This window comes from Crinia signifera, chromosome 5 (assembly GCF_055691185.1).
Source record: "Crinia signifera chromosome 5, ASM5569118v1, whole genome shotgun sequence".
NCBI classification, from domain to species: domain Eukaryota; kingdom Metazoa; phylum Chordata; class Amphibia; order Anura; family Myobatrachidae; genus Crinia; species Crinia signifera.
In genome coordinates, this window is record NC_139221.1 from 229,984,276 (window position 1) to 230,128,454 (window position 144,179).

Genomic DNA, 144,179 nt, shown 5'->3' on the forward strand with positions numbered 1-144,179 from the left:
GGATATTTGCAATGTTTACTCTCTTTGGGCAATAACTTTCAGTTTCACAATCTCTCTTTGTCAAAACCACAACCATGCTTTTGATGACTTTGTATCTTTTGGGTAAACTGTTGAATCAAGAAATAGGCAGCTAATGCAATTACTGTATATATTACTTGTCACACTGCATCTCTATATTAATTATAGTTCTCACTGTCCCGTAAGGCAGAGGAGTTAATTATTGCAGCAGCTGTAATGTGTGACTGTGATGTAAGAATGTGCTGGGTGATTTTCTACAGACCTCTTCCTTGTACTGCTCAGCCGTCCTGTAGAATGACTGCTCCTGAGGATACCTCTGTTGTATCGTCCTTGGGGAGGCTGCTGGATCCCTGCTAGTTGTGGAGAGGAGAGCCTGCTTCTCTGTGAGCAGAGCCGGCCTTAGGCATAGGCAACCTAGGCAATTGCCTAGGGCATTTGGAATGCCTAGGGGCATCAACAGCTTCTGCTGATTAAAATGATATGCAGCATGCCTATATTCTGTGTGTGAGTGAGGCTGTATCTGCATAGGAAATAGTGTATTCATGGAAATCACTGTAACACAGCATGCCGTATGCAGGTACAGCCACAGTCGCACACAGAATATAGGCATGCTGCATATCATTTTAATCATCGGAAGCTCCTTGTGTGTGCTGGTCATAACAATGCAAATAAGAAGAATTTTCAGCAAAAAAGGCACCCAACGTTAACAGAACTGGCCAGGAGCTGCATGGCTTATTGAGTCAAGATGTATGAGGAAACATCTGTATCCAAGCAGAGGCAGAGGTCACAGTGTTAGTCTGTGGGTGGGTTGGTTGTGCAATAGTGTTCGGCATATGTGTAAGGGGCATTATGTGTGTCATGTATAAATGCATTAATAATGTGCGACATATGTTTAACAGGCATTATGTGTGTCATATGTATAAGGGCATTAATAATGTGCAACATATGTGTAAGGGGCATTATGTGTGTCATTATCTGTATGAAGGGCATTAATAAAGGTTAGCATAATGTGTAAGGGGCATTATGGTTATAAGGACATTAATAATGTGTCATGTGTAAGGGGCATTACTGTGTAGTATTATCAGGTGTGCCGAGAGAAAGGGGTAGGGGGTACAAATTACCCAGGCCAAAGTCTGATGGAAGGGCCCAGTGGGGGCCCCGGGCCTCCTCCCCTTAAGTGACAGCAGCAGCTGCAGCTCTTCTCCTCTGCCCAGCACACACTGCTTGGTGCTGGGTTGCAGTGTGGCCATGGAGGTGCTTAAAATTCAATATTTTCTCAGGATTTTTTTCTAAGGGTATAATGTGAATAATGTGAGGAGTAATGTACATAAGGTAAAGTGGTACTACTGTGTGCTGTAACGTGAATAAGGGACATTGCATGATATAATGTGAATAAAGTTGCACTACTGTGTGGCATAATTTGAACTGGGGTACTATTGTGTGGCCTTGCCTCTTCCCAACAAGAACACACCCCTGTTTGGGCTGCGCACTGAATGTGTGCACTGTTTCTATTTAAAATATTGCGGGTAGGGGCACCAAAATGATGACTGCTATGATGAGGGTTGATGGTGCTGGGAAAACCGGAGCAGGGTCAGAGGTGGAACTAGTGGCGGTGCTAGGGGGCACCAGCCAAAATCTTGCCTAGGGCGTCATTTAGGCTAGGGCCGGCTCTGTCTGTGAGCTGCTCAGAGCTCACCTCCATGGGAGGAACTTCATCACCACCACTCCCCTCTCCATCCTCTCACATACAATGGCTGCCCCAACTGCTGACATATCTGTCACACTAGCAAGGATGAGCCAGCCTCTCTCTCTCTCTGGAGCAGTGTGAAAGGAAATTGCTGTGTGACCAAGTGAGTAGTGGATGTGGCTGCCACTGGCCAGTGAATTAAATTCAACACAAATAGCAAACATGGGGTGAAATGTAATAGGATGAGAGATTCAGAAAGTGAGAGATTTGGCAAGAAATCTCCAGGTTTTTTTTAAATGTCAATCATTTACACTCCAAAACCAGTTTGATTTTGCCATGTAATTGGTTGCTGCTTTAAAAAACATGGGAAAACTCTCCCAAAATCTCTAACTTTCTGAAACTCTCACCCTACTACATTTGGCCCCTCAAGTCTTTCTAAAGCGGCAATGATTTACACTGCAAAATCAAACTGGTTTTGCAGTGTAAATGATTGCCATTTAAAAAAAAACCTGGAGATTTCTTGCCAAATCTCTCACTTTCTGATTCTCTCATCCTATTAAATTTCACCCATGATATGTAATAAATCTATGACTATTTATTAATAAAAAATCTGTAATGCACAGCTGGTAAATCAAAAAGGTGTCATAAAATACAAATTGTATAAAACATACAAATCTCACTTGTGTGACTGTGGTGTAACCCATATAAGTGCAATAATTGATAATGATAAGTAGCCAAAAAACCTTGGGCAATGATCTACAGTGTGATTGTTTTTCACAGGTTTTTTTTTTTTTTTGAGCCAACATGTGTTGAAAGGTGGTATTTCATGCCCTACCATCCACTAGGGCATGGAAGGAGAATATAAATAATGGAAAACAATGACCTCTTGACAGGTGACCTTCCCATTGCCTACCTAATGCATGTGTCGATCTTATGACCCTGTCAACCTAAAGCCATGTCTACCTAATGAAGCCCTGCTGATGGTAATCGGTAGCTCTACCACCAGCAGCAGCCTCCATCAGCCTTGCGGGTTTTGGTTTGGATCTGTATTAATTTATTTTTTTAATCACAAAAACGGCTAAAATCACAGAATTTTTTTTTTTGTTAATACAGTATTCTTAAGCTCAATAACTTTAACTAATTTCCAGTCTATTTTGAACACTTCACAGCTCACAATATTGTGTTTAGGCCAAAAGGTTGTACCGTATATAAGCGGAGATATGTACAAAATTTTGCAGCAAAAATGATCATATATAAAATATTACGGCCCTCATGATCTATCAGATATATTGACCTGCATCTGTGTGGCTCCAATTAGTGTTAAGAAATACTGTAAGCAAAGAGAGATGTGAAAAAAAAGAGATATACTGTACCTTCAAAGATTACTCCTCTGAAGATTGCTCATGTGCTTCTGCTGTCCGTAATGTTCAGGGAATTACAGCACCGGGTATTCCCTAATATTCTCCCAATCAGGTACTGAAGAGCACATAACAAAAAAATAAATAGGTGCAAGAAAGAATTGTCGTTGGGCCCTCCCACCCACCCTTATGTTGTATAGTAAATAGGACATGCACACTGCCTTTAACAAACCAATCATTTCAGTGACAGGGTCTGCCACACAACTGTGGCTGAAATTATTGGTTTGTTTGGGCCCCCACACAAAAAGAAACAATCTCTCAACTGGGTCTAAAGAGGCAATATGTTTTCTTCATCCTCATCCTCTGATTTCTCACCCCCTTCATTGTATATCCTCATCCTCACAGATTATCAATGAGTCCCCGCTGGAATCAACCATCCCAGATCCCTCTGTAGTCTCTGTAGGTAATTGCTGGTCTTCTTTGAAGAATTGATAATTCATATTGATGAACACCATCTCCTCCACATTTTCTTCATCAATAATATTGAAAATATAAATTTTCATTTTTTTGCAGGGGGGGGGTTACAGAAAATAAAAAGGTCAGGGGGGGGATACAGAACCAGACACATGGGATATAGACATATATGGAACACATAAATCAATTATACATACATATAATCCAATAGGCAGAAGAATATGTAATACATCAAATATATCCAAACAAACGTAGGTCTAGCAGTGGAACATAGCAGATATCAAATCTAATAAAACATTGGGGCAAACTAGGCATGGAATAGAAGGGGGAGGGTGGAAAACTAGTTTAAAACGTAACCCGCGCCATCTGTAATATACACATGCTGTAGCCTCCATTCTCCAATGGGGATGAGGTTGCGGGTGAATGCGGCATACACTCAGTTTCCATAGTAAAGTGGAATTGAATCTTATTGGTGACTAGGGTGATAGGAGAGGGAGCAGACTTTTTCCAATTCTGGGCTATCAGCTATACAGATATGTCCCAATAAATATCTATGGTGAGGCAACACATCAGCAGGAAATATATGTAGTAAGGCTAAGGCCACAGAAGGGGACAATGACAGATTTAGTACCTCATTAATCAACTTGCATATCTCGGACCAGAAGGCCAGTATATAGGAACATGAACAAAATATATGAAAGATATCTCCTTCTTCTCCACAATTACGCCAGCAGTATTTTGAACAGGATTGCCCAAATGTGTGTAGTCTATCAGGGTTAGGTATAATCTGTTTACCAGTTTAATATGCATCTCCGTGTGATTCAAACACCTACACATTCGGTAAGATGAGATGCTCCCATTGGACATCAGATGTAGGGAGTCCTAAGTTCTCCTCCCATTTCAACTGTGCATTAGATTTGGATAAAAGCTAAATGGTCCTACAGTATATCAAAAATATTTTTTTTTTATTATTTGCTTTGAGATAGGCGCACCGATATAGCCTGGGGGAATTGGGCTTGAGGTTCCCACAGGTCTGGGCAAACTTTTGTACCAGTACTGGACCTGAAAGTAATGAAGTAGGGTAAGGTTGAAACGGGACTGCAAGGACTGTAAGGAGGAGAATAGGAGGATATTGTCACCCTCTAATAGATCACCTAGTACTCTCATATTACTAGCATACCAGGCTGAAAGATTAAGATTGGGAATTAAGTTAGCTACAGTACCCAATGAAAGTGGTGCGTAGGGAAACACCTGAGCAGCGATACAACACACCAGCCCATCCCAGGTCTGTATCGATATTCTCGTGGATGGGAGAAGGGCTAGGGTAGAAGGCTGTAAGCGTGGTTGTAATTTAAGAAGGTAATCTAAAGGGAAGGCAGATTCTTTGTTCTTTCAATCGATACACAACTCGCCTCACAGGGCGTTTCAAACCATTGTTTGAGCTGAGCTAATAAGCAAGCCTCCTGGTATAGGACCAGGTCGGGCATAGCCAGTCCTCCATTCCTGCGGGGCAGTATCATCCTAGTTCGGGCTAATCTAGGCAGATACATCTTCCGAACATATTGAGTAAAAATAGAACGCAGGTATTCAAATATTATTGGGGGAATAAAAAGGGAATAGTACATAAGTTTGGGCAGGAGTTTTCATTTTATAGTATGAGGCCTCACTAAGGCCCTTATTTTGATCGGTGCGGACTTTCCCGAATTCTTTCGGATCGCGTTTTTTAGCCGTCTGCGCATGCGTGGGGAACGCAATGCGCATGTGCCACGTATGGTCTCCGTACTTGTTCTCACTAATACCGTACAGAAATGTGCACCGCAATCATTCGGCCAATATGGGTGTGTTATGGGCGTCATGCGGAATGACACAGGGGCGTAGTTTCAAAGTGGGCTAAACTGGGCGGAAACATGGGCGGACACGGGGGAGTACACATATTTGGGTAGGCGTGCATTCGGACAGCACGCCGAATGCACGCGAACAAAAAGGGTAGAAATGTGCGGTGTCCAAAAGGCTAGTATTGCTTTGCGGACACCACTCGGTCATGCGCTAGGCAATCGGAACGCCTAATCAGGACGGACGCAACACAACCAATGTCAGCTGAACACAATACAATCACCTACTTTACTCATTAATTGTTAATGACATGCTTCTCACTGCTACAATTGGAAGCATTGCAGCTTAAAGGGAACATTACATGCTGCACTTGTCACACACTTTTACACAGCAAATAATCAACACAACTTAATATTAATAATACTAATACACATGTCACTTCTGCGTGTATCAATTAATACAGACATTTGTGGGTCCAAAATAACATTTATTAAAGAAACTTTGCCAAAAATGACAAAAACATCACAAAACAAATGGTACCATAACAGGACTAAAAGTAAATAATATATAATAAATAGCCACAGCAGAATCATTAGGAACACATCAGGTGGCTTCATAACAAAAGTACAGCACCAACACTTCAAGTACAGCACACAGTAATGCTAGCCGAAACAGGGCAACAGGGGAACCAAACATGACATTTGAACCGCGGGCAAATGTGGTGACCCTCGGCACGGATTTTGACACAGGATGCTGACACACACAGCTCAATGGAAGATTTGGGAAGACATAACGGTGGAGATTAATGGGGACACAAGTTCATTTGCGGGCACGTTTGCCCCTGGCAGGCTCCTTGCCACGTGCAGCAGCTCTTCGGCCTCGCCCACGGCCACAGTCAGATGGTGGGTCACGTGGAGCACATGCTGGGGAGGGGGTGGATGTTCTTCCCCCTCTGGCAGCAGGGAGTGATGATGTTGGTAAAGCACCCGAAGCGGGTGACATTAGGACCCTATTGGTGGTAACTAGCTCCACCATAAGTTCATTATGGCGGAGGAGGAGTTCATTTTGCCGCAGGGCTTGATCAGCCAGCACCTGCAGGCTAGCAGCAATAGCTTGCTGGCTGGCACTCATAGCCTGCAGGCTCGCAGCAATACTCTGCTGGCTGGTGGTCAAACCCTGCAGCACCTCCTCGGCCCTACTCACCCGCTCTGATGCCGAGTCTCCCTGCTGCACAATACTGTCTAGCACACGGCCCCACGTGGACAATTCAGCCGCGGACATTTCCGGCTGCTGCTGCACGGGCCTGCTACTGGGGCCAGGTGGCACAGACTCCACAACCTCCTCAAGAGAATATGGACCAAGCGGTGGGGATGCTGTTGAATGAGAAATTACCAATTACCACACATTCCATGCCAAATTCAAAACATCTACTTATGGCCTGGCAAATAATTACCTTCAAGCGTAGAAGCCATCACTTCCGCTGGGGACTCGCTGTCTATGGTGCTCACCCCCCGGACCTCCTCCACTGCAATGCAGCACTGGGCCATCTCTTCCAGGGGGGTGAGCTTCAGCTTGCCAGGCATGGGGCCAGCCCCAGAGGTGTGGCTGTGTTGCCACCGCTCGGTCAATTTCTTCTTGAGGTTGCCTTTGAAGTCGTGCCACCTGCAATCAAAGTGTACATATTAATACATGTAACTCCTTATGTTTGCTGTAGCACCCATTGCAATCTGAAACATAATACAACATGTGCCTACTGACACCAAACTTACATTATATTCATTTTTAAAACCAACCCTTAGAAAATACAACACCAGTCACCCTCCAATAACTATCAATTCAATGTCATGCCCAACATGTCTGTGCCTCCAAGCAACGTGAACACCCATTGACCAACTCCATCTAATATTGAATGTAAACATTACTGGACTTGGACTGCTCAAATGTAAAACACATGTACTTGGCTCTACTTAACGTGCTCCGCCTCACGAACTTGTGGAGCCACTGCATTAATCTCCGCCGTTATCTCCTCCCAGATCTTCCATCTCCTTGTGTGTGTCAACTTTACCGCTGGGCACTCTATCAAATCAAATGCCCGGGTCACCAGGATGTCAAGCTCCTGCGGTTCATATGCCATGTTTCTTGTGGTTGGTTCCTCTGTTGCCCGACTGCGGCCACGGGCACGGCCACTGGCACGGGCACGGCCACCGGTTGGTGTACTTGAAGTGCTGGGCTGGCTACTCTGTTGGGAAGCCACCTGCTGTGTTCCCAATGATTCTGCTGATGCTGAGGATGGGCCAGCTGCTGATTGGCCTGATGTTGATGGCCCATCTGGCTGCTCTGGGTTGAGGGGGACATAGGTGGTGTTGGCTTCCATGCGGGCCAAGAGATTCTGCACCACCTGTTCTTCCTCTGACTCTGAGCCAGCCATGTTTGCAACAACTGTTTGCCTTTCTAGGACAACTTTAAATACTATTTCTGTAATTGGCGTTAATCAGCTGCAACCTGTGTTCCGTACGGCCGCGTTCCGTACGCCAGCGTCAACCGTGCGGCGCATACGGGACGCCCCTTGGTGTGGAAAATTATTTCTCAAAAACCAGGCAAACTGAGTAAGTCAGATTTAGTAGCTAAATGCAGATTCCAACACCAATGACCAAATAAAACTGAGGTCACACATGAACTGTATATTTGAATGTACATCTGTACTGTGCACTTGTTTGGTATGTAGTACAACTAACACTACCCATTCCATATGTCAATCCAGTCCACCACTTAGCCACAAGTAATCAGTGCTAGCATCCAAATCACATGTGAAAGCACTCCAAATTCAGGCTGGATGCTAGCTACTTTTCATTCCACCTCTGTAGTAGGGGCCAGTAGAAGGTAAGTGTACACATGGCAGCATGGCCTAATTTTTGTAAAAGGTCTGCCACTATTTGCTATGTTTCTGCTGCATAGCTTTCATTATAAAATAGCTGTTTAGAACCTTGTGGAGTTAGGTGTAAGTGTCTAGTGATGCAGACTATTTCACCTGGTGCTTCTACCCATGTTTGGTGGATGGTATAGATCAGTGGTCGAAGTGGAAATTTTGAAGTGGGGGTATGGAAATTTTGAAGTGGGGGTATGGAAAAGTAAAGAGTGAATATAGTGCGCACCTTCGGACACCCCCTGTCCATCAACGTCCCCTGCCAGACTGCCCCGTTGTACAGGGGTATTACAAAAGCACAATATGTGCTGCTGAGTGACCAGAGAGCATCCTGAGGGGGAAAAAAAACTTTTTTTTTTTATCTTCAGATTAAAGTGGGGGTATGCCATACCCCCGTATACCGCCCCACTTCGACCACTGGTATAGATTACATATAATGTGTTTCCATCTTATTTTACACTGTCTGTTTAGGATGGGTGTGCGATGCAATGGGTTAGCCGTCTGTTCTGGCGCATACACGCTGTTAGTGTAAAAATGAACAATAAAGTTAATACCAAATATCACTCTGATCAACCAATGACAGCACATGAGTGTAAAAATGAACAATAAAGTTAATACCAAATATCACTCTGATCAACCAATGACAGCACATGATTGTTTGATTTGTGCCATTGCTAAGATGGCGGCCTATGGGAGAGCAGCCCCATTCTCACCCGCGGAGCTGAGAACTCTGGTCTCCGTTATGGAGACCAGGCTGGGGCGGGCGGGCCCCTTTATAACCAACAGGCAGAAACGCAATGCCTATGCGGTGGCCCGCCGCCGTATATACGCACGCACCCAGGTGCGGCGGACCATCGCTCAGCTGGAGCGGCGGTGGTCCGACCTCAGGCGCAGGGAGCCAGAGAGGCTGCAAGAAATAAGGGCCAGCATTGCTAGATGTGAGTATTTCAACAGTAAATGGGGATTTGGACATGATTGCTTACCTGACATTATTTAATCCACTAAGGTCACCAGCCTGATCATGAGTTAAACATGGCATACAATGTATGAGTGCTACTTCCTGTTTGACACCCTGTAATGGTCATAAAATATGTTATTGGGGAGGATTAATGCTTGTGATGCTTACAATGGCCCAAATGTCACAGCATACCTGCCATGTTACAGGCTGTGTTTTGTAAAGGCCACTAAGGAGCTGTTTGCCTGTACAATTATCTGTACTTCTAACCTTTGCATTTATAGCTTGATAAGGCTTAATAGTAATTACCACTAATTGCCACTTTTTTTATTTTTTACATACACAGCACGTGCTCGCGCAAGACAGGCCCGGGAGGAGGCAGAGGTGGCCCTCGAGGACCTGCCGCAGGAAGGGAGCCCGGAGGAGGGGGCCCAGGAAATGGAGGAGGAGGAGGCAGCGGTGGCCCTGGAGGACCAGCCGCAGGAAGGGAGGCCGGAGGAGGGGGCCCAGGAAATTGAGGATGAGGAGGGGTGGGCTGTGGAGGCACTGCCCCCGAGGAGGACGTCATCGAGGCCGAGGATGGAGCATTGGAGGCCCCTGAGGAGGAGGTGGAGGCCGGTGAGGTCGTCCAGGCGGCCGGAATTGGTATGTATACATAAGGATTAATTTATCCGTTTGGCATGTACTATTTGCTATGTAGCACTGGTGATTCAATTGATTTTTACAATACTATAAAATGACAAAACAAACGGGATAGCAACAGACACACTTTGGGGTTAGATAGGGTGGCCAAACCATCCCTTTCAGCCAGGACACATATTAATGACACAGGTTGTGAGGATGTCTTTCATCTCGATTTTAAGTGCCACTGAACCTGTGTAGTTAATCTGTATCCTGGAAGAAAGGGATGACTTGCTAATGTAAGTGTTTCATGTCCATGCTGCTTGCATACAATCTGTAGCCTCATATAGGTGAGTAGAGTTTACTGGTGAATGATCTTTGTAAACTAGATTCAGTATGGCATAAATGGAGTATGGACAGGCGTGGCTTAGACTGGAGTAACAAGTGGTCAGTGCCCCTGGGCCCTCCTCTAGCTAACCACCCCCTGCGGCCTGCATGTATGTTTTGCACCATAATTGTGTGTGTATTTGGTCTTAGTAATGCTTTTGAGCATGTGAGTGGGTTAGTGCTGCAGCTTACCCTAACTGGCATTCTGACAATGATTTCTGGAGCAGACCATCAGCAGGCAAGCCATGCTTGATTGCACAAATGTACTGAGCATTCCTGAGAGTTGTGTAACTCCCCTGCCAGGCTCCATCATATAAGAGACACTGAACTTTGTTTGCCGAATTGTGATTGGTGCAGCGCGTGACATGCTTCTCAGAGCTTAGTCATGGGTGGGTTTGGATTGAGAAGGAGCAGTATGACTGTGAGGTGTTCGACAGAGTAAAGGGTAGAGGGCCAAAATCAGGCTTTCCATGTAGTATGTATGCATGTATGTATAGGTGTATGTCTCATATATATAGTTATATATGTGTGTATATATTATATATATATAAATATATATATATATATATATATACACACACACCTGTCACAATGCATGTTTAAAAAGTAGGTTTGACTATGTTAAATGTATGCATGAATATCATTAGTCATTTTTTAATTTGAATTTCCTCCACAGATGAGCCTGCCCAAGCAGAGGAGGGTCGCCGTGGGGCCCTCCTTAGACTGAGAGGCCTGATGAGGCAAATGATGGAGGAGATGGACCGCATCATTGATGGGGAATTTAAATTTTTTGGTTGGGGCCAGTTATTTTGAAATAAATCGTTATTTAAAGTTCAAAGTTGTCAGTGTTTTTTTCTAACATGCTAAAGTATATGTGTAACTTGTTTAAAATCTTTAAAATAAGCTAAATGTACATAGTGTATCTAGATGTATGTTAGGGTCACATGCTGTAAGGGTTAATGTGTGTCATGAATGTAGTAGGAATGTGGGTCAGTATAGATGAGCATTTAATTGATTGAAATTGCTAACAATCCCTTTTTCAGGAGGTTGGCTAATTGCCTAAGTGGGTCATGTGATCGCTGTGTGTACTCAGTAAAAAAGTGTGGGATTGAGCGTAAATACTCCGCATCGGGGCGTACGGACAGCTTCCCGTACGTTCTGACGCGGTAAGACCGTGCTTGTGCGGGAAGACCGTGCAAGAATCTGTACGTTTCCACCGCACACGCACGGTTTGTATGTCGTCCGTACACACGCCCTGTTCTTAAAGAGTGAGTCCGTCCGAATGCGGAGGACACGTGGGCGTTTCTACGGACGAAGCCCGCACGCCGCCGCACAGCATGGCGTGCGGACCGCACCGTAAGAATTCAGGAAAGTCCGCACAGATCAGAATAAGGGCCAATATCTTTGTAGAATATCATGTAAACATGGAAGGGAGGAAATTGGATCTGTGCCAAGTAGATCTGTGACAATTGGATCTGTGACAAGTAGAAGGACATCATCTGCAAATAAGCATAATTTATGCGAACCATTGCCAATAAGTACCCCTGGAAACTCCCCAGCCATCTGAATTTTTTCTGCAAGAGGTTCTATGCCTAACATGAAGATCAAGGGTGATAGAGGACATCCCTGCCTTGTCCTATTTGTGATTGGAAATGTGTCAGACAGGAAGCCATTGCTAAATACTAGTGCAGAAGGGGAACTGTATAGAGCCAACACTGAGGATAGAATATGACCTGCAAAGTCAAATTTATCTAAAACTGATCACATATATAGCCAATTTAGTCTATCAAATGCTTTTTCAGCATCTAGAGAGAGAAGAAGGCCAATATTGGTATTATTAGTATCAATTATATCAAATACCCTATAGGTATTATCAGAGGCCTGTCTTCCGGGTACAAATCCGACCTGATCTTGGTGGATCAGGGACGGTAGATAGCCATTTAAATGGGTAGCGATAAGCTTTGTGAACACTTTAACATCCCCATTTAGAAGAGCAGTGGGCCTGTAGTTTTGGCAGCATGCAGGGTTTTTAGCCAGTTTAGGAATAGTTATTATTTGGGCTTCCAGGGAAAGCGCCAAGGGACAACACAGCATTATCTAGTGATGTGGGAGATAGATGATCAGGAAACATAGAACTCATTAATAAAGCTATTTGGTCCAGGGGCTTTGCTGCATGGAATGGATTTTACCAGGGCCGGTGCTAGGGTGTTGGGCGCCCTCCTGCAAACCATAATTTTGCACCCTCTCTTCCATACCTTATAGTAGAGACCGTGCATGCTTGAGGCACGCACAGTAAAAAAGGGGGTATGTTCTCACAAGGAGTGTTTTTTTTTTAAATTACAGCACACAGTAGCATAATCTTATTCGTATAACACTGCATGTAGTGTTACTTATTTACATTACACCACACACTAGTGTCCCTTATTCATGTTACGACACACAGTACAGCACTTTATGTTACTTCAGACAGCAGTACCCCTTATACACATTATGCCACACAGTAGTGCCCCTTATATATAATGCCAACAGTAAATGTTGGGGCAGTACGGACGGTGTAATGGTTAGCATTACTGCCTCACAGTGCTGAGGTCATGGGTTCGATTCCCACCATGGCTCTAACTGTTCGGAGTTTGTATATTCTCCCCGTACTTGTGTGGGTTTCCTCCGGGTACTCTGGTTTCCTCCCACATTCCAAAAATATACTGGTAGGTCAATTGGCTTCCAACAAAAAGTAACCCTAGAATGTCTGTGTGTGCGTGTGTGCATGTGGGGGTGCCGGGGGTCTGTGGTGCTATAGTAAGCCCCCTCCCGTCCTCCCATCTGCCGCCCGCCCATCGCCCGCCAATCCGCCGCCTGCAGCCTTACCTGACTTCAGTGGTGGTCATTCTTCTGCTAGTGAGACGGACCACAATAAAATGTCCGCCCCATATAGCAAACAGTTCTCTGAAACTGTCTGCTGTATGGGGGCGGACATTTTGTGTTGGTCCATCTCCATAGCAGAAGAATGAAGCCAGCAAGGGAGCCGGGACGGGACCAGCAAGGCAGGTAAGGCTGCGGGCGGGGGATGGGGGTGCGGCGGGGGGCGCCCTCCATTAAGGGCGGGGGGGGCGCCCAATTCATAGTTACCACACGGATGGAGCAAAACTTCACGTTAAGGTGCTCATACATGTAGCGATGTGCTCCATGCATTTTTAACTAGATCGTGTTGCATCTAATTAAAAACATATGCGATGTGCTAAAGCAGCGTCGGTTTGAAATAGATGCGATGCGATCTAGTTCATAAAGAAGCACATACTTTTTGTGCTTTGCGATGTGGGGGACTGCCCGTCGTCATGCAAAACAGGATCGCTCTGTGTATAGGCACCTTTATGCCAAAATGAAAGTGCAAAAATTCACATCATGCCACCCAGATTTAGCCCAAATTCACAGCATGTCACCCAGACTAAGCCAAAATTCACATTATGCACCATATATTGAGACAAAATTCACGTTATGTCACCCAGATTAAGCTAAAATTCACATCATGCCACCCGGACTGAGCCAAAATTCACATCATGCCATCTGGACTGAGCGAAAATTCACATCAGGCCACCAGGACTGAGACAAAATTCACATCATGCCACCCAGATTGAGCTAAAATTCACATCACTCCACCCAGATTGAGCTAAAATTCACATCATTCCACCCGGACTGAGCCAAAATTTACATCATGCCACATGGATTGAGCCAAAATTCACATCATGCCACCCAGATTGAGCTAAAATTCACATCATTCCACCCGGACTGAGACAAAATTCACATAATTCCACCCGGACTGAGACAAAATTCACATTATGCAACATGTTTTGAGACAAAATTCATGTCATGCCATCCAGATTGAGCCAAAACTCACATCTTGCCACCCAGGTTGAGATAAAATTTATGTTATGCTACATGGATTTAAAGAAAAAATAATTCACGTTTTGCCACACGGATTGAGCCAAACTTGACATATAATTTGGGGACACAGGGACCCTGGGGAGGCAGGGACCAGGGAAGAGGGGAGGCAGGGACAGGGGGGGCGCAGGGACAGGGACCAGGAATGACAAATCAGGAGTGATAGGGACAGGGACCGGTGGACGATGCAAGGACAGGGACTGGGTAATGATGCAGGGACAGGGATCGGGGGATGATGCAGGCACATTGACCGGGGGGGGAAGGACTGGGGGACACAGGGACAGGGACTGGGGGGACACAGGGACAGGGGGATGCAGTAACAGAGACCTACCAGGGGTCCAACAGTGATGCCTGGCAGATCTCCAAGGGTGGGGAGGATGATAGCCGGGTGCCGCCTTCTAGTACAGCAGGCTTTAATAGTAGAGTCCACAGCTGACCTCCCATGCAGTGACATGAACATGCAGCAACAGTGACACTGTCACTGTCAACCTCCTGCACACTCACTGTTTCTCCCGGCGGCTCCTCAGTCAGGCTGCAGGCACACTGCAGCCTGCAGAGCGCCGAGCATAGGACACAGAGGGGGAGCTCCATGCTGATCGGCGCTCCCTCTCTCTGTCCTAGGCACGGTGCCCTGTAGGCTGCACTGATCAGTGTGCAGCGTGCCTGACTGAGGAGCCGCCGGGAGAAACAGTGAGTGTGCAAGCAGGAAGGACACACTGTATCGCTGTCAATATATGTTGAGGACGGAGAGCAGCAACGCTGCATCGGATTCTACTTTTAAAACATTTGGGAGACAATGAATGAGACAGTGAATGAGCTGTGACACTCGGCAGGAGTAGTGTCAATGGAGGGGAGAGCGCCTCTCAGGTCCGGCGCCTACCTGCTTTGCAGGCTCTGCTGAGCGGGTAGCGCCGGCCCTGGATTTTACCACTTTTTCTACCTCTTGAAGAGTCCATGGGGCATTTAATAACTCTAGTTGTTTTGTGTTAAGAGAGGGGAGGTTAATAGCCGCTAGGAAGGATTGTACAGAGTCAAGAAAGAGTTGGGGAGTGAGAGAGTTGGACGAAAGGTTGTATAAATTAGTGTAATATTTGGCAAACTGGTTTGTAATGTCATATGGGTTGGACAGCTTAATACCTTGAGGGAAGGTCAAATACCTGATCCTATTCCTAGACTGGAGAGCTTGAAGCTTGCGGGCCAACATTTTCCTTCTCCACATTATATGGAAGCAACCTCCTACGCCGCTCGCTGACCAGGTTCCCGGCTGCACTAAAAACTATTTCAGAGTACACACTGGAGGGGGCAGTGGCCTAACTATAAATTTTGTTCAACCCTGCCAAAAAGTTTGTGGCGCCCCCCCCCCTCCAGGCTCCTCTCCAGCATGTTTCCCCAGCGTGTGATGTGATGACGTCACACGCATAACTGAGAGCTGTAGCAGGAGAGAGGAAGAGAGACCAGCATACACTGCTGCTTCACTTGGCTCCGACGCATCCCAGGCCGCCCTAGCACGCCCATCTGCCCGCCCATTCTGTACACAGTAGCCAATAGTTGGCTCTGTGTACAGTCAATTGAATCAGTGGGGGATTTTGTCATCTCTGCCATGGCCCCACTCGCGCTGCAGCTGACTCGCCTCCAGTGCTCAGTCAGTGGGCAGCGGCAGGCAGCAGCATGTCAGTGCATTTTCCTGCCAGTACAGGTCGGGCATAGCCAGTCCTGCATTCCTGCGGGGCAGGCATGGACTGTCTGACATGCCTACTTGGATGCTGTCACCAATGTAATCCTCCACCATTTTTTTTAATGGTGAGGTCATTGTATGTAGCAACAGTTGACATGTCAGCAATTGTTGGCAGGTCCTTCAGTCTGAACAGATGTCCAAACTTGCTCCTGCATACCCTGCATCACCGTCAGCGGGTCAGTTAGGAAATCTGAGTTGTTTCCTCGCAGAGTTGTGGGAGAAAATGAAGGAGGAAAAATGAATGTTCTGCTCCTGAAGAAGCTGGGAGGCTGATCCCAGGTAAACACATTGAGCCTATTACTTTATTCTACTAAAAACATTAGAAGGATATTCTATGGACACTATAGACATTTCAATCTGCTAAAAAGGACTTTATCACCATCCACATCCAGATGCATATCTGAGACGGTGACAAACTTGCACAATCATCCAGGTTCAGAGGCGTAGGGAGGGCGGAGCCACCGGAGCTCATGCTCCAGGCGCCGATTGGTCAATTGGCGCCGCTGGCCCGCCCACCCTCCGCAAATGATTACTGCATTAGGAATCAAGGAAAGTACTAAAGGTAGTGGCGCGCAGCGTGCGCGGCGGCTGCCCTGCCCATCCCCTGCCTCCTTCTCTGCTCGCACGGCGGTCCCTGCCGCCAAGCGCACTGTCCTGGCGGCTGACTAACTCCTCTGTCCTATGTACATTGCTGCTGCTGCTGCTCGGACCGGCTTCCGGGCAGCGCAGCGCAGCAGCACGCGAGACTACTCCTCACTCTGCTGGCGGGCTTCATCCTGAGCCTTCCCGGGGCCCGCTGACTATGTGTATATGCGAGCCTCTTCCGGGGGGCTAGGAGAGTGTCTGCGTGAGTCCCTTTAAACGCCTCCGAGCTTCTGAGCTCTTGCAGCACACTAATCCGGCTACAGGAACAGTACAGCACTTGCAATCAAGCTGCCACAATACATTTGTAAGTGTTATCTTTTATTTGTATGTGTTTGTGTGAACAGTATATGCATTTATGTATGTGTTCAATGTATCATGTGTGGAAACCACCCCCAAAACCCACCCCATGATCCCAGAGTTAGCCCCTTCTCTACCTCCCACTATGTATTCTTCTATCACCTCTCCTTCCTTAAGGTAGTTCCCACTTTCCTCATCTGCGCAGCAGATTCCGTTACAGCGTCTTATATTGAGCTGCAGATTCCGTTACAGCGTCTTATATAGCGCAGCAGATTCCGTTACAGTGTCTTATATAGCGCAGCAGATTCCGTAACAGCATCTTATATAGCGCAGCAGATTCCGTAACAGCATCTTATTTAGCGCAGCAGATTCCGTTACAGCGTCTTATATAGCGCAGCAGATTCCGTTACAGTGTTTTATATAGCGCAGCAGATTCCGTTACAGTATCTTATATAGCGCAGCAGATTCCGTTACAGCATCTTATATAGCGCAGCAGATTCCGTTACAGCATCTTATATAGCGCAGCAGATTCCGTTACAGCGTCTTATATAGTGCAGCAGATTCCGTTACAGCGTCTTATATAGCGCAGCAGATTCCGTTACAGTGTCTTATATAGCGCAGCAGATTCCGTTACAGTGTCTTATTTTTTTATTTTTTTATTTTCAAATGTAACATGCCAACACATGTTAGCCACGCCCCCAATTTATTACCTGGAAAGGGGGGGGGGGGGGGCGCGAAATATGCCCTTGCTCCAGGCACCATGGCACCTAGCTACACCGCTGTCCAGGTTTACCCATATATATGTGAAAATTGGTATAACCTCACTCTTCATTTCTGATTCTACAGGCGGCTGACCACCTAGTAACAATTTGCTGCTTTTTTCTGATATTGGAGATGAGATGTCCTAGTCCAGACAACATAAATCTTCATGGTATTGTGCTTGATATGATTTTTAATCCATATTTGTTTTTAAGTGCACTTGTACTTGTTTTGATTAATATGGAATTCCATATATTTTTTATTTAATTTAAAAAGTTTATTGTAAAATATACAGTTCCTATTGCATTTGACAGTTCCACAGCCAGCGCTGGTACACTCTTGTTTTTCTTCTTGAAAAAAAAGGAGGAGCTGTTGCCATGTCATATTTCACTTCAGATGACAATCTCCTGACCAGCAGGTCTTTGCCCCGATGTAGACTTGTGTCTGCCGGAAACAGAGACACAGCATTAAACCAAGGATCGAGCACAGTGGGCAAAATATAATGCTCTGACTTTAAAAGACTGACCACCCTCGTATCCTGGCAAGGTTTATGAAGCGCTACATCCACAAGACCTACATACTTTGTGGAATCGCCATGCTTTAACTCCTCCTTCACTTTATCCAGCTGCTTTTGCAAAAGCCTGATCAGGAGAATGACCTGACTTAAGCTGGAAGTGTCTGAACTGACTTCATGGGTGGCAATTTTAAACAGTTGGAGAACCTTGCACAACACAGAAATCAATCTCCACTACACTTGAGTCAGGTGCATCCCCCCTCCTTTGCCTATGTCATTTGTGAATGTGTATGCTTGAATGGCCTTTTGCTGCTCCTCCATCCTCTGCAGCATACAGAGGGTGGACTTCCACAATGCCACAACCTCTTGTTTAAGGTGATTGCAGGACAGATTCAGGAGGGTTTGCTGGTGCTCCAGTCTTCGGCAGGCAGTGGCAGAATGGCAATACTGTATATGAACAAGGCTAGTTTCGCTACACATTAAATTTATGTGATGCAATTATTTAAGTAAAATAGCATTTATTAATCAATGACACTTGTTAAAAAGCTGAGCTGAATAGCTTAAAAAACTGATAAAAAAATATATATATATAAGAAAAAAAATTGCTGTGGTAAATTGTGCACATTTATCTAAGGTTTCCAAAGTCACCTCAACTCCAGGTGTGTCCTGTTCTTTTTTGGCCCCAAAAAGATGTAGTATGTCCTGATATCATGTTTGGTGTAGTATCCCTCCACTTTACTTCCTCCAATCAATGTGGGGAGGATGGTATTCCTCCGCAAAGATGGATTATCTGACGTAAGGAGATGCTTGATCCTGGGCAGACGAATTAGAGAGGTGGCATACCTCCACAGTAGACAGTGAGGCCTGTATGTGGATCCGGGACTACATGGTTAGATCTAATTGTCACTGCAATTTTGGCATAGCACCTGGAGACACACTCTAGGAGGAATAAGGTATGGCAGCAGTTCTGGTGTACCAGTGTCCAACGTGTTTCACTGCTCCTGCAGCTTTTTCAAGGTGGTTTGTTGGGTACACAGTGTGGGTATAAAAACCCTTAGTGATTAAAACATTATGCACACCTGATGTTATCTAATTAATTTAGGACATTTGCAAATTGTAATTATAGACATATGAGTATGAATAGGAGACAGACCTTTATACAAATCTATGTATATTTGGAATTAAAAAAACAAATCTTATAAATAGTGGAATTAACACTTAATGTTTAATATTTATATTATAATACTGACGGATGCTCCCGGACTTCCGGTTACGCACTTCCGGTTGAATGGACCGCATATTTATAAAGGAAGTAATCATTCATTCTCATAATACGGGGGATGATATTAGGCTGGGGGTGGAGGAGTGTTATTGTTCTTGCGCATATATCGGGCTATGCTTCCACCATCCCGCTATGAGCCCTGTCCGTATCTCCAATAGTCGGAGTCAGAGCCAGTTTTTTACTTCCGGGTACAGCGCCCGGAGTCAGGCTTATTCTTTTGAACATGGCACTTCCGGGTCACAAAGCCAGATGATTGAATCCTATTTCCGTGCATTCCATTCATCAGGAAGTCTACCATAAAAAAGAGATCACTTTGTTTGGAGCGCACATGCGTTCCAAATGAACTGGATATATTGCATATTCCTCATTTAAAGGAAAAGGGGGAAACACATTATATACATACATAAAAGCATATTAAAAGAGGTTAGAAATAGCGTTTTTAACATGATACAGGTATGACAATAAATACATTTATGTAGAGATGCATCCAGTGGCGTAGGGTGCAGCCAGGGCACCCGGAGAAAGCTCTCCTCCATCCCGCCAGCACACCCCCCCCATGACTAACTCCGATCTTATCATCCCGCACCCCCTCCCGGCGATGACCACTGCTCCCGCACACCACAACACACACCCCAAACCTCCACTCTCACCGTCAGCCCCCTCCCTGCTCAGTCACTGCCCAGGGAGCCGTGGCGCACAGTTTGGTAACCACTGGGGTGCCATTAGGAGGTGCCTGTGCACCCCTGGCACCCCCATGCACACGCCTATGTGAGCTTAATAGACAGGCGGGCGGCCGTGGTGGGTGATGTACGGAGAGAGCATGCAGTGAGTCATTGCTGCTTACTCTGTACATCGCCTGCCATGGCCACCCGTCTGTCTGTTAAGCTCACATAGGCTGGCACGCACAGGACAGAGCAGGGGGTGCCCTGCAAACCGTTGGCGCCCGGAGCACAAGCTCCACAGGCGCCACCCTAACTACACCTCTGGATGCATATAGAATTCTGTTCTATTAGAAACAGAAGCCACACAAAACATTGGTAAATAATTAATTAATTCTCTATAGCAAATATTAATTCTAACAAGAAAAACAGAGATGGAACCGAAGAGGCAGGTAAATGATAGTTCAATGAATTCAGCAGATATGAAAATTATTTTATGTTGCTAATAAAATATACTAATATAATATAGACACTAGGGTAGTGAAGAGGGCAAACAGTGACATTATAAAAAATAATATTAATACAAATCTATATTTTTATTAGATAAGAATCTGTAGGAATATACCAAAACTATTTCAAGGGGGTATATATATATATATATATATATATATATATATATATATATATATATATATATATATATATATATATATATATATATATATATATATATAAATGTTTATTGTGGTGGTGCCAGCGCTGTTTTTTTTCAATCTGGATATATATAACTATTTAAACACTATTCTGTGTTGTTTTCTTAGAAACACTCCCCCTTTCTTTTGGGGGTGGCAGCTCCTTCTCCTACGGGTTCCTGTTCCTTGGAACCCTATGTATGAATTCTGAAAAAAGAAGGGTGAGATGGGCGCCTCCTAGTGTAGTATTTAAGAATGTCAGTTGGTGTCCCTTCACCACATAGACACACAAACGGCACCCCTATGTCAAAAGAAGTACCGTAAGTAGTGGTCTTAAACCACTTTTTGTGAGCGTGTTTCAAATCACAACCCCAGGTTATCTCCCGGACTTTCTTTCCGACCTCTCTTTTTCTTTATATTATCCTCTCCTCAGTGATCCACACCGTAATGTTAGTACATATACAGAGGGAGGAGAAAAAGAGGGGGGCAGACTAGTGTAATATGGTCTAACAATTTTAATAGACACTACACATAACACCCGTAGGAGAAGGAGCTGCCACCCCCAAAAGAAAGGGGGAGTGTTTCTAAGAAAACAACACAGAATAGTGTTTAAATAGTTATATATATCCAGATTGAAAAAAAACAGCGCTGGCACCACCACAATAAACATTACTTACACGTTTCGCTTGGGTACGCAGAGCAGCAGTCTTTTTCTTGGGATATCATAAACAAACAAATAATGAGCGCATTTCGGATCAGACCAGGTATGTCCAAACGCATAGATATTTGTCAAAAAATTTTCAACAGCACAAATATGGAAATAACGAAAGTAGCTGATAAAACTATAGATGACAAATTCTGGGACATAGAAAAAAACCCTGGCAAGGGAAATCAGAACCTGGTGGGATATTGCTAGCCTAAGAGAATACACTAAGCAGGAAAGAGTGCCAAGGGGCCTTAGAGTCCATAAGGAACCAACGTTTGTGAGTACCAATGAACACTTCACCAAACAGTGGGATTTGGTCCTCCATGACTGTTCCATGAGACTTATGAAATTAATAATAGAAGAAAAAAAACCGGGATCTGATAGAAATTGAGAAAGAACTGAAACTCAAGGAAGCAGAATTAGAAGAACACAAAGATAGTGAAGCCTATAAGGCTAATGAAATAGTACTGGTAAAGAAACTAGAAAAGATTGAGGAGGAAGTTGTAAATACGAAGGAAAGAAAACATAAAAGAGATAAGTCAGACTACGACTCCAATAGGGTCAAAAATTGGAACATAAAAAGTAGAGGGAGAGTAGAACAAAGGGATACCTCCAGACATAGGCAATACAGAGAATGGAGAACAGTACCACGCAGATCGAATGTAGTTAATCAACAAACATCAAGAAGAACCATTATCGAAACAAAGAATAAATTCGCAGTATTGGGCAACCAGGAAGGTGCGAAAGGATCAGAAAATAATTTTTTATCCAGACCAGCCTCAGTAGTACCACCGAGGAGGGTACTGGAAGTGAAAGAAGTAGTGAACAGGGCATCCCCACTAAAAAGAAAGGTAATAGAAAACGAGGAAGTAGAGGGGGACAGCTTAAGCGAATACAAAAGAAGAAGAAACATAAGGAGTTGAGAGGAGACAGGGAGAAACGAAAGATGGGGGAAGGGGGCATATTCAACCTGCCGAACTATGAGCTGTCAGAAATGGAAATTTCCCTGTTAAACAAAGGCCTATCATTTGCCCCCAGTACCAAAATGGACCAGTTTGAAATCTTCACAGATTTAAATAAATTTGTGAGAAAGCTCACGCTTAAGAGACATTTTTCCAAAAAGGAAGACCAAAGTTTTGAAATCCAAGGTTCTAAGTCGGGTCTAAAGCCAGCATCAAAGTTTTATCCGTTAGAGTCTAGGAGCACCCTGATCGAGACATTTTACCAATTAGTGAAACAGGATCTTGAAAATCTAGGATCCAAGAAGGGTAAGGAGAATTGTAATTTAACGAACTTCGAGAAACACTCCCTGAAAACCTTGAAGAATAACACAGAGGTGGTCTTGAAGAGTGCGGACAAAGGCGGAGGCCTAGTTCTAATGAATAGGAAAGACTATGAGCAGGAAGCAATGAGACTCCTGGGAGATGAGAAGTCCTATCGTCGATTGCCGGGAGACCCCACATCAAATTTTCTGGACGATTTGAGACCAATTCTAGTACATGCATTACATCAAGGGATCATCAAGAAAGACGAGTATAAATATTTGATAAAGAATTTACCAGTCATCCCTGTTTTTTATTTTCTCCCCAAGATCCATAAGGGTTTAACAAACTCCCCGGGACGGCCAATAGTCTCGGGTATAGACTCTTTAACATCGGGTCTATCCGAATATGTGGAAATTTTCCTCAAGAAATATGTGCCTAACCTGGAATCGTACACAAAGTATACAACTGCAATTTTGCAAAAATTAGAGGGTTACAGATGGAATGAGGATTACAAATGGGTTACAATAGATGTGCAAGCCCTATACACGTCGATTGACCATACCAAGGGAATTAAATCCTGTATGGAATTTCTGAATGCAGATCGTGATTTAGAAACAGGACATAGAGATTTTATGTGCACACTCATTCGATTCATTTTAACCCATAATTATTTTAAATTCCAGGAAGCTTTTTATCTGCAAATATGCGGAACAGCTATGGGGACAGTTTTCGCACCCAGCTTCGCCAATTTGCACATGGGAAGCTGGGAACAAAAGTGATATATGCGAACAACCCCTTTTTAAGTCATATTAAACTTTTTAACAGATATATAGATGACATTTTAATGATATGGGATGGCACAGAGGAAGATTTTATGCTATTTATGGATTCTTTGGGAAGAAATGACTACAATCTTACCTTCACATATAAGATCAGCAGTGAAGAAGTAGAATATTTAGATCTCATCTTGTCCAGCAAAGAAGGGAGGGTCACCACTAAGAATTTTGTGAAATCTGTGGATTCAAATTCGTATGTCCACTATCAAAGTAACCATAAAAAACAATGGAAAACAAATACACCACTTTCACAATTTTCAAGAATCAAGAGGAATTGCACCGAAAAGAAGGACTATGAGGAGCAGATGGAAATTTACAAAAATAGATTCCTGGAGAGGAATTACCCAGAAGAAACCCTGGAAGATGCAATAAAGACCACCAGGAGGAAAAATAGGGGTGACCTCTTACAATACAAAGAGAAAACTAACATGGTAGACCCCGTGAACTTTATAACTAAATACAATACACAAGAACAGGATATTAGGAGAATTCTAAATAAACACTGGTGCATTTTACATACAGACCCTGTTTTAAATAAAATTTTACCTGAAAGACCGGATCTTGTTTTAAAAAAAGCAAGGAATTTAAAGGACACCTTGGCACCCAGCATGCTCCCACAGAAGAAATCCCAAACAAACAACCCGTGGGACCGGGCGAAAGGCTTTTACAAGTGCAACAAGTGCAATATTTGCAAATTTGCACATTCCGACTATAGGAATTTTAGCAATTTTAATGGTACAAAGGTTTTTAAGACGAAAAGCCTGGTCAATTGTAACATTACCTGGGTGGTCTACATGCTCGAGTGCCCGTGTGGCCTCAAGTATGTGGGTAAGACGAAAAGGGTTGTGAAGTAGAGCCACACAATACCCAGACACTTTGGACGTTACTATGGGGGGAGTGAAGAAGGCCTCAAATTCAAAATTTTAGAACATGTGACCTTGGGTCCGAGGGGAGGTGATAGAGAAAATCTCTTATCCAGAAGAGAAATGTACTGGATACATGAATTAGGAACCCTCACACCCAATGGACTCAATGATAATTATGAACTGGCTCCTTTTCTTTGAAATCAGTTTTATTGATGTTTGTTGATCTTTTAATTGAAATAACTTTTTAAATGAAATATTTTTAAACCTTTATGTATTTATTAGAAAAGGGAGAGTGGGATGTCACGTTCTGCAGAGTGGCACTGTGACCATTTAAATCTGGGGAGATGACTGCCCACAACCCCTGACTACAATAGAACTTGTGTGGACTATTTACACCATTATCCATGACGACCGGTGTGAGAGGTAGCCATGGAAACCTTGTTCAAACATTCCAAATGGTGCAGAGTTGCTTGACGCGACTACAGGAAGTAGGCGTAGCAACTTGAACAACGGAAGCAGTGTGCGTGACACGCAGTATGCGTGTCACTCGCTTGCGGAAGTAGCGGTGTATTAGTATGGACACCGGAAGAAGCGTGCGTGTCACGCAATACCGGAAGCAGCGTTCCGTCGCTACGACGGTCGTCTGAGACGGTATTAGCTTCTTATTTCAGCGGGGGCGCATCAAGATGGACCTCCAGAGGGAGGGTATTGATGAACTCGTATGGAGCGTAGCTAACACGAAAGCTCCAGAAAATGAATATCTGTTGTAAATTGCCTATAGTATACAGGAAGTCATGTGAGACATGACTTCCTCTTTAATCACTGCTTGCGTTCCACATGACACTAGACAGTGCCTTCCAATGCCAAGAAACAGGAAATCATCCAGGAAGGGCGGGAAACCATAGCTAATTAGCTAGTTAACTAGCACACTATAAAAGGAGGACAGGGAGCCTTCTAAAAATACCACTCCTGAAGAAGTCCAGCGGGATGAAACGCGTTCAGGGTGCCTAATCCAAGTCTGCAGTGGAAGGTTGAAAGGATTACCTAAAGACCACCAGATAAGCCTCATATCTTTTTTAACATTGTACGAGTCTTTATTGTGTTATGTGTAGTGTCTATTAAAATTGTTAGACCATATTACACTAGTCTGCTCCCCTCTTTTTCTCCTCCCCCTGTATATGTACTAACATTACGGTGTGGATCACTGAGGAGAGGATAATATAAAGAAAAAGAGAGGTCGGAAAGAAAGTCCGGGAGATAACCTGGGATTGTGATTTGAAACACTCTCACAAAAAGTGGTTTAAGACCACTACTTACGGTACTTCTTTTGACATAGGGGTGCCGTTTGTGTGTCTATGTGGTGAAGGGACACCAACTGACATTCTTAAATACTACACTAGGAGGCGCCCATCTCACCCTTCTTTTTTCATAAATATATATATATATATATATGTGTGTGTGTTCAATGGATAAGGATGCGGCGACTATTGCTCTTTTACAAAATAAATATAATAATTGTGCTAGCCTGCACTTTTGAAAAAAGTAAGTCACTGGTGATAATTATCTTCATCCATTGAACACGTACCAGATGTGTCCACATACATCTTGGCTTTTTTTCTCAATTTGTCACAACATGTAAAACACGGCCTAGCTGTTTTTCCAAATGTAGCAAGTAGATAGAGTCTAAAAAATTTCTGAAGCAGTAGAACTTGTATAAAGTAATAGATTAGAGAAGAAAATGTTTAGAAAAATCACAAAGCGTGACTTTTGCAGAGTCCAAGGTGTGCCATATTGTGCCATACATGGTGCAGTAAAACCAAGATGTCAGGTCTGGGGTCTGTTGTGTTCCCGGCCCTGACCGTGGTGGACCAGTGGAGGGCGCTGTGTATCGGAAGGCTGGAGGCCTGATGAATGACATGCACAGAGGCAAGGCCTTGCGTACCAGAGTGTTGGCGGAGACCGTAAACAGAGGCGCGGAGTCTAACCTGCCAGCGGTATTCACCAGGGACCCCCGCAAGGGGATATGGACTTCGCTGCGTCTGACAGGCAGGTCGCGGCCCTCTGCCCTGGCCCTCTGGACGTAAGCTGTGAGTAGTAATGACACTGGAGACACGGGTAGGTGGAATAGTCTCTGGGAGGCTCAGTGTGAAAGTGTCAACACTGATGTCGACAGCAGGGTCGATGGGATCACTCAACTGCACGGTGGTAATAGCAGGAGGCTTCTGGAGATGGTATGCCAGGTGAGGATGGAAACAGGAGTAGTTACTCGACTGCAGAGTGGAATGGCAGGAGTCTTCTGGAGATGACAAACCAGGTAGTAACGGCAGAATCTGCGAGAGGTACACGGGGAGACCGGATAACCAGGAGCCTTTGGAAACAGCTGAACACAGGAGGTACTGAGGTCAGATGAACACAAATTCAAGGCGATGACTGAAAGTTAGAGGCCGGAATATATCCCCCACGCTGAGTACTGATTGGCTAGCTGCAGCAGCACCAATCAGTACAGGGAAAGAGTGAGCACACCTGAGAGGTATGCAGGTGTGTGGGTCAGAGGTTACCCTGGCTGAACAGCGGGATTGGATCCTCTGGTCAGCTGAGCGCAAGTGTCATGGCGGCGCCCATGACGCGCGGAGTCCAGCGTGCCGGCATGTCGACTACACGGGTCAGCACCAGCCACACATGGGACATCCTGCCAGACACTGACAGCGACCAGAGGCCTTACTCTCAACACTGACCACCGGGAAGGTAATGGACGTGGTCTCAGACGGGGCTGAGACCCACGGTTTGTGACAGTACCCCCCCTTTTAGGGTGGGCACCGAACACCCTTTAGGCTTGGACGGGTTCTCTTCATGGAATACTTTGAGTAAACGGGGGGCATGCACATCTTCTGCATCTGCCCAACTCCTCTCCTCAGGACCATATCCTCTCCAATCAATAAGATACTGGAGACGCCCATACCTCCGACGAGAATCAATAATTTTGTTTATCTCGAATTCTACTCCCCTGCTGGTTCGAACTTTGGGTAATGATGGTGAAGAAGTATGGAAGCGATTCAGGATGAGAGGACGTAACAAAGAGATGTGGAATAAGTTGGGAATGCGTAAAGATTTGGGTAACTTCAATTTATATGCCACAGGATTGATCTTTTGTAAAACCGTGTAAGGACCGATAAATCTGGGAGCAAATTTCATAGAGGGAACTCTCAGTCTGAGATTCCGTGTAGAAAGCCAAACTCTATCCCCTGGACGTAACTCAGGAACAGCTCTCCTCTTGCGATCTGCAAAGATTTTGTACCTTGTTGAAGCTTTCTTGATGTTAGAATGAATCTCTCGCCAGATTTGAGAGAAATGGTTAAGGGCTGCTGCGGCTGCAGGTACATCTATAGCAGGTAAATCTTCAAAATTGGGGACCCGGGGATTTTGTCCATAGACTATAAAGAAAGGGGAATGACCAGTGGTAGTGTGGTACCTGAAGTTATGAGCAAATTCTGCCCACGGGAGGAGTTTCGACCAGTCATCTTGAGAGGATGATATATAAAGGCGTAGGAAGGTCTCCAGATCCTGGTTCACCCTTTCTGTCTGACCGTTGGACTGGGGATGATAGCCTGAAGAAAACTTTAATTTGATTTGGAATGCATCAGACAGGGCTCTCCAAAACCGTGCTACAAATTGTACCCCACGATCGGACACAATTTCGCCATGACTTTTGAAGATATGTTGTACAAACAGCTGAGCCAGACTGGGAGCGGACGGAAGCCCGGGTAGCGGGATGAATCGGGCCATCTTGGAAAATCTGTCAACTATTACCCATATGGTGTTATACTCTTGAGATTTGGGTAAGTCGCAGATAAAGTCCATTGAAATGTGAGTCCAGGGACGAGATGGGATGGACAGAGGATGGAGCTGGCCGGCTGGAGATTGTCGGGACACTTTGTGCTGTGCACACTCTGGACATGAAGCCACAAACTCTTTCACTTCCTTGCTGATCTGCGGCCACCAATAGGATCTCTGAAGAATTTTTAATGTCCCTTGGGCGCCAGGATGCCCAGAGAATAACGACTTGTGTGCCCAGGAGAGAAGTTTCTGACGCAGTTCAGTGGGGACGAAGATTTTACCAGGAGGAGGCACAGGCGACACTTGAGTGGGAGCAAAGGCGATGGGGTCAAGAATGGGCCGATTCTCCTGCAGGTCAGAATCCTCTTGCATGGAACGAGATAAAGCATCCGCTTTCACATTCTGAGTGCCTGGACGGTATAACAACTTGAAAGAGAAACGAGAGAAAAACAAGGACCAACGAGCCTGTCGAGGATTCATACACTGGGCAGACTGGAGGTATAACAGGTTTTTATGATCTGTGAAGATCGTCACGGGGAACTTGGCACCTTCTAAAAGATATCTCCATTCTTCGAGAGATAATTTGATGGCCAATAATTCTTGGTCTCCAATGGAGTAATTTCTTTCTGCTGGAAGAAACTTGCGAGAGAAGAACCCACAGGGGTGGAGTTTTTCATCATTGTTCTTTTGGGATAGTACAGCACCGACTCCTATGTGAGAGGCATCTACCTCAAGAAAAAAGGGTTTGTCGACATCAGGCTGGGACAGGATTGGAGCAGTGACAAAGGCTTGTTTTAAAAACTGGAAGGCTGCGACGGCTTCTGGAGGCCAGCTGGCTGGATTAGCCCCTTTCTTGGTGAGTGCGGTGATGGGTGCAATCAACGTGGAGAAGCCTCGAATGAATTTCCTATAGTAGTTGGAAAACCCTATAAAGCGTTGGACTGCTTTGAGGGAAGTGGGTTGTGACCACCCATTAATAGCCTCCAACTTCTCTGGATCCATACGTAAGTCGAAACCAGAAATGATGTAACCCAGGAAGGGCACGGAAGGAACTTCAAAGGTACATTTGGAAATCTTGCCATACAGTTTGTTTCGGCGAAGACGAGACAATACTTCCTTGACCTGAGTTTGATGGGAGGACAAGTCTTTTGAAAAAATGAGGATGTCATCGAGGTATACCACAAGACAAACGTAGAGCATGTCCCTGAAGACCTAATTTACAAATTGCTGGAATACTGCGGGGGCATTACAAAGGCCGAAAGGCATTACCAGATACTCGTAGTGACCATCCCGGGTGTTAAATGCGGTCTTCCACTCGTCACCTTCACGAATTCTTATCAGGTTGTATGCCCCACGGAGATCCAATTTGGTGAAGACTCGGGCACCTCTCACTCGGTCAAAAAGTTCGGTAATTAAAGGAAGCGGGTAACTATTCTTGACGGTGATATTGTTTAAACCTCGGTAGTCGATGCACGGGCGAAGGCCTCCATCTTTTTTCTTTACGAAAAAGAAACCTGCGCCTGCTGGAGAACTTGAGCGCCGGATGAAACCTTTCTGAAGATTCTCTTGTATGTATTTAGACATAGCTTGGGTCTCAGGAACGGACAATGGATAAGTTCGACCTTTAGGAGGGAATTTCCCTGGGAGGAGATCAATTTTACAGTTCCAATTACGATGAGGAGGAAGAGTATCAGCAGACTGCTCGCAGAACACATCAGCGAATTCACTGTAGACTTCAGGGAGCCCAGGAAGAATTTTTACATTGGCTGAACGAGTGGGTACCACTGACTTGATACACTGCTGTTGGCAATGAGAACTCCATTGCTCGATCTGTAGCGTCTTCCAATTGATGTTGGGATTATGAAGACGAAACCAGGGAAGACCGAGGACGATTTCATAAGAAGATTTGGGAATGACGAGAAATTTGATCTGCTCCTGATGCAGCATGCCGACTCTAAGGGTGAGGAGGCTGGTACAGAAGCGAACCTCACTGCCTGGGATTCTGCTGCCGTCAACTGCTGTAACAGCTAGGTGTGGGACTAATGGTTCCATTGGAATCTTCAGTTTAGTAACCAGGTCTTGAGAAATAAAATTCCCGGCCGAACCGGAATCTGCCAAGGCGGTGCTAGAATGGGCACCGGCAGGGGTATCCAAGGATACGGGCAAAACAAAGTAATTTTCTGGGGGAGATTTCACCACTTGACCCAACCTGACTCCTCCCTTACAGGTTAGGCTCGGTCGTTTCCCGAACGCTCGGGACAATTATTAATGAAATGACTAGGAGCAGCACAATATATGCACAGACGATTGCGCTGCCTACGGGTACGTTCTTCGGGAGTCAGTCGTGATCTACCCACTTGCATTGGTTCTTCACGCGTAGGAGACTCAGAACGAATCTTGGGAGAAACTTTGGGAATTAACTTCTTGTGTTTTTCTAGTCCTCTCTCACGAAGACGTAGATCAATCTTGACACATAGGGATACAATATCTTCCAATTGGTCAGGAAGATCGCGAGATGCCAGCTCATCTTTAATCCGGTCAGAGACTCCTAACCAGAAGGCAGCTGTCAGGGCTTCATTGTTCCACTGTAATTCAGAAGCAAGAGTTTGAAAGTGGATTACATATTGCCCCATGGGGCGGGACCCTTGCTTAATCTGGAGGATGTCGGTAGCTGCTGACACGGGTCGACCTGGCAAGTCGAATATGCGGCGGAAGGTCTGGATGAATTGGTCATAGTCTGCCAGCAGAGGATCCGCTCTTTCCCATAAGGGTGATACCCACTTCAGGGCAGAACCAGTCAATAACGACACCATGTATGCAATTTTAATTCTGGCCGTAGGAAAGTTCTGAGGGATCAATTCAAACTGAATTTGGCACTGGTTGATAAACCCTCTGCAGGTCTTGGGGTCACCATCGTATTTGGTGGGTGCTGGCAGGTGAAGACGGGAAGGTAGGGCTGGTGTTGCTGACCCTACAGGAGAGGTTGACACAGAAGTCGACAGGGACTGTTGCAGGGTGTCCAACCGACTGGACACATCCTGTAGGAATTTAATCACCTGCTGCTGAGTGGCTTCTTGGGTCTCCATTCTGGCAGCAACATTTTGAAGAACCGCTGGTCCCACACTTGGGTCTTGAGCCGAGTCCATCGGCCTTGAATTTACTGTCAGGTCTGGGGTCTGTTGTGTTCCCGGCCCTGACCGTGGTGGACCAGTGGAGGGCGCTGTGTATCGGAAGGCTGGAGGCCTGATGAATGACATGCACAGAGGCAAGGCCTTGCGTACCAGAGTGTTGGCGGAGACCGTAAACAGAGGCGCGGAGTCTAACCTGCCAGCGGTATTCACCAGGGACCCCCGCAAGGGGATATGGACTTCGCTGCGTCTGACAGGCAGGTCGCGGCCCTCTGCCCTGGCCCTCTGGACGTAAGCTGTGAGTAGTAATGACACTGGAGACACGGGTAGGTGGAATAGTCTCTGGGAGGCTCAGTGTGAAAGTGTCAACACTGATGTCGACAGCAGGGTCGATGGGATCACTCAACTGCACGGTGGTAATAGCAGGAGGCTTCTGGAGATGGTATGCCAGGTGAGGATGGAAACAGGAGTAGTTACTCGACTGCAGAGTGGAATGGCAGGAGTCTTCTGGAGATGACAAACCAGGTAGTAACGGCAGAATCTGCGAGAGGTACACGGGGAGACCGGATAATTAGGAGCCTTTGGAAACAGCTGAACACAGGAGGTACTGAGGTCAGATGAACACAAATTCAAGGCGATGACTGAAAGTTAGAGGCCGGAATATATCCCCCTCGCTGAGTACTGATTGGCTAGCTGCAGCAGCACCAATCAGTACAGGGAAAGAGTGAGCACACCTGAGAGGTATGCAGGTGTGTGGGTCAGAGGTTACCCTGGCTGAACAGCGGGATTGGATCCTCTGGTCAGCTGAGCGCAAGTGTCATGGCGGCGCCCATGACGCGCGGAGTCCAGCGTGCCGGCATGTCGACTACACGGGTCAGCACCAGCCACACATGGGACATCCTGCCAGACACTGACAGCGACCAGAGGCCTTACTCTCAACACTGACCACTGGGAAGGTAATGGACGTGGTCTCAGACGGGGCTGAGACCCACGGTTTGTGACACAAGATGTACATGGACACATCTGTACTTTCGCTCTAAGTAACTTACCATTACTTTTCCTTTGAAGATTGGCTGACACCCCATAATTTGAAGGGGGACATTGCCTACTATACCCTATTTTGGTTGAGGACACACAGGTGGAGCCACACATTCATTGTCTACATATATATATATATATATATATATATATATATATATATATATATATACAGAGCAGTTAGGACCAGCACTTGGACCAAGGGTGGAAATAATGGAGGTGCCTTCCACAAATAGATATATATATAAACAAATTTCTCCAAATGAATGAAAAAACAGGAGGTGTCACTCTCAAAAACGTGGGTCAAGTGTATTTCAAATCATAACAGCGTGCAAAAAAGAACTCAGCCTGTAGGTCAACAGTTTCGGAGCTGACGCTCCTTCCTCAGGACAGCTGGTCTACATAACGTGACAAAATAAAGTGCAGTGCACTTAGGCCCTTATTCTGATCGGTGCGGCCCGATCAGAAATATGCGGTGATGTCCGTCTTTGCGAATCCCCGCCTTCCATACGGATCGCCACCTCCGTCCGTATGCGGATATGTGGCGGTCCGCATGAATGTGGACGGGGATACGCCTCCTCCATGGTGGGAGCAGCCCCTGCATTCGATGGTCGCCGAACATCGAATGCAGGGCCGCACGCTCCACCAGGTCCCGCAACACAAGACCACACGGACACTTGTCCGTGTGAAATCTTGTATGGGGGCGGGCAGCTGACATCCGGCGATGTCAGATGCCCGCCCCGTACCCACGCGTCACGGCCTCATTACCATGCATACGCCCCGCGTTTGCATGGGAACGCCCATGAAACGCGGGGCGTATGCATAGGGTAATGAGGATAAGTAGCCCCTCACGCCCCCTGTGCGGCGTATAAAGAATCCATGCGGCGAAATCGCCTGCACATGCGCAGAGTGACCTCTGCACATGCGCAGACGATAAACATCGGCGGGCCGTACGCAAGCGGGAATATCCGCACCGATCAGAATAAGGGCCTTAGTTCCTGCACTGCACTTTATTTTGGAGAGAGAGAGAGAGAGAGAGAGAAAATGGGGATACAAAGGCACTCGGAGACTTCTTAGGTGAAGCAAACATGGACCAGTTTAATCCATATAGAGCAAAGCCTGTCTATGTTTCGGGGGTCAAGCCCCCGTCGTAAGGACAATAAGGCTGGTGTATAACAATGGTGGTTATACACCAGCCTTATTGTCCTGACGACGGGGGCTTGACCCCCGAAACTTAGACAGGCTTTGCTCTATATGGATTAAACTGGTCCATGTTTGCTTCACCTAAGAAGTCTCCGAGTGCCTTTGTCTCCCCATTCTCTACATTGTTGGCTGTATCTGGTGCAGTCTCCTAGCTTATGGCAACGGAGCAAGCTACAGCTGTTTGCAGCTAAGATAAGACCTGAGTGACAGTTCTTCCCCTGTTCCTCATATATATATATATATATATATATATATATATATATATATATATATATATATATATACTAAAGAGAGGGAAGTGGGGAAGGGGGAATGGGCAGAGGGGGACGGGACAAAAATGTATACATGTGAATGTTTTTAATTTATACAATTTTCTAGGAAAACCTAAATGGATGGGGGAGAGGGAAGGAAGGGAGGGATGTTGGGGGTGTTATAACTGTATTTTCATATAACTGTATTGAGTTCGACCACCTCATTAAGGCCCTCAGGGTGGATCGTGTGCATCTGGAACATCCAAAACACTTCTTGTTTACATAACTTTTTATACCTTTCTCCTCCTTGTGATGTTTCGGGTATGTGTTCAAGGCCTAATAAGCTGAGACCCTTCGGATCACCAGTGTGTATTTCTGTGAAATGTCTTGATACACTATGAGTAGCTACCTGTTTGCAGATATTTCTAGGATGTTCTAAGAAACGTGTCTTGATTTTCCTTGTAGTCCTACCAATATATCTAAGGTCACATGGACAGCGTAGCATGTAAATTATATATTTCGTATTAAAATTTATAAAAAATATTTTTTTTGTTGTTTACCTTCTTTATTGCAGATTTGGAAGTTAGATTTATTTTTATTAAAACTACATGTTATGCATCTACTGGTACTTGTGTATTTGCATAGTGAGCTCCGTGCTAATACACAAGTACCCATCTACTCCCTCCACACCTGAAGAATCCCTGAGGTTTTGGTCCTAGCCACATACTAGTGGCTTCTTTTATTGGTTTTATGGTTAATTTATGTTAATTTAGGATAAATTATGATAATTTATGCTGTTTGTGTTTGTGATTTTGTGTTGTTGTATATTGCTTTATGTTATTTTATGTTGTTTATGCTGTTTCTGCTCTTTATGTTGTTTTTGTTCCTTTATGTTATTTTTTGTTTTTTTATGTTGCTTTATGTTATTTTGTGTTTTATGTTACTTCATGTTGTTTTTCTGTATGTTGCTTTGTTATTTTATGTCGTTCATACTGTTTATGCTGTTTTATGTTGCTTTATGTGGTGTTATGTTGCTTTTATGTTTGTTGTTTAGCTGCAATTTAAAATATGATGGTTTCTGTAAATTTATGTTAATTTTTTATAATTTATGAAGTTTATGTTGGTAATTTTGCTTTCATTTAACGTATGATCATTTTTGTTTATGCAGTTTTATGTTGCTTAAGTTACTTAGTTTATGTGATGTTACTGTGGGCGAAATGTAATAGGGTGTGATTTTTTAGACATGTGCGATTTTTGGTCAAAAACGGCCGAAATCGCACATTTTCCGAAAATCGCACATTTAATAGGTTGAAAATCGCGGTAAAAAATCGCACTTTTTACCGCGAAATCGCACTTTTCTAAGTGCGATTTTTAGTCACATTTCAATTCGCATCCAGATGTTTTCCCATTATAAAGTATACAACTCGCAAATGTAATAGGGTGCGATTTTTGGTCAATGTTACCAAAAATCGCAAAAAAAATAGACCAGGTTCTGACAGGCGATTTTGACAGAACCATGCACAGATCATTGAGATCTGTGCATGGTTCTGTTAATAAAAATGTGTAAAAGTGTTTTTATAAAAAAAAAACGGCGTGGGGTCCCCCCTCCTTAGCATAACCAGCCCCGGGCTCATTGAGCCGGCCCTGGTTCCAAAAATACGGGGGGACAAAAAGCATAGGGGTCCCCCGTATTTCTGAAACCAGCCCCGGACTCTTGGACCGGTCCTGGTTCCAAAAATACGGGGGACAAAAAATCTGAGGGTCCCCCGTATTTTGAAACCAGCACCGGGCTCCAACAGCCCGCGGTGTCATGCCACAGCCGGGGGACACTTTTTATACAAGGTCCCCCGGCCAAAACATGAGCACCGTGGCTGGTCAGCCTTGGACGGGGTACCTGGAGGAGTGGGGACCCCCCCAATAAAGGGGTCCCCCCCCCCCAGGCTTCACCCGTCCAGGGCTGAAGCCCGGGGCTGTCATCGGCGTCCGTGGCCAGTGGACGCCGGCCTGATAGGGTTAAATTCATCATACATATCATTACATTGCTTTTTACCGGCGAACTACAAGTGCCAGCAGACCTCCCCCGCATGCTGGGACTTGGAGAACCACAAGTCCCAGCATGCGGGGCATTAATGGGCCCGCTGGGACTTGTAGTCCACCTGTAAAAAGAATGTTTATAAAAAACACACACACAGAGAAGTACAAGTTTATTACACACACACACCTCAATTTTACACCAGCATACTTACCATTCCTGGATCCAGCGCTGGTCTGGCTGCTTTACAGCCGCCTCCCCCTGAACTGACAGGCAGCGGGGAGAAGCGGCTGTCTCCGTCGCTTCTAACAGCCTCTGTAGCGCTGTCCGAGTGCTACAGAGGCTGAGAGCGTGATTGGCTGAGCTACAGTATGCGTCTCCATGGAGACGCATACTGTAGCTCAGCCAATCACGCTCTCAGCCTCTGTAGCACTCGGACAGCGCTACAGAGGCTGTTAGAAGCGACGGAGACAGCCGCTTCTCCCCGCTGCCTGTCAGTTCAGGGGGAGGCGGCTGTAAAGCAGCCAGACCAGCGCTGGATCCAGGAATGGTAAGTATGCTGGTGTAAAATTGAGGTGTGTGTGTGTAATAAACTTGTACTTCTCTGTGTGTGTGTTTTTTATAAACATTCTTTTTACAGGTGGACTACAAGTCCCAGCGGGCCCATTAATGCCCCGCATGCTGGGACTTGTGGTTCTCCAAGTCCCAGCATGCGGGGGAGGTCTGCTGGCACTTGTAGTTCGCCGGTAAAAAGCAATGTAATGATATGTATGATGAATTTAACCCTATCAGGCCGGCGTCCACTGGCCACGGACGCCGGTGACAGCCCCGGGCTTCAGCCCTGGACGGGTGAAGCCTGGGGGGGGGGGACCCCTTTATTGGGGGGGTCCCCACTCCTCCAGGTACCCCGTCCAAGGCTGACCAGCCACGGTGCTCATGTTTTGGCCGGGGGACCTTGTATAAAAAGTGTCCCCCGGCTGTGGCATGACACCGCGGGCTGTTGGAGCCCGGTGCTGGTTTCAAAATACGGGGGACCCCCAGATTTTTTGTCCCCCGTATTTTTGGAACCAGGACCGGTCCAAGAGTCCGGGGCTGGTTTCAGAAATACGGGGGACCCCTATGCTTTTTGTCCCCCCGTATTTTTGGAACCAGGGCCGGCTCAATGAGCCCGGGGCTGGTTATGCTTAGGAGGGGGGACCCCACGCCATTTTTTTTTTTACTTTTTTTTTTTAGCACAAAATCGCATTTATGAAAATGCGCACACATTTTCATGACTGAAAATGCGCACATTTTCATGACTAAAAATCGCGGCAAATCGCGGCAAATCGCATTTTTTGCCGCTAATTCGCATCTCATTACATATGCGAATTCGCGGCAAAAAACGCGATTTTTAAAGGTGCGATTTGGTGCGATTTTTTTTTAGTCTAAAAAAACGCACCCTATTACATTTCGCCCTGTATGTTGTTTTATGTTGCTTTATGTGGTGTTATGTAGCTTTTATTGTTGGTAATTTTGCTTTCATTTAAATTATAATTTATGTTTATGCTGTTTATGTTGTTTTATGTTGCTTATTTTGCTTTATGTTATGTAAAAATGATAATTTATGTTAATTTAAGTTCATTTGTGTTAATTTATGATAATGTGTGTTAATTTATGATAATTTATGCTGTTTTTTGTGTTCTGTATGTTGCTTTATGTTATTTTGTATAGAGATAGATAGATTATGTTATATTGTGTTGTTTTATGTTGCTTTATGTTATTTTATGCTGTTTATGTGGAGTTATGTTGCTTTTATGTTGGTCGTCTAGCTGCAATATAAAATGTGATGATTTATGGTAATTTATGTTGCTTTATGAAATTTATGATAATTTATGCAGTTTGCGGTTTTATGTTGCTTTTTGTTATTTTGAATTGTTTTATGTTGCTGTATGTTGCTTATGTTGCTTTATGTGCTATTATGTTGCTTTATGTTATTTTGTGTTGTTTTATGTTGCTTTATATTGTTTTATGTTGCTTTATGTTATTTGATATTGTTTTATGTTGTTTATGCTGTTTATGTTGTTTTATATTGCTTTATGTGGTGTTGTGTAACTTTCATGATGGTAATTTTGCTTTCATTCAAATTATGATAATTTATGATAATTTTGCTGTTTGTGGTTTTATGTTGTTTATGTTTCTTTATGTTATTTTTGTTGTTTTATATTGTTTTATGTTATTTATGTTGCTTATGTTGCTTTTATGTTAGTAATTATGGTTTAATTTAAATTATGATAATTTATGCTGTTTGTGTTTTTTGAGTTGTTTATGTTTCTATATGTGATTTTGTGTTGTCTTATGTTGTTTATACTGTTTGTGTTTTTTTTTGTTGTTTATGTTTCTATATGTGATTTTGTGTTGTTTTATGTTGCTTTATGTTGTTTATGATGTATGTGCTCTATATATTGTTTTTGTTCCTTTATGTTATTTTGTGTTGTTCTATGTCATTTGATATTGTTTTATTTTGCTTTATGTTGTTTTATGTTTTTTAGGCTGTTTATGTTGTTTTTTGTTGCTTATGATGCTTTAAGTTATTTTGTGTTGTTTTATGTTGTTTATATTGTTTTATGTTGTTTATACTGTTTATATTGCTTATGATGCTTCATGTGGTACAGATGGAGCCCCTCTCAACTATCTTCTTTAGGTCATGGCTCACCATGGCTATCCTATTGTTCTCAGCAGCAATACAATACATAGAACAATACAGTACGGAGGGGATTAGCAGAGTGATCCTATTACTCCCTTAATCCTATTAAAGACAAAAATAATATACCTTTGAGAAAGTTGTCTGAGCACAATGAAATGTGTCAGGTTAACCTTTGTCTGGACATTGGATACCATCCATACTCCCCTTGAACCAGCCATTCCTCTTGTCCCCCCATGAACTTACAAACCATTCATGCCGGCACCCACAAGCTGGATATACAAATTGGGTAACCAACTACCTGCTAATTTCTGGAGCCTTCCTTCCGTGAAGTGAGGTATTTCCATCTTGCCCACCAGTAGAATCAGAGACCAAGGCCTCCAGCAGGAACAATCAGACACCCACAAGTACAAGCCGAACCCGAATACCCCACCTATCCCCAGCCAAGCACTTTCCCTTCCCCCCATCCTCCACGTGGGGACATCAAACCCGAACAAAAGGACAGCACTACTTTGGAACAAGCGGGACTCACTTAAGTATCCATTGCTCCTAATAACTTTCAATATAGACAAGTGGTTTACTGTATGCCCATTACTTCTCTCTTAAGTGCAATATGATTATGCTGTATGTAAAATTTTATATGTATTTTTATTAATTTGTTTTTATTATTATTATTATTATTATTTGATGTGATAATTAAATTAATTCATACTTTGTGATTACCTAATTGATCAACCTTATTTAATTTAATTAATTTCAAGTTTATCTTTTTATTAACTGTAAACATAATTCATTGTTATAGTATTTCTATCAATTCTTTGGGTGCTCCACACCCCCCCCCCCCCATTCATCATGCTCCTTTCCACGTGCCTGCTGGCTCCAGGCTCAGCACATGTGCTGCACAGTCCCCAACTACTGTTAGAAGGGACGACAAAAAGGAGGAGGGGGTTGTGCTGCTGCCTGCCATTTACCTGACAGGAGCAGAAGTATTTAAAGTTCACAGTGATATTAACCCTTTGAGTGCCAACATCTATGTGAAAGATGCACAAAATATATACTAAAAATGCCAGCATTGCAGGGTTTAGGTGTCCCAAACAATAAATTATATTTCTATGCGGCTCATCTATGCCAAGCAGTACTCTGCGTTCAAATACATCCTACTTACACATAATTGACCCCCACTAGCCTCACACACGATCTCCTGGGAAACTGATTTATAAGAACAACTGGGTCCTGAGACCTGGGTTCAGATAAGACAAAAACTAGTGTCCTCAACCACCTCTATTAGACACAGAGAAAATTCATTTAAAATCTTCATACGCTGGTATTAAGTTCCAACGCGTCTGAATAGGGCGTTCCTGGCCACAACAGACTTGTGCTGGAGAGGTTGTGGGTTAAGGGGTACCCTGCTCCATATTTTCTGGGACTTTTCCGATCGGGAAAGGTTGATATCGCACGTAAAAGTGGTAGAATTACCCTTCTCTGCTTTCTTTTTATTCCCCCAGAACATTCCAAACATAGCCAAACTCTCTGTGAAGCTTATTTGGCACATTGTCAATGCCATGAAATGCAAATTAGCCGTGATTGGATTGGATATCTCAAACAGTTCCCTTTATGGCAGCTATATCTGCGGCTATATGAGTCACATATCATATAGAATTCTTGTCTAGCTGGGATGTGCATATTTGATGCACATCCAAAAACCTGCATAATTTAACAGCATTTTTACAGGACTGCACAAAAATCTCATTTGCATAAGAATTGTATAACAAACCTGTACTAAACATCCCAGCAGCTTAATAACAGTACAACGTTAAGTAAAACACACAGTGCTACTAGACACACTGCTCCTCCTTTCAAACTCTGGGCCATGTGCCAGGAAAAGGAAGGTGGTGTTTCATAGATGTATGCAACAGTGTATATACAAATAAATAAAAAAGTGTGGAGACTTATCCCCCTTGTTAAATAAACACAGAGGTATTTTCCTAGCAATTGTTAGCCTATTCAGGCCAAATCGCAACAAAGCACACCTCCACTTGTTCAGCAGTGTGACATACAAACATACAACATTTAAGGCATTTGCCCCAGGGGAATTATCCCGAAATAAATATAATCTGCATCCACGTTTTAAAATCTATTTACACCATCTTTATTCTTCGTCACTATATGTTTGTATATGTCTTGATTTTTTAACTCCTATTTCGCAAGCTGGTGGGTAACTTCGTGTCAATACAATATTATTAAAGACAGTAGGTGTTCCCACGGTTTTAATAAATGGTTCATGTAACATGTAAATAAGAAAAAAAAATTCAGATTGGAGTGCATCCGCCTTCAACTGCCTTTTTTCTCTTCTTTTTTGAAACTATCTTCTAGAGGGTGCTAAAGAAATAAGTAGTAGATTCTGATTGGTTTCCCATAGCAACATCCCATGCAAAACTGAACTCCCATCTTTCCCCCATAGGGTGGCACATGTACCTGTAGGAATTTGACAAGTGAAACTTTGGGGTGTTCAACATTGGGAAGAACCTGGTGTTAGGAACTTGTTTCCTACCAGCTTCAGCCAGGACAGAGGTTCCCTAAATATCTTTCTTATTGGACAGGATTGGACTGCAACTGAGCTGTCACCTTTGTTCCTGTAGTCCATCAGGAGAATCACGCAATTGAGGGACCTCTGTGAGACTACCCTGCTGGTAGAGGTACATTGGGCAGGAATCACCAAGGTTCCAAACTATTCTACAAGTGGTCAGCAGAGATACCACAAGTATGGGGCAGAATTAAATGGGATACAGTCGATGGGTCGACCTAAAGATGGTCAACAGTCATTAGGTCGAACCCATTGGGTCGACATACTGGAAGGTCGACAGGTGTCTAGTTTGACATGGCACAAGGTCGACAAGTGTCTAGGTTGACATGGTTTAGGTCAACAGTCAAAAGGTTGACATGGAGTTTTCACAGTTTTTTGACCCGACATGTGCCAACAGGTGGTATTTCAAGCGCTACCATCCACTAGGGAGTGGTGGGAGAATAAAATGATGTGCCGAGCTTAGCAAGGCATCGTGCATGAAGCACAGTGAGCGCAGCAAGCCATGTGAGGGGATGCGGTGCACTTAAAACTGAGTCCATGTAGACTGTGTCAACATTCAGTCAAAAAACTGTGAAAAACCCCATGTATACCTAACCCATGTCGACCTAATGCATGTGTCGACCTAGACCCCTTTTGACCTTGCCCCATGTCGACCTAGACACCTGTTGACCTTGTGCCATGTCGACCTAGATACCTGTCGACCCAACGGTGTCAACCTAATGACTGTCGACCATCATTAGGTCGACCCAATGATCCCAACCCATTTAAAAGTAAGTAATATCCTTGTTATTATTGTGCATTTATGCAGCATAAATTACTTCTGGTCTGGGTCAATGATCTCTAAGTTTATTTAAATTGATGGGCAATAGTTTACAATATTTTAACTTTAGTAGATAAGGATGTGTTTAGCTCTGAGAGGCATGTACCGTATTGATGTCTGGGAGGCATTTGGGTAGAGCTGATGGGCATGTGTGAAGCCAGGCAGCTGGCGGTGTTAAGGAGCTCGCTAGGCAGCGAACGACTGCTGCCTAGCGAGCCAACCTGAATCACCCCATTGGTTTCATGTTGGACATATAGTTAGTAAGTAGATTCAAGGTGAAATACCAACTTTAAAATTGCTCATTTATTGTTATATGCTGCATATACTTTCTTTACATGTAAAACACTGCAGTATGTAAGAAGAAATACCATTAATAAATCATTCAAATGTATACACTTTATATCCAAAATTGAAGTCAAAATAAAATGTGGCATACAGTATATAAAATATTATGCTATGTACAACAAACAGAAATATATATTTACAGTTTGTTTAAATACAATATGCGTATATATATATATATATATATATATATATATATATATATATATCTTGACCAGACAGCACAAATCTTTTGTTTTGAAAAATGATTTGCTATATTGTGTTGCTACTTTACAAGGGTAGATCAGCTCTTAGTTCCCCAAAAGCTGGAGCGACTGATATTAGAAGCTGCACATATGCATTTGTGGGGTGGCCATCTGGGGGAGGAGAAAACACTCCAATGCATCCAGTTAAGGTTCTTTTGGCCCGGCATCTATGCTTCCGTTAAGAGGTATTGTCAGGAATGCCCAGTGTGCCAGAAGACAGCCCCACGGCCAGAGTTTAGGGCTCCACTGGTACCCCTCCTTATCATCTCTGTGCCTTTTGAGCGGATTGGTAGGGATCTGATATGGCATAAGTGGAAAAGTCTGCTCGAGGGCACAATACATATTGGTGGTAGTTGATTATGCCACCAGGTACTCAGAGGCTATACTTCTGTGCAATATGAAGTCTGGCACCATTGCAAGAGAGTTACTAACAGATGGCGTGGTAGAAAGGTTTAATCAAGCCCGTAAGCAAACGATAAAGCGGTATGACGTTACCTCAGTCAACCGAACCCTTAATCCGGGAGGCAAAGTGTTAGTGTAGGTACCCATCACAGAAAGCAAGATGTATGCACAACGACGGGGCCCTTATGAGGCTATAGTGGCGGTGGGAGTGATCAATCACAGGGTCTGACAGGAGGGTAGAAGGACAGAGGTACAATCGTATCTATCATGTAAACCAGTTAAAACCCTGGAAGAAAACTGCCAGTCAGCCCCCTTGGTAGCTAAAAAGGTTCCAGAATGCCAGGTACCCATTGAAGTCACACTTACTCACTGACAGATCGAACTAGCGCTGCTTTGCGAGCCAACCAAAATCAAGCCCCCTGTGTATAATATGACAGGTACTGTGACACTCTCTGTATAATATGGCGGGCACTGTGACACTCTCTGTATAATATGGCAGGCACTGTGACACTGTATAATATGGCGGGCAATGCGACAATCTGTGTATAATATGGTGGACACTGCAACACTCTCTGTATAATATCTCAGGCACTGTGACACTCTGTATAATATGGTGGGCACTGCGACAATCTGTGTATAATATGTCAGGCACTGTGACATGCTCTATATAATATGACGGGCACTGCAACACTCTGTATAATATGGCGGTCACTGCATCACTCTCTATAATATGGCGAGCAATGCAACATTCTTTGGATAATATGGCAGGAATTGCGACACTCTGTGTATTATATGACGGGCACTGTGACACTGTGTATAATATGACGGGCACTGCGCAATCTCTGTATAATATAATGGGCACCACAACACTCTGTGCATCATATGTCGGGCACTGCAACAGACAATGTATAATATGGCGGGTATTGCGGTACTCTGTGTATAATATGGCAGGCACTGCAACACTGTGTATAATATGGTGGGCACTGCAACACTCGCTGTATATTATTGCGGGCACTGCGACACTGTATAATATGGCGGGCACTGCAACACTCTGTATAATATGTCGGGCACTGGGACACTCTGTATAATATGGTGGGCACTGCGACACTCTGTATAATATGGCTGGCACTGCGACACTCTCTGTATATTATGGCGGGCACTGCGACACTCTCTGTATAATATGGCTAGTATTGCGACACCCTCTATAATACAGAATGGCGGTTTGTGACTACCAGACAATACAAAGATTGCAGATGTAATCAGCGATTTTTGGGCTACTGTGCATTCCACATTTGCTGAGGTTTCACTCAGCAGATTATACATTTTATTAAGCACAAACACTCCAGTTATTTCATGTATTATTCAGATCTGTAATGAACAATATGTGTATATACTAATAAACCACTTTAACGAGGCAAAGCATGAAGCAGCAGAACCAAGAGGTCTTCATCTTGGATGCTGAAATGGGAGAAAACTACCCCCTCCAGCCATTGTTGCCCGGCCCCCCACAGCTGATGCACTGCGTCTTACACCCAGCCAGCTCACTGAACATGCACGAGACCTTGGGAAATCCCATTTCTCCTTCATAAATGGGGCATAAGCTGTATCAGGGTAGATAATGGCACTGATACTGCTTCTATACTCATATTGAGCCTTCATAGATCTGAGTATTATTAACGGCTGAGTGGTCAAATATTCCTCAGGTCATGATGTTGAACTTCATATATTTCATACATTCCAAATATAAAGTATTATTGGATGTTGGTGAAGAAGATCCGCGAGTTTTTTCGAAAAGGTTCTTTCGCATCAGGTATAATAAGTGGGTTTCCTTGTAAACTGAAAAACCAAGTGTGAGGGAAAACATGAGAAAACATTATAATGCATAATATTCATGTTGTACTCAAAACATTTTTATTATGCTATAGAATAAATACCATAACAGGAGAGATGAGAAACCAAAAACAGCAGATGACATACTGTATGAAATACATCAAGACAGCAGAAAGTCCTGCAATAGTAAAGGGGACCAATAGTTTTCATATTTTCCAACAAAACTTTGCATTCCAAACAATCATGAAAAACAAAGGTGTCAATCCTTGTAAAGTTTTCACGCTAATCAAAACCAACGAATAATACCAACAGGTAACAATGCTTACCACTAGTAACAGGCTGATAAGCCAACCATGAAGCCAGTACAGGCAGGTGCCTAGTGGTGCCACTTGTTGGATGGTGACCTACACTAATTATTATTTCGCTCATCATTACAACTTATTTTTCATTTTACAACTGGCATGGGGGGGGGGGCAATAAATTGTGGTGCAAGAAGTGGTGTGAGTATGGTTGGGTGGTTGCAAAGCATCAGTACATAGGCCCTTATTCTGATCGGTGCGGAAATTCCCGCATGCGGACGGACCGCCGATGTTGATCGTCTGCGCATGTGCAGAGGTCAGTCTGCGCATGTGCAGGCGATTTCGCCGCACGGATTCTTTATACGCCGCACAGGGGGCGTGAGGGGCTACTTAGCCTCATTACCCTATGCATACGCCCCCCGTTTCATGGGCGTTCCCATGCAAACGCGGGGCGTATGCATGGTAATGAGGCAGTGACGCGTGGGTACGGGGCGGGCATCTGACATCGCCGGATGTCAGCTGCCCGCCCCTATACATGATTTCACACGGACAAGTGTCCGTGTGGTCTTGTGTTGCGGGACCTGGTGGAGCGTGCGGCCCTGCATTCGATGTTCGGCGACCATCGAATGCAGGGGCTGCTCCCACCATGGAGGAGGCGTATCCCCGTACAATTTCATGCGGATCGCCACATATCCGCATACGGACGGCAGGTGGCGATCCGTATGGAAGGCGGGGATTCGCCTGCACGGTTGCGGCCGCATATTCTGATCGGGCCGCACCGATCAGAATAAGGGCCATAATATTTAGATTGTAAGATTATTTCCTCCTGTTCTCACAGCCCTCTTCAATTGCACTGCAATTACAGCTCTCTTGATCAGCTACCATCTAGTCCCACATCTCTTCTCACTTGTGTTCATTCATCTGTAACAATGACAAGCATGCGGACATCTCATCTGCTTCCCTACATCTTAGCTGTATTGTGTACTAAGAATTGTTAGCTATGCTGTTTTAGTTTTTCAGTAACTGTGATGATTAGTCTGTGTATCCTGTATTGTTCTAATGTAGTATGCCATATGTGCGGGACTGCTAACCATTTTGTGGTGCCTTATAAATAAAGTGTAATCTACTATATAAAAGCAGAAATTTGTCCTTCTGACTGTTTTTCTATACAAATCTACAGTTTACAAGCCAAGATCGTGAAATTTTTACATTTAAGTGTATTAAAACATGACCGAGGCAACTAACAAAAAAATTGAAATTAAAATTAATTACTGTTAATTTTTAATTAATTAAAAACCACAATTTTTGCTTTACACTCATTCTGATTACCAAGATCACCGAACACACCCACTGATACAAGCCCAGCACAACATACTATAAGTGCGGCTCACACAGATGCACTGATTGCTGATAAACTTGGAACTGAGCAAAATTCAGGGTTGCATCTATCTACCTATCCTATAAAAATCCACAGTTTACAAGGGAAGACCGTGAAATTTTACAAACAAGCGTATTAAAACACAGCTGACGCAACTAAAAAAATTCCAAATCAATATCAATATCAATTACGGTTAATTTTTTATTAATTAAGAAAACACAATTTTTGCTGTATGCTCATATGTATGTTCCAACATAACTCTGGAATGACTGCAGCAATTTACACCAATCTTGGTGCACATAAGACTTACAATCTGGGAACAAACACTGCGGGGGTAACACCACCCTAGCACCCCTAGGGCAGAGGCAGCAGCACAGTGTATTTCAGCAGACAGCATGACTCTGGAATGGCTAGAGCAATTGACAACACACTTGGTACACATATGACTTCCTACTGTATCTGAGAACAAACACTGTCGGGGGAAATACACCCCTAGGGCTGAGGCAGCAATGCAGAGTATTTCAGCATACAGCATAACTCTGGAATAACTTCTTACCAAATCTCCTCCAAATCCATGTTATGGTTTAAGGCTTCTGCCAGGAGGTTGGCGCCTTGGTTTGTGATGTTATTCTGTATCAGCCTGCGATGAACAGACAACTGTTTTATTTTGACCAAAAAAAAACCATGGCAATTTACAGAATGAAACAGTGTGGTTTGCGCACATGAACTAAGTAATTTATCATTATTTGGGGTGCCCCCTGCTACCTACACAATGAACTGGGACATAACTCTTGTGGGATGAGTTACTACTCATGAGAATGCAATGCTTTGTGTGGGAACAGCAGGAGTACCGAAAGTCACACGCTCTCTCTAAAGCCCCGTACACAACCCGAGGAAATGGGGGAATGATACAGTGCGTACACCAGTGGCATAACTATAGCCCCACAGACGCCGCTGTGGTGGGAAGGCACGAGTAAGTGTGGGCACCGGTCTGCGGGGCTTTGGTTACGCCAGTGCCGCGTCTGTGGCCAGGACTTGCCTATTACATGTGTGTGTGGTGAGGTCCCAGCTCTCTGTCTCCTCCTGCAGTGCTAATGAAAACCAACCCTCACAAAATGGCTGCCCCCATACAGCAGACAGATTTTAGGGATGCTAGAGTTTGATTGACAGTTTAAGTAGAACTAAATGTAAAGAAAATCCCCATCAGTCTTCAAGATAAAAAAAAAAAAAAATAAGAACTACATACAGTATGGACAGTTAAGTGTGAATATTAAACAATAGGATATATTCCCATATCATTATGAACTAGCAGACTCGTGTGTGCCTGTTTTTATTTTTATATATATAGGTTTTGAAATAAAAACTGAAACGTAGAATTATTATGGCACTTGGATAGTGTATTCATTTGTAAAGACCGAGAGTGACACATTTTCCTCCACTATATACAAACGCTTGTGAAGGCACCAGGCACAGCAACAAGGATTGTTTCATTTGGAGTGAAACTATATATATACATATATATATATATATATATATATATATATATATATATATATAATGAGAGTAGCGGCGGCACTCAGGACTTAATGAAGAAAAGAACGACAAGTAGCCAAAGCGATGACGTTTCAGCCCTTACAGGCTTTTATCAAAAAACAGCTAGATAAAAGCCTGTAAGGGCTGAAACGTCATCGCTTTGGCTACTTGTCGTTCTTTTCTTCATTAAGTCCTGAGTGCCGCCGCTACTCTCATTATATACCTGGGGCATCCACCTGCTGTTCCCCCGCTGAAGGCACCTGGCCCACAAAACCCTTTTGAAGATTGAGAAGTGCCAGCCGTATACACTATATATATATATATATATATATATATATATACACTGCTCAAAAAAATAAAGGGAACACTTAAACAACACAATGTAACTCCAAATCAATCACACTTCTGTGAAATCAAACTGTCCACTTAGGAAGCAACACTGATTGACAATCAATTTTGCATGCTGTTGTGCAAATGGAATAGACAACAGGTGGAAATTATAGGCAATTAGCAAGACACCCCCAATAAAGGATTGTTCTGCAGGTGGTGACCACAGACCACTTCTCAGCTCCTATGCTTTCTGGCTGATGTTTTGGTCACTTTTGAAAGCTGGCAGTGCTTTCACTCTAGTGGTAGCATGAGACGGAGTCTACAACCCACACAAGTGGCTCAGGTAGTGCAGCTCATCCAGGATGGCACATCAATGAGAGCTGTGGCAAGAAGGTTTGCTGTGTTTGTCAGCGTAGCATCCAGAGCATGGAGGCACTACCAGGAGACAGGCCAGTACATCAGGAGACGTGGAGTAGGCCGTAGGAAAGCAACAATCCAGCAGCAGGACCGCTACAGCGCCATCCACCAACGTCACGTTTCACCACAGACTGTCCAGGAGTTGGCAGATGCTTTAGTCCAGGTCTGGAAGGAGATCCCTCAGGAGACCATCCACCACCTCATCAGGAGCATGCCCAGGCATTGTTGGGAGGTCATACAGGCACGTTGAGGCCACACACACCACTGAGCCTCATTTTGACTTGTTTTAAGGACACTACATCAAAGTTGGATCACTTTAGGTGAGAAAGGGAAGGGGGGAACGGGGGAATGGACCTAGGGCACAGAACTAATTTGACAGTGGGTAAGAAGGCATACTCCAATCAACGAAAGTTTATAGAATAAATCACTGGTATGGTTGTGGAGGTGCTCCCAGGGAGTATGGTAAGTAGGTACAAGAAAGAATATCCAGAGAAGGATAAATCTAAAACTTCAATAGTAATGAGGTGGGAATAAGCAGTGTACATTAAACAGTGAGAGAGCAGTGCTTTCTGTTTAATGTACACTGCTTATTCCCACCTATTCCCACCTCATGGAATCGGTTCTGACAGATGACCGTTTCCCCACCTCATTACTATTGAAGTTTTAGATGTATGTGGGATTTATTGCTGTGTTTGTCTCTGCATGTTGTTCTGTCTATAGGCCCCACTCCATGGCACCTATTTTAATTTAATTAAAGTGCAAATTTTAACTGTTTAATTATCTGCCATAGAAGGCTGTGCCCCGCCCGGGAGATTTCTATATATCCTTCTCTGGATATTATTTCTTGTATCAAAGTTGGATCAGCCTGTAGTGTGTTTTTCCACTTTAATTTTGAGTGTGCCTCAAATCCAGACCTCCATGGGTTAATAAATTTGATTTCCATAGATAATTTTTGTGTGATTTTTGTTGTCAGCACATTCAACTATGTAAAGAATTTAACAACTATGAAAAAGAATTTCAGAAGAATATTTCATTCATTCAGATCTACGATGTGTTATGTAAGCGTTCCCTTTATTTTTTTTGAGCAGTATATATATATATATATATATATATATATACACAGTATATATATATATATATATATATATATATATATATATGTATTTAAACATGTATATCATCACAGGTACAGTAGTTACATTAATAGGGTATCACAGCAATGTTCTAACAAAAGAAGAGAATGTTGGCTAAACCCAAACTTAATTGAGATCTCACCAAAGGTGTCGAAGAGTCTTGTTCACTTTCAGCATGTCAGCAAACCTCTCAGCTGCATCATCAGTGAGCTTGTTTTCTGTCATCCTACAGGAAAGGTGATAAGAGCCGGCCAACATCTGGTTAGCAAACATATCAGTTGTTTCTACAGTAACCTACAGGAGAATATACAATTGTGTAACCAACAATCAAGTTTAATCAACAAAATTGACCCCGATTCATAAAGCCATAAAGCCATGGGGTCAATTCTATTGTCCATGCTGTGAATAGTGCCAGGAGCTCTCTCCTGGTGCTATTCTAATCAGCATCCTACCAAGTCAGAGTATGCTGGTACTCGCGGGTTTTTATTCGCAAGTACTGACATTTTCTGACCTAAGTACCACTGTGCCACACTAGGGCATCGCACAGCATCGCCGCCCTAGTTTTGTCAGAAATCCACTAGTTGGCGTTTGCAGCACACTGATTAGATTAGCTGCGGGTGCTCGCTCCCAGCGCTATTCACAATGTGGAGAATAGAATTGTCCCCACTGTGTTGTATTCCTGCTTCTTTGCTTAGCTAGGTAAAGAAAATGTACCAACTTTGTAATGCTTGTGTGGCCCTCTTTCAATTCACCAATAAATTGTGTAAAATTCAATCTTTTTTTGTGTTGACCTTTTGCCTAAGTTGATTTTCAGCATGTTGTTTATGCCAACCTAGGCACGGTATAATTCAGAAAGCACTTTTTTTCTACAGTAATTTAGCTTTTTTAGTGATTATCTGTTGCAGGTATGGTGTTCTATGATATAGTAATATATTATAAATTAGATTTTTCTGGATGCGTTCAGCATACCTAGCACCAGGAGATTATCGACGGCAACATCAGATAGGATGCCGGCACCGGAACCTCCGCATCCTGCCCTCCAGACATCGATATATACAATTTTGCAGCATATGTGTATTGTTTTTCAAAATGATAAGGAGGCAGGACATACCACTTTCTACAAATAGTCTAGTCCAGGGATAAGTCCTCTAGAGTAGTCCCAATGAAAACGTTGTCACAGGACAACGAAACGCGTCAGTGACTCATTGGGACTACTCTAGAGGACTTGAATCCAACATCACTGCTTGAACCAGCTCCATACTCGACAATAAGAGTCCATATCTTGGCCCAATTGTGTTTTGGACTCCACCCTGTGCCTCCAGATAATACCAGGCTCTGCCATTCCGCACAATCGTGAGGACCTTGCCTGCTCATTTAGATCCTGATTTTTATCCCTCCAGTGGCACTTACCATGAAAATCCGGATCAAGGAGACAGTGGTGAGGTATACCAACATAAGTGGTAATATATCATCTATTGTGGGGGCCCCTTACAAACTTACACAATATATGAGGACTGAACATTATAGGAGCAAAGATTTCACCTGAATGTCCCATTTGATTACCATGATTTTATAAGAACATTTATTTCCTATCTTTTTAATTACCTCATGTGGTTTACTGTCTTTAATCATTATTATGGGCTTGTCCACCGCGTCCAGGTTACCTCAACCTGGACCTGTCTCAGAGTAGTGTTAGGGACTTGTCCTATTGAGGTAACCTGGACGCAGTGGACAAGCCCATAATAATGGCCATCATTATGCTAAGAACCTCAAAATGCAATATAGCAATGATATTAAAAGGTCTAGCATTTATATTTAGTGTGCACCTGCAAACTCCTCCTCCTGCTTGCTGCACTACAGGTCTCAGCAGGTAGCACCTCATATGTCCAGGGTGTGCAGTTTAGGGCCCCTCCCCCTATGTTTTAAATCATGCATGAATAAATTAAATTACACAATACTATTATTTATATTGTTAGCGCTACTCTTTCTTCTTTTGTATTTTGTTTTGGGAACTGACCTGCTCTTGAGTATAGCTGCTAGACTAAACACCTAATTTCAAGGTGCCTGATTTTAATTTGGTAAATTTCTCTCCACTGGGGCAGGGACTGAATGTTTATCTGTGCTCTGTACAGCGCTGCGGGCTATGTGTGCGCTATATAAGAAACTGTTAATAAATAATAATAAATAAAGGTACTTGTTTCCTAGCACGGCACCTGTTGTGGTTAATCGCATACCTTAAGTTAAGGTAACTTAAGGTATGCGATGGACGCAATTTTCTGTCAATTAAGAGCCTTTATAGCCGGTAAGGATGAAATTGCGTTGATCGCGTCCATCGCATGCCATTATAATGGCATGCGATGTGATTGACGCGATCAACGCGATTTTACATAGGGAACAATGTTAAATGCCCCAATGGACCCGATTTTTTATTGTATACCCACCCTTATGGGTAAATTGTATGGGAAATGGCCCCCCATTGTTAACGCCACCCCACTATTGACGCCAACCCGAAGCGTGGCGAGCGCAGCAAGCCTGCAAGGGGCGCCGGTACGCGTCCTCCGACCTTTTCATACTCCCACTATCCACGTCGGCGCGGAGATGATTTTATAAAGTGTGGCGAGCGCAGCGAGCCACCGAGCCCTGCGAGGGGACGCGTAATACCTGTGAAGTAATGCGCATCCCCTCGCCATGCTTCGGGCTCGGTGGCTCGCTGCGCTCACCACACTTTATAAAATCAACTCCACGTCGACGTGGATAGTGGGGGTATGAAAAGGTTGGAGGACGCATACCGCCGCCGCTCGCCACGCTTCGGGTTGGCGTCAATACTGGGGTGGCATTAACAATGGGGGGCATTTGACCCATACGGGGGGGGGGGGGTTGCAATAAAAATTGGAGTGTACGGTGTATTTTACATTGGTCCCAATGTAAAAATGGGTCTTAGGGACCATTTTACATTGACGCGATTTTTTAGGTCCCGATCAGTGCAATTAAAATCGCTGGCGCCATGCTAGGAAACAAGTACCTAAATTAATATATAGCAGCAGAGGAGAGGGGACAAAATAATATTAATGGCATGGCAAACAATAGGCACTTATCCAGCCTATTCATATAATGGTCATAGCACATGAACCCCAATCAGGCTCCCATAGTTAGTCGGTATCTGGTCCCTGGGTCGACAGTCACTAGGTTGACCACTATTGTTCAACAGTGACAGTAGGCTGACACAAGCATAAGGTCAACATGTACATGGTCAATACTCAAAATGTGAACACGAGTTTTAAATTTTTTATTTTGTTTTACCAATATTGCTCATAATATGTAATGGGCATTACAGTGTGTGGTATAATATGTAATGAGCATTACAGTGTGTGGTATAATATGTAATGAGCATTACAGTGTGTGGTATAATGTGTAATAGCCATTACTGGGTGTGGCATAATGTGTAATGAACGTTACCGTGTGTGGCATAATATGTAATGGTCATTACTGTGTGTCATAATAGGTAAGGGGCATTACAGTGTGTGGAATAATGTGGCCGAGCCCCTATTGATATGCAGCCACTGCCCTAGTTTCATATGACCACACCCCCTCAGGCATATGGCCACACCCATTTTTTGCTGCATGTCTGAGCGCGCGAACAGTACCACTAAGAAAAAAATCTCTACTTGCAACACTTGCGAGTAAGAATATAACCGAGCGCAGCAGTACACTTACATGGAGCGCATGTTGACTTATGTTGACATAGATACACAAAAAACAAACTCATGCTGACCTTTTTCACATCAACCTTTTCACCATGTCAACATAATGTATGTCAACCTATTTCAGGTGTTGACATTTTGCCTGTCAACTGTTGTGGTCGACCTATTGACAGTTGACCTAATTGCTGTCAACCCTAAGACCCATACCCCAATGGGTACAGCAAAGTTACTAACAGAAAAAAGCCCACAAAAAGAACATAATTTGAAAAGTATTGCCTGCTAGCATAAGTGGTATAAATATAGGATGAGACCGGCAAAAAAAGTGGAGAGCAGGGCTCGTATATTGTAACACAATTTTTTTTATTAATCAGCCAGCGTCATCCATTTTAGATAAAAAAATACAGGGGGCGTGGTTGTGATGGCCATACATGTATCATTAATATAATAGAGTCATTTGGTGCAATATAGTAGAATTTATCGTATTTCAATTGTGACTTGAAACTGACCTTTAATTAACTGCTCCATAATTAAAGAAGTTAAAGCCAACTTAAAAATAACTGCAATTTCCCATAAAATAATATTTTAGCAATAAAAAACATTTAATGAAAAACTATAAATTACCACAATATCCTCAACGATCTGTTTTGCTGTAGCGCGTCAGCGATACTTGCACCTCCTACATCGGAAATCTTATTGCAAGCCAGGCTGGAGAGTAATAAAGCATGAAGTTCATTAGAAAACAGATGAACAAGTAAATCAACTAATCAAAGAGGATACCCAAATCCCAAAACCAGGGAATGTCTGATTACTCAAAATCATAATAGCAAACTTTATTGTAGACAAAAAGGGGGGATAAAATTCTTAGCCATGCATCATTGCAATCATTGGCATGCACAGAGGCAGGGAAGAAGGGTAGAAGCAAACCACACTATAGGCCACAGGTCTCCAACCTGTGGCCCTCCAGATGTTGTGGAACTACATATCCCAGCTTGCCCTGAGGGTTTTTGGCATGCTGTTATAGGAAAAAATGTGGCAATGCATGTTGGAACATGTAGTTTCACAACATCTGGAGGGCCACAGGTTGAAGACCCATGCTATAGGCACTTTAAAGCAGCTCAGATTTGTAAAATCACATGAAGTATTCACCTAACTTCAAAAACAATATTAGAATAAAGTAGTAGTGGGGGAAATATGTTTTTTACTTATTCAGTACTAGCTGACCTGCCCGGTGTTGCCCGGGAAAACCTTGGGGTTTTTTTATTTCCAAAATTGCTGAAAAATTTATCTTATGCTGTTCCAAAGACCTAAGCCAAACAATTATCAATTTGAATCAGAACACAGTATTTTTTAATCCTACTTTCATTTGTTGATTGTATTTCTATTTACACCTATATTTTTTTCACGATTTATTGACTAAATTGTACACTTTAACGTGGCAAATCTTAATCTCTGTCTTATTCTTCAACTTCTTACACTCATAACATTCAAACAAATACAGGCAGCGCTCATGCCCATCGACCAAACATTATCTATGAACCCAAAGGGTCTGGGACACCCTTAAGGCAGAGCAGCGCCTAACATCCAACTGACTAACAGGGGGATTGCAGTGTACCCACTTTGTATTGATCAATGGGTGCATTGGCCAGCCTAGAGGACTGGAGAGACGGATATGGGTAAAGTTTTTATTTGCCGGTATAAAATAAAAGTCAAATTCGGTACAGTTGGAGAGTATGCGATGGTGCAATTATTTTTTATGTGTTCTGTGTGTTTGTGTGTGTTGTACTGTTTTTGTGTGTGTGTTGTAGTGTATGTGGGTGTGTGTGTTGTATGTATCTACCCAATGGGTAATTGTGTGAGGTGCGCTACGTATATACAATATGTGTATGTGTGTGTTGTCTCTTTGTGTATCTGTGCAATGTTTATGTGCGTGTGTTTTGTACTGTTTTTGGGTGTGTGTAGTCAATGTGGGTGTGTGTTGTACTGTTAGAGGTATGTTATGTGTGTGTGTGATGTGTGTATCTGTTCAATGTGTAAGTGTGTAAGGTGTGCTACGTTTATATGTGTGTGTATCTGTGCAATGTTTAAGTGTGTGTTATACTGTTTTTGAGTGTGTGTTGTTGTCAGGGCCGTCTTAACAATTGTGAGGGCCCCTAAGAAAAATACCCCCAGAGGCCCACCCCACCTACCTCCCACCTATGCTACCTGGATCCGGACCCACTGCTGCACATAGGGGGGAGGGGTTGGGGGTGGTGGGCAGAGCGATTCGGGCATCGGCAGCTGGGAGCTTGCCTTGTAGCGCTATTCGGGGGTGGGGTGGGAAGCGCTACTGAATTTGAAAAGACTGGCAGGACACTGATTGGCTGAATCAGCATCCAGCCAGTCTTTTTAAATTCTGCAGCTCTTCCTGCCCTGTCGCCTGGCAAATCTTCCTGCCCTGCCATCTAGCAAATAGCACTACAAGGCCCAGCCTCTGCTGCCCAGACCCCACTGCCACCCACACACCGCTGCAGCCGATCCCCAGGTCAGCGCTGGCCATCGGCACAGGTTTCCTGCATGGCAAACAGGCCTGTGCTGATAGACCTTCCCCTCCCTCCTCCCTGCTGTCATCAGTGTCTACAGCCCTACCTGTGTGGAGGCTTTGTGGTACTCGGGGACCCACCTGTTGTGACCCGGAGCCCGGGCAGTGGACTGCTGGGCGCTGATTGGCCATACGGCTTGCTTGCTTCCCGGTGCTGGTGAGAGGAGCAACCGCCCTATGGGGAGCGACATGACTCGCCTGGGAGTCCAGTAAGAACAGCGGGGAGATGGGGCAGCAAGGTGACTGCGCTCCCCCAGGCGGAGATGAACAATGATAAGAGGAGGCCAGGGAGGTCTGCGGAAGTAGCAGAGAAGAGATGGCTATGCACACCAGAGTCTCTGCTCCGGAGTGAGAAATGGAGGAGATGCTGCGGCGCACCCCGCTCAGGTCAGGGAGCTGTGCCATCTTTCCCATTGGGGTGGGCCCCTAGAGTCCTTTGGCCCCTGGGCAACTGCCCATTGTGCCCAACGGGAAAGATGGCACTGGTTGTAGTGAATGTGGGTGTGTGTTGTACTGTGAGTAGTGTGTTACGTGTGTGTGTGTTGTATCTGTCCAATGTTTAAGTGTGCTACAGTATATATATATATGTGTGTGCTACGTATATATATATGTGTGTGTTGCATGCTATGTGTGTGTATGTAGTGTACTGTGTGTGTATACAATGTGTACATGTGTGTGATGTGTGGTATATGTATATCCTCAATTATTCCTAATTGTTTAAAGCCTTCACCATGTTAGACTGTGTTATTCCTTCGTCATCCATTTCCCAGATCGTCAATCTTTTTTCCGGATCATCAATCAAGGCAAATTAAACCTTGGTGTTTTTTAAATTTCTAAGTGAAATTTCCTAAAAGTGGCTTCGAGGTGCAAACTACCGGGTCCAGAGGTACCTTGTTGCTGAATTTGGGGGCTCTGAGTGCCATGGTGTGTCTGCAATGCGACAAACAGGCACACACACACACACACACACACACTCTTCAACTTATTATATAGATTAACCCCTTCCTCTCATGCACCTCAGTGGTTTTAATAAACTAATTGAGCATCTACCACTATATATATGTCTGTTGTGAGAGACAGAAAGGAGCCTGCATTAGGAGGAGATGCAGGTCCTGATATGCCACATGAAGTATTATGGGGCTGCTCCAAGGTAGGTAGCTCTTAGTTTGGTAATTGTGTATTATCTGGGCGCCCGATTTTTTCATCGGGTCGGAAAAACCAACCAAATCGCATGCGATGCGATCGACGCGATTTTTCCATAGGAATCAATATTAAATGTTCCCAAATGGACCCTGAGACCCGATTTCCCATTAGGGTCAATGTTAAATGCCCCCCAGGCCCCCCCCCCATTTTGGTGTATGCCCCCTCATTGTTAACGACACCCCACCATCAACGCCAACCCGAAGCGTGGCGAGCGCAGCGGTACACGTCCTCCGACTTTTTTCATACCCCCACTATCCACATCGGCGTGGAGTTGATTTTATATTATGTGGCGAGCGCAGCGAGCCACCGAGCCCAAAGCGTGGCGAGCACAGCGAGCCCCGCGTGGGGACGTGGAATACGAGACCAAAGCGTGGCGAGCGCAGCGAGCCCCACGTGGGGACGCGGATTACTTAACATGTATTTCGCGTCCGCTCGCCACGCTTCGGGCTCGTATTCCTCGCGAGCGCAGCGAGCCCCACGAGGGGACGCGAATTACTTAACATGTATTTCGCGAGCGCTTGCCACGCTTTGGGCTCGTATTCCTTGTGTGCTCGCCACACTATATAAAATCAACTCCACGCCGCGCTTCGGGTTGCTGTTGATGGTGGGGTGGCGTTAACAATGCGGGGGCATTTGGGCTAATACAACTAATGGGGGGCCATGGGGGGCATTTAACATTACCCCTAATGTGAAATCGCGTGTCAGGGACCATTTGGAACCATTTAACATTGATTCCTATGGAAAAATCGCATTGATCACGTCGATCGCATCGCATGCTCGATTTGGTCTCATGCAATGCGATTGACGCGATTTTACCGCAAAATCGCATCCATCGCATGGCATGCCTTAAGTTAAGGCATGCAATTTTCAACATCGGGTGCCCAGATAATACACAGTACCCTTAGTTTATATATATTTAAGCAAGGATCCATTATCATGTTGCTCCTTGCTGGTTAATTGTAGACTCAATTTAGGGTAACGGAGGTGTGGGGTGCGGTGCCCCTGGATTGTTTGGGCTGGATGGCTGTAGTGTGGCACCCCTTTACATTCTATTAACACTTGGCAATTACTATTTATTTATTTTTCTTTAACACTATCTCTTTAATATTTTAATTACATTTCATCCTCTTTTTCACTGTTTTGTACATATATATATATATATATATATATATATATATATATAGTCTGTGCGGGGGTCCGGCACTGCCTGCCACCTCTGGCTGCTGCTTGGCCCGGGTGCCCGTTCACCCAGAGAAACTCTCTGGTACATGTGTAACAATGAACGAAGAAGAACGTCACTCCCGGCTCTTGTTCAAAAACAGTAATCTTTACTGTGTCTGCCAACGGCGTTTCGAGCCTGTGGCTCGTCTTCAGGACGAAGTGTATTAAAGCATGTCAAAAATATATATATATTGTGAAAAACAATGATGCACACCACTTCAAAAGATCAGCTGAAGTGCTGTAACCACATAAAAGGGGATTGATAGATAATAAGTTGAAGCCAGCACATCCAAATTATTTTTGTAGAAAGAAAGTCTTTATGTAGAATAAATCAAGATATCCATACAAATAGCAAGAGGTTCCATGGGACCAAAGCAATACATCCAAAGATAGGGCAGATACTCAATCACAATGCTGTTACACCATGGAAGTCCTCAGGTGGATTAATCTTCAGCTTCCTATCACTAATTTTTGTTCACACTCGTTTCTTCACTGGTGTGCTGCTCTGAGCTTTCTGGCTTATGCTGATTTTTGTGGTGCCACACCCTGCTCCTAGACATAGCGCTAGGGACCCCCCAATATATAGAGAAGCCTTGACTTGGTGCTTATCATACATCTGTGCAAATATATGTAACCAATATTTCTGAATTTTATTATCATGTAGTGTTCAAGACTGGTTACTAATACCATTCACTGAGCTGGGGGTAACAATATATTTTTTACTTATTCAGTATTAACCCCTCCTGAAAGGTATTACTAAACTCATTGAGCATCTACCACTATGTATATGTGTGTCAAACTCTACCACTGGCCCTGAGTCTTTCTCTTGGGGGGCGAAGGGAATTAAGTGGCAGAGGTAAATGTCATATATATATATATATATATATATAGTAACATCCCATGTACAATTATAATTATATACTGTATTTTGGAAGCTTACAAAATAGCTAAAGGCAAATTAACATTGAATATATAGGACTGTTATATATAACAGTGAACACATACCTTAACTGTGTCAGACTAGGGTGATTCCTTAGAGCCTCTGCAAATGCCTGTGCGCCTTCATCTCCAATATGGTTCCCCCACATACTGTAAATATAAACATTCAGTACTACAGTATGTTGTAAGACAATAGAAAAGTAAAGTCTAAAGGGGTGCCGGATGGCTCCCCGACAGTCGGGATTCCGACTGCTCCCTCGTGGGGGTCCACGACCCCCATAGAGGGAGAATAAAATAGGTGGTGAGCACAGCTCGCCACCGTGCCCGCAAGGGGCTTCATTGCGCTCCCCACGCTGTGCAGTTGGGATTCCGATGTCTGACTAATGACTGTCGGAATCCCGACTGTCGGGTAATTATACCACACCCGTCTAAAGTGTCCCTATCACCTTCCAGTATAAGTATTCACAAGGCTCCCACTTACCTATATCTGCAGCATATTACCTATATTCATAGGTGCATTTACCAAACTTGAACTCAACTATTATCAAAGTTGCATATATAGGTACAGTATGAATGGCTCTTTTAAAATAGAAATGTAAGGCTTTGTCAACATAAGCACCAGTCAGTACTTCACATTCTATACATATTCTGCTCTTATTAGACTGTATAGGCCCAACATGTATAACACATACATCCTTCCTTGTCATACAGAAACAATAGAGTTCGGAAGAGGATGCATGCAACATTTACTGGGCAATCTCACTCGAATGGGGCTGAGGAGAAGATTCCACCTTTACTTCAATTTGTCAGCGGGGAGCTATATGATAACCAGCGCCGTAACAGGGAGGCGCTGTACCCTATGCCAGTGTTGACTCTTGAGCCCCTTATGTCACATTGGGGTAAATTTACTAAGATGGGAGTTTGAAATAGGCCGACATGGCTAAGTTGACAGGGTTGATAGGTCGACAGTCAAAATATCAAAATTAGCTTTTCACATTTTATTTAGCCGTGTGGCGGTATTTTATGCCCTACCATCCTCTAGCGTGTGGAGGGAGACTAGAATAGAGTGCAGCGAGCCATGCGAGGAGATGTGATACACTTTGAGGGTGTTCATGTTGACTATTTCGACATGCGGGTCAAAAGATTAGGTGGACCTTTTGACTGCCAACCTAGCCATGGTCCAAAACACTATGGGAGATCCAGATCCAAAACGTGAAAAAGTGTCCGGTGCACAACTCTAGTATATTTTAATTTGCTAATTATACTGTATGAGTATTTAGTGATCAGTGAAATTTTCTCCGTATATTTTCAGTGGTCACAAGAAATGGAGGTGACGTTAATGCTCTCTTTATTGTACACTGATCACTGGTATACCGTTCTGTTGTATATGTGTCTCTAGAACAGTTCTCCATTAAATATTGGTCTTGGGAAAATACACTCCATCAAATATTGGATTTACTAGATAAGCTTTCCTGCCATGATCAGCTGGGGCGCTTTGGTTTTGATGAAAGTTCTTGCAGCTGTGTAATATCAATCACAATATAACCCAGGACCATGTTGTGTGATCATATCCTGGGCACAAGGTCCATTTGTGGTGAGCTGGGCACATTTTGCATCAGGACACACTGTGAAAGTAATTTACAGTAATGTAGCATGAAAACCAAACCCCTATGCCACCTTAGAGCATTCCTTTTACTTTTATATTTGTGCCCTTTATTTCTTTTACCTCAATTTAATAATCAAGCTCTGAAAACCACAAAAATAAAAGTCTTGTTTTTGCTGTACTCCCCCACCCAAGGTGTACTGGTGCACCTCATTTGCACCTAGCAAGGAACACCCTTCATCTCCCCAAATCCTACAACCAGCTATCACATAAAAAGCCTCAAAAACTGCCACGCCCCAGCAAACACACCCACTTATTGCAATGCATGTCAGAACACTTTGCTATAAAATCTAAGCACCCCAGCAAAAGGATTCCTGAGCCGTTCTGCAAATCTTTCCAACATAAAGCTGCAGTATGTGGATGTATAGAATGTGCAAGTGGGTATTGCTGGGGATTATAGTTACCACTGGCAGCAATGCTGTATGCATACAGGCTTCATGTTCAATGGTACAATATTGGATGTTGGGTCCTCACAAGACATTGCTCTGAGGGTCTTATATCTACACAACAGCGATCAATCCAACATATAACACCAATTGAATGATCTACCCTTGTGTCCATTGTACATAATGTTCTCAGAGAAACCCTGTTGCCACACAAAAGGTTGTGCTTGTGGTTATCAGGCAAAAGGAATATTACAGTCATCATAAGTGAGCCTAAAGAAGGTGCCTGATTCAGAGTAAGTTACAGTTTGCGAAACTTCACAAAACTGTAACTGGCGGTGCTGGGTCCCCTATGTGCATGCAAAAGTTTTGGGGCACATAGCTAAAGTGAGAGCTTCGCTACACTTTACTTCGCTTGCACATCACTGGCAGCTTCCTGGCTGTGCAGTCTAGCTGCAAAGCCAAGCGCAAGCCAGCCATGTTCCAGGTCACAGTGTCTGCCAATGGGTCCATGTTCTGGGTCACAGTGGCTGCGAATGGGTCCATGTTGTGTCACAGTGACTGTGTGTGCGATGTCATGCAGCTGCCACAGTCCTTCCCCTGAGCAGTTCGGACATGCCTGCGTTATCCGAACAGCTGCCACAAAACGCTGCGTCCTGCCCAGCACAGAAACAGCGATCTCCTGTGATCACAGTTTCAGGGCTTGCACATATGCAGGAGTGTGGAAATGGCCAAATAGCGATTTCTGCACTTCTTCTACAGTGTCTTAATCAGGCCCAAGATGTGAAGGGAGATGTACAGTATGTCCCAGAATCACACAAGAGCTTGCACTATATTCCACAGAAATTACAGCATTGATCTCTAATAATACGTATTTTCCGCTTTACGTTTTGAAAATAAAGTTATGTTTATATTTTCTTACTTACCCAATGTCGGTGATACTGTTGTTCTTTTTTAGAGCGTGAGCAATAAGTTTACCTCCTACAGCAGTGAATTGATTGTATCCCAACCTGTAACAACAAGTAGTAGATGGAAAAAAATTCGATTCAACAGTTCAAAAATTATTGACAAACTACAAAGGCGCAGAAATCCGCAGCACAAATGCTCTTTTGTGATGTCACTTTTGTTCACATGTTGCTAGTTTTTTTTAATTTTTTATTGTTTTTATTGCAAAAATGAAACATTACAATGGGATATAGCATTCACAACAATATGTATTGGAAGCATTTTAAATTTTTCTTATTCATCATAAAAGTTATTAAATATGTCCAAGGGTTTGAAAACTAAACAGAGTAAAGGTGCATACACACTGTACAATTTTTTTGGACCAATTTGGTTGAAAGACATTTCCATTGAACCCAGTGTCCTGGACGGAAGATGTTGACAAAAGATATTGTCTAAAAACAAACGATGAATGATGATGCGCATACCCGCCAGTTGTTCATCAAGATTGTTCGTCAACTGTGCATGTAGCTCAATTTGAATATCTTTCAAAAAGAGCCTATAAACTGTAGCTAGATCTTTCTTCTTTTGTCTGTCGTCAATATATTTCGTCAACATCTTTAGTCCAGGACACTGGGTTCAATGGAAATGTCTTTCAACCATATTGGTCAAAAAAATTGTACAGTGTGTATGCACCCTTACTGTATAGATGTCAATTGTAAACACCAGTATCTAAACATTTGAACACGTGAAGGATTCATTGCAACAAGATATACAACTTACTAAACAGTTTCTATGTGAATGTCATTCTGTTCAAAACAAACTTCAATAAATGAGATCTATAATGCTGCTTTCCCACTGCCAAACCTGCTTTGACCCGTTTTTTTTAAAAGGTTCTTTAAACGGGTCAAAGCAGGTTTAACCCCTTTCCCACTGCATGTAGTAAACGGTATATTACTGGTTAATTACCGTTTTTGTACCTTTCACATTGAACCCCTTGTGAAAGCTACAAAACGGTAATTAACCAGTAATATACCCCCCCTCCCCTGGTACCTGCCCTGTGCCCACCCTCCCCTGATACTTACCTGCATGGGGGATCCCGGCAGGGGGGTTCACGCACTGCTGAGGAGGCATCGGGGTCCAACATGGGCACAGTACTTTGGGTCCCTCTGCATGCTGGGCAGTGGGGACGCAGAGAGGTCCATCCCGCATGGGCACTGTGCTGGTGGTCCATTCGGGGTAGGGGCAGTCCCTGCAGCTGATGGGAACTAATAGTTCCCACTATGCGCATGTCTACTGAGCGCCGTGCATATCAATGAGCCGCTCATTACATATGCACATGTAATACTGCCGAACCAGGACCCCACATCCACAACAATCTTTGGGGTGACTCCGATACAAAATCACTACAGAAACAATACAGTGGCACATCCATCCCATTCCACTGTTCACCCATCTCCAGGGAACAATTTCCTTTTGGGCCCAAAAGAGGACAGGACACAGCTGAATTGAGGTGACCTTTTTGGTACAGAATACCGCAGCACCTATTTCTTGCATTTTACATTGTATTTTTACTTGTTACCATTATTTATCATTATTATTTTTTTTATTGATAATCTTAAAGCCATAGGCTTAAAAAGTGTGCACTAATATTATCTTGTGAATATATCATTTTTACCGTAATAAATATCCATGTTTTAATCCATGTATGACTGAATAGTACTGTATAGAGCAACCACCCCATTTTTCTCTTTTTTTGCTGTAAGGGTGTGACACCCCTTTTTCAGGTTGCAGCTTGGCAAGGCACGCCCACATTGGCGCCCTTTATAGATACCTAGGTATCCATTCCTGCTTTTATTGCATATTAAACCTAACTTGTTTTATTTTATCTATTGATTAGTTTCACAAACCCCTTCAGAAGGCACCTGGAAACGTAGCTGAGCATGCTGGGTACTCACTTCAGGTTTTTGAGCTTGGGGCATTCTTCAAGGATTTTTGCTACATATCTTGCTCCATCATCAGTTATGAGGTTTTTGTACAATCTAAACAGAAATAAAATTACAGAGGATCAATAAAGATTGTGGCCAACACAGGAAATACTACAGCCTTTATAATATTAGGGCACTGGACAAAAAGGCATTTCATATACTGTCACCCACTTGCATACTACTGAATAGAAAAACTAATAACAGCAAAAGCTTTGCAATAACTGACTGCAAGGTAAGCCCCAAACACAACATATGAGAAATTAAAAGATATTGCTCAGAATGGTCAATATTTTGGTCAATATCATTTTGAAAAAATACCTCCAGTGTGTGCACTCCCACACATCAATAATGACACCCCACCCCCCCACCACTGATATAATTAACTATATTGATGGTGCCCCTAGTCGTCTAGTGTGTATGGGGCTTTAGGGCAGTTAGTGGATTGTGAGATAGGTGGAAGGAAATACAGTACTCCTACACTTGGAGGGTCATATACTGTATCTAAAAGGTCTGTTGTGAGGCATCTGTAAGGCTGGTGTCACAAATAGTATTTTAGTGGGTCCCATTCCTCAGGACTAGATTGGTCAGAAGGAGACTGTACACAGGCTTCTATGTGGCCGCTGAATCATATGTGGCGGAGCCACAACCGTCGGATGCTACCACAGAATGCGGTTTGACAGGATGGCGGGATGACAGGATTTCAAGGTGAATTTATTATTAGTTTCATTGCAGTAGAGCAGTGGTTCCCAACCTGGGGTACTAGTACCCCTGGGGGTACTCTGCAGACCAGTTGGGGGTACTTGAAAATAACATTGGTAATGGCGGAAGAAGGAAAAGTCTTTTGATGGCGGCAGAAGACTCCCATTGCCATGGAGACGAACCACGTTGTGTCACTTTTGGTTCTGTCTGCAGCGTCATTAGTGTCTCCTTGTGCTTTTGCCTGACCAGCAATCCACTAGGAGCTACCTACACTGCCCTCAAACATCAGCAATCATCTGCCCCGTGTCAGGTGTCGAGAAAGCAGTGGCATTTATCCTACAGGCATTAGTGGGAACCCCGATGACAGTACACAGCCAGCGGCCAGACACAGAGGATTCCTGACTGCATACTACTCCTCCACTACTCCTTAATATAAGGACACGCATTAATACACGCATACTGCTCACTTCCACTACACTCGTAAGAACTGTGGACATTTCAAATTGAGATGAGGGGGTACTCATAAATGAAAAGTCTAATCAAGCGGTATGGGAGATGAAAAAGGGTGCGAACCATTGCAGTAGAGAATAGGGTGGAACTTTTGGCGGTGGTCTGGAGCCCCCAGCGCGCAGCAGCAGCAGTTTGCACCACACATCATCATCGACAGCGATGGTCTGGGTCTGCTTGCAGCGTAAAGAGTGGCAGTTTTCTTTTAAAATGGCCAATTCCAGTCAATCACGGCTCTCCAGATCATTGCCCTGTTCCCTTGAGCTGGCTATATTAGCAAGTGCGAGACAGGGAGCACTGATGGTGGAGGAGGAGCGGACAAGTGAAGAACACAGATGAAGATGCCGGAGGAAGCCCTGGAGAGGTGGCCGCTGCCCCCAGGTAAAGGCGCAGATAAATAAAATATTAAAACAAAAGGTGTTAAACGACAACAAAATAAGATAGCCTGCTAATTGCGCTCTCTTGTACACTTCGGTAATCCCACTGAAAGAAGAATTTTCTCCACCCATTGTGGAGGGATTATTAACTACAGCGTTGAACATTATTTGTTATATTTTACTGGGCATACTACACAATAGTATCTTCTTCTTCTTGTTATTGTTTCCACATATTGTAAATATCTGGAAGACAAGGGCCCTTATTCTGATTGACATGGTCAGATAAGAGTTCGGATGAAGCTTGTTATTTAGCCCACTGCGCATGCGTACCGTCCGCTATGCGCATGTGCAGCCACACTCCACCGTGCACGGACGTAACTCAGCGACCTGAAAACCTCTGCCGTGCACAGTTGGAAACAGTTGCCATAATCTGGCCGTATCACAGGGCATGGCATCAAAACTGGGCGGTAACCGGGCGTGAATGTGGGTGGTGACAACAAGTGCTGGGCATATGCCCTGTGTGAGTCACCGAGTGCATGGATCCGCTCGGACCTGTTTTCATGAGAAACACTCGGAAGGAAAAAGCGAGTCTCATGCCTTGCAGCCCTGCTGCATCCGCATTTTCAGCAAAATGTAAGAATTTATTACATCACCATTTCCACTTGTTTAGTCACAGAAACAATTCTGGGATCGATGTTTCGGCAATGTATGTCCTTTTTCAAGACACTACAGCTGTTGACAACCTTTCAGCTCCAGAGACCAGGCTACGGAGCTGAAAGGTTGTCAACAGCTGTAGTGTCTTGAAAAAGGACATACATTGCCGAAACGTCGATCCCAGAATTGTTTCTGTGACTGAACAAATAGAAATGGTGATGTAATAAATTCTTACATTTTGGCGAAATTTGGTGAGTGCCCTTAATTGGACTTAATTGGCCATATGAATTGTTATTAGTAGAACAGTCTCCTGTTACCTTAGAGGAAGCACCCCGTGGCTGACAGTTTGATGGTTATGAGTGCAGAACTAACAAAACATATAAATATATACAGGTTGAGTATATGAACGTGTTTTTTTTGGAACAATTCAAATTTTTTATTTTTTTTCCTCCTAACCCTTTTTTTATACTTAACAAGTCCCCCGGCATCCATGGCAGGCCTTTAGCATCCTTTCCGGCGTCTCAGCAGTGCTTCGCGCGAGTCCGAGCGCCGGTGACGTCACCGATGCGCCTGGGCACTCGCGCAAAGCACTCCTGGGACCGCTGGAGGGACCACCGGGCACCACCAGGGGACAGGTAAGTATGCCTAAAAATTTATTCCAAAAACCGGAAAATTCCCTTTTACGGAATGCTCATAGTCCCGAGCATTTCGGATAAGGGATACTCAACCTGTATTAATATATATAAATATATATATATATATACACACACACACCAGTAAGCCCGCTCAAAGCAAATAGCAGATGTAGTTTTATACATGTGAATACATGTATTTATTTAAGCTGGTACAGATGGAGCCCCTCTCTTTCATTGCTGGAGCTCGCCAGAATGTCCCCGCTGGCGAGTGCTGGTGGAGAGAGACTCCATTAGACTGGGTCTCACATGCAGGCGTGTCCAAGTCAGTCGGCGGCTGAGCGGCGGGACCCTGCCCGTCTCCACTTAAGAGAGACGGACAGCGATGGGGGGGGGTGCGTGGAAGTGGGGGCGCTCGGTGGGGACCAGAGACGAGGCGGCGGGGAAACTTTTCTCCGGGAAACTGGGATGAACTTACGCCACTGTTTGAGAGTCTAAAATCGATCAAAGTGGGCATCCTAGCATATTCGGTAGCACAGAAGAAAGGCTTTGTAGCAGCATTGGTATAGTCACAAACGCTACTGCGGCAAATGTCAGATATACAACCAACTCAGGGCCTTAAGGGGCCCATACACGGTCCGTTAAACGGATCCGTTTGGGTCTTAATTAGCATGCATCGTATCGGATCGCATGCCTAGTGCATGCAATGCGATCCAATACGATGTTTAGCTAGTACAAAAAGTATGTGCAGCACATACTTTTTGTACCGTACTATGTGATGCGCGGGAGCGCGCATCGCATAGTACAAAACGGACGGTCCGGGAACGGACCGTCTATGGGTACCTTTATTCTAGTTCACTCTTTCCTACAAAATCCTTCTTAGATGGACAAAACCATGTACACTGCAGGGGGACAGATGTTACTTGTGCAGAGAGAATTAGATTTGGGTGGGGTTTTACTTCAAAGTGAGATCTATATTGCAGTGTAAAAAGAAAGCAGCCAGTATTCACCCTGCACAGAAACAAAATAACTCACCCAAATCTAATTCTCTCTGCACATATTACATCTGACCCCCCTGCAGTGCACATGGTTTTGTCCATCTAAGAAGGATTTTGTCAGAAAGAGTGAACTAGTATAAGGCCCTCAGAATCATCCCCTAAAGATCTACTAAGTTGAATCTACTGAGTTAATTTGCACACCGATTAAATCAAATTATACCTAAACTTATCTTTACATTTTTGAATCAGTATTTTCAAAAATGCCCTGAAATCTGAGTTTAATCTTTAGTTCAGCGTGCTGAAATGCATCCAATAGAATACATGTATACTTGCCCAAGAAAGTTGATGATCTTATATTTTGTTAATTCCTCAGCCAAAACCTTTACACCTTCATCACCGATCTGATTGACACTGAGTCTGTGATTAGAAGAGAAAATGTGAAAATCAGTCTTAGCGCCTCAAAATGTTTTACGAATGCATAATTTTAATACAAGGCAAAAAATGGGTACTTATGTAGCATCTGGGCGTCCGATTTAGAAATCGGGTCGGATCGGTAGCAATGCATCGCATGCGACCAAATCGTATGCGATGCGATGGTCCCGATTTTTCCATAGGATTCAATGTTAAAATGGTCTGAGTCCATTTTAACATAGAATTCAATGGGAAAAAGGGGTCCTTTTCCTTTCCCCACTATCCAAGTGGGCATGGAGTTGGATAAAAACCTGTGGCGAGCATAGCGAGCCACCGAGCCCAAAGTGTGGCGAGGGGACACAGAATACTTTTTAAGAAATCTGCGTCCGCTCGCCACGCTTCGGGCTCGGTGGCACAGGTTTATATCCAACTCCATGCCCACTAGGATAGTGGGGAAATGAACAGGACCTTGTTAACATTGAATCCTAGGCAAAATCGCATCGCATGCGATGAGATTTTGACAAAAATCGCGTCGAATCGCATCTGATTGTATGCCTTAAGGTAAGGCATACAATCAGAAAATCGGCAGCTCAGATACTACATAAGTACCAAAAAATGTTTATTTTGTTGTTGAGCGATGTGTTTTTGTCTATGTGCCCTAGGGCACAGCAATGCTCTGTATAGTCTGAGCTCGTAGATTGTAACAAAAAAAAAGGGGGCAGGTTCTTTAGTCATCAAAACTCCATAGTTAAAGGACCCAAGGAACTAGTAATTTATTATTAATTTTATGTACGATTACTAATGTTCTTATGGGGAAATTTGGACCCACTCGGTGTGGGCATTTTCATGAGCATGCACGAAAATGTGCATGTGCAAACCCACCGAGAGGGTTGTTCGATAGTCACACACACATATACATGTGTATATATATATATATATATATATATATATATATATATATATATATAGAGAGAGAGAGAGAGAGAGAGAGAGAGAGAGAGAGAGAGAGAGAGAGAGAGAGAGAGAGTTTAACTAGTCCTCATCTATATGAGGTGAAGTACCATCACTGGCCACTAGAGGCCACTCCATGGACCAAATTACTCCTTTGTGTGCTAAAAGAGGTCATAATAGAAAGTGAAAGCAATTTTTGCAGGACACATATCTGTTTTAAACTTGGTGGATATAGAGAGAGGGAGCTGTATTGACAGAGATTGGAGGTAGGAGCAGATATGAACCGCTCAAAATGAAAGTAAAAACTGTCTAAAAGTGAAAGTACATTGCAGAAGCCATCATTTCAATATGCTTTTAACTATAGCACTAGTTTTGTATGTTTATTATTACAAGGATAACATACCTCCCAACTGTCCCGGTTTTTTGGGAACATCCCGGTTTTTGGGGGACGTTCCGGAATCCCTCCCGGGGCCAGCAGTGTACTGTGGCGGGAGGGCAGTTGGGAGTCCCCCCTGTCACACATGAATAGACGATTTGCGCATGCACACAGCGTCTATTCCTGAAGCCAGAGGGGCTGGAGGCATAGCCAGCAGCTCACGGAGCTGCTGGGCATGCCCCCACAGCTGTGAAAACAGGGCGTGGCCTCACGGTAGCATTGAATAGAGGCCACGCCCCTTTCCCGCTAAGCTATACCCACAATTTTTCCATTGGGACATTGAAAAGTTGGATTATCCCATTCAAGATATAGAAAAAAAAATGTGGATTGTGTCTGCAGAGACTCTTTCAAAAGGATATGATTCTTATTGACTTATGTTCCTTTATTGCAATTTTATTTAGTATTGCCTGTCTTGGCCTCAAAATACAAAAGGAAAAGTCAGATCTCTGCACAAAGCCCAATATTGTCATTGCATTGTTGTGTGTTGTAACAGTATCCTGTGTAGTTTACAGATTATTGGTGGTACAATCCTACTATTAGGAGTATTGAATTTATATCACATGCACAGTAAATACTTGTATGTTGCCACAGTATCCTTTAATGTGACTGATCATTGAGTTTGCATTACTGGCATACTGCCCAGAAAGAGTGGAAACAAATGTGCTACTAAGAATCTAATGATTCACACTCTTCAACATTTCAGTTAATGATGTTATACGGTGGTTCCCAAACTTTTTTGACTCACGGCACACAGCATTTTTCAGGGCACCCCTATGCCAAAAGTTTCTTATAGAGAAATTCATACAAATTTAAGTAACTAAAGTAATTGTGTTTATATGTCATCCTTAGGGTGAGCTATGTGGTGCTAGACTTGATTTACTTTGGTTTATTCACATATTTTAGCATTGGAAGACACAAATGGTGCTTTTGCCAATTAAAATTGAACATGAATAATTTAAAATTGGTCCTGCAACACCAATCCAGGGCACCCTGCAGGTGTCCTGAGGCAACCCAGGGTGCCATGGCACACAGTTTGGGAACCATAGTATAATACTAATAACATCTAGTCCTGTAATGGGGCTTCTCTCCCATGCGTCAATCACATGAAAAAGAGGGAATAAGTATGCAATAGTGAAGCAAGTTATTTCAAATTTCCCTCCCCCTTTAATGGACAATTCAATGGTACATGAATAAAAACAATTACATCATAAAAACAATTACTACAATAAAAATATAAAGTGCGGTGTGCAGTCACGGATCCTTATATCCAGGTGGGACACGGGCAGATAATTACCAAGTTTGTTGGGAACTGGAAGTTAATCAGTTCCTTCAAGCGCATGCAACACTATTTACCAGTGGTGTTGACACTGAGCTCCTGGCATATGCTCCCGGGTCCTCTGTCCTCCGTCCGTCACCAGCAAATAAGTGTAAAAATCGCCAAAGTTCACCAACGCGTTTCGTCCTATTGGTAGGACTTTTTTAAAAGTCCTACCAATAGGACGAAACGCGTTGGTAGACACCTTGAAAAAGTCCTACCAATAGGACGAAACACGTTGGTGAACTTTGGCGATTTTTACACTTATTTGCTGGTGACGGACGGAGGACAGAGGACCCGGGAGCATATGCCAGGTGCTCAGTGTCAACACCACTGGTGAATAGTGTTGCATGCACCAGTGCACTGACTACAATATACAACGTCTCAGCCACACCATTATATCCTGCCTATTTCAGTTTTCATCTTCAAATTTCTCGGTGTAACAGTATGTGCAAATAAAGTGAAAATCATATCTGGATGACACAGATATTTAGTGATATGACAATGGTGTAATACAATTAATAATGCAAAACACACATAATTGATTGATTGGCGCTTCTTTTAATGGAATACAGGTCTAAAAGGCAAAAGTCTTTGGTAAAAGGTATTGCTGGTATTACTAGCAGCAATAAGTGTGGGGTGGGGGCACAGCATTAGGGAGTGCCTGTGCACCCTTAACACTCAATGTGCGCACGCCTATGGTGGCGAGCGCAGAGAGCCACCGAGTCCGAAGCATGGCGAGAGCAGCGAGCCCCGTAAGGGGACGTGGATTACTTCACATATATTCCGCGTCCGCTCGCCACGCTTCGGGCTCGCCACACTATATAAAATCAACTCCAAGCCGACGTGGATAGTGGGGGTATGAAAAGGTCGGAGGACGCGTACCATCGCCCCTCGCGGGCTCGCAGCGCTCGCCACGCTTCGGTTTGGCGTTGATAGTGGGGTGGCGTTAACAATGGGGGGGGCATTTAACAGAGTCATTACCCATCAGGGTGGGTGTGCAATTAAAAATCAGGTCTGGGGGTGCATTTAACATGGGAATAAGCCCAAATCGGCTATGATCGCGTCGCATCACAACCATTATAATGGCATGCGTGATGCCGCGCTATATAAAAATTGTACAGTCGGGTTTTAAAACCCCTGAAATCGGGTACCATCGCATCGCATGCCTTAATTAGTGGCATGCGATGCGATATATCAGGCGCCCAGATAATACACAAGTACCTAATATTCTAACTGGTACATCCTATTCACAACACTGGGTGATTTTTAGAATGTAAGCTCTCACAAGCAGGGCCCTCTCTCCTCATGTGCCTTTCTTAGAATATATAAACCTCTGCCACCCTGATTGTTTCAGTGTCCTGTCCCCTGATGCAATTATGCATATTAACCATTTACCTAAACTGTCTTGTACTGTAATTTGGTATGTGTTTTTGCTCATAACTATGCTCTGTAAAGCGCTGTGTAAAATGTGTGTGCTATATAATAAACTGTTAATAAATAATAAATAAATGTGGATACTGAACCCTATTATCCTAATATTCAATATTAGCTATATGGACCAATCTCCCTGCACCTACATAATAACAGCATACTGACTAGCTACACGTGTTTCACCATTGCCTAACCCAATGACTGTCTCTCTTCTAAATATTTATCAGTACAGCCAGCCAATGACTTATGCTGCTTTCCCACTGCCTACACGGGTAATGACGTAGTCCAGGTAAGGTCTTTGCAAAAAAAACAAACCGAACACCCGAACCAAGCGAACAGGCAGAGAGCCGCACGGTGTTTGTTTACATCGTGCGGCTCCGCCCTTGAATGCCGCTATTGGCCGCTAGGCCGCAAGGCGGCCAATAGCGGCATTCGGGGGCGGAGCCGCACGATGTAAACACACCGTGCGGCTCTCTGCCTGTTCGCTTGGTTCGGTTGTTCGGTTTGTTTTTTTTGCAAAGACCTTACCTGGACTACGTCGCGCTGGGACAGGTGAGTATGGTTTCCTTCCACAGCTTCCCAAATGGATTTCTTCGGACTCCGGACCGCCGACGCCGTCGCCGACAGGGATGCCGACATGGATACAGACGCCGACACGGACCAGGACATCAGGACCAGGGCTACCTACGGGCTCAAGATAGGTAAGTATCAGTATGTATGTGTTATGTATGTATTAAACTTTTATTTTTCACGTGTGTCAGTGTGTTTATTTAACTCTTTCTTTTACTGTGGAACTACAAGACCCAGCGGGCCCTTTAATGCCCCGCAGGCTGGGACTTGTGGTTCTCCAAGTCCCAGCTTGCGGGGGAGGCTTGCTGGGACTCATAGTTCACCAGTAAAAGACAATGGTTTTTATTCTATTTTTTACACCATACCATCAGCTCGATGCCCACCGCCCAGGGGCATCGAGGACAGCACCAGGCTTCAGCCTGGTCAGGTAAGTCCTGGAGGGGGGGACCCCTTTATTGGGGGGGTCCCCACTCCCCCAGGGCCCCTGGCCAGGCTGACTGGTCGGTAGGGTTAATGCTTTGGCCGCGGGAACTTATATAATAAGTGTCCCCCGGCTGTGGCATTACCCTGCTGGCTGGTTGTGCCTGGGGTTGGTTCTTAAAATACGGGGGACCCCTAGTCATTTTGTCCCCCGTATTTTGGGAACCAGCCCCGGACCTGGAGCCTGGGGCTGGTTGTAAAAAATCAGGGAACCCCTATTTGTCGGGTTTCCTGATTTTTTTAATACCAGCCCCGGCTCCTTCAGCCTGGTGCTGGTTACGGCAGTGGGGGGGACCCCATGCCGTTTTTTTTTTTAACGTGTAAAGGGCTACCCCTTTCCCACTGCCAAAAAAACGGCTCTTACACGTTAAAAACACTGCTTTTTACACGGGTAACAAAAACCGGTATTTGTTACCCGTGTAAAGCAACCTGGAGCTTTCCCACTGCAGCTCTAGCCGTTTAAAAAGGCTAAAAAAACGGCATTTTACCGTGTAAAGCCTGCAGTGGGAAAGGGGCATTAATCACATGTAATTTACCAGCCAATGGAAGAGCTGATTATCTGCCCTTCTTTGAAGGCTATTCCCGCCCTTCTGTCGGTGTGTGATAGCATATTATCAGCTCCATGAGAGACTCAGAATGAGCTTTTAGTGTAAACTAAATTAATACAATTTACGGCATATAGATTGCTCAGAAAAATATACTTTTTTAAGCCGCTATACCACCACTAGATGTCAGTATTATACTATAACATCATTACACTTACTGAAATGTTGAAGAGTGTGAATCATTAGATTCTAGCACATTTGTTTCCACTCTTTCTGGGCAGTATGCCAGTAATGTAAACTCAATGATCAGTCACATTAAAGGATACTGTGGCAACATATTAGTATTTTAGTAGGATTGTAAAACCAATAATAACCTGTAAACTACACAGGATACTGTTATAACACACAACAATCCAATGACAATATTGGGCATTGTGCAGAGATCTGACTTTTCCTTTTGTATTTTGAGGCCAAGACAGGCAATATTAAATATAATGCAATAAAGGAATAAAAGTCAATAAGAATCATATTCTTTTGAAAGAGTCTCTGCAGATTTTTACATAAGAGGAGCAAAATCTTTGAAGATAACTTGCAGAAGTTTCCAGGACCCACCCCGTACATAGTTAAATATGCCAATAGATGTGTTAACTAAATCACTGCTTAAGGCCTTATCCACACTTGAAAGTAATCATCTCACTGGTGGGTTATTCATTTAGCCCCCATAAGCCAGTGTGTGCCGGCTTATCTGTGATTTTGTTTCACCTGTCTCTGGCATGGAAGCAAAATCCCAGAGTTGTTGGGGCAAAAATGTATTTTCTTTAGGGCAACCAGATTGGATAGCCCGTAAAGAAAAAAAAATTGTAGAAGCATCGGGAAAAATGGCTTAACCCGCCTAATGTTTCTTCGGGGATAATTGAATACCGGCCTAAGGAGCAAATGCAGAGCGGGTTGTAGTTTTGCAAATCCTCACAAAACTAAAATTTGTGACAGGCTGCGGGGAGTCGCCCAGCACAGGGCAAGGCTGCCCTGCATGCCAGGTACCGCCATCTGATGTGCCTGCTTGCACATTACATGCTGCCCCCTGGTTACGAAGCCAAACACAGACCAGCCAAGTTTCAGGTTGCAGTGGCTGCATGTGACATCACGCAGTCGCCTCGGACCTCCCCCATTTCAAATGAAGCAGTCGGTCACAGACCCCAGTTGTGTCGGTCACAGACTCCATTGCCGCCCACTGGCTCTAGTGGCCTGTGCACATGTGCATAAGTGCTCAATTGGCGGAATAGCCATATCCGCACTTCCCCATCACGGTCTGAATCAGGCCCCATGCCTTTCAACAACTGTAATGAATCTTGTGCATTAATCTCTTTCTAAACTATTTTTGTGCAACTTTATATGTATTAACACATTCTCAATTACAACATAGTACAGACTGTAAGATATTTACTTTTAGGACTTTAACTGAATAAATGTTAGCAGATTAGAACACTTATGGCACAGATTTTTGGTATGGGTTATTTAACCCAATTTCTAAAATGGAAATGTAGATGATTATGCTACCATGCTTTACATCTACGTGCAGGGCAGCTGAATATATTTCTAACAACAAATGATAAGAATCCTTACCTAACCACAGTGAGCTTTCCATAGCACGGTATGAGCTCTCTCACTCCATAATCATTTATATTATTATTGTCCATATCCAAAGCAATTTTTTTCCGGTAATGATTCAGCACAAAGGCGATGGCCCCACAGTCAGAGGAACAAGCATCACAAAAACTTAGCTTAATGTAATCAGCACAAATGCCCTTGGCTGCAAGTTTCCCCACTTTCTCACTCTGAGTCTCCACTACACATCGTGCCATCCAAATGAAGTGAGTCAGTGCATGGACCCTGTTATACCCCATACAAGGTGAACGGGGCAAGTTTTTTAAGTGACATTTGACGCTCTTGAAGAGCTGTTGCATGACTGCTTTTCTCTTGAGTTTCAGAACTCTAGGTGGTACTAGGCTCTCTAGAAGGCCTCGTTTTGACTTGGAGAGCAGCCCACAGAGAAAAAGATTGACGAACTGCAAGTGATTGTAATTGGTGAAAGGATCGCCCTGTTTGCGCCTCTTTGTACAAAAACATGACATAAGGGAAGCTTGCAATCCTTCATGTTGGAAGTATGTACATTGGTTAAAATATTTCAGGAGATCTGTAGTGCTCGTTTGACTGTCAATTACAAGAAATAAAGCAGAAAAGAAAGACTGAAGTGTCACATGAAAAAATTCAAAAGACGCTTTGTCATCACATTCACTGTAGTTTTTCACTGTCCTGAGGATTCCCAATTGGAGATCTTTCTCAGGAATATCAAGAGACGTGATGACGTCTTGGTCAAAGACAAACTGCGACTTGTCCATTTCACTGTAAGCCAACTTTCCAATGGACAGCAAGGAGCCCTGACAGCTTTTATAAGTCTCAAACTGACTTCTTGTTTGCTTCTTGGTTTTAGCACTTGATAAGCTCAAATAAACTTCAGTTATGAGTAAAAAGATATCTGTAAGTGTTACTGAAGTGCTTGAAAACTTAGGACTCTCATTCTTAAGATAAAAGTGTTCATAAGATTTAAATATTATATAGCAAAATAAGGGTATTGAACACAAGCTGAGGACGTTGTGGTTGGCGTCCAGATTGCTAAACACATGCCTTTGAACTTCGGGTTCCGTAAAGAACAAACCAATATATTCCTTTAGGTTAATCGTAGAGAAGCCACGGAGCATTATTTTCTTACGGACAAAGTTAGAAGGCACCTGACAACCTGTCCTTGCTGTTAAAACTTTCTTTGACCCTTTCAATAATTTTCCACTTAATAAATGCATGAGCAAAGCTGCTGGGTGGGTCGAGTCAGTGGGTGACAGCACTTCTGGAACACTCTTCATGTCAAAATTGGAAGGTATTTCATCAAAGCCATCAAAGGTGAACAAAACAGTTTCTGGAAAGTTAATAATATATCTAAATACTTCTTCTGGATCATGGTCCGGAGTGCAGTTGTATTTGAAGAGTAAGTCCTTCAGAGACATGGTAGTGTTCAGTTTAAAAAAGATAAATGTCCTACACCGAAATCTAAAAAAGAATTTTATACCAAAATAAGATTCTCCTTTGGCCCACATATTCTGCATTTTTTGGATCAATAGAGTTTTTCCCATGCCAGCATCACCATAGATGAAAGTAGTTTCTCCATCTTCATTGATTACCCCAGTGTCATCAAACACAGAATGTAAATCTTTTACACGTCCCATCGTTTCATTTCTAGCATTGACCAGCTCCATGATGCCATTGATGTATGTTTCCTGGAGTATCATCTCCTCCCTATGGTTGTACGAATTAACAAACCTGGACCCACTACTCAATTCTTGTTTGAGCTTCTTCATATACATAGTAACTGAAAAAAGGAAACAAGAAATTATATATAATTCATATTTAAATTAGGAACCATACACATGATATTAAGTATATATCCCACCAAATCAATAAAGAACTCAAATTAGAGTTTTTATTTAAATTGCAGATACAAGTGGAAATGTACGCTGGTGTTGGAAAACTAGAAGGTATTAAAAGGATATGTGGTGAAGTCTTATATTCCTGCTATTACACATATATTATTTGATATCACTATAGGGTGTCATTGAGATCCCTGGTGTGCCCAAATACTTCCTCACTCTGCTGTGGCGGGTACGACCCATTCCCGGCAATACTTCAAAAACAAGCTGGTTGTAGGAGCTGAGCAGGAGTAACCACAACTGATGATTTATATTAGGGCTAGCCATCGACCATCGATGATTTGAAATCATCAATGGTTTATGCCCGATGTTGAATACTTTTGCCATTGATACGGGAGAACCAGATGGTTTCCCTCCATCGATGGCACAGTAAAACCAATGTTTTGCTTTTGGCTTTTTTCAAAGTGCTGGGACACGGAGCATAGCTCCACCCCATGACACCCATGAAGCCATGCCCCCTTGTTTTGATTGGCCTTAGGCCAATCAGTCAAACACAATAGATGACCATTGATAGGTAAAAATATTGATGGTGATCCATTGCATAGTTTAACACTATCGATGGCCAGTTGGACTATTGCCATCGATGGCAATGGCAATGATGGCCATCCCTAATTCCTATGCATGAGGGAACTGGTGCAGGTCAGCAGCACATAGACATGTTCTGCTAAAAGAGTGAAGGTATGTAAAGCGTCACAAAAGTTTAAGGACAAAGGTGAACACAGTAGGGATATCTCCAGCATGACAGTGAGCCAATCCAATGATGCTGAGCATTAGCTTGGTGCAGAGCCCATCATTGGTTGATGGCAGTTTACCATAAATTGCATGCTATTACAGGGTTTGTAAGTAGCAGCAGTGCTATTTTTCAGCAAGAACTCAGTTCCTGATCCTCTTATTAAATATGACATCAGCAGGAACCTGTTCTGGGCCAAAATGTAATTTCCATAAGTTTTATTTCAAAGTCCCCTGTGAGTGACTTAATTTCTAAATACAATCTCTCTCTCTCTCTCTCTCTCTCTCTCTCTCTCTCTCTCTCTCTCTCCCTCTCTCCCTCTCTCCCTCTCTCCCTCTCTGACCCATTTTTAACATTTAACCTTTTGGTAAATTATTTAACATAGTTCATAATTTTTTATTTATTTAAACAACTTATGTTATTAATTGTCCTAATAAATGATTTAGTGATCCATGGCATTTTACATGTTTTCTTTTTACAACACTTCCATTGTAAATCTATTGTCCCCTAACTTGCCGTTAAGGGCCACGCTGGAAAAATTCTTGTTAGGCCTTAGGCTATATTTTCATTTATTTGCTTTACATTATCATATGCAAATGGTAAATGTACTACCATCAGTGTTATTCACTAGATCAAAAGGAGCAATCATTTTAAATACAACACCAGGCGTGTTTTCTATTTATTATTGCGCCTTTCAAGCCAGTGTCCAAAGCCAAGATGCAGCGGGTTTGAAAAGTGCTGCAAAGTAAATATCTGTTTAATTACTTGGTATTGCAGGTGGTAATATATTTTCACTAACTTGACTAATCAAACATAAGTTAACAACCAATTGTACAATTTATGTATCCTAGCTTATGTTTAATATATTGTATTTTGCACTATGGGGGTTATTCTGATCTTCTCACAATAATGCAAGTTCAGCCCGGTCCCATTGTTTTGGGGACTGCGCATGGTCTGTTATGCGCATTTGCAGCTCCCCTTTGTGAATGGCTTTGGCAACTTGCATAGTCGCTGAGCCCTTCGTAAACATCTGGGCTGGCTGGGGGTGGATGTGGGCGGGGATCGCCCTATGGAACCCCCAGCATTCCCAATGGTATGCTGGCTGGACAATGTCTGAAGGAGGGGGCATCAGCCACCCGCCCCGTCTTTGTCCCGGTGCTCGCAAATGAAAGTCAATTCCCAATGACTTTTATTTGCGAAGCTAGGAGAAATTATTCGGTGGTCGACGACCATTGAATGTTTTCACCTGCTGTGGAGACATGCGAGGGTATGTGTCTTCGTTACACATCCCCTCGCATTTTAGCAAGGGGAATAGGCAGTGAGGGGGGATTTGGCGGAGAGGCGTATCTGGTGCTCAGTAAGCTGCGAGCTATCAAGAGTCAGGGCCTATGTTTTAAATACAAATGCCAGTGCTTCCTAATCTGCAGTGCTGTTGAGGAGAAAAGTATGAAAATGATGCCATTTAGCAATAGCTGATAAGTAATGAGCAGGCATCCTGATTACTTCTGGAACAAATTTAAAATTCAAAGATTGAAGTTAGGGCCTGATTCAGACCTGATCGCTGATCTGCAGAGGTCTATGAAAATGTTAGTTTGATCCTTGCACAACTCTGTGACAGACAGGATGTAGTCAGGTCTATAAATAGTGGGACATCAACACAATTCTCATATTTTGGGCTCTATACACCACCACAATGGGTTTGAAAGGAACCAAACAATATGTGCTTTAACTGCAGACTTTAAGCTTTAAATTTGAGGGTATTTACATCCAAATCAGGTGAACAGTGTAAGAATTACAACGGTTTCTACTGTATATGTGCCACCCACTTTCACGTTTTAATACTTTGTTGCAAATCCTTTGCAGTCAATTACAGCCTGAAGTATGGAACACATAGACATCATCAGACGCTGGGTTTCATCCCTGGTGATGCTCTGCCATGCCTCTACTGAAAATGTCTTCAGTTCCTGCTTGTTCTTGGGGCATTTTCCCCTCAGTTTTGTCTTCATCAAGTAAAATGCATTCTCAATCGGATTCAGGTTAGGTGCTTGACTAGGCCATTGCATAATATTCCACTTATTTGCCTTAAAAAACTGTTTGGTGGCTTTTGCAGTATGCTTCAGGTCATTGTCCATCTTCACTGTGAAGCGCCGTCCCATGAGTTCTGAAGCATTTGACCGAATATGAGCAGATAATATTGCCTGAAACACTTCAGAATTCATCCTGCTGCTTTTGTCAGCAGCCACATTATCAATAAATACAAGGGAACCAGTTCCATTGCCAGCCATACATGCCCATGCCATGACACTACCACCACCTTGCTTCACTGAAGAGATGTATTGTTTTGGGTCATGAGCAGTTCCTTTTCTTCTCCATACTCTTCTCTTCCCATCACTCTGGAACAAGTTAATCTTTGTCTCATCTGTCCATAGGATGTTGTTCCAGAACTGTAAAGGCTTTTTTAGATGTTGTTTGGCAAGCTCTAATCTGGTCTTCCTGTTTTTGAGGCTCATCAATGGTTTACATCTTGTGGTGAACCCTCTATATTCACTCTTGTGAAGTCTTCTCTTGATTGTTTACTTTGACACATATACACCTACCTCCTGGAGAGTAGGCAAATTCCCCTTAAGGGGATACAGGGGCTGGAATGGGTATAATTTACAAGCTGAACAAATGGAAAAAAAGGTTTTGAGATCCAGAAACGGTACACAGCGCTAAGACTACATACAAAAAAATAATGCGAATAAAAAGTGAACAAATCAATGTGCACAAAGACAAGATCAGGAGTACTTCCCTTCCGTATATATCAATGGATGAAAGGTAAGTGTATCGGTCCCTTGAGAGAATTCTTTAAGATGTGAAGTCCGTGTTTTTCATACATCTCTCAAAAAGGTCATAGAAAATGAAAAAAATAGGTTGTGTGAACAAATGAAATACAATAAAAAAGTGGTAAAGTTCAAAAAATGCTTTGGAATTGAGGTATTCTTATTTTGCGCAGGTATCTATGGGGAATTTGTTTCTCCCAGATTATATGTCTAGCAAGAGGTCTGCTCCAGGGGCGTACCTCTACTCACATAAACATTATATGTTGTAATCCCATAAAGGTATCTTTCTCAAACCCCTTCTATTTCTGTCAGGAAGGATAGATAAGCGTACCCCCACTCACTGGTTACTAGGTGGGGTAACTCTCATCAAGGTATCTTTCGTAGAGGTTTTCTCAAAGTTATATTTCAGACAATAAATTTGTATTGGTGTACCCCCACTCACATCCAAGATGGTAAATGGAAACACATAAAGGTATCTTTCTGTTAAAAATTCAAGATGGCGATTCAAAAAGAATGGCGTACCACACTCACGGTGTTTTGGAATGGAGCCAGACGCATCAAGGTTTCTTTGTGATATCAGAAAAAGGCCTTTGTGTTTTTAAAAAAAGGGTCTCTCAACGTAGATTATTTTGGGAACCCAAAAAACAAGGAGAATGGTAGGTAGACTAGAAAGCTTTAATTTTACAAAATGTCCATAGTTGGACTAAGAATACGTACAATGTAAATTCATGTATACAAAATTAATAAAAACATTCAAGGTAAAAAAAAGACTTTAAAAAGAAAAATAAAAAATGCAAAAAGGACCTGGTGACCCAGGAGGCAACGTGAAAGCTACAACACAGTCACAAAAAAACAGTAGATGTTATACGTCCGGACAGAGTGAAAGGTTAAGGCGTCCAACGTTACCTCTGTAGTCAGGCTGGATCTTGTGTGGATACTGTACTACACTTTGGACCAAGGATTGCCCCGAACCAGACCGCAGGACCCCAAGTTCTTGTATGGACCCACCAGCTATTTCCTTCTGGGCTCAAGAACTCCCTCTGGATTAAAAGACTCTCCACTCCAGGAACTCCCTGCTCTAATCGGGCTAATTACAAGTGAAATCTACAGACAGTGAGTGTGAGAGACACCGATATACTGTAAGGTCAAATGATCACCATAGGAACGGGAATGCACCTTAATACCAATCACCAATGTAAGAGACTGTATATCTCACCATGCCACTAATTCATGGTTCAACTAAAGTTTGTATCCATTATTTTATTAATTTACATTTATTAATTTTGTATTTTATAATAAACATTATTATTATCATTTAACCATCCCATGGTATTCAATTTGATCCTTCCTCAAAAATAGAGCTGTGTTTCCTTGTATACCTCCTGGAGAGTGTTCTTGATCTGGCCAACTGTTGTGAAGGGGTTTTTCTCATTAGGGAAGTAATTCTTCTGTAATCCACCACAGTTGTTTTCTGTGGTCCTCCGGGTCTTTTGGTGTTGCTGAGCATTTTTTTTTTAAAACATTCTTAAAAATAAATAATGTACCAGAGAGGTGAATTATTTCTTTTTAAAAATGTTTAAAAAAAATGTTCTACCCCCTCCTTGGAGGCAGTACAGAATGTTCTCATTAGGGTTTTATATTATAAAGGTTGTGCTTCCCTTCCAGATATAGAAAATGATGTTAAAAAGTTCATGAAACAATGGGAGTTTATTGTTAGCTTGACCCCTGATGTACAGACACATATATATAAACTTTTTCAGACTACTGAATGTTTTTTGGACAGAAAACTAGATCATGCACCATGTACTTTTCCTGCGTGATGGATTAACTGATGTCGTAATACTGAAATTGCCCTCCCAAGTAATGAGGTACGTTATGTGATGTTCTGATCTTGATAGTCGTTTTTTTTTTTTTTTGTCTGGTGTCTCTTCCTCCCCTCCCTCTCCACTTCCTGAAATTCTCATATCTGTTTACTATATGTATTATGCTTTAGTGATACTTTCTCTTTCTCTTCTTTTTCTGGATATGTAGCAGATGCAAATACTGTGTTTTATGTATACAGATGTTGATATACAATCTTTGTATTTGTATTTTTATACGATTACTTTTATATCTGCTTTTGGGATATTGTTAGTACATTTGAAATGCCAATGTATTCTATATATTATATATTTCATTGGAGTGTCTTCTCTACTCTATATGTTACAAAAATCAATAAAAAAATTTTCTTTAAAAAAAAAGAATGTTTCAAACAGTTGATTTGGCCACACCTGATATTTTTGCTATCTCTCTGATGGGTTTGTTTTGATTTTTCAGCCTAATGATGGCTTGCTTCACTGATAGTGACAGCTCTTTGGTTCTCATATTGAGAATCGCCAGAAACAGATTCCAAATGCAGATGTCATGCCTGAAATCAACTCCAGACCTTTTACCTGCTTAATTGATGATGAAATAATGAGGAAATAGCCCACACCTAAATAGCTTTTGAGTCAAATGTCTCATTACTTTTGTCCCTTAAAAAGTGGGAGGCACATATAGAAACCTGATTTGGATGTAAATACCCTCAAATTAAAGCGGAAAGTCTGCAGTTAAAGCACATCTTGGTTCATTTCAAACTCACTGTGGTGGCGCATAGAGCCCAAAATATGAGAATTGTGTCGATGTCCCAATATTTATGGACCTGACTGTAAGTGGTCATCGCTGGCATCACAGACCCTCCTTCAATTCAAACTTAATTAGGTGTATTCGATGCTCTGGCAAGCATGGCACAGTGTTCTCCATTTTTAATTCGCTATGTATTCTCCATTTTTTCTACCCCTCGCCATGCCTCCTGTTCACCCTATTCAACGTGTCAGTTTCTCGCTGTCCCTGACGGCGAGCACTGACCAATGCGGCGTCCGAGGATTTATTCGCTCCACTTGTAGACAGTGTTCAAATTTCGCCGATATATGCAGAAAAACCCAAATTAGCCTTAAAAAAACAATTCCAAAGCAGCTGATGTGTGAAAAGCTGTGTATCTCCACAAAGTCCAAAGGAAGTAGTGAGGAAGAAGAGGTGAATCATGGGCACTAACTGCAGTCATGGGTAGAATATACAGTGAGAAAAAAATGCATCATGGGTGGAAAAAAAAATTACCATAAAAAATAAAAATATGTTAATGTGGCTCTTCTAAAAAAATATAATAAAATATAGATTCTTCAAATAATAAAAAAAAAGACTTGTAGACACCAAAAAAAAAAATATATATATATATTTTTTATATATGTACGTAAGTTCAATTCCCTTAAAAAGATGCCGACAGCAAAACGGAGAGGCAAGCCAAAAAAAAACAGTGCGCAGCATTCTCCATTTTGGCACTGATACATAATTGGCGAGGTACACAAATTTCCCATAAGAAAGCAATGGCGAATAACGGCAATGACCACGTAGCGAACAGGGCAAAGCTCTGGGTTTTTTTTTGGCAAACCGGGAGCATTGAATGAGGACCATTTTTGGAGAGAGGACTGGCCTTCTCACCAAAAAAAAAAAAGCGAACCTTGCCAGAAAAAATGCAAAATGGGAGCATTGAATACTGCCCATAACTATGAGAATTGTGTAAATGTCCCAATATATATATGGACCTGACTGTAAGTGGTCATCGCTGGCATCACAGACCCTCCTTAAAAATATACTTGGCACGCCTACGTCATTTCCACCACACTTCCTGTCAATCACACTGTGATTACTGTGATCAAACTGCGAGTACATAGCATTCACGAATTTTGTTGCTACTTGCGGCCACTCATGCACCCGCAGTTGTTCGATAATCTGAATTGCAAAGTCGCTGATCGGCCATCATTGCTGAATCAGGCCCCTAGCTTGTTCCGACATAGGAGGACAGGGCAATGCATCTGCTCACTGAGCTAATGGTCACATACTGAATATGGTAAATTTAAACCAAATTTCAATTTCATTTAACCAAGATTGCATAAGTGAGTTTAGCAGTGGGATGTATTACAGTCTGAGTTCACCAGATGTGCAGGTTTCAGGATGAACTCAGATGTTTTCTTTCTTTAAAAGCGACAATCATCTACAAGGCAAAACCAAATTGCCATCTTTAAAAAAACAAAAACGTAGTTTGGCTGGCTTCCCGCACCATCAGCAAACTCGTACTGTATTACATCCTGCCACAGGGTTTATTACAAAGCACACATGTGATCTCTAAAAATAATCTCAAATAGACCAAGTCATACTCTCATTTGCTTCCCTTTCCAAAATGTCTTTCTTCAAGGAGTTGCAGCCCATTGCTAAACAAAGTATTGTCTGTAGCTTGACCGGAGAATCTAGATTTGTCAATCTTGTCCTCCAAAAGTTGTTTAAGTTTCAATTATATGCCAAGAAAGTCAAATGGGTAATTGAAACCAGTTTTAAACAAGAGGGTACTATAAATTACACATACATAGAATATGATTGAGGGTGCAAAAATGCTTGGGAACCACAGACGATATGCTGCTGGAATATTCACACTGTGACCCCAAGTTCTGATTCTGTTGAGTTTGCTCAAACTCACCTTCTCCATAAATGCATTTAAATCTAATCCAGGGGTTCTCAAACTCGGTCCTCAGGACTCCAAACAGTTTACGTTTTCCAGGTCACCTGGCAGGTGCACATGTGCATTCATTACTCATTGACACATTTTAAAAGATCCACAGGTGGAGCTTATTATTTCACTTGTGATTCTGCGATGGAGACCTGCCAAATATGCACTGTGTGAGGTCCTGAGGACCGAATTTGAGAACCTTTTGTCTAATCCAGGGGTTCTCAAACTCGGTCCTCAGGACCCCACACAGTTCACATTTTCCAGGTCACCCGGCAGGTGCACAGGTGCATTCATTACTCACTGACACATTTTAAAAGATTCACAGGTGGCGCTAATTATTTCACTTGTGATTCTGTGAGGAGACCTGCAAAACATGCACTGAGTGGGGTCCTGAGGACCGAGTTTGAGAACCTGTGTTCTAATATGACTCCCACCAAGAATATAAAATGTTTTGTGATTCAATGTAGACACTCCTTCCATATTTCTGGTAGTTCCTCAAGAGAGATGGGCAGGATCATGGTTCATTGATAGTTCAAAGTTAAACTATACATGGAAGGCATGATAATCACTCAAACGTCTAGGCAGTGAGAGGGAGATGATCTGCAGATCAGAAGGTTTACTTCAATCTGCTAAAGCTGATTAGCCCTCAGGGTTTTAGTTCCCAGTTATCTTTGGGGCAGTGCAGTTCCAATTTACAGTATGTGGACAACAGAACTGTAGATTCTTCTCTGACCATGATGGGATGCAATCATTCTCTGTCCCTGTGCACAGAAGCCCTAGGGAACCCTATGGATTAGGGATGGGCTTTTCAAAGGGTATTCACCTATACATGTCCACATGATATCAGTTACAGTATGTACAAAAACTGACCATAGTTATGGAATCTATTATATACATTATAAATATGACATATTACATTGGCCCTGCAGCCAATCTGATGGCCAATATATCTGCATATATTTCATGAATGCTGTGTGTTTGGGAGGTCTGCAGACCATCTGTACACTTCCTGTAGAGGCTGAGGATGAATGACATCACAAATGAGCGGGCACATGTAAATGCCGCCCAGTTGTGATATGAAACACAACACATTGGGCCCTCAATCGGTAAATGTGTATGCAAGTTCTGATCAGCAAATACAGGTCGGTGGATTGGCCAGACAGCTCATTTTTCAGCCTTGAAAAGAGAAAACTTGAAGCAGCACATAAGAGTTGAAAATACCAATATGAGAAAAAAATGGATGTAGATTGGATGATCTCGTACAAAATGTTTAATAAAGCATATTCAAATATTAAAACAATTTAGTGAAAAGTGGGTGAAATAAAACAATCAATGGACACCCCAGATGGAGTTACTTGCTGCCGGAGAGTCTGTTCCTATAATACCTCTGGGATAGAAATATGGCATGAACAGGAATTGTTACCACCCTTGATAGGGTTTGAGTGTCCTCCACCAGGTCTCTTTGTGGTCGGGCCAAAGCTGGCACAAATAACCAAAGTCCACTGGATGAAGCTGTATTTGGTCTGCTGGTGTATTTGGCAGATGGATGCTTTCCAAATTGAGTACTGCTGGTGGGTAAAAGTTTCATGAAAGTCCTCTTGTTAGCAATATACATTGCTCAAAAAATTAAAGGGAACACTAACATAACTCATCCTAGATCTGAATGAAAGAAATATTCTTATTAAATACTTTGTTCTTTACATAGTTAAATGTGCTGACAACAAAATCACACAAAAATTATCAATGGAAATCAATTGATTAACCCATGGAGGTCTGGATTTGGAGTCACACTCAAAATTAAAGTTGAAAAACACACTACAGGCTGATCACACTTTGATGTAATGTCCTTAAAACGAGTCAAAATGAGGCCCAGTAGTGTGTGGCTTCTATGTGCCTGTATGACCTCCCTGCAATGCTTGGGCATGCTCCTGATGAGCTGGTGGATGGTCTGCTAAGGGATCTCCTCCCAGACCTGGACTAAAGCATCCGCCAACTCCTGGACAGTCTGTGGTGCAAAGTGGCGTTGGTGGATGGAGCGAGATATGATGTCCCAGATGTGCTCAATTGGATTCAGGTCTGGGGAATGGGCGGGCCAGTCCATAGCATCAATGCCTTTGTCTTGCAGAAACTGCTGACACACTCCTGCCACATGAGGTCTAGCATTGTCTTGCAATTAGGAGGAACCCAGGGCCAACCGCACCAGCATATGGTCTCACAAGGGGTCTGAGGATCTCATCTCGGTACCTAATGGCAGTCAGGCTACCTCTGGCGAGCACATGGAGGGCTGTGCGCCCCCCCCCCCCAAGAAATGCCACCCCACACCATTACTGACCCACTGCCAAACTGGTCATGCTGGAGGATGTTGCAGGCAGCAGAATGTTCTCCTTGGCGTCTCCAGGCTCTGTCACATGTGCTCAGTGTGATCCTGCTTTCATCTGTGAAGAGCACAGTGCGCCAGTGGCGAATTTGCCAATGTTGGTTTTCTCTAGCAAATGTCAAATGTCTTGCACGGTATTGGGCTGTAAGCACCAACCCCACCTGTGGACATCGGGCCCTCATACCACCCTCATGGAGTCTGTTTCTGACCGTTTTGAGTAGACACATGCACATTTGTGGCCTGCTGCAGCTCATTTTGCAGGGCTCTGGCAGTGCTCCTCCTGTTCCTCCTTGCACAAAGGCGGAGGTAGCGGTCCTTCTGCTGGGTTGTTGCCCTCCTACGGCCTCCTCCACATCTCCTGATGTACTGACCTGTTTCCTGGTAGCGCCTCCATGCTCTGGACACTACGCTGACAGACACAGCAAACCATCTTGCCACAGCTCGCATTGATGTGCCATCCTGAATGAGCAGCACTACCTGAGCCACTTGTGTGGGTTGTAGACTCCGTCTCATGCTACCACTAGAGTGAAAGCACCGCCAGCTTTCAAAAGTGACCAAAACATCAGCCAGAAAGCATAGAAAGCAGGTCACCACCTGCAGAACAAATCTTTTATTGGGGGTGTCTTGCTAATTGCCTATAATTTCCACCTGTTGTCTATTCCATTTGCACAAAAGATTGTGAAATTGATTGTCAATCAGTGTTGCTTCCTAAGTGGACAGTTTGATTTCACAGAAGTGTGATTGACTTGGAGTTACATTGTGTTGTTTAAGTGTTCCCTTTATTTTTTTGAGTGGTATATGTAAGTCCCAGGGGTTGGTTCAGACTGATCCGGGTTTTGGCAGGCAAGTGAAGGGGTTGTCCAAGCAGCTCCCTACATCCATTTTTTTCTCATATTGGTATTTCAACTCTCATGCTCTTCTCCAGGTTTTCTCATTTCATTGTTTTCTTACTGGACTAATACGGCCTACACACATGCCGATATTAAGGCATTTTCTAAGCGATTTTGCTTAGTTTGTCAAAGTCGCTTAGCAAATGCCCTCACATCGGTGTATGTGTGGGGGCTATATCAGCATCCGTGCGCGTCCCCGCACGTCTTTATCACTGGCCGATATTGATGGACAGTGTCCATCAATCTCGGCATCGGCAGTGTTCTCCCACCGGAGAACACTGGCGCTGTCTGCTCGCTTAGCACACAGAGTTGACAGCTCGCTCTGTGTGTGGGCTGTCAGCTCTGTGTGCTATGCGATAGCGGCGCAGCACAGCCCGACCTAGCATAGCTAGGAAGCCCTGCACACATCGCAATGTGTGTAGGGCCCATAACTATCCCATTCATTGAGCAGCTGCAGGAAACCCAGCTCTTGGTGAGTGCCCCCCAGTTCTTCCCATTGTAGGTAGTCCTATCCACTAATTTTTCAGCCTTGTGAGTACCCAGAATATAATTATACTTGAAACTGGTTAATACATTCTTTTAACAGTAAACATACTTATAAAACAGGCCACAAACAAGCTGCAACAAATTACTTACAAGTTTACATTGACAAAATAAGATATTCATACCAGGGTCGTTGTTTGTAATATGCAGACTCTGCATTTGTTCTGAAGCTTGAAAATTGATTTCTTGTAACCAAGGGTTCAAATCAAAATAAGCTTCAGGCACTTTGTGGAGTATATATATGAAACAATGAGCAACCTCTTCTCCTTTACTCTCCACCAGATCAAGAATCTGACGTACCTGTAACAATGGGAAATATTTTAAATAATAAAATCATATATGTGGCTCATTTACATTGGTCTAACTTACACAAATTTGTAGAAAAGGTCAGCGCTCACTTTGAAGGACTTCTTAGATGGACAAAACCATGTGCACTGCAGGTGGGGTAGATGTTACTTGTGCAGAGAGAATTAGATTTGGGTAGGGTTTTACTTCAAAGTGAGATCTATATTGTAGTGTAAAAATAAAGCAGCCAGTATTTACCCTGCACATAAACAAAATAACTCACCCAAATCTAATTCTCTCTGCACGTTACATCTACCCCCCCTGCAGTGCACATGGTTTTGTCCATCTAAGAAGGATTTTGTCAGAAAGAGTGAACTAGAATAATGGCCATTGTGACCAGACAAGTTAATAAATACATGTTATGACTTAATCACGAATACCTGCATCTACAGTACTTATACTAGCCAAACATTATTTGGGTGTAACATATACACTCATCTGAGCGCAGGTCTCTTCCTTTCTTCCTTGTTCTTAATTTACACAAATGCATTTATGGACTTTCAGGACATGGAACCATTTCCGTGAAAATTGTACATTTTGCATCTTCCAATGGGGAAACCTTGTTGATTATGCTTAGCTAAATTTCATTTATGTACAGAAGCAGAAGTTTAATTTACAGGACATTTAAGAGATGATAAAAAACATGCATTTTGGAGGATGTTCATCAGCTGCGGCTCCTACCTGATTGTAGGAGAGGGACGGCTGCTGGCCGCAATGCTTTGGCTGCAGGCACTGCAGCCAAAGAATCAGCCCAGAGGGAGGGAATAGTTCCCAATGGGACTGCCTTACTGCAGGTGACTGGCAGGTCGGACTTCCAATAGGAAGTCACTGTCAGCCACAGTGAAGTCAGTGCAGTCTCATGGACTGCATCTATCTTAACTAACACTAAGCACCGTGACTGATTTTACATGGGGGCTGCAGTCCTGCAGCCCATCGGTATAAAATGCCACTGATGTTCATTATTTTGGAGGCACTGTGCATCATTTCTTCTCCAAGCAAATACTGCTTGTTTCTTCCATGTGCTCAGATATAGTGCTATATGCATTGATTTGTGCAATTCTACCAAATAACATATTTTTACAGAGAAAGATTACTGATTAATGTGATGCCTTCTGCACCTTAAATTTACAGATTTTTTGTTTTTTTCCCACTGTAAGCAAATCACTGAAACACAAAAATGTCATCTATATAATAAAATCAACTGCTGAAAACAAAAAGTCATCACATTGGCATTTAATGACAGTTGGCATGAGCTCTACTTCTTATCAGTGTCAGTGATATTACCTCTGGAGAGTTTCAGCACAACACATGTCTACAGTCTCTAAACATATATTTCCCATAATTACTTATCATCTACTGTACCTCCCTGTGATTAAAAAACAAAGTCATTCTGAGAATCCACCAATAACAATATCACAATTAAAAATGTAGAACAGTATAGAAGAAAAAGACCCACATTGACGCACAAATCACTTACAGAAAAAACACTATAAAGTAGAAAAATGGAATACATCCCAAAAGTACAATAGATGAGACCTTTTCCTCTATTTGGGGGTGATTGAGGCTGGTTTGCAAAAGCAAACTCCTTATTTAATGGACAAAACCATGCCCCTTGCAGGTGGGGCTGATGGAACATGTGCAGAGAGTTACATTTGTTTCTGTGCAGGGTAAACACAGGCTGCATTATTTTTACACTGCAATTTAGATTTCAGTTTGAACACACCCCACCCAAATGTAACTCTCTCTGCACATGTTACATCAGCCCCACCTACAGTGCACATGGGTTTGCCCATTAGAAAGAGTATTTTGCTTTTGCAAGCCAACCTGAATTAGGCCCTTTGTCTTAGAACACATATTAGGAGCAAGTCTTGAAGTCATAAAGCAAACCGTAGGGAAGCCTTAAAGGATAAGTGGGTGAATACAGCAATGCACGCAGACTGAAATTCCAATAACTTTAAAAGTATAAGAACATCAGGAGGATTGAGAAATGAAGGAGTAATTTGTCTTACCCTGTCTGCCCGTGTTGAAAATTGTAGAACAATTTCAGCATCTTCAGTGGAAAAGTAGCCATTGTTAGTTAAATTATCAAGCAAACACTGGGTATTTCTAATTAGAGTAACCAATGTCTCTCGACCTGTTTTTATTAAATAAGCCAATGACTGCTGTCCAGGCTGCTGTAGTTCCATCATTCTGGGAGAACATCACAGTTTCCACATAATTAGTATGCTTGTAGGACCATCATTGAGGGGTTCTTGAAAATCTTGCAGCCACTGTGTACAAATTTTGAAGGAAAAAAAAATACTTTAAAATAATTGTCATGCATTACCCCCTTTTTCTTACCCTTAAATGTAAATCTAAAATACATTTATTTTTAAAAATAGAAGGAATTATATTATTATTATTATTGAATTAATGGATACTACTTTAGGAATTACAAATGAATGTAATTAACCAAAAGCTGTGTACATACTGTACTATGCGATTTTATCTAACGATATGCACGATAATGATATCGTTAATGATATTATCATGCATATTGTCTGTTGTGTACCCACTATATGGTTAACAATGCACACTCCCGCGTGTTCTTAATGATCCCCCTTGTCATCTGAACATGGAATCAAATTTGACAACATCGTAAATGAATGCATGTTCAGCAGAGGGGGCTTAGGTGACGTCACTTATACCCCATTCACACTTGCAAAAATATCCCTGGTTGTATGCACATGAATGCGCATCAACCTGGGATTTAGCTCAGTGTGAAAGGGTCTTGTCCCTGCATCCCGTGTTCAGCATTCCGGGATATCTACCCAGGTCCTGACCTGGGTAGATTTCGGAATCGACATGGGATGCAGTGAGTGTAAACGGGTATTCCGGGTCAGCGTGATCTAAATCCCGTTCACTGGAGTGAAAATGCGCCGCTGGGAGGTGCTGACATCTCCCAGCGCCGCCCCGGCCAAGCCTCCAGATGACGCCACCCGCCTGACTTCATTCCGGGTCAGGTGGCCAGTGTGAAAGCACTTGCAAGCCGGGTTGCACCCAGAACTTAGAACCCGGCTTGCGACCTGGCTTGAAAGGGGTATGAATGAAATAGTGTGTTAGCACTAGATCGTTTGTCCATGAGTTCAGGTGACATGGTTAGTGATCTTATTCTCTAAGGATATCGCATAGTGGCCCTTATTCTAGTTGATTCAAATGGATGCGTATTACGGACAGGAACCGAGGGTTACTTAGCCCCGCCTACCGTACGGATCGCTCACACCGTCCGAATGAGGTAAGACGCCGAGCGTACAGAATGCGAGTGGATGTTTCATGTGAACACCTCCTCAATCTGTGGGAACCTCCCCCATCCTCCGATGGTCGCCGAGTGCTCCAGACCACTCGGACATTTTTCCGTATGAAAGCAGGGATATGGGCGGGAAGCTGACGTAATGCTGCCGCCCCCCACACGTGCATCACGGCAGCATTACCATACGTACGCCCAACATTTTCATGGAAATGCCCATGAAACACGGGGCATACGCATATGATAATGAGCCCAAACAGCCCTTCACGCCCCTCTCCACCCCCTGCTCGGATGGTTCCGTACGATCGTTTTCTGCACGGACCTCACTCCGTGGTCCGACGTGCGAGGTGTTCGCACATGCGCAAATACCAAACATTGGCCGTCCGACCGCACACAGAGCCGTCCGACTCAATCAGAATAAGGGCCAGTGTGTAAGCAGCTTAAGACAGCAACAAATAGATGCTTTTATATGATTCTTACAAAATACCTTCATCCAACATATGTTACGATGCCATGTGAAAATTCGAAACTTGTGTATTATCATACATTTTCAACGTAGCCTAAGGTACGTTGTCAGCGTAGCCGCTGCCGTTATAATGTGATGTGTGTGTGCTTTATACTTACCCTCCTCCGGGCCGGCCACCGCATCCTTCACGATCCCCGCTGACTCCTCTGATGCATGGCCACTCCCTGGCAGCAGAGTTCAGTCCCCCTCCTCCAGCAGTCATTCCTTGGCGCCAGCAATGTACGTAATGGACAATGTACATAATTCAGCGTAGTGCCGCTGGGGGAGCATCACATGGTTTCCCTGCTCCCCCAGCGGCACTACGCTAATTGTGTAGATTGTCCGCAGCGAGTATCGGTGATGGACGTGGTGGCCGGCCCGGAGGAGGGTAAGTATAAAGCACAACACACACACAATGACAACGTCATATCCCCACTATCCATGTCATACCCCCAATATCCAGTTTCCCAGTATGGCACTCGCCATGCTTTATAAAATTAACTCCATGCCCACGTGGATACTAGGGGTATGACGTGGATAGTGGGGATATGAAGCATTGTGTATTATCACAGTTCCAGGACATGTTACGTAGTTTACGTAGCCAGCATAGTGATGTATTGGTATTCTCAAAACACCACTACGTAAACTACGTAATGGGTGCCGTGATAATACACAAGTTCAGATAATTCTACTGGATGACAATGAGGTAACCAACAATGTTGCTTTGTTATTTTGATGTACAATGCATTGATGTAAATTACCACCTGCTATACAAGTAGGACATAACAAAAAGTAAAACCAGCAGACAAATGAAGGCCAATGATGTGGGAGCGCACATCAGCGCTCACCGCTCATCGTCTGCCCATAAATAAAAACAACAAAAATTAGCAGCTTTCAGCTCAAAATCGCCCAGTGTGTATGGGCCTTTAGAAAATAAGTTAAGCATAATGTTGACATGCTTAGCCTATCAACAACCCATCCCCTACTGCCTAATCCCAATCCCCCAGTCCTGCAGCCTGACACTAATGTAGACATGCTGATAATGTTGACAATATTTTAATCACCATCATTTTGAACATGTTGACACTCTGAGAATGTCAAAATGTAGCCGAGATCATAGTGTTGCCATGATGTCAACATTGTTATTGTTGACCTAGCAACTGTATCCAGCTCTAGTTAGTACAAATATTACTAGTGGTGGGATGTAATACCGTTCGAGCAGAGGCATAACTTGGCGTAAGTTTGAATTGGTTAATTGAAAGCTATCGATATTGCGGGGGCTGCGGTGCTATAGTTACGCCTCTGTGTGTGTGTGTGTGTTGGGGGGCAGCAAAATTTATCTTTCCTCATGGCAACTTGGATGAACTTACGTCACTGCGTTCGAGGTACGGGATGCTGATTTTTTAAGGCGGCAATCATTTACAAGGCATGTCAACCCCCCGGAAAACTTTCAAAGTATGGCATCCCTCCGTGAGTACTAATCGGTCCGGGTACTATGAATAATGACATCAGTGTACTCGTGCTATACAGGAAAAGACATGGGTAGTAGTATTTGGTACCTTTGTTCGCCCAAGGATGACAAGCAGAGAGCTCCAGCAGACTCTTGTATCCAGAGAGAGTGGATCTTCAAGATCTGAAGAAACCGCTGATACCGACTAGGAGGTGGTGAAACGCGTAATCTATTAAATACCCACTCTCTCTGTATACAAGAGTCTGCTGGAGCTCTCTGCCTGTCATCCTTGGGCGAACAAAGGTTCCTTAACATCTCCCAGGATCTACAAAATACATCCAGGGCTCCCACACCATACCACACATGGGAAGATATACCTAACCGGGTCCCAGTGTGAAAATACATCAGGTCTGGCCAGACTCAAAGTAAGAGACTATTGTGTTTTTATTTTTTTATTTTTCATTCTATATATTTTTTTTTAATTTTTGTGCTTTCTTTACAACTAATCAATACTAACAGCGCCTGTTCTCTAAGGAATCAAGTCTAATATACCGAACTTTTTAACACTAAAAAGGAGGACTTTTTAATATACTGTATACCTCCAGGCATATACTTTATTTATACTAAATTCACTGGCCAGTGAATACTAGTTTTTTTTTAAATAAAAAAAAGATACTATGAGTTACAGCACGATTCGCACTTCGTGCCAGTCCACTCAAACTCACTGTATGTAATTGTTTGAATCCTCCCCTCCACGTCACATGTTTGTTGCAAAAAAAACCTGTGATCCACCTGTGCAACATACATTTATTACCATTAATTGGAACATATCCTTACAAACTTTTGCCTATGAATATCTAGTTACCCCCGTGCCTGTGACAACATAAGCTAGCTGGGTGACCCTTCAAAAAAAATGCAAAAATCTGGTTTCAAAATTAGTTTTTCCTTCTACCAACATTTTTTGAATAAACCCCTCCCCTTATTCTGCACTCAATGGTATTTTTTCTGCTATTGTTACACCCATCATCGTAAGTATCATGTAACCTTTCAGGAATAAACTTCAATTTCCCTGTACAAGTAGGTTATGCACAGACAACTATTTGACAATGTCATGTTGAGATTTATTTTGTCTGAAATGCTTCAAACAAGTTTTCAGGCATAACAGTAACTATGAGGGACAAGTCGGACCGGTTTTCATTTGAGCTCCGGGGTGGTGCCAGGGGAGTTCATGGGAAATCAAATGCGATACATCGCGGGTTCTACAAAGCTTCCGCAATGTGATGCTGATTCTAATTAATTTCTTTATTTATTAACAGTTTCTTATATAGCACAGCATATTCCATTGCGCTTTACAAAGGAGACAAGGATACAACAAACTGGGTATTTACAAACATTCAAAGGTATGAGGGCCCTGCTCACAAGCTTACAATCTATAACTGACCTTATATGCTGCACATAAGATCAATAGAATCTGATCTGAAGCACATGGGAACGAGCATCAGATCTGATCACTTCATACACCTCCAATTTGGAACAATTACACCTGTTTTTTTGGCCCGATACATTGTAATCAGGTGAAATCGGCCCAAATCATACCTGTGTATGGGCACCTTAAGCATGAGTTATGCATGTATAACAGTAAAGCATGAAAGTACCTTTCCACATCTGACAACATATCACTGTAAACTGCACTAAACAGAAACAATTACACTTGAAATAGATTTACAATCGGGGCCATATGACCTCTGTACATTATATATCTAGTTTCATATAAAAGTATTGATTGCCCCAAACCTGCATGTTAATATGTTCATCAGTTTTAGTAAATCTGTGAGCAATGTAACAATAGTAAATTAACTTTCAGTTTCACAATCACTCTTTGTCAAAACCACAACTATGCTTTTGATGACTTTGTATCTTTTGGGTAAACTGTTGAATCAAGAAATAGGCAGCTAATGCAATTACTGTATATTGTTTATGCAAAAGGACCCACTCTATATACAAATGTCACTCAGCATCTCTATATTAATTATAGCTATCCCTGTCCTCTAAGGCTGAGAAGTTAATTATTGCAGCAGCTGTAATGTGTGACTGTGATGTAAGAATGTGATGGGTGATTTTCTACAGACCTCTTCCCTGTACTGCTCAGCCGTCCTGTAGAATGACTGCTCCTGAGGATACCTCTGTGGTATCGTCCTTGGGGAGGCTGCTGGATCCCTGCTAGTTGTGGAGAGGAGAGCCTGCTTCTCTGTGAGCTGCTCAGAGCTCGCCTCCATGGGAGAAACTGCATCACCACTCCCCTCTCCATCCTCCCCATTGGCTGCCCCTACTGCTTACAACTGTCACTCTAGCAAGCATGAGCCAGCCTCTCTCTAGAGCAGTGTGACAGGAAATTGCTGTGCAAACTAGTGAGTAGTGGATGGGGCTGCCACTGTCCAGAGAATAAAATTACACACAAATAGCAAACTTGATATGTAATAAATATATGACTATTTATTAATAAAAAACTAATCAAATCAAAAGATGACATAAAATACAAATTGTATAAAAATTGGATAAAACACCATAAGACAAAAGGGCCGATTCAGGATCACTCTGTGTGATCTGAATTCGGCCTCAGCCCCGATGGTCGGGGTTTTGCATTTCTCTGCATGTGCAAACCCCTGTACTGAACGGCTTCGGTGAGGTACATACTCTCCAGGCCATTCGCTGTGGTGATGGAGGGCAGGGAGAGGGCAGGTTACAGCTGCAGGGGAATTCCCAACGTTTTAAGGCTGTACTCGTGAAGGAAATAAAAATCAGTTTAGACTTATTTCTGAAGGGGGGGGGAAATCATTTAGTGGTCGGCAATGATTGAATGATTTCTCTCCCCTTCGGGTGCATGTGATGGGATGTGTTCATGTACACCCCACGCATGGTACCGTAGAACCCCTGGAATTATATGGCACACATGGCAGCACCCCTGGAATTATACAGCACATTGAACAGCACCCCTGGAATTATACAGCACACTGAGCAGCACCCCTGGACTGATACGACACACTTAGCAGCACCCCTGAACTGATACTGTGGCATCCCAGACTCTACAGGCCAGCTGAGCAGCAGGGGTTAACAACATCACAGTCCAAACTGCTAAAACCAGCTTCTGCACTTGTGACTGTATTCACCATTTCTGAATAAACTGCTTAGTTAATATTGCTTAATTCACCCTTCCTGGCCCAGTGCTTATTGCTTCCCCCTTCATGGACATTGTGTAATTTCACCCCCCTTCTGCAGCCAGGAAATGTATGTCCCAGAAGCCTGTTCAGTTGCAGTGCTAACCCGTACAGAGACACTGAGCCTTTGTTAGCACTCACAGCAAAAGTGCTCATTTTGGAACTAATGATTGGGATACACACTGGCATTATATTGTGTTGTTGTGATATATGTGATACTGTGAAACTGTTATAGCTAGAGACAGAATTATATGCAACATAAAAAGCTTGAAATATGCATGCAAATATGCATGAAAAATACTTAAAATATGCATGAAAAGCGTTAAAATATGCTACATTAATTTAAAAATCTGGTTTCAAAATTAGTTTTTCCTTCTACCAACATTTTTGAATAAACCCCTCCCCTTATTCTGCACTCAATGTTATTTTTTCTGCTATTGTTACACCCATCATCGTAAGTATCATGTAACCTTACAGGAATAAACTTCAATAAGTAGGTTATGCACAGACAACAATTTGACAATGTCATGTTGAGATTTATTTTGTCTGAAATGCTTCAAACAAGTTTTCAGGCATAACAGTAACTATGAGGGACAAGTTGGACCGGTTTTCATTTGAGCTCCGGGGTGGTGCCAGGGGAGTTCATGGGAAATCAAATGTGATACCTTGCGGGTTCTACAAAGCTTCCGCAATGTGATGCTGATTCTAATTAATTTCTTTATTTATTAACAGTTTCTTATATAGCACAGCATATTCCATTGCGCTTTACAAAGGAGACAAGGATACAACAAACTGGGTATTTACAAACATTCAAAGGTATGAGGGCCCTGCTCGCAAGCTTACAATCTATAACTGACCTTATGTGCTGCACATAAGATCAATAGAATATGATCTGAAGCACATGGGAACGAGCATCAGATCTGATCACTTCATACACCTCCAATTTGGAACAATTACACCTGTTTTTTTGGCCCGATACATTGTAATCAGGTGAAATCGGCCCAAATCATACCTGTGTATGGGCACCTTAAGCATGAGTCATGCATGTATAACAGTAAAGCATGAAAGTACCTTTCCACATCTGACAACATATCACTGTAAACTGCACTAAACAGAAACAATTACACTTGAAATATAATTACAATTGGGGCCATATGACCTCTGTAAATTATATATCTAGTTTCATATAAAAGTATTGATTGCACCAAACCTGCATGTTAATATGTTCATCAGTTTTAGTAAATCTGTGAGCAATGTAACAATAGTAAATTAACTTTCAGTTTCACAATCACTCTTTGTCAAAACCACAACTATGCTTTTGATGACTTTGTATCTTTTGGGTAAACTGTTGAATCAAGAAATAGGCAGCTAATGCAATTACTGTATATTGTTTATGCAAAAGGCCCCACTCTATATACAAATGTCACTCAGCATCTCTATATTAATTATAGTTATCCCTGTCCTCTAAGGCTGAGAAGTTAATTATTGCAGCAGCTGTAATGTGTGACTGTGATGTAAGAATGTGATGGGTGATTTTCTACAGACCTCATCCCTGTACTGCTCAGCCGTCCTGTAGAATGACTGCTCCTGAGGTACCGATTTATATTGCCTGGCCAGACATATTAAATGGACATGTCTAAACTATAAGTCTAATCACATGCCATAATATTGGGACTAATAATTCTACTAACTCCGTATGCGCATGGTCTGAATAGTGACCAAAGAATTGAATAATACTATACAACTTAACACGTGTTGTCGCAGAACTTTATCCTAACAAAAACTAACCTGGATGTTTTATTTTGATTTTATGCCTGCTTATGCCAATTCTAATCTAATAATTCTGGGGATAATCCATCTCTCCCCTACCCCCTCCATCCAACAGACAAGGGGTACCAAACAAAGCGGAAGCTGTTCCTTCTCCAAAGGGTGCCAACAACTGCACACCACTGTGAGGACCTTACCACCACCATCTAAGTGGAACCTTTGGACATCCAGACCTCCGATCAATCGGTAAAGTGCACTTACCTGTGATTCCACTTTCCAACCAATCTCTGTGGTCCCTACATACTCAACCCATTCCTTTCCTGTGTTGTAAAGAGCATTTTATATACCATTGTTTTTATTGTGAATTTTATTGTGATTTATTATTTGTTCTTTTTCTACAGTAAAATTATCTATTGTACCAAACTACTGTGTGCCAAACATTTACTTAGCGCTGCTCACACGCCTTGAGCGTGATTGGTGTCATTGTCTAATAATTAATATTGCTTGCTAGTCCATCTTAAAGCGGCACTAACCTTGCATCATTTTGGGGAGTTTATTGGTTTTATTAATTGTGTGTTTAGTTTTACTGGGGCAGATGTATTATAGCGGCGCTTATCGCGGCGCTATAATACTTCCTGCTTCGCCTCGCTAATGAGGCAAAGCAGGAATGGACATCGACAAGATGTATTAACATCTTGTCTGCCGAAGCGGGGGAGCGCTAACTCCCCCCTCCAGCAATGTCCCTTCCTGGAGGACGCCCTCTGACAAAGTTGTATTACGAAACGTGTTAGGGCGGGGCTTGTGACGGCATCTCTCACCTTGTCCAGATCCCCCACTGCGTCTGTTCCTGTGTGGTTGTCCCGACACGCTGCTTGCTTTAGCGGGAGATCGTGGTTTCCAGCAGTGCCTCAGATCAGCGGTAGGAGATTGCCTGGCATTTTCAGTTTGAAACTTGTGGTACCCAGCCCACAGCAGAATTACCTTTGGTACGAGTACACTGTTGCCTCATCTGGATGTGTTTTATACTACCTCTTTATTAAAATCTTGTGTGATACACTATGGAGCGCCCCTCATTTTCTTTATTTTAACATATATATATATATATATATATCTTGTTTATGGACCGGCACTCCTGTAACGATGTAGTTAGATTGCCGGGTGCCTTCATGCGGGAAGTAATATGTAGATAGAAGTTGCGGCACTCTCGGGCTTAAATCAATAAACACACTTGGTCAGTGTTTAATCCAACGTTTCGGTCTTTATTTTATAAGACCTTCATTCCTGATGAAGGTCTTATAAAATAAAGACCGAAACGTTGGATTAAACACTGACCAAGTGTGTTTATTGATTTAAGCCCGAGAGTGCCGCAACTTCTATCTACATATATATATATATATATATATATAAATATAATATGGGTCTGGTCCCCGACACTCTGAGTAGTGGTGGGGTTACTGTGCCCGGTGCCCTCCTGGTGCTGCTACCGAGGTAGTCAGCAGTATGTATTGGGAAACCAGAGGAGGAACACCACGAGCACACACTTCATGGCGTCTTATAAGGTTAGTGTGGTGATTGTGATTTTGTGTTCTTGATAAAAATCCTAACGGATTGAAACATTGGACAGAATTTACCATTGTTGGGTCTTTATTCCTGGGACAAATCCTGTGAGTGCCGCCGCACAGAAAGATACATTGGTGGACTACAAGTACATTTTTGGAGGGCATCAAGGTGAAGTTTATCTATTTATTGTGGGAGTGTCTTTTGCATTTAACTTTGGACATCGGTGACATGCTGTTTTAGCGACACAGATGCGGAAAACCGATATTTTGAAGATACCTTGGTTGATCTAGAGGGGGTAAACCCTACAAGTGAATTGTTTAACAGTTTACTAAAATGAATAAAAAAGAGGTGGATTATCACCTACATGGGGTCACCTTGACTGATTACCATAAACAACGGAAAATACCGAGAGGTTTCCGTATTAAAAATGTACCGACGTTTGGGCGGAATAACATTGAATTTTGTAAAAAATGGGTGGCGATACTGAACAAGTGCTCCCTCGATCTGATCCTCCTAGTCATAGAGGAGTCAATGAGGGAGTTAACTTGTTTGGGAGAAAAAAATCAATTGCTTTGAGACCACCCATAAACCAGTTTTGATTGCTGATTCTTCAATGGACTGGTTTGATAAATTGAATACTCAGATTAATGATTATAAAACTAAATTAATCAAGTATAAAAAAAAAATTACAAAAAGTTGATCTTGGCTATCAAGAACAGAGAGTATACTCATGGGCGACTGGTAGAAATCCTCCAGGTAATCCACAACGTAGAAGAATGGGCAGATTTCGTAATTTTGATCAATTTGAACAATCAAGTGGAATCAGTTCCTTCTACAGTGAATCAGAACGTCTATCTGATAATTCCCAAAAATGATCCCTTTCAGGAGTGGAGACCTGAGCCCAAAAAAGGCGGAGGTCACACACCCGTCGTGGTGGGCAAGGGAAGAGGATCCGGAAAAGCATTGGAAAAGAAACCTTGATTGTAAATCTTTCCTCCAGAGTTATCACAAAAACAGAAGAAAAGGTCCTGAATAAAGGGTTAACCTTTTTTCCTACAAATCAATTTAACCCATTCAAGTGGAAACAAGAACTGTGGAGACTTAATAGAGTCTTAAAACTAAAAAAAAAAAATTCTGAAAGCACGGTAATTACCGCCCATGATGATTGTCCCATCAAAAAAAAGATCTTCTTTTGAGCCGATGTCTAACAACATGTCCATTAAGTCATATATGAGAATCATTGATCATGAAGTGACATCAGCCCATAAAAACAAGAAATAATCCGGTACAATTTGACCAAAGAGGAAAATCTCGCTCTAAAAGCTTTAAGTAAAGATCGTTCTGTGGTATTCAGATCCGCTGATAAAGGCGGAGCCTTGGTGATACAAGATGTGGATGACTATAAAAAAGAAAAATATATATAGACTAGGCGGTATACAAAAAATTGGATACAGATCCAACAGGGAAGTACAAATTGGAATTGGATCAGATTTTGATGAGAGCAGTACAATATGGTTGGATCCCGGAAAAAACACAGGTGAACCTATCCTGCCAACATCCAAAAGCACCACTGTTGTATACAAGCAGCATTGGAGAGCATTGAGAACTTTATTTCCACCCAAATGGATTACAAAGGTCCTCCTATACAAGTCTTTCTAGAATTATTGGAGAAGACACTTCTATTATTCTTTTTTGATAACAATTTTTACCAACAGGGTGTGCGATTATTTAAATTATTCCTCCAGAATATGACCTTTGCTCAACACTTATTATTCTTCTATCGCTACAGAGACGATATCATCGGACTATGGAAGGGATCAGAGATAGAATTTCATGACAGCATGCGTGAAATAAATCAGATGCATGACGATATTAAATTTACGTTTGACTGTAGTCAATCAATTACCTAGATGTGAACATTCGGTGGTGTGGAGATAAATTTTAAACAAAACTGCTTCATAAACCAACAGATTGTAATGTGCTGCTTCATGCTAATAGTCACCATCCAGTAGCCCTAAAACATGGGCTTCCTTACGCACAGTTTTTAAGAGCAAGACGAATAACTAGTGAGGATGACTTAGCCAGAGTAGAGGTGGACAACATGTATAAAAAATTCCTTGATAGAGGGTATTCCCCAGAGGTATTGAATGCTGCAAAGGACTTTGCGAAATCCAGAGCTGAGTTATTTGGTAGCAATATAAAAAAAGACAAATTAGATAATACCATGGTGTTTGTAAATGAATACAGGGTACTCTTTACCTAGCACGGCGCCCATCGCGGTCAATGCACTAAAAAATCGGGTGCGACGCGACCGACGTGATGCCCGCGATTTCCCATAGGGACCAATGTTAAATTTCACAATTGACCCGATTTTTCTGTTCAATGCCTCAATTGACACGATTTTTCCATAGGAATCAATGTTAAATGGCCCACAGAGGCCAAATAGCCACCCTGAAGTGTGAAATGGCCCCCACAATTGTTAACGCCACCCCACGATCAACGTGAACCCGAAGCGTGGCGAGCGCAGCGAGCCCGCGAGGGGCGGCGGTACGCCTCCTACGACCTTTTCATACCCCCACTATCCACGTCGGCGTGGAGTTGAGAATAGAATAGTGTGGCGAGCGCAGCGAGCCACCGAGCCCGAATCGTGGCGAGCGCAGCGAGCCCCGCGAGGAGACGAGGATACCTGTGAAGCCCGCGAAGGGACACGTTTACCTGTGAAGGTATCCGCGTGCGCTCGCCACGCTTCGGGCTCGGTGGCTCGCTGCGCTCGCTACACTATTCGGTACTTGTGAGTTATCCGGGCGTCCGATTTTAAAATCGGGTCGGATCGGGACATCGCATCGCATCGCATGCGACCATCGGATGCGATGCGATGCGATGACCCGATTTTTCCATAGGAATCAATGTTAATATGGACTGAGTCCATTTTAACATGGAATTCAATGGGAAAAAGGGGTCCTTTTCATACCCCTACTATCCAAGTGGGCATGGAGTTGGATATAAACCTGTGGCGAGCGTAGCGAGCCACCGAGCCCGAAGCGTGGCGAGCGTAGCGAGCCCCGCGAGGGGACACGGAATACCGTCCCCTCGCGGGGCTCGCTTCGCTCGCCACGCTTCGGGCTCGGTGGCTCGCTACGCTCGCCACAGGTTTATATCCAACTCCATGCCCACTTGGATAGTAGGGGTATGAAAAGGACCCCTTTTTCCATAGGAATCATTTTAACATTGATTCCTATGGAAAAATCGGGTCATCGCATCCGATGGTCGGATGCGATGCGATGCGACGCGATGCGATATCGTATCGCATCGCATCGGATTGTATGCCTTAACTTAAGGCATACAATCAAAAAATCGGGAGCCCGGATAACTCACAAGTACCCACTATTCTATTCTCAACGCCACGCCGACGTGGATAGTGGGGGTATGAAAAGGTCGTAGGACGCGTACCGCTGCGCTCGCCACGCTTCGGGTTGACGTTGATCGTGGGGTGGTGTTAACAATTGTGGGGGCCATTTCACACTTCAGGGTGCCTATTTGGCCTCTGTGGGCCATTTAACATTGTTTCCTATGGAAAAATCGTGTCAATTGAGGCATTGAACAGTAAAATCGGGTCAATTGAGAAATTTAACATTGATCCCTATGGGAAATCGCGGGCATCGCGTCGGTCGCGACGCACCCAATTTTTAGTGCATTCAATGCCCGTGATTTTTTTACCTGCGATGCCCACGATTAAAATCGTGGGCGCCGTGCTAGGTAAAGAGTACCGAATACAGTACTTTAAGTGATAAAGTCAAACATACTGGCAAAGAATATTGGGGCAGATGTATCATAGCAGCGCTTATCGCGCCACTATGATACTTCCTGCTTTGCCTCAATAGCGAGGCGAAGCAGGAAGGGACATCGACAAGATGTATTAACATCTTGTCTGCCGAAGCGGGGGAGCGTTAACTCCCCCCTTCGGCGATGTCCCTTTCTGGAGATAGCGCATCAGTTAATACTGATGCGCTATCTCCTGTCCCCCGGCCGGCCGCACTGGGCATGCGCGGGATCTCGCTGTTCACGTGAGATCCCCAGCGCAGCCCAGACCTAACAGCAGGGACAGCGCTGTCCCTGCTGTTTAGATAGGGCTTCGCCAGCCTGATGCTGGCGAAGCCAAAACCGGCTTCGTGCGGAACGGTCAGCGATGCTGACCTTCATACATTCGGCCTGCTATCATTTTGATAGCAGCGCCGATATGGACAGGGGCGCATAGCGCCCCTGTCCATTATCGCATCCCGGCCGCATCATACATGGGGGAGAAGCGTTATCAGTGCACATAACGTGCGCTGATACCCCTTCTCCCCCATAACGAACGTTCATACATCTGCCCCAATGGCCTTTAATTAATAAAGATGCAGGTATTAAATCTTTAAATGCATCCAGACTCATGATTGGACACAACAGTGGGAAAAATCTAAAAAATTTCCTGGTACATAATGATGTCTCTGATAGTGTGAAAATGGGCAAAAAACTTTTCTCAATAGAGCACCAGGGTGCTATTGCTGCACTGGTTGCGCTACATGTAGTCATATGGAAATTGGGCATCAATTTGTGCATCCTAGATCTGGCAAGAAATATTCTATCAAACATGTGTTTAGCTGCTCCTCCAGATATATGTAGTGTACATGATCACATGCCCGTGTAGTCGGATCTACATTGTTAAACTATTACTTTTAAAGAGAGGGTGAATCAACATCGTTCTGCAATCAGGTTGGCACTGGGTGGCAAAGCTATAGATCAGCCCCTGTCACGACATTTTGTTGAAGCCAAACACACATTAGCCACATTAAGGTACAAATTAATAGATCATGTACCTATGTCTAAAAGTTGAGGAGATGGAGAGAAAGCTTTAATAGAGTTGGAAACATTCTGGATACATAAACTTAGTGCTCTAGTTCCGTTTGGACTAAATGAATAAATTTAATTCTCATGCTTTTCTTAAAGAATTGATACTGTGTTGTCCATTTGATTAATTTAGATCCCTGTCTCACTTGACTTATGCAACTGCTGGGAGGTGTAAGCTGGCACTATTGCCGCCCCTGTATAACAATAAAAAATTGTTGTATATACGTTTAAATAGGGACCAGATATATATATATATATATATATATATATAATAGAGAGAATAGAGAGCGCCAAAGATTTCCACCACCTTAAGTACAGTGTTCGAGTCAAGTATGTAAATGATCAAAACATTTTTTGAAAAATTAACATTTTATTAAAACGTTTATGATAAAAACGTGTGGTGTCTCAGTTCTTTTGAAGACGAATATAACCCAACGCGTTTCGTCTTTAGAAAGACTTCATCAGGGGTTTTAAAATAGACACAATGGAAGAATACAAGGGGATGCCTCAAATATTTTCAAAATGTATGATGGAACTCAATAAAATAGAGATCGCAATCTTGAATGTGTGTCAACTTAAAAAGTTTTAAGGGTCCTTGTGAGATGAAGATAATTAGGTCCCAAATTCTTCTAGATATGAAGAATCTTCACAAAATTATCGATTCAACAAATGCCCAATGATAGAGGTTTGATAAAAACCGGACTGAGTGGAACAGGATCGGATGCACGGTCTACGTGGTCAACCGACCGTAGTTTCTTCCAGATGTTGTCTCGGGTAGACACGATGGTATAGATGGGACTGAGTCCGCATTAAATTGGAGTTGCTGTAAAGTTACCTATATGGTAGCTTTTTTTCTATAGTGATTCTTCCAGATGTAATCTAGGGTAGACAAGATGGTGTAGGTAAAACTACTTCCACATAGACAGACGCTGCTGCAAAGACACTTGTATGATGGCCTTGTGCAACAGTGGTTCTGTACAAAAATATCAGAAGGGGCATCAGCAACATCCAATTGTGTCTATTTTAAAACCCCTGATGAAGTATTTCTAAAGACGAAACGCGTTGGGTTATATTCGTCTTCAAAAGAACTGAGACACCACACGTTTTTATCATAAACGTTTTAATAAAATGTTAATTTTTCAAAAAATGTTTTGATCATTTACATACTTGACTCGAACACTGTACTTAAGGTGGTGGAAATCTTTGGCGCTCTCTATTCTCTCTATTACCCATACCTTTTGTCTCCCACTAACAGGGGAGTCTTTCTAGAGTAGCAGCCTGTAGTGTGGCGCGACTAGAGTCACTCCTAGTTTTATATATATATATATATATATATATATATATGCAGTAGTTTATAAGAAGCTTCTAATGTTTGTTCATTGCCATTAACGTTGCTTATTGTGCATTAAGTGAACATGTTTTTTAAAATCTTTTGGTGTATTTTTGTATTGTGTGAGTGGTGTTGGTCCTGCTGTGCTGGTGTGGGTTTGCAAAGAAGTGATTTCTTAAAATATACAGGTGGTATGGGGTACGCAATCAACAGCTGCTGGCACAGGGTTGTCACATTAGAGAAGAGCCAGTGACCTATTGCCACCCTGGAGTCTCTGTGGGACATGATCATTTATAATATAATGCAGAATAGCCATATTGTGGCCAGCCAGAGCAAAATGTCTTGCAACTGGCTGGTCACTAGTCCCTGACTGGAGGGCTGCACGAATAGCATCTCAATGTCCAGCCCTCCGTTCACGCAGTGTTCTATCTGATTTGCTCACTTATCGATTGATCATGTCCCACAGAGACTCCGGGGTGGCAATAGGTCACGCTCTTCTCCAATGTGAGTCGTGGTGGATACACCACCTGAAGACGATGGTTCCATATGGTCTTAATGATCATTTGAGCTTACATGCATTCCTGTAATGCCTGTTATGTGATAATATCTGGTTTATTGATGTTTACTGATTGTTGAGCATTACCCCGATTGGTATATTGGTTACTGCACTCAAGTATCATTTCAACAATTTCGTCATTGAGGAAGTGAAAATACCGAAAACAGAGAATTAATCTGAATCATTGTTTGCATCATCTTTTTTTTTTTTTATAAATACATAAATATATATAACATAAAAATACACAAATAACTAAACAGACACAAACTAAAATTTACCATATATTACATCTGATAACCATACCAAAGTTACATATCCGAGGGTGGATCAATAAGTACCTGTGTTTTTATTTATTTTTCAACATAATCTCCTTTCACGGCAATACACTTTTGCCAATGTCCTTGCCATTTCTTTAAATCCTCTGCAAAATATGATTTTTCAAACTCACGTAGGCTTCTGTCTCCAGGAATGACCTCCCCGTTTGAGCTGAATTTTTTCCCCGCGAGTCATGTTTTCAGGTAAGGGAACAGAAAGAAGTCGCAGGGAGCCAAGTCGGGCGAGTATGGTGGATGCGGTAACAATTCAAAGCGCAATTCATGCAATTAGGCCACAACAATTCCAGATACGGGAGCTGGTGCATTGTCGTGGTGGGAAAAAAAAATAAACCTATGAATCAATCAAAAATTTTGTATGGTGTTGTTTGAAAGATGGTAGTACACGATAGTGATACCAACTTTCCTCAGCAATGCCACTTCAAATACAGGTACTTATTGAACCACTCTTGTATTTATTTTTAAACAAATAAATAAATCTAATTATATGACATAAATATAATGGATATAAATACATATAATACAGTAAAACTCTATTGCTTAACCCTTTGAGTACCAACATCTCTGTGAGAGATGTTCAAAATATCTACTAAAAATGCCAGCGTCGCTCATATTTGTTATATAAATTCAAATAAATATATGGTGTAAAAAAAAATAGATTATATTTCCTATTTAAGGTAAACTTTACAGGTCATTATGATGAATAAAAATGTTTGATTGGCAATTTAAACACCTATTTTGACAAGTTCACTTGGCATTTAAAGGATTAATCATTTCAGATAAAATAACATATTAGTCAGACACCAAAGGGTATTTTTTACTAAAATGTGGGTTTTTAGAAGTGGAGATGTTGCCACTAGCAACAAATCAGATATTAGCTATTATCCTATAAACTTGGGTGGTCCTCCAATTGTTGCAGAACTACACATCCCAAAATGCATTGCAACAGTTTTGCTATTCGGTCATACTAAAATGGTTTCTGGGCATGGCGGGATCTGTAGTTCTGCAACAGCTGGAGAGCCGCTTATTGCCCACCCCTGCTAGAAGGCGCCCACACAGAGGAATAATCATTTGATGGTTACTCACCATCAAATGATTTTTCCTCTGTTCATTGCGAAAAGTGAGCTACAGTAGGACTAACTTTTCAGATAAATGCTTTCCGTCAAATTGGGGGCGGCCTCTGATGTCATGTGAGGTCATCCAATGAGTAATCAGGGAAGTGAGCGAGTCGGAGATCGCACTGTATTCTGGGAGAGGGAATAGAGGTGGATATCTGCTGTCCACTATAATTATGGGTAGGTCCCGAGCAGTAAAATTACCATAGCAGGATCCCAGCCATAAGAACAATGTGGATGAGAGTGTCGGAGTGGTGAAACACAAATATATATGTGTATATATATATATATCTATATATATATATAGATATATATATATATAGGAGATCCAGGTGGACCGGCATTCCCGTTGCACTAGAAGCTTTCACCGGTGCCCCACAGCTTCAAGCAAGCATGTTCACAAGGTAGGTAGGTGCGGCACTCAGCTTTCTCATTCAAATAAGGAAATGACGACAGGACCAAGTGCATTTATTTGTGCACTATCATCAGGAAACAAATAGTGTACTGTGATTCCTGTTTAAATAGCATCACCCATGTGTTGGCTGTATGCAGGCGCCTCCCCCCGCCCGGCGGTAGAGGATGACATCACTGTCACACAGCTGACACTGATTACAAAGCATCAACTTGGTACAAAAATTTCAATAAAAAACATACATATAATTATAATGAATAGGAGAGGGAATACTGTGTGATATCAATATACAAAAATGTTACACTACAAATTAAGTGAAAAAAATACATAAAAATGCAAAATACATAAAAAAATAAAAAATGTGGCAAAAACTAGTGAGCCGGAGAATGGTATAAAGCTGATCATTTATAAATTTATTACATAAAATATATAATTATTCCATACATATCCATATCTGGAAAATGACATAACACATCCGTTGGACAGTTGTTGGGTATAATCTTAAAGGAGACCCGTTGTGTATCTGCTGTATGAGAGTATATTATACGGGCAGAGGGATTAAAATGCAGGGAAGGATAAATATTAATAAAACCCAGAGGGGCTAACACATCCAAGCGATGTATCCATTCGCGCTTTAACAACGCTCTATTGCGGCCCCCCCCCCCCCCCGTGTGGGTTTCTCCACCTGATCGATTATACGATATCTGAGGCTGGAGAGAGAATGTTGTTTACTGACAAAATGTCGGGCTACCGGTTGATCACTACCACCAGCTACTAATGCCGACCTAATAGTGGACTGGTGACCCGCCATTCTCTCCTTAAACTTACGTTGTGTCTTGCATATAAGTGAGGCCACAAGGGCATAATAATTGGTATATCAAGAACATGCTGTTACACGTTAAATGTTGTTTAATCTGGATTTTCTTCCCTGAATGGGGGTGATTGAAGCTATTCCCACTTAGCATAAACTGACAGGTGACGCATGCGCATTTGAAGCAACCAGGTTTTTGTGATAGAAAATGTTTATCTTTCTTATATCTCGTGACGTCTGATTTTACTAATACATCACGGAGATTGGGCCCTCTCTTGTAACAGGGCATGATTGCAGTATCCTTAAATGGCAAGGATGCGTCAGTTCTCATTATAGGCCATTGTTGTTTGATAATTTTACTCACTTGGGGCCTTATTTTGGTTCATTCTTTCTGACAAAATCCTTCTTAGATGGGCAAAACCATGTGCACTGCAGGTGGGGCAGGTGTTACTTGTGCAGAGAGAATTAGATTTGGGTGGGGTTTTACTTCAAAGTGAGATCTATATTGCAGTGTAAATGTAACCCTGTCTTCTGCACTGAGTATGTGCAGGTGCTATCAAGTGCCTCCACCCCAAGATTTGGTGTTATAGGGTACGACTATCTGAATATTTAGATGATAATATTAGGGCGAACTTGGGGAATCACCCTCAGACAGATTAAGTAACCCCTAAAGTTACAACTCATTTACATAACCATAATATAAATGACATAAATAATACACACATCAGACATAGCTGAGACAAGGGCATCAACCTCCACCGTTTTATTTGACTGGAACGTTTGCAGAGTATTCCGGCTTAGTATACTTCAGAGATGCCTCCTTGTAATAAAAATATTATACATTCCTAAGGTAGTATGCTAAAACATATAACACATTTCACTTCAGACACAATGGAAATAGAACAGTTTCCAACTCCAATAAATAAATAGATATTAATTAACCTAGAATTATTATTGCGCAATAATATTAGTATGTAAGTGTACACTAGTACTAAAAAATATAAGCGCTTGGATTATTTTGTAGCGTTCCACATATTGTTTGCTGGATTTTCTAAGTCACTATTTTGCCCACCTGAGTCCTGTAAGGTGAGTACGGGAATAATAGGAGTATAACTTCTATGAAGTATTTGTAATCCACCACAGGGTCTCTAATACCAAAGGCAATATTCTCCTCTTAGCAATATTGTATCCTACATGTAGGCTTGTAATATCATTGAAGTTGTCACTTTCTCTTGGGATCAGAATAGTAGCTAGATAGAACGACTTAGTGCTTTCCCTCAGTACTGTTATAGTTGTGAATAAATAATGTCACTATCTCAGTGCAATAAGCTGACTTTTCTGAGGTAACTTTTGTTCGAAATTGAGCCAAATCCACTTTCTTCCTTGAGTACAATCAGTACAATATAATACTTTACTGCTCAAATCTGTCTCTCTCCCTGTGACTGTAATTATCCTCCCTTAGTTACGTGTCCCATGCAGATAGCTGGTAACAAATGTATTCTCCCAAATGCGCTGTAGACAGATTAGCCCTGAGGTCTGTCAGCCAAGAGTCTCTACTGCTGCGGTGTAACTTACTTCTCTCTCTGTGCGCAGCTATAACGTCTCTGTCAGTGTTTCACGGTCACTGTTAATTAGCTTTCTGTAGTTGTGCACAACTTGGTGCATGAATAACCATCATTATCTCTGGCAAAGGCTTGGGAAACATTACTGTTAGGAGGCTGTCACTCCCCTTGTACTATCCCCTTCTGCAATGTATCTGCTATGTGACTCCAGGTGTCACCTTTTCGGCCTTATATGGGACTGTGAGGGTGGTCTAACTCACCACTCTCCCTCCTCTGTCCCTCTGTCCAGCATCCTCCAATGAGTTCTCATGTTAAGGGCTGGCTACTTTATTCTGGCTCCTTCCTTCTTCTGGCTCCATCCTTCTACACTGAGCCAACTGACATGCCAGGTTTAGCTCCATCTGCAGGCACACAGGAATGCCCCACCTTTCTCCTAGTGAGAGTACAGGTCTCTGTCCATCACTTACAGGTACCTCACAGCTCTCCCTCTGAGGCACAGGGCAGTCTTTCCATAGAGCCCTCACAGGTACCTCATCCTGTACTCCTCTCTTTTCTCTTTCCCTCTGCCCCTTCTCCTCTGACAGGGCAAATCACTCCCAGCTGTATATCACTACGCCCTCTCTTTAACTGTCAGCAACATCTGTGAACTGTGTATATAGCATCCAACAATTAAGTCCACTGCCATCGATGAAATCTGACATATACAGTGTCACCAACACACCAAAATATATATAAACATTTTTTTAAAACATAGCCATACAGAATACTACATTTAGTTAGTTCATATGTTTACTGGTATTTAACATAGGATATGAGTTTTAATACAGGCCTTTTAACCAGGGGTTACATTTCTCCCCCTGGTGCATTGACACCATTTTCTTACCTTTAGGTGCCAATGCACCATCTACATTACTCACTATGATAATATATATTATATATATTCATATACATTAACAAGCCACCTTATCTCAATCATTTTGACGTTGGCCAACTAGAGCAGAATTTAACTACATAGCCTTCTGGCTCCCCTGAAGGTGTTCTCATTGCATGCTGATTCCCCTTGTTCTGCTACACCAGATTTATTGTCTTCCGGTACTTTACTTTGGACTAAAGCACCAAGGTTCTGGACTAGGGTAAAGGTAGGATGTACCACACTTTGACCATCACATAGGCTATGGTCTTCTCTCCTCTGGTGAAGCTTCTGAAGTGTTCACATTTTTTAGCATCTAAATTTGCAACATTTCGACCCGAGTCTAATTTTCTTTCTCTTTCATACTTAAGCAAGGCCGCTATTGTAAAGGAGCAGAAGGATGAAGTGGAGCTGGTTTTCTCTCTTGCCTTTGTCCCGTGTACACACTTCCTCCCCCAACCTCTCTACTTCTTGACTGACAACATCTGCAGGCAGTTTGTCGATTTTGAGCAAATCGACTCCCTCTCACTGGTATTCCAGCAAGGCCAGTCACGTTTTCTGCGTATAAACCTTTTTCTCCTTCAGTTACATCAAATTCCACTCTTTCTCCATCGCCAACACTGTATAAAAGTTTTAGAGGGTTATTTTTCTTTATAGCTGTCCAATGAACAAATACATCTTCTCCAGTATCATGCCTTTCAAGGAAGCCATAACCTTTCTTCACATGGAACCATTTTACAGTACCTGTTGTCCTTTGGGAAGTATACTGGGTCTCCTTACTATCCACTTTAATTAATGAAGATTGTATTGGCAAGATATCATCCATTGCCTCAGTTTGTAATGCACTATCTCTAGTATCCTTTTGCACAGAAAACGTACAAAGACTCTCTTCAGAGCAGGTGCCCGCAAAGTTGGTATCCTTTAGTATTTTATTCTCAGATTCTAGCTGAGATAGTCTTTCTTTCATTTCATTTAGACAAATCTGATCCTTCTGTTCAGTTTCTCTGCCTGCTTCCAACAATTCAGATAGTTCTGTTATTTTTGATTTAAGAGCACGAATATTATATTCCTGCTGCTGGTACCTTAGCAACTTTTGTTGCTCCTGCTCTCCATTAGTTTGTCTGTCTTCTGATGTCAGGGGTTCCACACTTCTCTGTAACCACCAAAGTTCACTTTCAAGCTCCTGATTCCTTTCATCAATCTTGGAGTTAAACAACTGTTCTTCTTTTAGCTTCCATCTGGTTTCATCTAGAACCTCCAACAGCTGACAAATATGTTTAAACCGGTCCTTTGCTATATGTTTTATCACCTCGATTGGGGTCTGTAGATTATCTCTTCCCATTGGTTCCTCTACAGAAGTAGCAAACAGGGAAAGCAGGTCCTTCTGTTGATCTATTGGAAGAGCTAATACTAGTTTTCCATGTTCCTTAGAATCCTCAGTTATCTGTTTTATTACATTTTCTATTTCCTTCTTATTTTTTACTTTACCATTATCTTCTCCTTCTTTCTCATCAACTACTGTTACAGCATCTACTGCCCCTGGTAGGCTCTCTTTCAATTGAACAAATGTATTATCTTCTGTTGCTTCATAATCATCATTAGTGACCAAAATTTCAGCTAGTTTGCCGCTAAAATCTCCATCACTAACTTCTTGGTTGGGATCAAATCTCACTTTCTTACTCTTTGATATTTTCTTTCTTTTCTCCAACTCTATAGATACATTTAAGGTTCTTTCATCAATCACTTCTTGAGTGTTATTGATCGTTTCCACAAACTTACACAACACCTCTTTCTTTATGTCTGGTTTCTGCTTGTACTCTTGTTTATCTATACAAGTAAATTCTTTATAGGCTTCAATTCTCCCAACTGACACACTAAGGGCATTAAGGCCAACCTTTTCTCTGTTCCTTTGTTTCTTTCCCATATTTTGTATTTTATTTTTAGATATGTAAAGGTCTCTCACAAAAACAAACAATGGCCGCTGAGGCCTGTGGGTAACAACAGACTCTGAGTATTGTATCTCCAGCGGTGCCTCCAAATGTAACCCTGTCTTCTGCACTGAGTATGTGCAGGTGCTATCAAGTGCCTCCACCCCAAGATTTGGTGTTATAGGGTACGACTATCTGAATATTTAGATGATAATATTAGGGCGAACTTGGGGAATCACCCTCAGACAGATTAAGTAACCCCTAAAGTTACAACTCATTTACATAACCATAATATAATTGACATAAATAATACACACATCAGACATAGCTGAGACAAGGGCATCAACCTCCACCGTTTTATTTGACTGGAACGTTTGCAGAGTATTCCAGCTTAGTATACTTCAGAGATGCCTCCTTGTAATAAAAATATTATACATTCCTAAGGTAGTATGCTAAAACATATAACACATTTCACTTCAGACACAATGGAAATAGAACAGTTTCCAACTCCAATAAATAAATAGATATTAATTAACCTAGAATTATTATTGCGCAATAATATTAGTATGTAAGTGTACACTAGTACTAAAAAATATAAGCGCTTGGATTATTTTGTAGCGTTCCACATATTGTTTGCTGGATTTTCTAAGTCACTATTTTGCCCACCTGAGTCCTGTAAGGTGAGTACGGGAATAATAGGAGTATAACTTCTATGAAGTATTTGTAATCCACCACAGGGTCTCTAATACCAAAGGCAATATTCTCCTCTTAGCAATATTGTATCCTACATGTAGGCTTGTAATATCATTGAAGTTGTCACTTTCTCTTGGGATCAGAATAGTAGCTAGATAGAACGACTTAGTGCTTTCCCTCAGTACTGTTATAGTTGTGAATAAATAATGTCACTATCTCAGTGCAATAAGCTGACTTTTCTGAGGTAACTTTTGTTCGAAATTGAGCCAAATCCACTTTCTTCCTTGAGTACAATCAGTACAATATAATACTTTACTGCTCAAATCTGTCTCTCTCCCTGTGACTGTAATTATCCTCCCTTAGTTACGTGTCCCATGCAGATAGCTGGTAACAAATGTATTCTCCCAAATGCGCTGTAGACAGATTAGCCCTGAGGTCTGTCAGCCAAGAGTCTCTACTGCTGCGGTGTAACTTACTTCTCTCTCTGTGCGCAGCTATAACGTCTCTGTCAGTGTTTCACGGTCACTGTTAATTAGCTTTCTGTAGTTGTGCACAACTTGGTGCATGAATAACCATCATTATCTCTGGCAAAGGCTTGGGAAACATTACTGTTAGGAGGCTGTCACTCCCCTTGTACTATCCCCTTCTGCAATGTATCTGCTATGTGACTCCAGGTGTCACCTTTTCGGCCTTATATGGGACTGTGAGGGTGGTCTAACTCACCACTCTCCCTCCTCTGTCCCTCTGTCCAGCATCCTCCAATGAGTTCTCATGTTAAGGGCTGGCTACTTTATTCTGGCTCCTTCCTTCTTCTGGCTCCATCCTTCTACACTGAGCCAACTGACATGCCAGGTTTAGCTCCATCTGCAGGCACACAGGAATGCCCCACCTTTCTCCTAGTGAGAGTACAGGTCTCTGTCCATCACTTACAGGTACCTCACAGCTCTCCCTCTGAGGCACAGGGCAGTCTTTCCATAGAGCCCTCACAGGTACCTCATCCTGTACTCCTCTCTTTTCTCTTTCCCTCTGCCCCTTCTCCTCTGACAGGGCAAATCACTCCCAGCTGTATATCACTACGCCCTCTCTTTAACTGTCAGCAACATCTGTGAACTGTGTATATAGCATCCAACAATTAAGTCCACTGCCATCGATGAAATCTGACATATACAGTGTCACCAACACACCAAAATATATATAAACATTTTTTTAAAACATAGCCATACAGAATACTACATTTAGTTAGTTCATATGTTTACTGGTATTTAACATAGGATATGAGTTTTAATACAGGCCTTTTAACCAGGGGTTACATAAAAATAAAGCAGTCAGTATTTTCCCTGCACAGAAACAAAATTACTCACCCAAATCTAATTCTCTCTGCACAAGTAACACCTGCCCCACCTGCAGTGCACATGGTTTTGTCCATCTAAGAAGGATTTTGTTAGAAAGAATGAACCAAAATAAGGCCCTTGGTCTGAACTATTGGTGTATCTATTTACCCAAGGTAAACGTTCTTTCTTGTTCATGTTATTAACAGATTTTTTCTGTAATAAGTCATTGCGATCCATTTTTAATACTTTGTTCTTGGTATTAATAAGAAACTGTTTCTCATACCCCCGTTCACCCATACCCATGATCAGCTTTATACCATTCTCCGGCTCACTAGTTTTTGGCACATTTTTTATTTTTTTTATGTTTTTTTTCCATTTTTATGTATTTTTTTCACTTAATTTGTAGTGTAACATTTTTGTATATTGATATCACACAGTATTCACTCTCCTATTCATTATAATTATATGTATGTTTTTTATTGAAATTTTTGTACCAAGTTGATGCTTTGTAATCAGTGTCAACTGTGTGACAGTGACGTCATCCTCTACCGCCGGGCGGGGGGAGGCGCCTGCATACAGCCAACACATGGGTGATGCTATTTAAACAGGAATCACAGTACACTATTTGTATCCTAATGATAGTGCACAAATAAAAGCACTGAAACGTTGACACGACACGTCGACTTAGTCCTGTCGTCATTTCCTTATTTGAATGAGAAAGCTGAGTGCCGCACCTACCTACCTTTTATATATATATATATATATATATATATATATATAGTGGTAAATAGAGCTACTAGACTTGGCAGATTAATATGCTGCTTCTCCTATTCGTGAATTACATTGATTGGGAGTGAGGGTTATTGCTACCACTATGAAAGATAGTAAGATTGAATACAATATTGTCACAACATTCAAGTGTTTCAGTGATTCTGGGCATTCCAGTGGCAACTGCATCTGTGCCCTGTAAGGACAGATACCTGAGTCGGCCTCGTCCTCAGTTATCTGATGAGTAACGCCAGCGGCGCAGGTCCTTAAATTTATGTTTTTATTGTGGAGCCCAGTACCATTTGATTGGGGATTGCTCCCTCCGTAAGGCCAGAAATAAGATTATTGCTGCTGTGCCCACTCAAGAAGAGTTTCATGGCTATCACTGGGGACCCAGAACTAAGATCTTTTTGCCTAAAAACAGTAAAATTTCGGTCAAGCCGCAAGAAGGGAACCCGACTGTCAAGTTTCAAGAGGGGAGTCCGGGTCTCCAACCCCAAGAGGGGGTCCTGTTGGTCCAAACCCAAGAGGGGGTCCATTCAGTCTCACCCCCAAGAGGGGGTCCCATAAGTACAACCCCAGGAGGGGGTCCTGTTCATCCAGCCCCAGGAGGGAGTTCATGGTCACAAGCCCCAGGAGGGGAGTCTGAGTATCAAGACCCGAGATGAGCATTCGAGTATCAAACCCAAAGATGGGGTTCTGTCCAGCCAGCCCCAGATGGGGGTCCTGTCAGTCCAGCCCAAGGAGGGGCTTCCGAGTATTGTGCTCCAGGAGGAGCTTCCTAAGGTCTTGCCCAAGGAAGGGCTTCCTAGTGTCTTGCCCAAGGAGGGGCTTCCGAGTATTGTGCTCCAGGAGGAGCTTCCTAAGGTCTTGCCCAAGGAAGGGCTTCCTAGTGTCTTGTCCAAGGAGGGGCTTCCGAGTATTGTGCTCCAGGAGGAGCTTCCTAGTGTCTTGCCCAAGGAAGGGCTTCCTAGTGTCTTGCCCGAGGAGGGGCTTCCTAGTGTTATGACCCAGGAGGAGCATCAAAGTGCTGTACCCCAATTGGAATCCCGCAGTGTTGAGTCTGAGAGGTGTCTCAGAGTGACAAGCCCCAAGAAGTGTTTCAGAGTCTTTCACGTCAGAAGGGGTCTCGGAGGGTCAAACCCCAGGAAGAGCCTCAGACTGTCATTTCCCAGGAGGGTTCTCAGAGTTTCAAGCCTCAGGAAGGGGTTCAGAGTGTCGTGCACCAGGAGGGGTCTCAGACTGTCAGGCTCCAAGCAGGATCTCAGAGTGCCACACCCCAATCAGGGTCTCTGAGCATCGCACCCCAGGAGGGTTTCCTGAGCACTGTACCCCAAGAGGGATCTCCAAGCATTGCATCCTCTGGTCGTCACACCCAAGGAGGAGTTTCTGAGTGTGGCTTCCCAAGTGGGGCCACTGAGCACTTTGCCTCAAGAAGGGGCTCTGTACATTACCCCAGGTGGGGGTTCCAAGTCTGTCACCTCTGGTGGGGGTTCCAAGTCCATCACCCCAGGTGGTGGTTCCAAATCCGTCACCCCTGGTGGGGATCCTAAGTCTGTCACCCCAGTTGGGGGTTCCAATTATGTCACCTCTGGTGGGGGTTCCAAGTCCATCACCTCTGGTGGGGGTTCCAAGTCCATCACCTCTGGTGGGGGTTCCAAGTTAATGATTGTATCCTTACGAGGAGAAGCACTAGAATGGGTCAATCCACTTGTTGAAGCCAATGATCCTCAACTGCGAGATCTGATATCATTCACCAGGGCCGTGATCGAGGAATTTAAATCTAAGACTCCTTCATCTTCCTTGGCTGAAAGTCTGCCCATGCCTCTTCAAAACCATGGGTCATCTACACAGCATTCTGAGAGTACTAGAGCTTCTGGAAAAAATGTTTTGCCAAAATCTGAATCAAAGAACTCAACAGTTAGGGGCATTCGTGCGCTTTAGGACTTCATGGTCTCAAAGAATCATCCGCCAAACAGTCTCCAACTCATATTATGATTCTGAACACGATGCCGCTCCCTTTCTGGGTGGTCTAGTGTTGGCCAGAGCCCATTTTAAAGAGCCAGAGGTGTCACCAGTCTCAAAGGGATCTAAGTGTTCTTCTAAGAAAAAGAAGCGCCGCAAGTGACCTTCAAAATTTCCTTGTGGGGTGTTCAGAGCCCCCCCCTAGAGGGGGGGGGGTAATGTCACAATATTCAAGTGTTTTAGTGATACCTGCTTGTGAAATCCTGCTGGTTCTGCTCTGTCCCATGCTGCTGACAGCTCTGTGTTAGTTTGAACACTGCAGGCTGATTAAAGCACCTGGGTGAGTCCATGTTGCCAGACAGTTCTGGGTAACCTGACCATTGCTTATTGATTAAAGCACCTGAGTGAGAGACATGCTCAGCCCTCATTGATTGAGGCACCTGTTAGATTCCAGTTCCTTGTGCTTCCTATAAAAGGCAGCCTCTGGCAGACAGACTCTGCCAGAGTATAGGTTCACTAACCTGCTCCAGCGTTCCCAGTGCTTGGTTTGATATCCTGTGTTTCCAGTGTATGATTCCGGCTATTCTCCTGACTATTCTCCTGCCTGATCCTCCAGTACCGTGTCTGGTGATTTTCAGTGTATGACCTCGGCTATTCTATGGTCGGCTCCCTGTGTACTGCATCCGTGATATCCTGTGTATGACCTTGGCTTGTTCTGTGACCATTCTCCTGCCTGCTCCCTGTGTACTGCATCCTCTGACTCCCAGTGTATGACCCGGCTAGTACTTGGACTCTTGCTCAAGCCTGCTCCTTCATTACCTGTATCTGTCTGCAAGTTCTTGATCCGGCTAGTCTGACCATGAGTATTCCAGAGCTTACCCTGCCTTACACCCAGTGTTTACCAGCACCATGTGGGAAACCTGATCAGGGGACCGCGACCGGCGTACCGAGTTGGAGGGGTCACTGTCGCAAACCACCGGTACGGTTAGACTCCGCACCGCTGAGTCAGGTCAAGCCAATTCCCGGTCTGGTAATCACCAGTCTTCCAAGTTTAAAACCGTGACAAAAAGTCAGAGTAAGCCACATTTATGTCAGTAGTCAATGCTGTGTCAGAGGCACAGCATTTGAGAATAGGATAGGGGAGATAAAGATTTTGCTGGGAGAAGCTCACAGTTATGTGACAGGGAAGAGAGGTAACACAAACCCCTTAAGTGAGATTATTTGATATAGAACCTGTGACTTTGATTGTGAGCGCTATTTATATTAGGTGTTAGCGTCTCGGACGCTCGACTGCCGGGGGCGGGTGCACAGAGGGTGCACACAGCGCTTCCGCTCAGCCAAGCGTCCACCTGTCACTTCCGCCCGGCGGAGTGATGCGACTTCCGCCCGGCGCACAGCGCTGGGCTCCCGGCGTTCTCCTGCAGCCGCTCAGTGGTTGCTTGGCAACAGGGGACGCCGGGAGTCGCGCGCTCAGTTATCCTGATGCATTAATCTTCCGGAGGCCGGCCCTGCTAGACCGCGCCATTGATTGGCTGCACCATCCTTCTTAAGGGATGGGCGCAGGCAACATGGCACCGGTTATAGCTATTCAGCTGCTCCTGGTCCCGCTTCCAGCCCGGTTCCTGGCCTCTCAGTGTCTGTGCTGCAGCAAATTGGTTTCTCATCCTTAACCCAGCTCCCATTTCTTAAGTTCACGTGAGTGCTCCTGTGGATCCTGGTTATCTCTCTACCATTACTGTTAAGGCAGATTGCCTTTGTTTTCTGTTGTCTTATTCTGAGGCATATTGCCTTCATTTTCTGTTACTATCTTTGTGAATTACCCAGCCAATTCCCTTTATTTTTGGCTGAGTATTAGCCTTCTCCCTCAGCCCTGCTGGTCTCCGTCATTAGTAGGGACTGTTTGGTATTCCTGTTATTATCTCCCTCCTAGGGGGTCCGTGTCAGGCAGGGTATTGTTCCTGTTTTATTATTGTCGTTTTGGGGAATACAGTGTTAGTGTTTCCAGTCCTTGTTAGTGGGTATTCCCCGTACCCCTCCATTTGTGTTTGCGACTGGGTCGCATTCCCGGTTTTTGGCCTGGTGCCGGCAGACAGGGTGTCTTCCCCAGTTAGGCCCAGTAGTCAGCTTCTCCTCTTGAGCATACCTCTGAGGATCGCTGGCCCATTGTCCCCACATAAGACCTAACTGCATCTGGGTTGGAGCGGGCCTAACTCGCTCCTTCGGACGCGGCGGCCACAGATGAACACTAGCACTCACAGGGGCTTGACATCTGCCAGAGGTACTCAACAGAGTGAGTGTAGGGTTCGCTGTGGCCGTCCTAACTGGCGGTCCCGGCTACGGGATCACGCCTGACATTCCGTACCCAGCCTCCCATCCTAACAATAGGATGTTACTTCCCTAGTGCAGGATGTTTCCACTATTTCTTCTTTATAAGATTCTTAGGCGCCGTACATGCAAAAGAGAAAGCATAGAAATCTTCATGTAATACTGACACGATGAGATGATCTCAATATTAAGTGAAGTTTCTATGGGACGGGGAATGTCCCCTTTGATCTCACTCACAAGATCTACGATAACAGTGTGCATATAGAGTCAAATTTATAGTGGGTTTGGGGGTTCCCCCCTCTCCATTTACTCACAAGTGTCGGAATAAATCTGACGTGTCACTAAATCCTTAGTGTTCCCTGTCCATATCGCAAGGATAAACTAGATCACAGATATCAGCTACGGTAAAAGGATTTACTTTATTAGCAATGCTTAAAATATAGTAAAAAGATAAAGTGGGGTACTCACCTTAGGAGTTTCCAGAGTCCAGCTGTAAGATGAAATACAGAAAAACGGGGCTCCGTTTTCTGGGTTGGCTGGTAATCCTCTGTACCGGTGAAAAGGTCCCTTACTTTATGAAGGTCAGTCTGCCCCAACGCGTTTCGATCTGCACATCAGATCTTTTTTCAAGGTGTTGCTGACTGACAAGCTTGCAGGGTTTAAATACCCTTTCTATAATTAAAGTCTACTTAGGTATGCAAAAGTTAAGGTGGTTATTATTATTATTATTAAGGTGGTTAAGGTGGTAATTGTTACGAAAAACCCGCATAAACTGCGATATGGGCAGGCTATCCTTCAACCCCGGCGGGTGATTGCTGGTAGCAAATAATAATGAGTACCCACTCCCCCAGGACCACTGCCCATGCTGACCAGTCAGGGGGATGAATGCTTTGGCCGGGGGGACTTGTATAAAAAGTCTCCCCCGGCTGTGGCATTACCCTGCTGGCTGGTTGGGCCCGGTGCTAGTTCTTGAAATACGGGGGACCCCTAGTCATTTTGTCCCCCGTATTTTGGGAACCAAGACTGGCCCTTGAGCCTGGTGCTGGTTTTATTAAATCCAGGGGAACCCTATTTGTTTTTCCCCGTGATTTTATGAAACCAGGACTGGCTCTTTGAGCCGGGGGCTGGTTATGCTCAGGAGGGGGGACCTCACGCCATTTTTTTTACTTTTTTTTTACCAAAAATAGCAAGTTTTGAAATGTACACATTTTCATGACTGAAAATGCGCACATTTCCATGACTTAAAATCGCCACAAATCACACCATATAACAATTTTTCCACGCTAATTTGCATTTATTTTTTTTGACCTCGCATAGGGAAGACATCGGTGGAGTCGCTGTGATCTTCCAGTGAATTTACCCGATCAGTGAGCTGAGAGATGTCATGTCTAACAGATGCCAGCTCTTTGCGCATAGTGTTCTGGATGTCCTGGTTGGTGGGTAGGGTTTTCATGTAAGCAAGAATGTCCTGGAGGGTTTTGTCACCCTGGGAGAGTAGTAGGGGTTGATCCATAAGTACAGAGGTGGTAGGTGATGCAGCCTGGCTAGAAGAGGGGCTTGAGGGGGAGAGGTCTTCGGTGGTGTTAGCGGGGGAAGGAGTTAGAAATGATCTCATTCCTTTCTGGGGTATATTCTCGGTAGGTCGTGTCGTGTTTCCTTTTTTCCTTCCAGATTTGACCATACTGAGGGTAGGACAAGTAAGTCGGTCAGGTCATGGAGCAAGTAGTTTAATAGCCAGAAACTGCGATGTTAGCCATACGGTAACGCCGGTGCATTGGCCCCTAGTGGAATAGCATCAGCAGGCCATCATGTAGGGCCCAGATAGCGGAGTGGGAAGCTCATAGTGATGTTAGGTCGTCGTCTCGGTTGACCTTGTGCGGGGCACCACTACTTCCTCAGCATATAACAGATGTCCGGCTGCTTCTAATTTAAACTGCCAGGGAATAGAAGTTAAGTGTATTGCTGGAATTGTTCCTGTGTCTCAATATGTTCAGTAGAGCCACTAGAGGGAGCTCCAACCTAGGAAGTGTCTCTTCCTCTCAGTACTGTATGTACTATATATCTTTAGTAGAACACTTAGGGCTAGGAGGCCCACTAGATTGTGGTAAAGACCCAGAAATGTCTCTCCTCAGTGTCATGGGCTGTGGGTCTTATAAAGGATGTTCATGGCTGTGGGGCGGCAGAGATAGGAAACTTGTGTTTAATTTTTAATTTTTTATTGTATGCTGTTCCTTGCAGTCCCTTCCCACTTTCAGGGGGCTGTGCAGCACTTCACCGCAGAGAGGGGGGGGGGGAGATATGCAGGGGGAAAGGAGGGTTGGTATGGTACCTGTGGTGCTGTGTAGGGCTGCAGGGTGCCAGACCAGCCAGGCACTCTGTTTCACAGTAACAGCCACAGAGGGCTGGAGCGAGTCCCAAGATGGCTGCCGCCGCCTTCACAACTTCCAGCCAGCAGTCTCAGGTGGGCTCCTAAGTCTGCTCCAAGGCAGCTTCCACAGGTCTCGGTCTCAGGAGGGCACACTCCAGGTAAGGGGTGAGAGCCTTTAGCGTCCGCAGAGGGTGTAGTGGCGCGTCCGCGGCAGTCCCGGATCCTCGGCCGGGAGCAGACAGCTAATTTAGTCCCCGGCTTCACCCAGCTACTAGGCCGCGGATCGGCGGTGAGCGCCGGACGGCTCCCCCGCGTCTCCGGTCTCTGCAGTCGGCTCCGGTGGTGGCAGGCAAGGGAGGAGGAGGGTGAGCCTGCAGATGGGGCAGTTTATTTGGAGCCAAGGCTCAGTTTTAGTGGGTAGCCTAGCGGAGCTCCCCGGCTGTGCAAAAGGTCCTGTCCGCAGCTAGACCACGCCCCCCGCTAATTCCCATTTTATTAAATATGCGGATTACAAGGGAAAACTGCAGGAAAAAAAGTGTGATGTGCGGCGATATGGTGCGAATTTAAACATTTAAAAAAACGTGCATTCTATTAAATGTCACCCCAGAAGTTTCATAAATTGCAATACAGGTTGAGTATCCCGTATCCAAAATGCTCGGGACCAGGAGAAGTTTGGATAACAGATTATTCCGTATTTCGGAATATTTTAATATTTCAATGATGTATTTTGAAGTATCTTGCATTTATGCTGTATAAACACATCAAACACATGAAATGCACACAAATATATTTTATTTGTTCAAAAAACAAGGTTTCAAAAAATGAAACAAAATGTGTGTACTATCTCAGATATTGAATTTGAATGCCAAGCAACCATTTTCTTGTACATATATAGTGCCAGTTACATATCATGTCCTCAGTAGGGCTGTTACAAATGTCCCCAGTGAGTTTTTAGCAAAAAAAAATAAAAAATAGTTCACTTTCTGGAATGTATGGTTTTCGGAATAATTCGGATAATGGATATTCGGATACGGGATACTCAACCTGTACTTGCTATGTGATATACACTGAGTGACCAAATTATTATGACCACTTGACACTTATTAACTTCACATTGTTGCCGCTAGCGGGCGAGAACGCTATAAAAAGGGAATGCAGGACAAGTGAACAATCAATTGCACTGTGTTGCTTGCGAAGAAATGGGCAAAAAACCGTGATTTAACTGTGTTTGAACGCGGGATGATTGTAGGCGCTCGAACCGTCGGAACCAGTATCAGCAAAACGGCTGCCCTTGTGAAGTGTTCAAGAGCAGCAGTTATTAATGTTTACAGAGAGTGGACTACCCAGCAGAAAACCGGGTCTCAATATCAGGCTTGTGGTCGTCACAGGCTACTGAATGCTCAATCTGAAAGGAGACTTGCCAGAGTTGACCAGTCCAACAGAAGAGCAACAGTACCTCGAATTGCAGGGAATCTTAATCAAGGAGCAACTGCGAAGGTCTCTGAATGAACTGTTCACCGCACATTACACCATATAGGCTATGAAAGCCGACGACCTGTTCGAAAGCCTCTACTGTCAGCCTTGAACAAGAGCAGACGTTTCCAGTTCGCAAAGGAGCACAAGGATTGGACAGTAGATGGCTGGAAAAGGGTCATGTGGTCCGATGAATCGCGTTTTCATTTACACCATGTAGATGGCAGGATGCGAATATGGAGAAAACAACAGTAGAGCATGGACCCCAACTGCATTGCCACAACACTTCAAGCTGGTGGAGGCAATATTATGGTTTGGGGGATGTTTTCTTGGCATTGTATGGGTCCTTTGATTCCTGTGGAATAGTTTCTGAATGGCCAAGGGTATTTGAGTGTTAGTGCAGATCAAGTACATCCTGTTATGTTAATGGTGTACCCTGCCGGGGATGGATACTGGCAGCAGGACAATGCTCCCTGTCATAAAGCTGGCATTGTCCGCAGATGGTTCAAAGAGCATGACAGAGACTTTACCTTGCTTAGTTGGCCTGCACACTCACCCGATCTCAATCCAATTGAGAATCTGTGGGATGAGATCGAACGGACCATCAGGCAGCTGGATTTAGTACCACCAAATCTTAAGGAATTGGAAAGTGCAGTTCATTGGATATGGTCTCAAATACCCCATACCACCTACCAACATCTCATAGAGTCCATGCCAAGAAGAATCCATGCAGTATTAAGGGCAAAGGTGGTCCAACATTGTATTGAGGGGGTGGTCATAATAATTTGGCCACTCAGTGTATATCTTGTTCTGTGAATGTGGTTTAAAATATCAGGCGCACAACCTTTCTTCTCAAACAGAGATTCCTTGAGCATTGCAAAAACATAATAAACAAAGTTCACATGCATAGTGTGTCCAAACATTTCTGCAATGCCCACATGAGCAACCCAAGAATTTGAAAGTGATAGGAAATGTGCAAATTTCCAAAACCATAAGAGGTGTAGACCGTTTCAAAAAACCTATGTTAAAGAGAGGTATATTGGATGTACTAAATGAACTCCATCCACCCTCCATCCATTGTTTAAATGAGGTGGTGGAACTGGGCAGTGTCATTTGAACATTTCTTGGTGTTATTATTATTTATTTTTTATTATTATTTTAATATATTTCTGTATATTCTTTTATTTTTTACTGTTACTATTAAATTCCATCATTATTATTATGTTTATTACATATAAATATAGATATTTGTTTGATTAATATAAGTATGTTACATCGATTTGATTTTTGTATATATATACTTTTTATCCACTAGATGGCAGTGAGTAACTGGATAATAGATCATAGGAACCAGTTCCTGTCCATAAAATGCTGGAACGCATAGAAACTTTATTTAGATAAACTATCATGGGTTAAACGGAAATTACATCTTGGGTCACGTGATTTTGGCTCACAGGAAGCTCTAGAGCATCTCCAGACATCTATACTATTTTCCTGATGCGTGATCACGAGGGTAGAATGATCGCCTATCCAACAGAGGCTTGGATTGTGGCCCTTATTCAGATCTGATTGCAGTACAAATTTGTTCTCAAAATCAGCAAAACTATGTGCACTGCAGGTGTGGCATATGTAACATGTATAAAGTGAGAGTTAGATTTGTGCGAGTTATTTTGTTTCTGTGCAGGGTAAATACTGGCTGCATTATATTTACACTGCAATTTAGATTTCAGTTTCAACACACCCCACCCAAATGTAAATTTCTCTGCACATGTTACATCTGCCCCATCTGCAGTGCACATGGTTTTGCCCATTTTGAGAACAAATTTGTACTGGGATCAGATCTGAATTAGGGCCTATATTCTCCCTTTAATACAGCCCTAATATACAGCTGCGGTTCAGCAAATGAAGCTACAATCTTGCTCCCAATAGGTCACTTTGACATTATTTATTAGGTTCCATGACAACCCACAATAGGAAGTAATCATGTAAAACAGCTGATTTTGACCAATCACTGTATATCATCCTTTAAACTTATATAAGATAAAGTTTAATTTTTACAAAAAATGATATTCAATTATACATTAAATGTATTTTTAAGTTACATGCACTATTAAATAATTTTTTTAATTACATTTTCCTACTCTTCATTGGTCAGCTCTACTTTTTTCTTCCTCTTTTTTTGCATATCAGGGATCCACTCAATCCCTATAGTAGCTGCTTGGCAAGCCACCCCCTGTCAGCACCCTTTTTTGCTACCTAGGTAGTGCTTGTCCTTTCTCTGGTTACAGTGCTGCCAGGTGAATAGCTCTGGGCACTCATTCCTGAAAGCTCCTGCAGATAAGGGTGCCTTATTTGAACGAGCCAAGTGTCAAATCTAGATTAAAGCACTGCTCACAGTGCCAAACCTGCACATACAGAAGTGCTCCCAAGCTAGAACCTGAATAATTGCAGCCAAACCTGCAATTAAAGAAGCCTAGGTTAGCAGAAAAGTTTGACTTAATACATGTTAACAGTCAAATTGAATGCAGAGGTTTAATTATTGTGACAGTGCTTGTATCTTCTGTGCCTTACACAGATGCCTGGGGTGCACCGCTGAGAGTCACAAGCCTAACTAGAACTATACTAATATATCCGACAGATACTAATACCCCTTTCAAACCAGCCACCCGGCAATTACCCCGCATTTTTAAGTGCCGGGTAATTTTGCCGGGTGCAGCCGGACCCCATTCACACCACCCTGAAATTACCGGGTTAAAGCTTTTCAACCGTGGTAATTTGCCGCAAAACCCGGGTTTTTTGGTTGTGTGAAAGGGTCAACATGGGTCTTAAATCCCAGCACTCCAACCCTGGTCAAGAGCAGGGTCGGAGTGCTGGGATTTAAGACCCGTGTTGACCCTTTCACACCACCAAAAAACCCGGGTTTCCCGGCAAATTACCGGGTTGAAAAGATTTAACCCGGTAATTTGTTTTGTGGTGTGAATGGGGTGTTAGTGACCCACTGAGAGAGTCCCTCTCCTTATCCAGTTTTCCTATGAGACCACTATAATCTAATATCACTTTCACACCACAAATGCAGAGACAAACCCAGGAATTAAATTCCAGGGACACACAGGGACATTCCCGGGTTGGGACCCATTCACACATGCTTTTGAAGCAGGGACAACGTGGGTCGGTATCTTTCATACTGAACCCGGGATGACCCTGGATTTCTATGAGAATATCATTTAGAATGGCCTTTTTTAGGCCCTCATTAAGATTATTGATTATTAATAATTAAGACACAAATCATTTGTATGGCTTCAGCCTTTGTTTACTTGTATAAAACAAATAAAGAGGCATATGAAAGTATAAAACTTTGCCTATTTCTAGGCACATAAGTACAACATGTAGCACATTAAACATACATCAAACATCCCCCCCGCCCCGACCCCTAAGCACGAACAGTTTGACCTTATAACAGACCAAAATTATAATAAACTTTAGTCAAAAGCTCAAGCCAAACATTGGTGATTGTAAAAACTAACCTGCTAAATGCACAGGCATATGAAGTGTCCAACTTTTTAACACGGGTAACACATATCAAGCACACACCAAACATATAAATATAAAAATAACACCCTAAAAACCCAACCTTCCCTCACCCCCTAAATGTAAAATGTGGGCTTAAAACAGCCATAAAATGTAAAACTGCCTATTGCAATTGCCTGTATACAGGGTATTCAGGTAAGGGTGGTGGAGGGTTAGGGGGGTCATAGTAGGGACCTCTAGAATATGGGGGTTAACTCTCCTCGGTGACAGTAGGGCCTTGGATAACTGGGTGCATGTTGTTACCCAGAAAGCGAGGCAGGATGCATTCCAAGAACTGGAATTGCTGGTCTTGGTAGTTGTACAGGATGCGCTCTCGGTGTCCCATTATCTGTGTTATTAATGATTGCTGCAGCTCTCTTTCTGGCTCTATGAAACGGAGTTGATGGGCATCCACCTGTCGCTGCAAGTTTGTTGTCTATATCACAGTTCTTCACAGAGCACCCGTGTCATTTCCCATGCTGCAAACTCTACTTTCGTACTGCACTTCCACTGAAGAACTGTATATACTGCAAGGGCAGTAAAAGAAGAAGAAAAGGGCATAAGAAAAAGCAGTGTTGTGATCGTATGTGTTTGTGGCCTCCTCCCACCTACACCAAATTGTACGGCGGCTGGTTATGGTGGCGTATAGTGCAGCATTACTGTGTATTGGTATGCCAGTGCGTTGGACCTTAATTATGGGAAGCAAGGATAAATACTGAACATTGGTGCGCATCACACGGGGATCTGCCTGTGTTGTAGCCGTGGGTGTCGCCTGGGGTGTTGTGGGCACATCCCTCTCCTGGACAGTCACAGCATCTGCACTGGTGCCGGGTATGCTGTCATCAACAGGGTTGGCGGATGAGTCCAAATCTGAGCTGATAGAATAGTATTGGAGATGTTGGGCCACATTGGGTACTGTCCATGGACTGACTTTCAGCCACAGGTGAGAGAGTGGCAGAGCTGGAGGATGACAGGCTGATGGGGTCACTCAGCGCAGTGTTGCCAAAAAATGCTGTGCACAGCTCATAGAAGTTACAGTCGCGCCTTGCAGTTCCACTCTTGTTCCAATTGTTGTCATGTATGTGGTTTAACTGTTTTTTCAGCCCCTTGAGCTTATTCACCACTTGCTGCAGGCTGCGGACGAAGCCCCACGATGATCTTCACAATATTGTGGTATATCTGGGCATCCATGACAGTGCCTGTAATCTGGCCCCGGATCTCCTCTTCCCCTCTAATGCTTAAAAGCTCCCTCACCTCCTCATTTGTCCAAGAAATTGCACACATTGCAGACTTTCAGGGGTTAAAACGCTCTTCTGGGGTCTGTGGTGCCACAGAACATCTCCCTGCATGATGTATGCTGCCTCTGAGCATGTCTTTGAGTGTCCACCACAACAGGAATTTGCCCTGCTAGCAAATCAGCATTAGCAGAGGCAACGAGGGAAGGAGGGAAATGTCCCTGCACCTTTCACACCAGCCAGTAGTCCGGGAAGGGCCCGGGAGCATCCCTGATACCAAGCAGGGTTGAAGTTCTGGCATATTTAACCAGAAATTTGTCCCTGGAACCCTTCACACCAGCGCTAGTCGCGGGTTGTTCCTGGACCCAACCTGGGAATTTAGGTTGGTGTGAAAGAGGTATAACTGAACCTTCTCTAGATCCTGTGCAATGTTGCCCAAAATAGTTCTTTCTATATTCACAGATGGCCATGATGTTTACTCTTTAGTGTTCTTGTTTAGTTCCTGTCATGTTACAGACTGGGTTTGAAAAATGACACTTGGGAGCTGATTGGCTGTGAGCTATCACTTTCTTTTAAATACAGCTTATAACTCGGCAGTTAGAAGTTGATTGACTGGTAGCTTCTTCCTCTCAACATTATCACTGTCCAAATCTTAGTATATCTTCCCCATAGATGTCATAGAACTCTCTGCTTGGGATCTCCAGTAGGCACAGAGCTGACACAATGGGTAGCAGTCAGATGGACAGTTTACTGACTGTCGTTATACCGACATCCATTGATCCACAGTCAAAATACCGACATTTAACATGTCAACGTGCATTTTCATGCAATTTTAATCCCAAAACTAATAGAACTTTATTATCCAAGTGGACCTAGAGGGGGAACACCCATCACTTAGATGGTGTTCAAGTCAACCTACATTGAGAACACCAAAAAACCCACAGAAACACGTCGACATGCTAAACGTCTGTATTTTGACTGTTGGTCAATTGAACACGTCTGCATAATGAATGTCGGTATATTGACTGTTGATCAATGGGTGTCGGTATAATAACCATCTGTAAAACATACTGAACCCAGCACAATGATGTGTAGGCAGAGAAGCAACACAAAGTGTGTTGTCAGTTAATTATGTTAATATGTACAGCCAATGAAAACATCATCTTCAAACGTTATCTAGCAGCTCATGCTTAAATATGAAATGTTATTTTTGTACAGCCAGTTTCTAAATGTATATAACTCCACGCATGGGTTAAACACAATTTAGTGATTCTGCAAGAAATTCATACTTCTATCCCATTAACCAATTATGCTATACACGATTTGTTATATGTTTATTGTACAAGTCATTGGGCAGTATTCAATGAGAAAAATTAGCCGTGTTTTATGGCGAGTTTGTGCTATTTTCACGTTGGAAGGAGCATTTTGCTCTCCAAAAGTGAACCACCCTATTCAATGTGATATTTTCACCGTCTTTTTAAGTGATTTTCGCCGTGTCTCTCCGTGTAGCAATTCTCCATCTTTTCATGGAGAACTGGAATGTGAACTTTTAAACTAAAAGTTTTTTTTTTTAATTTTGGTGTAAAAAAATCAGGATTTTTTTTCTGTGAAGTGGCTTGTTATTTTTATGGTACTTATGTATTATCTGGGTTACCATGTTAAATGCACCCCATTTTTTCATACCCCTACTATCCAATTACGCATGGAGTTGATTTTATATAGTGTGGCGAGCACAGCGAGCCACCGTGCCCGAAGCGTGGCGAGCGCAGCGAGCCCCGCAAGGGGATGCGGTCTCATAAGAAAAACGGGAGCCCAGATATTACATAAGTACCATTTTTATTCATGTGCTTATAGCACATGAATATATATTTAATTTAAAAAAATATATATATATTTTTTTTTTTTTTTACACAGAGCAGCCAGCTCATTAGATATTCCTATATTCACTGCACCCGATCATTACATATGCACGATCGGGTGCAGTAAATACTGGGTCCCCCGCTGGCTATAGGGGGGGGGGCAGCTTGTGCTGCCTGGGTCCCGGGGAGCCCTCCTCCCCTCCACATATGTTCTGGGGCAGCCAGGGAGACTTTAATCTCCCTGGCTGCCACCGTCCCCCGGCTCCCTGCCAGCTCCCTGCCACGGACGCTCGTCCGCTGCAGGGGTTAAGACTCGCCGCGAGTGGCGGCGAGTCTTAACCACATTGAATAGTGGGAGCAGGAGTGGCAGCGAGCCCTCCGGAACAGGGCGAGTGCATGGCGAGATAAAAAATCTCTCGCCATGCACAGAGAATTTTTCTCACTGAATACTGCCAAATGTTACAGTGCATTTTATTATCTCTTAAAATAAACATCCAGTATTTTAGAAACTGATGAGTTTTAGAAAGCAGCAAATATATGCTGCTTTCTAACACTGTTTTTCTATGCTTCTTTTCAGTGTAAGAAAGCAGCAAATATATGCACACTTTCACCTTCCCTATCCTTGGTGCTAGAGTGTAGATGTTGCTGGTTTGTACAGGAGTCTGGATAACTTATAGTAACATGCACTCAGCTCCAGAACAAGAGCAGACCAAACACAACCAATATTTTCCAACATAACTGAGTTCACATCTGCTCCTACAGTATGTCTTTAAGTTAGGTTTAGGCACTTAGGGCCAGATTCTCTAAGCTTCAAAAGTGATAAAATTGAGAGTGATAAACAGCCAGCCAATCAGCTCCTGCCTGACATTTTTCAAACACAGTCTGTGACATGGCAGGTAGGATCTGATTGGCTGGCTGTTTATCACTCTCCATTTTATCACTTTTGAATCTTAGAGAATCTAGCCCATAGTGAGCAGGTTAGGGTTAGGCTGCAGGAGAGTTAGGGAGTAAGGTGGGGAGGGACGACTTACCTTCCAAGCCCCTGTCAGCATTGCCAGCGTTCAGTATGCCGACAACATAATATCTACCGCCAGCTTCTTCACCTTCGAAAAATCATAACGATTCCAGGAACAGTACTATTTTCAAAAACCAGTTTCTTACACAATGCGTAAAGTTTTCGCCACAAAAAAAAACCAACACATTTTCTTATTATCCTTTTATTAACACAATGCATGGTTTAGGCTGGTGGTTCCCAAACTGTGTGCCGTGACATGGCACCCTTGGGTGCCTTGGAACATTTGGATTGGTGGTCCAGGACCAATATAAATTATTTATGGTCAATGTAACAGGCAAAACCAGTGCTAGTGACGGCCAACATAAAATATGTGGACTATATTGTTCATCACCCCATAAATAAACCTAATAATGAAATATAAACACAAGTTACTTGAAATAATATTTACTTTCTAAATTATGTCAATAGTAAACTTTTGGCCTAGGAGTGCTGCAAAGGAAAACTCTAATATTGTAGGGTGCCGTAAGTTAAAAAAGTTTGGGAACTACTGGCTAGGCTCAGTACCTGTATAATAGCAGTATGAGCACAGGGCAATGTGCTGGAATGTTACTATATATATATATATATATATATATATATATATATATATATATATATATATATATATATATATATATATATATATATGTACTCTATATAAAATGGTTTGTTAGAACTGGCACCTAATCTGTGGTCTACAAGGTTAGACACTGCAGCTGTCTATATAAAGGGAGTAGTGCATAAGCTCCCAAAATGAACAAAAGCAAAAAGCCTGCAAATGCATCTACCCATTACAATCAATCAGTCTCTTGAGAACCACTGAACTAGGCAGATGCTGAGTTTATTTTACTTTTCATTTTATAGATGAAGTATTAAATGTTTTACAACAAATGTTAATTGCATTAAGATTGGTCCTTTAAGTGCCCTAATAAAAAAAATAAGAAATTATTCTGGCAATATTTAATGAGAAACACATAAGATATTGAAATACAAACCTTATCTTTATTTTAGGTTTTACGCTTTCCCAAAATAAAATAAAAGATGCTGGTATAAATACATATGTTAAAACTGTAAAACTACCCTGAGATGAAACATCACAGAAACTGCAACTTATCCGTCATCTTGTACTTTTTGTATAGCATCTTTTAATCTGTTCATGATTGGAATTGGGCCTGAGTAGTTATTGGTCTCCAGGTCCCCTAACATCTTCTGGTACTGAAGAGGTAACTTGTTTTGCTTTGCTCCCGTGCACATGACCTGTGGATAGAAAAAAGGCAACTTAGCCGTGCCCAACTATACAAAAACATGTCTATTAGTGAAGAACAGCGAGTTAGCAATTAGAAAGACAAAGATAAATAACATCAATTTGCAAACAAAAGACAAATAATCTAGTATTTAATGAACTGTCAATGAATAAGTACATTAGTGCTTTTCTGCAATAGAAATGAGCGATCAATAATTATTTATGTGTATGCTTTATAATTAGGAATTTGGTTTTAACCTAAAATAATGAAGAAAAAAAAAAGGATCCGCACCCGGTCACTGGGAATACGTATGGCTGACTGGCAGTGGGGATGCTGGAAGTCAGTATAAAGGCATCAGCATCCTGAAGGAGGGAATTCCTCTGACTGAAGGTACTAGTGACTCAACTTTATTTAAACTTTGTCACAGGGAAATGGTCACTTGATAGGCAGCAAGAAGGTTGACAGTCAAAAGGCTGACATGCAACAAGGTCGACATGGGGCTAAGTCGAGAGGGTCAAAAAGGTTGACACAAGCATTAGGTCGACATTGGCAAGGTTGACAGTCAAAAAGTCAACTTATGGTTTTTCACGTTTTTTGCAGCCAACATGTGCCGACAGTCGGTATTTCATGCCCTACCATCCACTAGGGCGTGGAGGCGATTATAATTAGTGTGCCAAGCAAAGCGAGGAACCAAGCCTGAAGCATGGTGAACGAAGCAAGCCATGCGAGAGGGACGCGATGCACTTTTTTCTGTGTCTATGCCGACTGTGTCAACATTCGAGCAAAAAAAACCCCGAAAACCCCTGTGTCGACATTGCCCATGTCGACCTAATGCTTATGTCAACCTAACCCCATGTCAACATTTCGACTGTCAACCTTTTTCAAGGTGATCTAATGATCCACAATAGGTTCAAATATTACTAAAGTGAAAGGGAAAGCATTGTCTTGCATGAGACATAGGAAAAAGACTTCCATAAACCAGTTACGGGTTTCACGGGTACGCTGCCCATTTCCCAGGGCTTGTTTTTTCGCTAGTGTTTTCTTAATGCAATGAAAACACTGTCACATTGGCAGCATGCCATACTTTAACTGCTTTTGAAACACACAAAGTACCTTATTCAGGTCTGTTCACTTACTCGCATGCGAGCTGGATGTTTTGTAAATGTGCATGCGCCAGGTGCATGCAATCCCCCGGATACTCGCCCATAGGAACACCCAGTGTTTCACGGGCATTCCCATGGAAATCGCCGGTTGACGTGGGGGGCAGCTGACATCACCAGATGTCAGCTGCCCGACCAGTTCCTCCAAAATGTGCACACATATATAAGTGACCTGAGAGTCACTTTATAGATTCGTGCACGCACCACAACTTTCGATGGTCGCTTTGGATGCTTATGTAAAACATCCATTCGAAGGCCGTGCGACCGTGCATGGCGTGCGAATGGGGGGCAGCAGCTTACCATTTGCAGGGCAGATTCTAATGGACTCACAAGGGTGCGAATTTGCATCCGAGTGAGTCAACTAGAATAATCCCCAAAGAACTGAATGCTGCTGCTGTGACTTCTCCTGAGTTCACATTCCTTTCCTTCATAATTGAAGCCATTTATAATGATTGCAACTGACTTTTCAATCTGTAATACCTGCGCCAAAAATCCTTCCTGTAGCCTAAAAAAAACTCCACTTGGGTATCCTAATGTTCTCCATTAAAACAAAATGGCCGATGAGAACAGGATGTCCACCACACTCATGCCAGCGCACATGTATTCATAGTGCACAATAGCCAGCACTCGCACAATAACCATGTCACCAACCCCCCCCCCCCCCACCTCTGTCTGGGCATCCTCCTGTTGTGTGCCCGGACCGGTGACCTCCACCTTCCTGTACCTCTTCGGGGTGCAGGGAGGAGTAGGCAGAGCCCGGCAGCCCCAGCAGCCATCTGAGCAGGAGGATGCTGGGCACAGCAGGAAGGGGGAGAGCTGCTGAGACCCGCTCACCCCCTCCTGCTATTTCACAAAGGGCAGCTCTTATCGCAATACTAATCGCATATTTTAGTACATATGCGATTAGTATGATTGCGATGTGTGGCGGGATATACCATAACTACCCACCCCTGGAGTGGATCAGCAAGCATTAGGTGTCTCTAGGCCATAAAATGTACATTGTGTTTGGTAAAAGTAGCCACATTGTTAGATAATATACCATACAGTTTAACATCTATTATCATAATATTTTTCAAACCCAGCCTGTAACTTGACAGTTAGAATCTGATTGGCCAATGATAAAGAAACAGACACTTTATCACTTCATCAGGCTTAATACAGAACATCTGCCTCCCAATTCTGTCCCACCACATATTCTACAAGGATGGGTCATGTGACCAGCTGAAGCAGATTCCAGACACTGCAGTATGTATGTTACAATAAGTATTACAGAATGATGGAGAGATTGGACAGTTGACAAAGATGGGTAGAGCGCAATAGAGACATATAGCCAGAGAAAAACACAATTAAGTTACAGTTACAATACACTAATTATTATTATCATTTATATGGCGCCACAAGGGTTCCGCAGCACCTAACACATAAATTAGCAAAAAATGTATGAATTAAAGTACAAGACAATTTAGGACAAGTGCATGGTAAGGAAAAAGAGTTGTGTTAAGGGACATTTTTGTTGAATGGCAGAGATATATAGACTAAGAAAATCACACAAGGAGATAGGGCCCTGCTCGTGAGAGCCTAATGTCAAATAGTACATAAAAAAATGTAATCATTAGAAATTAATTCCTCAAAAAATAATCAATGAGAAGTGGAAAATCCTAGATAGAATTGAAACTTCTCAGAACCGAAGTACCATAACAAACTTACTGGAATGCCGATGGATATATTAAATGATAAAGTGGAAGCAGGGCCGGCTCTACCACTAGGCAGCTTTAGGCATCTGCCTAGGGCGCCGGGATCTGGGGGGCGCCACCAAGTCTGCAAATCAAAAAATCAAGGATGTCTATGAGGATCCTTGTAGTATTTAATGCAGGCGGCGGCTGTGGAATGTCTAAGATCTCACCTCTATACTTTCCCTTGAGTCATACTTCCTACATTGCTGCCCCTTCTCGTTGTACTCTGTTGTGGGTGCAGAGGACCTCCAGGAGAAGCAGGGGACTTGGCCACCTTCCCTAGGGGGAAGTTTTGCCTAGGGTGCTGAGAAGCCTTGCACCGGCCCTGAGTGGAAGGTGAAAATGCACCAGCCAATCTAGGCTGAGTTTGAAAAATGAGTTAGGATAGTTGGCTACTGCATTACTACCATCCACTTTTTCACTTTACCTGGCTTAATAAATCTGCCCCTGTGTTATTAGAATTTAATATAGTGATTACCTGCTTATACTGAGGAGATGTCAGTCCATAAACATATTTATTCATCTGATAACACCGGCAGACAATATCTCCTTCCAATGTCTCAACGCTGATCTCTATCGGTTTATAAACGCCACCGCCAACACCCTCCTGGCTAGAATGTATTGAAATAAGAATAGTAATGTATGTTTAATAGAGGCAATGGGAGAAATGTAATAGGGTCCCAGTATGCTGAAGGTGCAGGATGCCAGTCAACCTGGTTTTGCCTTGTAAATAATTGCCAATTTAATAAATTACCCAAGATCATCCAGTACCCCGCACCTCTAGCATACTCGGACCCTGTTACATTTGTCCCAATATGATTAAAGCAACAACATATTTATGCAAAGATTAATTGTAGATCTTAATCCCATACACGATATATTGCTCAGTGTCCCGTTTGCATCAGCGACCAGAGATGGTCGCTGATGAAAAAGAAACTGCCGGGGGAGCCCGGCAGTGGAAATCAGCTGGTCGCAGGAGCATGTTCCTGCGACCAGTGATTACTACGGGGGAGAAAACGGGAGCGCGCACCCAGTGATATATGTCGCCGGTGCACACTCCCATCGCAGGCAATATGGTCTCTCATATTGCCCGCGATATTACACAAAATCGCCCCCGTGTGTACACAGCCATAGGATAATATTGGGATTCCTTGTAATTAATAATAATTTCATTTATATAGAACTCTTTCTCCAGTAGGACTCAAGGAGCTTAACAGATAGAATGAAATAATTAAGTAATACAGTACAGGAACATTGAAGTACAGAAAAGCTGGTACTTGTGTAGTTTCAAGGCGCACGATATATCGGATGCGATATCAGCCGATATATCGATGAGATCCAAAGCGATTTTTGACCTGTTCATAACCCCACTATCCACTACGCATGGAGTTGATTTTATATAGTAAGCCGAGCACAGCGAGCCACCGAGCCCGAATCGTGGGGAGCCCCGTGAGGGGACGCGGATTACTGTGCTCGCCACACTATATAAAATCAACTCCATGTGTAGTGGATAGTGGGGTTATGAACAGGTCAAAAATCGCTTCAGATCGCATGTATATATCAGCCGATATCGCATCCGATATATCGGGCGCCGTGAAACTACACAAGTACCGAAAAGCTTTTCAGAAACAATACTTGGGGGAATTAAGGAAATGCTTGAGTAAACAGGAAAGTCTTGAGTCTGTTTTTGAAGGATTCTAGAGTGGGGGCCTCTCAAACTGTGCGGAAAAGTGAGTTCCATAGAGTCGGAGCCGCATGGCTAAAAGCTCGACCCCAGATAAATTACTGGAGATTCTAGGTACAAATCCTTTATTATAGCTCAGTAGAGCACTAAAAGGTGAACAACTATTATATGTAGCAATTTAAGACAGTTACTGTAAGTAACTTTGAAATAAAGGGAGTCTCTTACATGTCTAAAGAATCCAGGCTGGAAATGTCCATTTTCCACACAACTCCCCAGACTTCATCTCCCTTACTCTCAATGACGGTAGCTGCTCCTCCATACCATCGAGAGTTCAAGTTACCATTGTGGGTGCCAAATGCAAGCTTGAAGTCCTGAAATAAAGAAATACCATATGCTAAATTTTGAGTCCATTAAATACACCTGAATGGACAACAGCAGCTTGCAATCCATTCAGCAGACATAGTTCCAAAGCTCAAAGATTAGTCTCTGTTCTTTTATATTACGAAAAAGAAAAGAGTTGTGTATTTGCACTGAGTTCTACTAATTAAATAAATTCATGGAAAATGTTTTGATCTTTGGCATACAGTGTTCCCACTGTAAATTACCATGCTTTTAATTAAAAGTAAGGGCCTGGTTCAGAGGTGGGTGCATTTGCCACTGCAACTCCGTAGACAGAGGCTGTGCAAAATATGGAAATGTCACAGACTTTGGGTTTGCATTGCACTGAGACGCCCACTGGCGTTTTTGGGGTTTTTCACATTTTTTCAACATTTCACTATCCGAAAAGAAGAACATTAAATATCTGCACACATAAACAATTGTGTTATTATTGGTATATGTTACTATCCCCATTATTTTATATTACTTTATCATTTTAATTATGGGGATTCAGCCTAAACAACCATACAGAATTTAACCAGTATAATTAGCATATACTACCATTTTCCTGATCAGAGACTCTAGTCTCCTATTTAGTGCACACGTCCACTGAGTTTTGTCATTTGGTATGTGTATTTGTTACACCCTTCAGGACACCAAAGTACAGAAATAACCTTATTACCTAATCACTGACAGGACAATAACATTGTGCCTGGACAAAGGTGTCCACAGTAGGGAGTTGTAATAACAATCTAGAGGCGTGTGTATATAGGGTTGGGGGGTGGGCAGGAAAAGGGTAACTATACTTACCAGTGGTTAAGGTTGTTACATCAACAGTGATTAGAGAGCCAATAAGTCAGGGTTGCCTACCCTCCTGGAATGGCCGGGAGGATCCTGAAAATCGGGTCCTTCTCCCGGCCCCCCACACCCCATTGCGGCGTCTTCCCCCTGACCTCTGCATTTAAATGCAGCAATCTGCCTGTCTCAGGGTAGAGACTAGTTCCCATGCAGTATAGGTTACAGGATGTGACGTTCAGTGAGGGCGGAAGTTGTTAGATGCCCTCACAACGTTTTTTAATTTATGTGTAATTCATGTAGGTGTCGGTTATTTTGTTTTATTTTTGCACCATTGTACCCTCGCGGGCTCGCTACGCTCGCACGCTTCGGGCACGGTGGCTCGCTACGCTCGCACGCTTCGGGCACGGTGGCTCGCTACGCTCGCACGCTTCGGGCACGGTGGCTCGCTTCGCTCGCCACAGATTTATATTCCCCCTCCAGGTATACGTGGACCCAGGGCATGATGGGAAAATTACCAAAACTGCATGGGATCTAGACACTACCCTGTCTCAGATGAGGGGGCGGAGCTAAAATGTCCACAATCGCATCATTTTATCCCCTGCCTCTGTCTTCTAAACAACAGAATCCCCTCTGCCCATGATCCGTATGTGTTCCCTTGTACGGATGGTGGTCACAGAACACAAAATAAACAAGATTTGGCCCACAAAAAGTCTGTCGACCATTGTTATGTTAACCATTTTCACCTGCTGACAACATGGTGTCCACCATTACATTGTCAATCCATTAATCTACACCTTTCTAAACAGCATCAGGGAAATCAGGGGCAGTCCAGCAGCTTGGGAGCATTGGGCACCACCCCTTCCTCCGTGTGATAACAATGTGGCCACCCTGGTCTGCAGCGAGATCACACCCTATTTCTGGACACACATGGAGCGTGCCCCTCCTCCCATATGAAGTGGTATGTTTACATCTTCTTCCTTTGCGGTTAAAATGCTTTAATTAGCAAATGAGTCGGGTTACTTGTGTCAGCATTCTCATGTCACTGTCGACACAATGACTACATACCACACAATGGGTATAAAAAATACATTTTAATTTCAAGGGGAATGAAATTTTTTTTTTATGAGCTTGTGGAATTCGGCATTGATGATGACTGCTGGTTACTAGTCAGAAGGTGTGCCAGCAAGGAGCAGGTCCCACAGACGTTACTGATGAAGTGCAGATAACCAGGGTCGGACTGGCCCGGCAAGGAGCCGGGGAAATCCCTGGTGGGCCCTACCGATTCATAGCCATGCCCTCTTTTGCATGCATGCGTGTGTGGCTACCCTCACTATCCGCCGCCGCTTCAGAGGGGAGGCGAGCGCTCAGCACAGGGCGCATAACTCTCCTAGTCCTACCCCTTCACTCTGTCTGTCTATGATTTTGTCCCTGTCCGTGCCGTCAGCCAATCGGAGCTTGCCGGCCGGCTCCTGATTTCCTGCGGGACCGTGAGCCAATCAGAGATCACGGGCCGGCAGCCAATCAAGAGCCAGCCCGCGAGATTTGATTGGCTAACAGGGAAAGACTCATAGAAACAGTGAGGGAGAAGGAGATATGCGCCCTGCGCTGAGCGTTCCCCTCCCCTCTGAAGCGGCGTGGTGGCACTGGCGGCAGGAGACACAGGACAGCAGGCCAGGGGGACACCGGACTGGGGTGTGGGCAGGAGGGGCATGTACTGGGCTCCCCCACCAGCAGCAGCAGATGGAGACAGCAACAATGGTGAGTTGCTGGTGGGAAATTCTGGCACTGTGTGGCATATGTGTTTCTGGCACTGTGGGGGCATATGTGTATTTGGCACTGTGGGGGAACATCTGGCACTGTGGGGGCATATGTGTATCTGGCACTGTGTGGGTATAATCTGGCACTGTGGGGGCATATATGTCTCTGGCACTGTGGGGGCATATGTGTCTCTGGCACTGTGGGGCATATTTGGCACTGTGGGGCATATGTGCAATTACCCTCCAGCGCACAAGCATTCCATATTCCACAGAGTTTGGGGGGGTGACACCATGAATTCCAACCCTAGTGACACCACTGCTCACATTGATGACCACACCCCTTCAGTGGGCCCCTGCAGCTACATTTCCCTGGTGGGCCCTTAATGCCCCAGTCCGACACTGCAGATAACCACTGCTTTACTGACACGTGCAATTCTGCTTCCAAGTGGCAACTACTATTTATAACCCCAGAACACAAACCACAAAGTAAACGTTACATTTAATAGGGAAAACCGAAAATATTATATAAATTATAGTAACATATGCAAATGATGCTGCTGTATTTAAAAGCAAAATAAATAAATAAATAAATAAAAAGCAAATGCTGACTCATTGTGAAGTCACAGTCACACAGCGAGAGAGAGAGAGAGAGAGAGAGAGAGAGATGCAGCAGATGGCAGCCCGTGCACAGTTGCACAGTGCACTGCTGACTAACCCTGAACAGGGCTACACAGGGCTCTATATTGCATTATACGTATTACGTACAGCGCATGTTCTACATG

At 43.2% G+C, this 144,179-nt stretch overlaps 2 protein-coding genes across 3 annotated transcripts in view; both read right to left on the reverse strand.

The window, feature by feature from the left end:
* Window positions 1–42,509: 42,509 nt before the first annotated feature.
* Window positions 42,510–98,389, reverse strand: LOC146080918 (nucleotide-binding oligomerization domain-containing protein 1-like). Of its 2 annotated transcripts, XM_083188626.1 has the most exons (13): window positions 97,750–98,389; window positions 92,514–92,649; window positions 92,389–92,429; window positions 90,160–90,334; window positions 76,178–77,975; window positions 68,746–68,829; window positions 64,516–64,599; window positions 62,542–62,625; window positions 59,636–59,719; window positions 54,250–54,333; window positions 50,070–50,153; window positions 47,071–47,154; window positions 42,510–44,843 (listed from the first exon to the last, which is right to left on the reverse strand). In XM_083188626.1, exons 2-13 carry the CDS (start codon window positions 92,566–92,568, stop codon window positions 44,759–44,761), a joined length of 2,742 nt encoding a protein of 913 aa, XP_083044752.1. In that variant the 5' UTR covers window positions 92,569–92,649; window positions 97,750–98,389; the 3' UTR covers window positions 42,510–44,758. The 2 variants fall into 2 exon arrangements, with proteins under 2 accessions (XP_083044752.1, XP_083044751.1); XM_083188625.1 differs by having other exon boundaries at window positions 92,389–92,649; window positions 97,750–98,388.
* A 37,236-nt stretch (window positions 98,390–135,625) lies between these two features.
* Window positions 135,626–144,179, reverse strand: part of GGCT (gamma-glutamylcyclotransferase) — an 8,853-nt gene continuing 299 nt past the window's right edge. The window contains exons 2-4 of the mRNA XM_083188627.1: window positions 140,690–140,835; window positions 139,259–139,391; window positions 135,626–135,900 (exon numbers count right to left, since the gene is read on the reverse strand). Of these exons, the coding sequence (XP_083044753.1) occupies window positions 135,754–135,900; window positions 139,259–139,391; window positions 140,690–140,835 (426 nt within the window). The 3' untranslated portion in view covers window positions 135,626–135,753. The remainder of the gene's footprint in view (window positions 135,901–139,258; window positions 139,392–140,689; window positions 140,836–144,179) is intronic.

What these genes read in the sequence shown, in the direction of transcription:
- LOC146080918 (XM_083188625.1), bottom strand. Translation starts at nt 92,568, where the DNA reads ATGATGGAACTACAGCAGCCTGGACAGCAGTCATTGGCTTATTTAATA. An exon ending in CCTAGTCTGACACAGTTAAG is followed by an intron (nt 54,334 to 59,635) that starts GTATGTGTTCAC and finishes ATTACTCTCCAG; the next exon opens with CCTGGCTTGCAATAAGATTT. An exon ending in AGATCGTTGAGGATATTGTG is followed by an intron (nt 50,154 to 54,249) that starts GTAATTTATAGT and finishes CCTTTCCTGTAG; the next exon opens with GATGACAGAAAACAAGCTCA.